The 144,179-nt window shown below is 35.9% G+C and overlaps 8 protein-coding genes, 2 long non-coding RNA genes and 2 other non-coding genes across 15 annotated transcripts; 7 read left to right on the top strand and 5 right to left on the bottom strand.

Moving 5' to 3' along the window:
• Positions 1-9,286: 9,286 nt before the first annotated feature.
• LOC110635610 (uncharacterized) lies at positions 9,287-14,511 on the bottom strand. Its single transcript, XR_009144082.1, has 6 exons — positions 14,363-14,511; positions 14,144-14,251; positions 13,956-14,026; positions 12,497-13,141; positions 11,479-11,587; positions 9,287-9,755 (listed from the first exon to the last, which is right to left on the bottom strand). It is a non-coding gene; the product is annotated as an uncharacterized LOC110635610 (transcript).
• A 25,985-nt stretch (positions 14,512-40,496) lies between these two features.
• On the top strand, positions 40,497-46,796 carry LOC110641014 (hydroxyproline O-galactosyltransferase GALT2). Its single transcript, XM_021792603.2, has 7 exons — positions 40,497-42,038; positions 42,809-43,041; positions 43,521-43,811; positions 44,548-44,676; positions 44,796-44,969; positions 45,985-46,092; positions 46,243-46,796. The coding sequence occupies exons 1-7, from the start codon at positions 41,132-41,134 to the stop codon at positions 46,447-46,449; spliced, it is 2,049 nt and encodes a 682-aa protein (XP_021648295.2). The 5' UTR covers positions 40,497-41,131; the 3' UTR covers positions 46,450-46,796.
• Positions 46,797-47,094: 298 nt separating this feature from the next.
• On the top strand, positions 47,095-47,866 carry LOC110640987 (uncharacterized). The gene is made up of 2 exons (XR_002492205.2): positions 47,095-47,623; positions 47,737-47,866. It is a non-coding gene; the product is annotated as an uncharacterized LOC110640987 (long non-coding RNA).
• Positions 47,867-52,894: 5,028 nt separating this feature from the next.
• On the top strand, positions 52,895-55,013 carry LOC110641015 (tyrosine decarboxylase-like). Its single transcript, XM_021792605.2, has one exon. It carries the CDS (start codon positions 53,072-53,074, stop codon positions 54,632-54,634), a length of 1,563 nt encoding a protein of 520 aa, XP_021648297.2. The 5' UTR covers positions 52,895-53,071; the 3' UTR covers positions 54,635-55,013.
• An 8,054-nt stretch (positions 55,014-63,067) lies between these two features.
• On the top strand, positions 63,068-124,365 carry LOC131173756 (uncharacterized). Its single transcript, XM_058135889.1, has 4 exons — positions 63,068-63,595; positions 67,903-68,059; positions 123,586-123,644; positions 124,220-124,365. The coding sequence occupies exons 1-2, from the start codon at positions 63,073-63,075 to the stop codon at positions 67,932-67,934; spliced, it is 555 nt and encodes a 184-aa protein (XP_057991872.1). The 5' UTR covers positions 63,068-63,072; the 3' UTR covers positions 67,935-68,059; positions 123,586-123,644; positions 124,220-124,365.
• On the bottom strand, positions 74,623-75,458 carry LOC131173757 (uncharacterized). The gene is made up of 2 exons (XR_009144064.1): positions 75,401-75,458; positions 74,623-74,871 (listed from the first exon to the last, which is right to left on the bottom strand). It is a non-coding gene; the product is annotated as an uncharacterized LOC131173757 (long non-coding RNA).
• On the bottom strand, positions 92,360-100,125 carry LOC110641008 (probable mediator of RNA polymerase II transcription subunit 19b). 3 transcript variants are annotated; one of them, XM_058135891.1, is made up of 6 exons: positions 99,946-100,125; positions 98,695-98,763; positions 96,368-96,657; positions 95,051-95,248; positions 92,759-92,817; positions 92,360-92,622 (listed from the first exon to the last, which is right to left on the bottom strand). In XM_058135891.1, the coding sequence occupies exons 2-5, from the start codon at positions 98,723-98,725 to the stop codon at positions 92,794-92,796; spliced, it is 543 nt and encodes a 180-aa protein (XP_057991874.1). In that variant the 5' UTR covers positions 98,726-98,763; positions 99,946-100,125; the 3' UTR covers positions 92,360-92,622; positions 92,759-92,793. The 3 variants fall into 3 exon arrangements, with proteins under 3 accessions (XP_057991874.1, XP_057991873.1, XP_021648289.2); XM_058135890.1 differs by having other exon boundaries at positions 92,360-92,607; XM_021792597.2 differs by having other exon boundaries at positions 92,360-92,817.
• Positions 104,863-108,547, top strand: LOC110640993 (BAG family molecular chaperone regulator 3). Its single transcript, XM_021792575.2, has 4 exons — positions 104,863-105,246; positions 105,354-105,610; positions 107,839-107,985; positions 108,194-108,547. Exons 1-4 carry the CDS (start codon positions 105,006-105,008, stop codon positions 108,332-108,334), a joined length of 786 nt encoding a protein of 261 aa, XP_021648267.2. The 5' UTR covers positions 104,863-105,005; the 3' UTR covers positions 108,335-108,547.
• On the top strand, positions 109,611-111,942 carry LOC110641018 (pentatricopeptide repeat-containing protein At4g21065). The gene has a single exon (XM_021792607.2). The coding sequence runs from the start codon at positions 109,717-109,719 to the stop codon at positions 111,574-111,576; it is 1,860 nt and encodes a 619-aa protein (XP_021648299.2). The 5' UTR covers positions 109,611-109,716; the 3' UTR covers positions 111,577-111,942.
• Positions 114,535-115,417, top strand: LOC131174078 (K(+) efflux antiporter 5-like). The gene is made up of 2 exons (XM_058137126.1): positions 114,535-114,601; positions 114,777-115,417. The coding sequence occupies exons 1-2, from the start codon at positions 114,535-114,537 to the stop codon at positions 115,415-115,417; spliced, it is 708 nt and encodes a 235-aa protein (XP_057993109.1).
• Positions 115,544-121,515, bottom strand: LOC110641000 (uncharacterized). 2 transcript variants are annotated; one of them, XM_058135888.1, is made up of 5 exons: positions 120,945-121,515; positions 120,145-120,201; positions 119,525-119,572; positions 116,823-116,929; positions 115,544-116,647 (listed from the first exon to the last, which is right to left on the bottom strand). In XM_058135888.1, exons 4-5 carry the CDS (start codon positions 116,917-116,919, stop codon positions 115,794-115,796), a joined length of 951 nt encoding a protein of 316 aa, XP_057991871.1. In that variant the 5' UTR covers positions 116,920-116,929; positions 119,525-119,572; positions 120,145-120,201; positions 120,945-121,515; the 3' UTR covers positions 115,544-115,793. The 2 variants fall into 2 exon arrangements, with proteins under 2 accessions (XP_057991871.1, XP_021648281.1); XM_021792589.2 differs by lacking the exons at positions 119,525-119,572; positions 120,145-120,201; positions 120,945-121,515 and having other exon boundaries at positions 116,823-117,312.
• A 6,783-nt stretch (positions 124,366-131,148) lies between the features above and the next one.
• Positions 131,149-131,255, bottom strand: LOC131174271 (small nucleolar RNA R71). Its single transcript, XR_009144519.1, has one exon. It is a non-coding gene; the product is annotated as a small nucleolar RNA R71 (small nucleolar RNA).
• Positions 131,256-144,179: the final 12,924 nt, after the last annotated feature.

Below are 144,179 nucleotides of genomic sequence, written 5' to 3'. Positions count from 1 at the left end.
AGTCTATGGGTGCTGAGGAAGAAATTATTCAGTGATATAGGAGACTTAGGAGACTTGGACATCCTTCATTTACTATTTTAGAGAAACTTTATCCTCTTTTGTTTAAGCAATACAAAACTAAATTGTTAGTATGTGATGCTTGTGAGTTTGCCAAACATACTAGACAATCTTATCCTGCAATAAATAATAAGGCTTCAGTTCCTTTAATAACTATCCATTTTGATGTGTGGGGGCCTATTCAAACTGTGTCTTTATCAGGTTATAGATAGTTTGTTACCTTTATTGATTGTTGCAGTAGGTTAACTTGGGTATATCTGATGAAAGGAAAAGATGAAGTATTTTCATGTTTTCAGTAGTTTCACAAAATAATTAGCACCCAGTTTGATGTTTATGTTAAAATACTGAGAACTGATAATGACACATAGTATATGAATAGAGTTTTTCAGGAATATTTGAAGTCACACAAAATTTTGCATCAGACTAGTTATGTTAACACTAGTGCTCAAAATGGAGTGTCTGAGAGAAAAAATAGACATTTACTTGAGGTTGCTAGGTCTCTTATGTTTACAATGAATATTCCCAAACCTTACTGGGGGGATACAATTCTTTCTGCTGCATATCTTATTAACAGGATGTTACTCAGGACTTTGGAGTTTAAGAGTCCTTTAGAGGTTTTGCAAGGCAAAAATTCATATATTAATCCTCCAAAGGTCTTTGGTTGTGTTTGCTTTATTCATCAGCCTAATAGGGGGAAGTTAGAAACTCGAGCCTCAAGTGTATCTTTGTTGGTTATTCCAGTACTCAGAAGGGGTATAGGTGTTACCACCTTCTTGCACAGAAATATTTTGTGAGCATGGATGTTACCTTTAAGGAATCTAAATCTTACTTCCATCCACCTCTTCAGGGGGAGCATAGGAAGGAAGAAGATGTGTTTTTCCCTTCTTCTTTGTGCTCTCCCAACTTTCAAATTCAAAGGGAAAATCTGGGTCTAAAGCCTATACCTAATAATGATACTCAGGGAGAGTCAATTAAATCTTGAGGGAGACTGAATGGACCAGATTTGAGAATATATACTTGACGCAACAAGACAGATATAGCCATCGAGCAGGAGACTGTTGATCAACCGGAATCTCTGGATTCAATTTCTGAACATCCTGAGCTATGTGATGAGTCTCCTTTGATTCCTGAAGAGTCTAATTTTAATTCTCAGTCTACTCTTCCTTCTTCTAATAATGATCTTGATATTCCTATTGCTCTCAGAAAAGGTGTTAGAACCTGTACTAAACATCCCATCTCTAACTTTATTTTCTATGATTCTTTGTCTCCATCCTATAAAGCATTTCTATTGTTTGTTTCCTCTGTTTCTATCCCACAGGATTGGAAGAAAGCATGTCTTGATTCAAAATGGAAGGCAGCCATGGTAGAGGAGATGAAAGCTTTGGCAAAGAATGAGACATGGAAACTTGTTACTCTTCCAATGGGGAAAAAACCAGTTGAATGCAAGTGGGTGTTCACTGTGAAACATATAGCAAATTGTTCAATTGAAAGGTATAATGCTAGGCTGGTAGCAAAAGGCTTCACACAGACGTATCGGGTAGATTACCAGGAAACGTTTGCTCCTATTGCTAAAATGAATACCATCAGAATTTTACTATCATGTGCAATAAATCTTGAGTGGGATTTGCAGCAGTTTGATGTAAAAAATGACTTTCTACATGGTGATTTGGAAGAAGAAGTATATATGAAAATCCCTCCAAGGTTTGAGAATGGGAAGACCAAAGGAAAAGTTTGCAGATTGAAAAAAGCACTATATGGCTTAAAACAATCACCTAGGGCATGGTTTGACAGGTTTAATAAGGCTATGGTTTCTTTTGGATACTGCCAAAGCAATGCTGATAACACATTGTTTGTAAAACACTATAGGGGTAAGATCACTCTGCTTATTGTCTATGTGGATGATATTGTGGTAACTGGTGATGATAGGGAAGAAATGATTCATCTAAAGGAACAACGAGCACAGGAGTTTGAAATCAAAGATTTGGGAAGGCTAAAGTACTTTCTTGGAATAGAGGTTGCCAGATCAGATAAAAGAATCTTTATTTCTCAAAAGAAGTACATACTAGATCTATTGGAGAAAACAAGAATGCTAGGTTATAAACCAGCAGAGTCTCCCATTAAAGCAAATAACAAATTGCAAGCTGGAGTTGGAGAATCCGTGGATATTGGGAGATATCAGAGGTTGGTTGACAAACTGATTTACCTTTCGCATACCAGACCAGATATAGCATATGCAGTGGGTCTAGTGAGTCAGTATATGAATGATCCTCGTGAACCTCATTTGGAGGCTATTTTCCTTATCTTGCGATACTTAAAATCTGCATCTGGGAAATGACTTCTTTTCTCAAAGTATAGCCATCTTCAGATTAAGGCCTTTACAGATACAGATTGGGGTGAATCTCTTAATGATAGGAGATCGACATCTGATTACTATACTTTTATTGGTGGTAATCTAGTCACTTGGAGAAGTAAGAAGCAAAATGTGACAGCTATATCCAGTGCAGAGCCTGAGTTTAGAGCAATGGCTCAAGGTATTTGTGAACTATTGTGGTTACGAAAGTTGATGGAGGAATTAAAATTGCTGGAAACTAGTGGTTTGTCTCTGTTCTGTGATAACAAAGCTGTCATCAGTATAGTTCACAATCCAGTTCAGCATGATCAGACCAAGCATATAGAGATTGACAGACACTTCATAAAAGAAAAAGTTATCAATGGTTCCTTAAGTATCTCTTACGTAGGGTTGAAAGACCAGTTGGCTGATGTGTTCACTAAGAGATTAAGTTGTAAGGGGTTTCATACCCTAGTTTGCAAGTTGGGCATGTGCAACATACATGAACCAACTTGAGGGAGAGTGTTAGAATCCCTCAATTAGTGTAAATCCCTTAATCAGTGTAAATCCCTTAATCAGTGTAAATTAGCTGTAAATTAGAATATAATTAGGAATCATTATATTTATTGGCTATTATTAGTTTTCTAGTTAGTCCTAATCTTTGTACATAAATTAGAATGCTTGTAAATCATTTTAGTATGAAGAAATATAAAAGAAAATTTTCAAATTCTCTGTTTTCTACAGTATGCATATGGAGTGAAAGGCTATAGGTTGTGGTGATTGAGATCCAAAGTCTCCAGAATTGATTATCAACAAGGATGTAACATTTAATGAGTCTGCGTCATTGGATAGTTAGAAGGAGAAGTCTTTAGCAGAATCAGATCACGGTGTCAAAAAACAGGTGGAGCTTGACATTGATACTTCAACAGTTTAGTCTAGTGATTCAGAGGATGAGGTGCAAGATCCTGATCAATAAGAAGATGCACCGGAGTAATAGCAACAGCATAGTTATTAAAGGCGCGCTTCAGGCTCAAGGCTCACCAGGCTCGAACCTTAGCGACTTATGCACCTAGATGTGGGCCTTTGTTCTAGGCACAAGATTCTAAAAAAGCATACCTTATTTATTTTCATCTTTAATGAGTACTTTTATTGGCAAAAAGGACTATCATTTAAACTCAAACCAGCAAACCCAATTCAAGATATATGCCAAAGAAAAAAAAGAAAAGTATCACATTTATTTGATTTTTATGAATTTTTTAAATCTTTTACTTTGCGCCTCAACTCGCTCAGGCGCGCGCCTACACTTTGTGCCTTGCGCCTAGGCTCCAGGACTCCTCGGCGCCTTAGTGCGCCTTGAGCCTTTAATAACTATGAGCAATAGGAGCCATATAGCATTGTAACTAGTAGAGAGAAGATAGATTATACCCTTGCAGAGATATGCATATGCAGATCTAGTTGCGTTTGTCTTGTCGGTTGCTGAGATGGTTGATGTGCATGAACTCAGCAATTATAGAAAAGTTATTTCTTGTTCAGATGCAGATCAATGGGTCGGTGCTATGAGTGAAGAAATTGAATCTCTTCACGAGAATCAGACTTGGAAACTTGTAACATTGCCTAAGGGACAGAAAGTGATAGGTTGCAAATGGGCGTTCAAGAAAAAGGAAGGCACTCTAGGGGTTGAAGCACCTTGATATAAGGCACGGTTGGTAGCAAAAAGCTTTATTCAGAGGGAAGAGATTGACTTTAATGAAGTGTTTTCTCTAATTATAAAGCACAGTTCTATCAAAGTCTTACTTGCTATGGTTGCTCTTCATGATCTAGAGCTTGAGCAACTAGATGTGAAGATAGCATTTTTGCATAGTGAGTTAGAGGAGCAAATTTATATGAGTCGACCTGAGGGATTTGTCATTTTAGGTATGAAAAACCATGTTTGCTTGCTTAAAAAATCTTTATATGGTCTGAAACAGTCCCCTAGGCAGTGATACAAAAGATTTGATACATTCATGGTTCGTAATGGCTTTATTCGTAGTTCATACGACAGTTGTGTGCATCATAAGAAGCTTTCAGATGATTTCTTTGTTTATTTGCTATTGCATGTTGATGACATGCTTATTGCTGCTAAAAGCATGTCACATATTAACATTCTGAAAAAAGCAGTTGAGTGATGAGTTTGAGATGAAGGATTTGGGTGCTAAAAAGAAAATATTAGGAATGGAAATTACTCAACTCAACTCAACTCAACTAAGCCTTTATCCCAAAAATTTGGGGTCGGCTATATGGATTCACTTTCTCCACTCTAAACGATTTTTAGTTAAATTCTCAGAAATGTGTAATGCTTCTAGGTCATGTTGTACTGCTCTCCTCCAAGTCAATTTAGGTCTACCCCTTTTTTTTCTTTCTATCCTCTAACTTAATGTGCTCTACTTGTCTTACTGGAGTCTCCATATGTCTACGCTTTACATGACCAAACCACCTCAATCTCCATTCTCTCAACTTATCCTCAATTGGCACCACTCCTACGTTTTCTTTAATACTCTCATTACGGACTTTATCTAGTCTAGTATGACCAATCATCCACCTTAACATTCTCATCTCTACAACTCTTATCTTAGACGCATACGACTCCTTCAATGCCCAACACTCACTACCATATAACATAGCCGGCCGTATGGCAGTACGGTAAAATTTTCCTTTTAACTTATTGGGAATCTTGCGATTACATAAAACTCTCGTGGCACGTCTCCACTTCAACCATCCGGCTTTAATCCTATGACTAACATCCTCCTCACATCCCTCATCTACTTGAAGGACTGAGCCGAGATATTTAAAGTGATTACTTTGGGACAATACCACTCCATCCAAACTAACTCCTTCCCTATCACCAGTTTGGCCTTCACTGAACTTGCAATGCATGTATTCTGTCTTCGTTCTACTTAACTTAAAGCCCTTTGACTGAGTACTTCTCCAAAGCTCTAGCTTTCTATTGACTCCTTCTCGCCTCTCATCTATTAGAATAATATCATCCACAAACATCATGCACCAAGGAATACTCTCTTACATATATTTCGTCAATTCATTTAAAACTAATGTAAAAAGGTAAGGGCTTATAGTTGATCCTTGGTGTAATCCAATTGAGATCGGAAAATCTCGTGTCCCCTCCCACTGTGCGCACAATAGTAGTTGCTCCTTCATACATATCTTTCAACACTTGTATGTACCTAATAGATACCCTCCTTTGTTCTAACACACTCTATAAGAGATCTCTTGAAACACTATTATAAGCCTTCTCCAAATCAATAAAAACCATGTGTAGATCTTTCTTCACATCTCTATATTTCTCCATCAAGCTTCTAATGAGAAAGATCGCTTCCATAGTTGAACGACCGAGCATAAAGCCAAATTGATTGAGAGAGATAGAAGTATCATGACGTAGTCGATGCTCCACAACTCTCTCCCACAACTTCATAGTATGGCTCATGAGTTTAATTCCCCTATAGTTTGAGTAACTCTGTATGTCTCCCTTATTTTTAGAAATAGGTACTAAAATACTCCTCTATTCATCAAGCATTTTCTTTGAGTTTAGAATCTTATTAAATAATTTAGTTAACCATGCCACTCCCATATCTCCCAAACACTTTCATACTTCAATTGGTATTCCATCGAGTCCATAGGCTTTACCCACTTTCCTTCTCTTAAGTGCTTCTTTTACTTCTAAGGATCTAATCCTTCTAGTATAATTCACATTCTTTTCTATTGTTCTATAGTCTATATTCACGCTATTACCATTTTGACTATTATTAAAGAGATCATTAAAATAATTTCTCCATCTTTCTTTAATGTCCTCATCTTTCACCAACACTTTTCCTTTTTTGTTCTTGATGCACCTAACTTGATTGAGATCTTGACATTTCCTTTCTCTCCTCCTTGCTAATCTATAAATATCTTTCTCCTCTTCTTTAGTTCCAAGTTTCTCATATAACTTTTTAAAGGCCTGTGCTCTTGCTTGACTAACTGCTTTTTTTGCCTCTTTCTTTGCTATCTTGTACTGTTCATATACCTCATTATTATCACATTTAGGTAATTTCTTATGCCATTTCCTTTTTCTCTTCACTGCCTTTTGTACTTCCTCATTCCATCACCATCTCTCTTTTGAGGGTGGTCCATGTCCTTTAGACTCTCCAAGTACTTTTCTAGCTACTTCTCTAATCTTTGATACCATCTGTATCCACATATCATTGGCCTCCATATCTAACTTCCATGCTTCAGACTCGAGAAGCTTATCTTTGAACTTCACTTAGTTTACTCCTTTGAACTCCCACCACTTTGTTCGAGCTACACTCTTTCTTCTGACTTTACTTGAATTGTTCCTAAACTTGACATCCAAGACCACTAACCGATGTTGACTTGTTAAAGCCTCTTCTGGAATGACATTGCAATCCTTGCATAGAACTCTATTTGTCTTCCTGGTTAAGAGGAGGTCGATTTGGCTTATATGTTGCCCACTTTTGAAAGTCACTAAATGTGACTCTCTTTTTATAAAGTAGCTATTTGCTAGTATTAGGTCGTATACCATAGCAAAATTCAGGATGCTTTTTCCCTCCTCATTTCGACTGTCAAAACCAAAACCTCCATGAACATTCTCATAACCTTGCCTATCACTTCCTACATGTCCATTCAAATCTCCACTAATAAAAACATTCTCTTCATTCGGTATACTTTGCATTAAATCATCCATATTTTTCCAAAATCTTTGTTTACTCTCACTATCTAGTCCTATTTGTAGGGCATAAGCACTAACTACATTTATTGTTTCTCCTTCTAGTATTAGCTTTACTAGTATAATTCTATCTCCTACTCTTTTCACAGCTATTATAGCGTCTTTCAATGTCCTGTCTATAATTATGCCCACTCCGTTCTTGTTTCTCTCCTTTCCGGTAAACCACAGTTTGTACCCTGAATTACCCACTTCCTTGCTTTTCTCTCCTACCAATTTAGTCTCCTAAATGTAAGCAATATTCACCCTTCTCCTTTCCAAGGTATTCACAAGCTCCATTAATTTTCCTGTAAGTGATCCAACATTCCAAGTACTAACCCTGATCCTCCTCCTATCCTGTTCCTTCCTAATTGGTCTCCTTCTATGATATCTTCTATTGTTTTCTATGTCTTGTCACTAAAAACAGAAGAGGAGATGGAGCATATGTCCAATGTTTCTTATTTGAGAGCTGTTGGTAGCATCGTATATGCTATGGTTTGCACCCGACCTGACATTTCACATGTAGTAAGTGTTGTGAGTAGATACATGGCGTACCTTGGGAAAGAGCATTGGGAGGCAGTGAAATGGATTCTAAGGTATTTGAAGGGTACTACAGATGTTGGTCTGATATTTGACAGGGCCAAGATAAGTGATTCACTTGCTGGCTATGTGGATTCAGATTTTGCAGGGGACTTAGACAAGAGAAGATCTTTGATAGGCTATTTGTTTACTCTCTCTGGAAGTGCTATCAGTTGGAAGGCAACATTGTAAGTTATAGTTGCTTTGTCTACCACAGAGGCTGAATATATGGTTTTAGCATAGGCAGTAAAGGAAGCTTTATGGTTACAGGGTTTGGTGGGTGATCTTGGGTTGATACAGAATAAGTCAACAGTGTTTTGTGATAGCTAGAATGCAATACAAAGAATCAGATGTACCATGAGTGAACTAAGCACATTGATGTCCAATATCACTTCATTCGGGACATTGTATCTCAGGGGACTGTAGTTGTGCAGAAAGTCTCTACACATGATAATCCAATAGATATGATGACCAAGGGAATTTCAGTCTGCAAGTTTAGGCATTTTTCTAGACTAGGTGTTTGTAATGCTCAGTAGTGCCCTTGTGAGGGCATATAGCAAGACAGAATGCTTCTAGTTATTTTGTTGATGATGGAGGGAAGGGAAAGAATTCTTATTTTTTTGCTTGAATTTTGGATATATTTTTATAGACCCGAATTGTGATCCGACCCAAAAGTTTTCGCGCTGTAACCCGATTAGGATAAAAAGTGAGATCAGTAGTGGGCAACACCCCCATGGTATGTACCAGTATAAATATTATAATATTCTACCCTTTGCAGTAGAGTTATGAGATATTCGAGAAACACACTGGGGTTAGTATTTGAAAATTCTGAGTGATTGTATCTTGCTCTTTCCGTCATAGTGGAGCTTTTTTCTCGTCTTGCTCGTGGACGTAGACCTTACGGTTGAACCACGTTAAATCCTGTGTTATTCTTCTTCTCTTTTCTATACTGTGTGATTGTGCGATTTGTGCGTGTGCCTTAAATTTGTGTGCCTGTCATAACAACCCTTTTAAGAAATACATGTGTAGAATTATAAAATCAGATGAGAAGAACTACTAGTTTGGACACATAGATTGCCGACAAGTTAGTTTCATCAGCATTCTGCTGAGGTCAACAATTGGAGATCATCTAACAAATGCTCCAGGCTAGAGATTTGTACCACGATCGCTCAGAAATTGATGAACTTCAATTTATCAACCAAATTTTAGTTTCATAACAAGAAAACCATTAATAATCTATGAAAAACTAATTGACTATAAACCTCAATTTAAAAAAGGAGAAAAAGAGGATTTGAAACGGATTATGAGCCTCTTTCAGGAAAGCCAGCATATTGGGTGTCGGTTCATGAAAATCAGAACCCCTATAATCAATTATTTCATTTGGATCTTGGATGTAATTGATAGTTGGTTAAACTGGATCTCCACCCCAAATTGCAAAGATCAACTAAATTGTCAACATCAAGAATAGAATGGAGCAAGAATCATTTTGTAAATAAAACTAGCAAGAATCATTTTGTAACTAAAACTACTTAAATTAATAATATCATCTCATGGTTTAGGCAGGAAAATAATTAAAACAACGCCATGTTTCTTATTGAGATCATTAGAATATAGACATGTAATTACAAAAGGTTTAAGAAAGGAGGGAGGTTAGAAACAATCAGCAACGTTGTTATAATATATAATATTCCAGTCAAGATTGAGATGATAATTCAAATAAATCACATATAAAAAACACAGAAAAAATGCACAAAGAAATCAGGTTTGAATAAGATACTTTGCTTTATTAGATCCTCCCGCATTCGCATTGCTAAAGGATCCCTATGAATATGAATATCTGTCCCCATCATTATGCGGTATTCTCAATCTGTTTGATGGCAGAACATTTCAATTTGTTGGGTGTTCTTGTCTTCTCTAGTCTCTTCAAAATGCTTCTGAATAGCTTCACATAAGTTGTCTCCTTTCTTTGCTTTTACCTATTCTGAGTAATATGCCATATGACCTATTCTTTCCAGTCTCTCTTGTTCAACTCGAAGCCTACACAAGGTAGTAATGACATAAATCCATGTATTTTCAGAACAAAAAAACTATAGATGCTATGGACAAGTTTTTCTACTGAACCATCGGATTGAAAAGAAATCACTAGCAGTAATTGCAAGGAATGTCAAGAGAAAACAAAACAGGGAAATAGAGATGTACATGATGGATATTACTATACGAAAAAACCAAGGACCTGGAGTTCATACAATGATACATATACATAGAGCAACGCAGCCAATATCAGGAATCAATTTTCGTTGCAACTAAGCGGACTTACCAAAATTTTCAGTTTTCTAGATGTTACTGATGGAGGTTCCACAAGATATTGACATGGGAACAGTTTATTAGTAATTCTAGAATAACTGGAATTTTTTACTCTCTCTAGTCCAGCAGTTCTCCGTAACATAGCGTCTTAGACATGTTACATGGTACGAAAATTAGCAACTAAAAAGTTTTTATTGTCTTCTAATCTTGTAATGCCTATATATAGGTTTCCAGTGGCAGGTGATGAATGAGACAACCCCTTCTGTTTTTTCCATCCACCCCTACTTTATTTTTTCTCCTTTCCTCCATCTCTATCTTCTCATATTCATGAGATCCCGGAGGTTGCTTTTGTCCCTTGCTCTCCCATTCTCCCTGTCTTCCTCTTTTAGACTTTCTTGCAGCTAAAAGGACCTAGCAGCTGTATCTCTTCCTTGTCTCCTATTTTTCACACTTATTTCTCTTTCTCATTGTTTTTAAGAATAGAAAGCCCTAAGATTGTACACTACACATGTTTGATAATATACAAGAGTCTCCAAAGCACTGAATGCGTCAAATCCCCTTTCTATCATGCTGTGAAGTGTTCATTATTTTTACATGTACTGGGTCTAAATTTGAATTTGAGAAATAATTCCAGTCATTTAATGAAAAGGGTGGAGGGGGAGAGAAGAGGTAATGGGAGAGAATATGATCAAACAAAAATGCTTCCACTAATGCACAATAAATATTTAAAATAGATAAAACAAAATAATTTGAAAATACTTTATCATAGGTGGTGATAGTAATAACAGAACTGTAAGTTTACCATCTAAAACAATTTGCAAGCTTAAAGACAAATGTTTCACAAAGTGCAATGCCTTTATTGAGCTTATGACAATTAATGCAATTTGAGCACAAGCAAGCAAAAAATGCCCTCTATCGTTTTAGTTTATAACCAATTCAAATTTTTTGCTGGAAGACATTTAGTCTTTAATAATAGAAAGGACCAATATATGAATTATGTGATGGAAGCTTTTAAAGCTTCATTGTTCCATCTTCCTCAAAAGCATCTTCTTTATGGTTGTTTCTTTCCCATGTTTTAAGGTATATATTGATACTCCAAAGAAGCTAAATCTATTAATCTACACTTTGGATTGGTTCATTTACTGATTCTCAACAAGCATAGGAGAAAAAACAACTTAATTTATTCTTCTTCCCTGCTCAATCAAAGCTATCTCTATTTTCTCAAGAAATAATCACCATTACAACATTTGATCATTAATTGTCTAATGATGTACATCATAAACTGTAGGTGATGTTATTGCAGGTATTTTAACTATTTCAAAATTTTAGCTACTGTAGGACTATTAGTCTATTATAAGTTTATAACTCAGAGAGAAAGAAAGACCTTGTACAAATGCCAACAAATTATTGCAGCATGGAATTAAAAAAAAAAAAATCAATTAAAGATCAATATTACCTTCTTTAAAAAGATGTTTTCTAGCTCTGTAAAGAGCAGTCTCTGTCAATGTTGGAGTCTCACCATAAAGCTTCACTTGCCCAGTTCCAGTCATTGCTTTGAGAAAAACCTTCATAATTTTAAATAATCACATTATAATGATTCAGTAAGAAGCAGGCTTATATATATAATATTTTAATATTTATTTTCAAAGCACATTGTAGTCTTGGTCCTCGGGTTATCAACCTCAAAAAATTCAAGATGTTCACTACTGAAACAACACAGATACATGTCTATCCAAGGCAGAGAAAAGATGTTTACTACTGAAAAGAGATGTTAAGACAATAAAGGATTTATTTCTAAAGCCTACATCATGTTTACATTCTAAAATGAATAGAACACATGGTCAAATAAATGTTTAGGGTTTAACAGATACATGGTTGTCCCAGCATAATGCCAATACTGCTGATTCAGGGGTGTACATTACTCGGTTATAACCGAACTAAACCAATTAAATTCGGTTATTTTGGTAGGAGTACGTTCAGTTCGGTTTAGTTATCAGTTAGTAATTCCTAAAATTTTTAGTTTTTTGTTCGATTACCTTTGATTTAATAGTCGAACTAAACGAAATAACCGAATTCTGATTAAATAATATAGTGATTATAATCTTATTAATTATATATTATTTATAATTATTATTTTTACAATTTTAATTTATAATTATTCTTTCATTAAAAATAAATCATATTTATTATTTTTAAAAATAAAAAATGGTTATAAATATATTTTTATTAATAATTAATTAATTAATATTATAAAAAAATTATAATTTTTTCCCAATTAGTTTGATTTTAACAATAACCAACCGAATATTTTGGGTTTCAGTTAGGTTCCGTTTTCTCTTAACTTTGGTTTAGTTCAGTTAGTATTTTAATGTCAGTCAGTCAACATTTCGATTCGGTTAACTAAATGCAAAACCTTAGCCGAACAAAGCATTAGCAAAAGTTAATCATGTTTCTTCAAATAAAGCTATACTAACTGTTTCCACATAAGGTTTCCTCCTTTGCCATCTGGACCATTGCTCCTTCTCTGGCTTTCTCCAGTTCCACCATGACTCTTCACTTGTAAGTGTCCCCTCTATTGGCTTCTTCACTTTTGGATCAATAAAGGAATGAGGGCGTCCCAGTTTGCTGTCTAAATCATAACCAGTTTCTTGTTCATCCTCAGGTTCTGTCTGATAAACCACATAATCTGATGAGACATCTTTAGGTTCTTCCATTGTCTCGTCGAGAGTTTAAGGAGCCTCTGGAGCTTCTATAGTCACTTCAGAATATTCAGGAGCAGTGGCTGATGTTCTACACTTTTTCCTCCTACTTCCAGGCCTTTCACCTTAAGATGGAGATCCTGTTGATGTGCCCGTTGGTTCAGGAGCCTGGCAGCCCTAACTTGATCGGCGGTGCCTTCTGGCCAGTACCCCTGTCCTGGAATACTAGCACAAGCACTAAATGCTAGTTCAAGTTGCCCAGATGTAACCATGGTAAGGAGGATGTTCAACAGATACATGTTCGAAGTATTCATCCTTCTTCTCACACTTTATGCAAGGAAGTAATGGAGCCTTCAGAAGTGCTTTAAAGCCAAATTGAACTTGCAATATTCCAGCTGGAAATGAACCTACAAATAATGCCTGCATCTTGCACAGAAAATTATACATGTAACTAGCAGTGTGTACTAAATGAGAGGGGAACGAAGAATCTTTGACACATGAAGGGAAAATGTGGAAAATTTCCACCCCCTTAATTATTCAATAAATTCTAGGCAATCGTCCAATAAAAAAGTAACATTATTTGCATCACAATTGGTCTATCATTCTAGTGCACTTTCAACATGGATGATGATAGAACTTGTTCAGGAGGAGAATTTCATCAATCCAACTCTGTGGTATTAAAGTCATCCGAATTTGAAAGGGGACTATGTAGGAAAATCTATTCCCAAAATAAATTGAACAAAATGAAGATTGAACTTAAGCAAAAGTTGGCTGTAAAATTCGTAACAGAATTACAAGCAGAGAGGTAGTAGCCAATTAAGTGGATCTCTATGATACATACAAACTTAAAAATGCACATAAAATGTCTGTATGCCTTTGCAAGAAGAATTTGCTGTCTTCGGTTGTCTTTACTTTGATGATGATGATCATATGAAGATGATCAACAAACTATACAAGACTTATGATGATGATCAATTGATAAGCTTGGCTTCATTTCCCATCTGGAAAATTGATAAACTTGAGAGATAGGGCCACTCGTGCAATATTATATCTTCTAAGACGTCCCATACAGCAAAGAAGTAGTAAGTAGTTTTAATAAATACCACATTCTCCGCTAGTTAGTAATTATTAATAATTTAATATTTGGGAGCAACACAATAATCCCCCACCTCAGAAAACAAAAACAAGGAAGGGAAAAAAAAGAAAAAGAAAAGGAAAGAAAAAGAAGTTAAACCTGCAGATTACTGCAACTTGGCTTCCCATTAACGAAGCTATCTGCATAAACTGTACCCCTCAGTCCTCCATCTGCCATAGCCCATCCCACCAAAAAAATAAAAAAGGAAGAAAGTTAATTCTAACCGTTGACAGAAAATCCCATTTTAGTAGAAGAGAAATCATTCAAAGAAAATGAAACAGAAAAACCTTGGTAAAGCCAAGTTGCTGAAAGAGATGCTATTTCTTATTCGACTAGCTACCCAGCTCATAAAATCTGCAGAAAAGACCAAATCATTTGGTGGGTATTATGTTATTCTGCGGAAATTCAACCCATTAGTATAGAATCCAACAGACAAGAACAACATCAAGCGCAAGCAAGACAAAAATTTGATGAAAAGATCGCAACACTAGAGATAAGAAACGAACCGTTCTAGAGTCAAGTACAGAGGGTAAACCAAGAACAACCATGGAGTTTAAAACTTCAGATTTTGAGGTTTAAGCAAGGGGACTGGGAGGTTGAGTGAGAAGAGCTTTGAAAATGGATATGGGGTTTGGACACTGTAACAACAATTTTAAAATATATTTCATTTTCACCTCTTAGTTTTAATTTATTTCAATAAAACCGCTAAATTTTAATATTTCAAAAAACCCCTCGACTAGCAGTCATAAAAAGAAATTATCATTTTGCTCCATTCTCTCCTTTTATCTTTTTCCCTCTCTTGCATTTTTTTTCTTTACAATCCTATCTCACCCATTGGATCCCTCTATGCATCTTTAACAATCAAATAAGATTATTTATTAATAAATTTATTTTAATAATTTTTATTAAATTGATTAGTAAAATTATTTATTAATTTATATTTTTATTAATTTTTTTAATTAATATTAAAATATAAAATTCTTTATTTACGTCAAGTCAATTGTGCAATGAAATAATAGCTTAAAAAACTAGCATTATCTACAAAATTTAATTATTAGCATTCATAATTTTCATTAATTTTGTTTTTATGAACATCCAATCATTTATTTTAAAAAAAATAATTAAAATTTAATCTCATAATTTAGTAATTTTAAAAACGAATATTGTGGACCTAACTATCTTTCATATATCAACAATCTAATTTAAAAAAATATATATATCTAAAAGGTGTGTTAATTGATATATGTTAAACGTTAATTTTTTTAATTTTTTGCCCTTAATTTTATTAAATATAAATTTTCAATCCTTTATTTTGTAGAATTATAAATAATTTTTTAATAAATTCAAGCTTGAGTCTTATCTTAAAAAAAAAAATCCAAATTCGAGTCCAAATTATCAAATCCAAGCCCAAAGGTATGATCTAATTTGATTTGTAGCAACTTATCCCAAGCTTTTTCAAAAGAAGGGCCATTTTAATGATGAGCAACCTTATGTGACAGCCGATTCCTTGCCTGTTATAAAAGAAATATAAATTAATAAATAATTTTATTAATAAGTTTAATAAACACTTTATTAAAATAAATAATTTTATTAATAAATAATATTAATTAATTTGACCATTAAATTGTAAGAAAAAACAAGAAATTGAAGACAGAAAGAGAAATGATAAAGGTGATTAGTAACTTGAAAACTTGTTATAAAAGGTTAGAGACATTTTTTAACATGATTTTATAGAAATAAATTGAAGTTAATAAATGAAAAAAAAAAACTTAAAAATTAAGGGATAGTTAAAATCATCGCAATTTATGATTATGGGAGAAATAAATTTAGTGAGTTCTGTTTTGTCTAATTTATGATTTTCGTGTATTATTATTATTATTATTATTATTATTATTATTATTATTATTATTATTATTATTATTACAGTTTATTTTTCTATTTGAAAAATTGAATAAGAAAATAAAATAGATTAATCTTCAAATCCAAACAATGACACTTAAATGTAGACGTAGAACCAACATTTTTCATAATATATGTTTTTAGCTTTAATATAAAAATCAAATTGATTACAAATTTTTAGTTTTAAAAAATAATACACAATCTATAATCTTAATGGCTAAACACATATTTTCTATTAAATTAAAAAAAAAAACTTAATAACACTTTAATTTTTTTTATTACATTAATATTTTTTTATTGTAATAACACTTTAATCTATATTATGTATAAATGTGGAAAGGGAAGGGAAACATTAGCTTTGCCAAAAATGTCATTTATTCTTTAAATTAATTGTAATTATATTTTTATTATTTAAATTAATTTTAATCTTTTAATAAATTTAAAATTCTTAATTTTAAAATTCATATAAATTTAAAATTTTTAATCCTACTTATATTTTAACTTCAATTAAATATAAAATTTTATAAAAAAATAATTAACTAAAATAAAAAATTAATAAGTGAAAAATAAAAAATACAAATTGTAGAAGGGATTTAATATGAGGGGATTAGAAAACAACAAAAATAAAGCAAAATATTAGATTTCTAATGGATTGAATAATATATGTAGAGAGAGAGGGAGAGGGAGAGAGAGAGAGTAGAAATGTAATAACTTGAAAATTTAAAATATAGATTTTATATTTTTTATATAGTATTTAAATATTATTATGTGATTTTAATATATTTTATAATATTATTATAAAGTTTTAAATATATATATATATATATATATATATATATATATATATATATATATATATATATATATATAGTGAATAAAATGAAAAGTTGATGGAAGCGACATTGCTGCTGCTTGGGCAGCATGAAATGCAAGAATTAAAAAAAAAAAAAAAAAGAGAGAGAGAATTTTGAAACAGACCCATGCAACCCCTCTCCCCACGTAACTCTCTCTTTAACCCACTCCTTCTCTCCCTTTCTTCGCTAATGTAACACCCCGAAATTTTAATTTTTATGAGCATTTTGGTATTTTAATTTTATTTAAATTTTAGGAATTTTTTTGAGATTTTTCGGATTTTAAAAATCGGGTTCGATTTTCCGAAAATATAAACTTTGATGATTTTTAAAAATTTATTTAAAGACCACGTGGCAAAACTAAAAATATATTTGGAGTCTACGTATTTTTCTGAGTTTTCTGGAATTTTTTCGAAATTTTCGGACCTCGTTTTCGGTCCCGAGGCAGAGTAAAAAATTCAAAATTTTGTATTTCGAATCGAACCGGCCGAATCGAACCGGACCGGATCGGACCGGTCGAATCGGACCGGCCCTTTTCCTTCTTCCTTTTTCTTTCCCCGCGCGCGCGTCCCTCTCCCCTTCTCTCTCTCTTTTCTCTCTCCTCCCCTCCCCTACTGGCCACCGGCGCCTCCTGTGTCCTCCTCGCCGGCCCGCCTCCCGGTAGTCGGCCCGGTGAGCAGCCCAGCGGAAAGCGCGCGATCTCCCCCTGCGGCGCCCGGCTCAACTTCCTCGGCCAATCCGGCCGATCCGCCTGGTGGACCGGGTCTTGTGTCCAAAATCATCTACTCGGCGAGAGCTTTCCATAGACACCAAGAACGCCGAAATCCATCGAGCGGATTGTCCGATTTTTGCTCGGGAAGATTTTAGCCCATTTCGACTTTTGGGCTAGATTTCTCGAAAACCGTGAATCCCACGAGAAAACCGAGGCCACCAGCACGCTCCATTCGTCGAGAGCTTCGCAACGACATAAATTTCGAATTTTTCCGACACCGTTTTTCGGTGGGTCCCACGGGACTTCGCAGTGTATTTTCGAGCATTAAATGAGCTTAGAAAATTCTGAAAAATTTATGTACTAACCCCCGTGTTATGGGCTTCGTGTAGGTATCCTCGATTCGCGGAAATTCGGCGATTGGCCAAGATGCGCAAATTTGGAGACGCATGGACCGTTCTGGAAAAGTCTCGAATTGGACCGAGGTTTTGGCTAGCCCCACATTGTCAGACGTACCAATCTCTTTCCCGAAGTCGGAATTGGAAAAGGTAAACCAGAACATTGTTTTTACGTAATTTTCTATTTCTTAAATAGGATTAAAAATCCATAAACTATTCGTGGTAGCTTAGAAAATTACGATTCTTTTGCAATAGCTTAGTAATATTGCTAAGGACATGAGGCAAAGTTTTATAATTTTTAGAGCTTGTTTGGGCAGTTTTGCAAAAATGATCAATAATAAGGACTAAATTGAAATTTTGCGTATTGTGATGGATGATGATTTGATGGGCGGGAGGGCTGTGTGATATGATTGAGCTGATATATGGATTGTGAGTATAGAAGTGTGTTTTGAACCCTTTTGCGGGTTGGGTAGGTCCTAGGTATAGGGAGACTCTGCGGATTTTCGGCATGACTTAGGGCGTAATTGGTCTTTTTCTTTGTTTGTATTGAGTCGATTGTATTAAATAAATGTAATATGATTGTCGGTGAGCCGGGATGACCTTCTTCCTCCGCCCGGCCCGCCACGGTAATTTGTCATCAAGTGCGTGTGTAAAATATTAATTTTAATTGTAATGTCGATATTATTATATGTTCAGTATGCCCATGCATCACTTATATGCATATATTTATTTAGTTAAACTCTAGGCACGATTTATGTTGCATTCATAATCATTAATATGCCATGGATGTTGTTGTGGTAATTTGGAGCGGTGTGCGTGCGTTGGCGTGCGTGTGATGTGGTGTGGACTATGGATAGGGCGGGGTAGTCACGGCTTGAGTAATTGGGACCCGTTCCTTGAGGGTAGTCACGGCTTGAGTAATTCGCTGGGACCCTCGATTTGGTTATTAAGTGGAAGTCCGAGCTTGAGTAATTCGCTGGCACCAGGTTGGATTTAAGAGAGCTGTATAGGGGATCAGCTCCCATATGTTATGATTGATACTACAGGGTGTGTGAGTGCTCCAAATTACCTTTTTGATGTTATGATGTGAAAATGTTGTTGATGTTGCATTTCACTCTACAGGGTGCATTAGTTCTAGATAGTTATAGAGATTATGGTTAAAATTGATATTTTACTCTCTGAGTCGAACGCTCACTCCTGTTCAAAAATTTTTACAGGCCACAGGAGGATATTTATTCTGGGTTAACCTGCTTTTATACTTCGCAGGTTGTTTATTGATATTTGTGTAATTTTATTTATTCCTAGAATTTCCGCATGTGTTAGCAGTAATTATTTGAATTTGGTCTGTAATATTATATTCATGTTGGACCTGTAAACTTAATATTTTAAGTCTGTTTGATGGATTGGATGAGGGAGCTGAGCTCCCATTTATTATTATGTTGATGAGTATGTGGAGGGTGAGCTGAGCTCCCCAATGGATGGTTTATTGTGTTTACAGGTCGGGTGAGTCGAAAACTCCCCGTTGGAAAGTCCATTTTATGGCCGGACTCTGTCCGTTTATTTTCTTGAATTTGGGCCCAATGGGCCTTAGAGTTGGGTTAATGAACAGATAGGCTTACTACGGGCCTCGGAGGCTTTAGGCTGGCCCAGGTCCTAGTGCCGGTCCGGCCCATGGGTTGGGTCGTGACATTTCCAGCCTGCAAAGGACATCACTGCCGATGATGAAGACCAGTGAGTCTCCAGCACACTCTGGTGAGCCTCAACAGCAGCAGGCAAAGCGACAATGGAGGCTGGTTTCAAAGAAAGAGGGAGGTGGACGCATGAGCGAGGCTACCACTTTCAAGCTTCGTTCTGACATCATCCAGTGGTTGTTTCCGACGAGACTAGGCTCGTTCAATTCCTAGCACAACAAGCTTTAGAACTTGACCAGCCTCGCCTCCAACGGTGTCCAGAAGGAGAAGATTCGGCGAGGGAAAGTTTGAAGAAAAACATATGGGTTTTGAGCTTTTCGGCCATTTTTTAGGCGATCCGACTGTCAGATCGGAAATCCAAGGCCACCGATGAACTCAAGGCGATGAAGCCTTTGAGATGAGATCGGCCCGCTCCGATCGGACACCATTTAAAAAAGACGATCATCAGATGATCTAGATCACTTGATGAGAATTTTGAGCTTTTTCGATTCTCAAAAATTAAAAATAATTTCATAATAATTATTAACAATTTTTTAGCATAATTTAGGTCAGACCAGGCCAGGACAGCATTTTCGGTCAGACCCGACTGTACGGCGGCCTGTCTTGGAACGTGGTTGATGTTATAGTCAATCCTAGTGTTTTTAGACATTCTGGACATGTTCCAGATGTCAGATTTAGCATTGGTAAACCCGAACTCTAAATTGCTCAATTTTTGCCTCATACTAGATTTAGAATAAAATTCATAAAATATTCGTGGATGATCAGAAAATTTTTGATTCCTTTTGCAATAGTCTTATAATATTATTAAGGACTGCGAGACAAGTTTATAAAATTTTTAAAGTTAGTTTGGATAGTTCTTGAAAAATATTAGTTTTAAGCCTTATAATTAAATTGTCTGATGTTATGATTATTGTTTGGTTTGGAAGGCCTAGGAAGGGCCATATGATATTGATGAGATATAAGTTGAGTTTAGAAGTATTATTTAAACAATTTTGCAGGTTGGATAGGTTCTAAGTATAGGGAAAACTCTGTTGGATTTTCGGCATGAATTAGGCTGTCTGTTGTCTTTTTAGAGTCTTATTTTGAATTATTACTAATAAATTTATAATATAATTAATTAAGTGATCGAGGTCAGCTATTTTTTCTCCATCCAGCAGCCATAATAGTCCCTAGTGTATAGTGAGTAGATATTAATTTTATTTATAATTTCAATATTATTATTATATTCAAGGCATACTCATACATCACTTATACATATATGTACGTAGTTAAATATTAAGCACCCCTTATATTGCATTTGTGCTTAATAAAATTATTGTGATTATTGTTTTATGGTGATTTGGAGCTGTGTGTGTGAGATAGTGTGTATGTGGCTCATATATGGATATGGGTAGACGGGCAAATTGGCTTGAGCTAGTCTCGTTTAAGCCCAGTCCTTTTTGAGGAAGTCGAGGTGAATACGGTTTTGAGTTGATCTCGCTGACCCCCGCATATAGATCACTAAGCGAAAGTCTGGCTCGAGTTGATCTCGCTGGCAGGCCTTGGATTAAGAGAGCTGGGTAGGGAGATCAGCTCCCCATATATGTATGTGAGTATGGATGTGACACACATGTGTGTGAGTGCTCTAGATTGCCTTTGGTATGATTATGACTGGACTTGTTTGAATTGTTTGAGGTTGTTGCATTTTTTTCATTCTTAAGGATTGCACTAGAGTTAGATAGTTATAAAAATTATATTTAAAATTAATATCTTACTCTATGAGTCCAACGCTCACTCCTATTCACCCTATTTTTCAGACTACAGGAGGAGTCCTTTTTCAGAGTAACCTATTTTCTTTCTTGCAGGTTTAACAACAGTTATTATTTGTTTTATTATTTTCCAAATTTGACTTATAGAATTCCGCATGTATTAGCAGTATTAGGGATCTTATTAGAGATGATATTAAATTGAATTATTGGTTTTTACTGAACGAAAATTTTTATGATATATATAAATAATTTGTAAATTGTGGTAATATGGTTGAGCTGGGCTCCCCTCGCTTTAGTAGTTAATAATCATCGGGTTGGGTTGATCTGAATTAAAATAAAATATTTTATTTTTATTTTATTTATATGTTGGGCCTAAGTTTTTAGGCCTTAATTATGGATTTGGAAGCTATAAGGCATACTACGGGCCTCGGGGGCTTTATGCCGGCCCAGATCCTAGTGCTGGTCCGACCCATGGGATCGGGTTGTGACAATTATGGTATCAAAGCTTAGGCTCCAGATTCATGGGAAATAGTATATTTGAGGGTGTAAAAGGAGTCTTATTAGGATTTTACATGCGGAGTATAGGATCCTATTTCGTCTTTTTCTGTAATTCCTTGCTTTTAGATTCTGCGTTATTCCTTGGGTGGTTTAAAGTGGTTCAATTTACAATCTCGGTTTTGTGAAGTACATGGTGACATGAAATAGATTTAGCAGACGTGTTGAGGCCTGCCATGAAAATGCGTGCTCCAAGAAATGCTATATTTCTGTTAGTATGAGTCTAAGTGGTGTGCCTATCTAGAGCTAGGCACGAGTACATAAAGGTGAGTTTTGATATTACAGTTGCCCTAGATAAGGGTGAGGACACCACCGCTGGCAGTCGTCAGTGGATGACCCAATCAGAGTAAGTTTAAGATATCAGTAAATTCAAGAGAGATAAGAAATTGGGAGACCTAGTTTATCGGGATGTATCGCAGTAACTATACAATATTCTCAATGTCCGCTCTGTAAGCTATAGATTACAGTACTGACATGGGATTATTGTGTAGAGCTACATCCTTTCTCATGGTGCTCCATGATGAGGATGTTTGCAGATGGCCTCTGTTTGGTACAATTATGCTAGATTAGAGTTTTATATCTGCAGAAGAGTTGGAAACTTCTAGTTAGGGGTCTAGAGTCAGAATATCAAAAGGTTATAGTTGGGTGGTAACTAGAGTCAGTGACTCAGTTACCCTAGCATGAGCTAGGGTTACATCAGGAGTTGCCATCAGACCAGTGGTGTCAGATTAGTTGCAAAGTAAAGGTGACACCTATAGATTGAGACCATCTGGTCTTCAGTGTGGGATTGTGGACAGTTTTTCCAGTACGATAGATATTTTTACCTATAGTGTAGTGAGAATAATATCTCCCTTGTATGACAACAAGGTGCAGAGTACGACTTTGCTCCTAAAAGGAAACAAGATGCTATGAATGATGTTTATAACCTGTGAAGTAACATTTTAAGAAGTTTACAGTATAACAAGAGAGCAGATAGCTTTATATAGTTGTGGAAATGCGATAGATGTATTATCTCTCTTATAGTCAGTTATGCTGCAATAATGGTAATGTCTTCCTAGGAGAGACAAAAGAGTACCACTAAAATAATGATTTGTGGAATAATGTCCTAAATGGGGCTGTAGTGTGATAGAGAATAGTTGGCTCAAGTACCCCCCTTAGGGAGAGTACGATTTTCGTTATAAGGATAATAAGGGATCAGATCATGATAGATGCAGAGCTTTTGAATAGCAAAGAAAAAAAGAATCCCTGTAGATTTCCTCCTTGAAGTAGTAGAGGGTAGTTGTAGTTAAGCAGTAGAAAGGACAATGACTGCAAGTTAGCAAAAATAAGTCATAGAATATCAGTAGATGAAAGGAAATATAGGAATGAAAATTTGGATGGATGGTTTCAGATGTAACAGGAAAGAAATTCGAATGGCAGTGGGAGTGCTAATCAGAGTGGTTGAAAGACTAATTCTGAGTAGTACAAGGTAAAGATGACTTAGCAAAGACACTGAAAAGCAATATTTGGAAGCCTAGAATGAGATTACATGAGTGAGGATAGTTGTTAAGATATAGAATCTAGAAGTGTAGGATGTAGAGTAGGACATAGTTTGAGCAGTGTTAGGAGCCAAGACGTGGAGTTTAGAGTTGCAGGATATGGATCAAACTCTGTCCATTCCTATTCCCAAGATAAAGTAGGCAGTAATGGAATAAGGTCCATTTCAACTTCTAACAGTATGAGGAAAGTTAGTTGAGGAATACAACTAGAACACGCAAAAGTTAATAGGATGTGCAATGGTGTCTTGAACTATCTTATCAGGCAAAGTAGTGAATTAATAAGTAGTAAGTTAAATTAAAGTAAACCTAATGGTTCAAATAAGCATGCTGAGGAAAAGGGATGGTGGAAAAATGGCACATAGGCTTAATTCATGAGTAGAGATGGTGAGATAGCAGTTATGGGGTCTACGATCAAGGGATAGGTAAGTATTTTCAGTATGACCAGTAGGGTCACTTTATAAGGAAACATGAATAACAATAAGCGATAAAACGATAGTAGGAGATCAAGCAAGAAGAGATATGTATGGGTGGTAGTCACAAGTCATCGAGAAGTATGAGGATAGGAGTTATGGCAGTAAGCATGATTGGGATCAACTCGGGGAGAATCTGTTAGAGAGAGGTATCTTCTAGAATCTAGTGAGATATAGGGATGTAATGGAGCAAGGGTAGGCATAAAAAGGCAGAAATTGAGTATAAGTGGAGATAGAGAATCTTAAGATGATGTGTCAAGCAAATAGGTGGTACAACTGAAGGATTATTGCAGTTGATATCTTATACAGAGAGATGATAAAATTTCGAAAAAGAAGACTAAGGGACATGGGTTAAACATTATTCTATAGACAACGGTGTGCTGATGACTATAGGAGGAGATTTCTCTTTCTCTCTTCAAGTTTAGCTTGTACTTTTGGCTCTAGAAGACTATATAAGCACGGGAGATTGTGTTGAGGCTGTAACACTCCTTACCCGATCTACAGTGTAGCCGAACAAGGCATGCCACATTCTATGCTGGAGCACCTTCTCTTATCTTGCTTTATTCATTATTAGTTTCAAACCCATTATTAATTAAATCATAATATTTAAATAGAGAAACTGTCAGAGTTTCCCCTGTTTTATTGTCATTTGATCTGTTAAACAATTACCTGTTTAAATAAAATCTCATCATTATGTTCAAAAATTTCAAATCAAAATCTCATCTTCATCCATATGCATTTCCATTACAAATTCAACTCATTTCTTCATATTGATCCATATCAAATTGCATACTCATTTCATACATAGAATTTATAAAATTTATTAATCTATATAATGTACAAAATTATTATATAAATTCTGAATTCAAATTACAAACTTAATATGTGGTTATAATGTACAATGACAAAATATAGTAGCTCGGTGAACCCTACCTGTCACACCTTACCCCTCTGTAAGATATGACATGATCCCGTAGTATACCTAATAAATTACTGATCTTCTCCTACTGATAACCTATTAAATATACTACAAGAAATTTTGACAAAATAAATACATTTTCAAATTTAGCGTGATGTTATAAACTTTATCTGAAATTAATTTAACTTTTAAAAATTTTACAAAAATTTTGACAAAGTGCCAACTAAAAATTTAAAAAATAGTTCTTCAAAATCTGTAGAAAAACACTTACAATATGTAGTAAATCCACAATTCTAATTTTTCTCAACACCATTTGATCTCAATCAACTCAATGTCAAGCCAACTCAATATTTATAGAATTCTAAATGAAATTTAACTACTGTATTTATATGAAAAAATTATATTAAAAAAATTATATTACAAAAATTTACATTTAACCAAAATGACAGTATCAACTTTTATACAACTGCTCAACATTCTTACGTACAAATAGTTACATAATTACATCAAAATCTAATGTCTAGAAGTATACGTACAATATACTCAAAATTTATCCCAACCTGTCTTCAAGTCACAGCTTCAAGTGATCTCACTCAGCTGCTTTGTCCTTCCTTTCACCTGCGATAGCATACAAAGCTATCGCTGAGCGGTGAATTCAGTGGTGCATGACTATAATTTAAAATGTAATACTCTATACATTGACAAAATCATAGCAAAGAATTTAGAAATATTTAATCTCATCATAATTCATAAAATCAAAATCAATGCTTCCAATAATGTAAATCATTTGTTTAAATGATATTGATCAATAATTATAAATTACCAAATCATAAATGGACATTTGAAATATTCCTATCAATTTATGGAAATAAATATTAAATTTCACTAAATAGGGAAAAACACAACAAAATAGAAACCAACTAAATAAATAATCTCTTTTAAATCATTTATGCATAAGATATCACTTGGAAAACACGATTGCTCACTTTCAAATCCATTCTTATTTTCACTAACTTAATGCAAAACTAATCCGTAAGGGCCATCTTCGAAGTGATTCTCACTCCTTAAGGTAGGGAAAATCAAATCGTGCACATTCCATCCATTACACCATGATAAATAAATTTCCAAAGGAGCCATCTCCAACATAGATCTAACCTCTTATATGAGAAAGATCATATCATCAATGTGCACGTACCATGGTAGTCAAAACAAAGCTAACTCCAGTGTCTCCTCAACAAATGAGGGACAGGTAATAACCATGTCGAGCATTAGTAGCGATATATAAAATAACATCAGAAAATTTCATTGCCCTTTTTGTGAGAGTATAATCACAATACAAAATCATTTCAAGCCAATCTCAGTAATCAATATTTTTCATACAAACCATAATTCAAATTATAACTTCTACTTTCCATGCAAACACATTTCAAATCACAATTGTCAAAATCAAATTCATTCACACCACAACAATATTCAATAATTGTTGAAATAAAAGACATACTTGATAACCATAAAACATGAAGAAAATAAAACCACTTAATCAATTAAAATATGTAAAATACTTATTAATTGAAGACTAGTTGTGCACAAACCTCTTTTACTTGCCTTTATTCAATCTCCTCTACTTCCTTCCTTGGAAGGCTCTTTTTTCACTGAAACACAAAATTAAAGTGTTTAAATACCTATCCAAATCACTCCTAAAAATAATTCCAACAATTGAATTCTTCATCTTAAATTTACTTATAAGGTCTCCTAAGTTGAGTTCTTGTATTTATGGTTATGGGATAACTATTCATTTGACTAGTTATATAAAATGTTGACTTTTTCATACTTAAGGGGTATACTAGTTCCAATTGCACCAATATACCATATTTTGGATCTTACATTTGTTAGCATTGATTGCCAATTGAAATTCAAAGTTCCCTAAATGTATTTCCAAAAATTTAGTTTTGGTTATCCAAGTTTACTGTTCCATTGGACCTTTCTACAGTAAAAATTTGGCTAAACTTCCTTCATCAAAGTTATTTCTTAATGTCTTAGCTTTAATTATCTTTTTGAATCACTCCATTTGGAGTTTTTTTAGCTCAAATTATGCCATTTTTACTAAAGCTCGTCGGATTGGTTATTTTTCAGAATTCTGGGCAATTTTAGGGTTCTGGCAGTTTTAGTGATCCAAATTTGATTGGCAATTTGACTTGATTATGATCTGAATTTGGATTTGTATTATTCATGAAAGTTGTTATGCTATGTCTAAGCTTTCCATTGATATAAAAATCAGGTCATTTGGATCTCTCTACATAAAGTTATGACCATTTGAACATGTACTGTTCATTTGGTCAATTCTGCCCAAAAACAGGGCACCAATACCGAATTCAACCTAATTTTAGACCAACTTGTGGTCACTTTTTGATCAAGGTTCCTCCATAAAAAATGTAGCATTATGACTCTAATTTCATTTCCAATTGGCCTCACACCAATTGAAGCAACACACTTCAACTTATAACCTCCTAAGTGGACAGGGATAAGGCTGTCCAGAATTCAGCAATTCCACATCCTCAACTCAACTCAATTCCAATCATTAATTCACAATTCAAAATACTCTAAATGACCAAAATTGAGCATCAAAACATCAATTGGTTACTAATTCTCAAAATCCCCAATTTCCAACTAAAACTCTAATTCTTGTTTCCCAATTTCATACACCTATATAATTTATATGCCATTTATCACCTATTTCATGTTCATAGTCTCATTTAAGCTAAATTACATGTTCAATTTCATCAAATCACCTCAAATCATACTTCTCCCATGGCTGGCCAAAATTTCAACTTCAATATTCATGCACAATTCTTCAATTTCCTAAGTTATTTTCTCATATCTAAATACAATTTCATGCATACATATTTATTTAGGTTAGGGAGATAACATACCTTAATTTGTGAATTTCCCTCATCAAATCTCCTTTATTTCTTCTTCTTTTTATTCTCAATCACTCTACCAATGTCTAGGGATAAACTTTTATATTGGGACTTAGGGAATTTATGAAGAAAATTTAGGGTTTTATAAGCTTCAAAGGTTCATCAATGGAGGTTTTGAGAGAATTGGTGAGAGAGAGAATGAGAGAGGGACAACAATGAATGTGGAGGAAGACCACTTTTGCTTTTTTTAATTTTTTTGTCTTATTTTTATAATGTTTATCCCTTAATTTACATAAATTAAAAATATAAATATTTAATTAAGTCATGTTTGCATCATCATGGTGATGTCATAATCCCTTTAAATTTAATTTTCTTTTCTTTTCCTTACATTTGCCTCTTATTTTTCAATCTATTTTTCATAATTTTAATTTTCTACATTTTAATAGACATTTAGGCCAAGAGTCACCTCTAAGGGTGAATTGACCAAATTACCCCTTACTGGTCTGATCCGTTTTTCCAGTAACATTTAATTGCTTCTGGAACTCTGGTTCAATTTTTCAAACTGGTTCTCTATTCTTTTCTATGGTTTTCACATTACCATTAGCTTCGCAATAATTCTTAGGCTTGGGGTGCTATAAGGTCTCATTCGAAAATAGGACAGCGACTGACCTCGCAGTTACTTCCCAGTTTGGTCACCCATCGCTGTGATCTCGGCTCATTTAACTGATTATGCTTTGTTTTTCTTATTTCCATTTTACCTTCATATAATTGCTATTAATTTTCATTTATGACTCTTCTAGATGGCTTAAATATGGTTCTAAACATCCTGATTGTCTGAACAGACACTAGTCACCGGAACAGTAGAATGTATGAAACTGTCCAATGTGAGGGTGTTATACTACCAAAATACTCTACTGAGGTGACACTGACTCTAGTGCAGATCTGTAGTCTGAATCCCAGTCCAATGTCTACTAGACTTTATCTCCAGTACCTTCACGAGGAAAATCCATCGCATTAAGCATATTGCTTAGTAGTGCAGTAATAAAATGAAAATAAACTGAATAAATAAAAGTAAATGTTTCATGTGTGTAGTGTCATAAAAGAAATGCATTTTCATTAATTATGAGTTATTGCACATTTTTGTTGATCTTTTCCATTCATTTGTTTATCATCCAATCTTCTTAATTCTTTCCAATGCCCAAGTAACCTATAACAGACTGTTAAGACTGGATACACGGGAGTATACTAGTTAGACACTCTATGTGCCTATCAGGTATACATCTATCAGGCATAAAGCCAGCGGGCAGGCATAAAACCCAGTAAAACTGTCAGGCATAGTTGCTAGCATGTCAGGCATAAAGCTAAAAGAATAATCATAGCAGACATACATTGTCTATCAATGATCATTTATGAAGTAGGCTCGAAAGCCATGGGTAGTACTGCATTTGTGGTCCCTAATTGGCATACCAATCGATCCAACCCATACACTGATGTCTAGGCATACATGGGCAATTTAGTATCATTATGTATTCATAAATCTCATTATTTCAACATATGTGTTATTCATGCTTCATAGCATTCTCATTCCATTCATAATGGGAACATAAGTCCCAATTACATATTCATATGATATATGTATTCATCAAACTATTTATGTTAAGTACATATAACATTTCAAGTCATTTTGTGAAGGTTTAATGAATTTCAGAATTGAAGCTTTAACTTTCCCTAGCAATTTGGCCAAGATGTAGAATCAGTTTGGCCTCACTTTCTTCATGAAAGTTGTTTCCCTATGTTTAAACTTTAATTCCCTTTTTGAATCATTCAATTTGAAATTTTGGAGCTCTAGTTATAGTCAAATTACTAAGTACTGTTCCAGGATACTAAACCCTGTACTTTCCTGTTTTCCAGAATTTCACCAAATTTTGCAACTAATATCTGAGCACCTTAAGCTTAGAATTGGCTTTAGGTCCCTTAAACAAAGTTTTAGACCTTTATCTTAAGTTTCCAAATCTTTTTGAATCACTTCAATTGGAGTTTTGTAGAGGAAGTTATGACCTAATAACTAGTCGGAGGTTATAAGGCAAAATGCTTTAGGTGCAGGAATTCCAGATTTGGCATTCCTGACTTATCCTAATAATTCTCCTACTTTGCTCTAAGAACTGGGTTCTGGTCCAAAGAGAAAAGTTTTAGTTCTATGTCTTATGAGCATTTTGGCTTTGAAATTACTACATTTGCAGTTTTGTAGCTTGGGTTATGATATTTTTGCCAAAACTGGTTGAATGACCAATTATTCACATTTTCCAATTCAGTCCAGAATTCAGGGCAGGTTTCTGGACTAATTTTGTCTAGTAATTTCGTTGAATTAGGTTCATAATTTGGCTTCACGGTCTTCAGGTGAAATGTTCTCCTATGTCTCAGAATTCCATAGGTTTAAGAATCAAGCAAATTGGAGTTTCTTAGAGTGAGTTATGCTTGATTTCCTAAGTACTGTTCATTTGGTCATTTTCTTCAGGTCCAGAATTTCAATTTCGGATTCAAGCCTTAATTAGGGTAACTTATGGTCATTTTCTAGGCAGGCTCTCTTCATGAAATTTTTAGCATTATGTTTTAGGTTTCATTTTCAATTATTTTTACCCCAATTGGAGCTATGTAGCTCAACTTATGAAAATTTAAACCTAGAGGACTAATGCTGTCCAGATTCACAATTCACAACTCATGATTATTCACATTAATGCTTTCACCAAACTCACATCATTTCTCATTCAATACTCATCAATTGGTCATTATATGACCTTATATACATTAATTACATTTCATAGCACAAAAGCCCTAATTCCTCCAAAACCTTAATTTCACATCTTACAATTCCATACATATTCACTTACATAATTCATGCACACACCTTAGGCAACTTTAGAATTCATACATAGTTGAATCAAACCACTAAAAGCACTCCCTTCCCAACTTGGCCGAAATCTATACCCTTCCATTTATGCATCAATTTCATCATTTCCCATGCAATTCCCTCATAATCAAACTTAAATTCAAGGATTGTACAAGAATTTAAGCAAGGAGTGCACATACCTCACTTGACCCATTTTCAATATTGCCAAAACTTCAATTTCCTTCAATTCCCTTACTACCAATCTTCCAACCAAGGTCAGATTACAAGTTTTTATGTTTGTGACTATGGGAAATATGGAAGGAAACTAAGAATTTTGGAGCTTGGATGGCTTAACAATGGAGGAAGGAGTTGAAAAGGATGGTTCGGCCAAGAGCATTAAGAAAAAGATGATGGCATTAGGTGATAAGAGTGAATTAATTAACTTTTTCTTATATATGTTTGTCTTATTTTAATTAACTTTTAATTTAATTATAATTAATATAATTATAACAATTCACTTAATTCCTTTCATGTCCCATGTAAATTTTCCTACACATCTTCATGTTTTTAATTCTTTTCCAATGTTTTGCTCCCACTAATTTTAATGGGCATTTATGTCAAAAGTCAGCTCTTGAGGTAAATTGACCAAAATGCCCTTCATCGGGTTATAATCAATCTTTTTCGATTTTACCGATTAAGTCCATAACCTGATGATTACTTTGATTTTTATTCTGCTTATTTCAATTTATTTTCATTTCATTTTTAGTCCTCAAACTAGCTTTGAATAGTACTATTCACTAACTGAAAATAGCATTATTCAGAGCTCAGAAGTTCAGGACGTTAAAGAGGCGATCCAATATTTAAGAATTTGGTAGGCACCAGTCCGCACACATCCTCCTTAAAAGGAAATGATGGTAAGTGAGTACCTGATGTTGTTATGTATTAAAGGACAATCAAAGTAGTGACAGGAGTTTAAACAAGTCAGTTACCAAGGCTTGCAACCCTTCTGAACTATAAGCTGGAGGAAGTGCTAGTTGTGCATAAGTTTTAGTGGATTAAATTGTTGCTGATAGGTAAATTTAAGGCTAAAGTTTGGAAAGCTATGGGCAGTATATGTGGTTATATTAAGGATAATGAACATGTGAAGTATCTTGTCTTGAATTAAGGCATAGCACACATTTCTCACAGCCATGTTAGTCAAATGGAACTTATAATTTCTGGGGCTCCTATCTAATTAGAATGAGCAATTTCCTACTAAGGGTAGTAAGGAATGGTAATGTTCAAATGGTCAAATTGGGAAGATATTAACAATAGTAAAAAACAGAAAAAAGAAGTGGATAAGATCTAAAGGACAAGAGAAGAGCTCAATAGATTTGGTTACAATGATCAGAATAAGAAGGAATAAGTCTGCTAGTGTCACACTAAGGGATATTTAAAACAAGTTATGGTGAGATGGTAGATTAAAAGAATAGTGGAGCCTCGATTTAAGTATCAATGTGTTAGGAAGCATGTCAGATAGTAAGAAGTTTCAAGCAGAAATCAAGGGACTTTCTTTTCAGAAAAGGAGCAGGATATGATAAGTTGTATTGACTGGGTGGCGTAGGAATACATAAAATTTTGACAGGTCAGAGAAGAGACCCATTCCACTTTCTAGTTTGATAGATAGAATATGGATGTTCAACACTGCGATAGAGCTCTACATAACTAGTAACATAAGATGGACAGAAGTTAATCTGAGGACCTTAGTAATGACACAAGTAAATTGCAAATTCAAGGTATCATGGGAGTGAAAAGATGCATAGGCGTTGACCATTGAGGCCATAGGACAAGTAAAGAATTAGAACAAGATGCCTATGATAAGTTCTACAGGAAAGCATCTCATAGGATACCATGGAACAAGGAACATAAGTCATGTTCTTGGGGAGCAGAGATTTTTAAAAATAGAGGAATGGGAACTGAAGTCACTAAGAGACACTCCAGGGGGCAATGGAAGAAAGGTAAGCACCAAGGTTGATTGAAGTTATACGATATCAAGTCAAGCACAATAGAGGCATAGTGACTACTTGAAATGTAAAAAAAAATGGTCAATGCATGGTTAAGAGGTAAGAGTTTCTCTAAGAAAGAATGATGATAGTTAGGACACTACAGCAGAGTCAGAGAGTAGTAGAAGGTGATTTATAGCACATGAAAGAGTTTGAAGAATAAAGTATTTTAACCATTTCTGCATAGCTGGAGGAGCAATACTCATACCTGTTCCAATAACTTTTTTTTTTCTTCTTTATCCCTTGTTTATTTGAAAATTTTGGGATGAATTTTTCTTAAGGAGGGAAGATTGTAATAACCTGAAAATTTAAAATATAGATTTTATATTTTTTATATAGCATTTAAATTTTATTTTAATATTATTCTGTGATTTTAATATATTTTATAAGATTATTATAAAGTTTTAAATTTAATCTTTTGGATTATATTATAATTATATATATATATATATATATATATATATATATATATATATATATATATATATATATATATATATATATATATATATATATATAATGAATAAAATGAAAAGTTGATGGAAGTGACATTGCTACTGCTTGGGCAGCGTGAAATGCAAGAATTAAAAAAAAAAAAAAAGAGAGAATTTTGAAACAGACCCATGCAACCCCTCCCCCCACGCAACTCTCTCTTTCACCCACTCCTTCTCTCCCTTTCTTCACTTTTCCAGCCGGCAAAGGACATCACTGCCGACAATGAAGACTGGTGGGTCTCCAGCACATTCCGGTGAGCCTCAACGGCAGCAGGCAAGGCAGCAAAGGAGGCTGGTTTCAAAGAGAGAGGGAGGTGGACACATGTGCAAGGCTGCCACTTTTAAGCTTCATTCCAATATCATCTGGTGTTTATTTCTAACGAGGCTGGGCCCATTCAACTCTTGGCACAGCAAGCTTGAAGACCTGACCAGTCTCACCTCCAACGGTGGTCGGAGGGAGAAGATCCGGTGAGGGAAAGGTGGAAAAAAAAACATATGGGTTTCGAGCTTTTCGGCCATTTTTTGGGCAGTCTGACCTTCGGATCGGAAATTCGAGGCCACCGATGAACTCAAGGCAACGAAGCCTTCAAGATGAGACTGGCCCTGCTGCAATCGGACACCGTTTAAAAAAGGCGATCATCAGACGGTCCAGATCGCTTGGTGAGAATTTTGAGCTTTTCTAATTTCCAAAAATTAAAAATAATTTCATGATAATTATTAATAATTTTTTGGCATAATTTAGGTGCGAACGGATCGAAAATAGCTCACCGGCGCCGAGATCGCTTTTTCGGCTAGACCCGACTGTCCAGCGGCCTGTCTCGGAATATGGTTGATATTATAGTCAATCCTAGCATTTTCAGACGTTTTGGACGCATTTCAACTTTTAGATTTGACATAAGTAAATCTGAACTCTAAATTGCTCAATTTTTGCCTCATACTGGGTTTAGAATAAAATTCATAAAATATTCGTGGATGATCAGAAAATTTTGATTCCTTTTGCAATAGCCTTATAATAGTATTAATGACTGCGAGGCAAGTTTATAAAATTTTTAAAATTAGTTTGGATAGTTCTTAAAAAATATTAGTTTTAAGCCATATAATTGAATTGTCTGATATTGTGATTATTGTCTAGTTTGGAGAGCCCAGGAAGGGCCATATGATATTGATGAGATATGAGTTAAGCTTAGAAGTGTTATTTGAACCATTTTATAGGTTGGATAGGTCCTAGGTATAAGGAAAACTCTGTCGGATTTCCGACATGAATTAGGCTGTCTTTTATCTCTTTAAAGTCTTATTTTGAATTAGTACTAATAAATTTATAATATAATTAATTAGGTGGTCGATGTCAGCTATTTTTCCTCCACCCAACAGCCACAATAATTTCCGGTATACAATGAGTAGATATTAATTTTATTTATAATTTTAATGTTATTATTATGTTCAATACATGCTCATGCATTATTTATATATACATGTACGTAGTTAAATATTAGGCACGCCTTATATTGCATTTGTGCTTGATGAAATTGTTGTGATTATTGTTTGATGAAATTGTTGTGATTATTGTTTTATGGCGATCTGAAGCTGTGTATGTGTCACATATATGAATATAGGTAGGACGGGCAAATCGGTTTGAGCTAGCTTCGCTTGGGACCCGGTCCTTTTTGAGGAAGTCGGGGTGAGTACAGTTTTGAGTTGATCTCGCTGACCCCTGCATATGGATCATTAAGAGAAAGTTCGGCTCGAGTTAATCTCACTAGCAGGCTTTGGATTAAGAGAGCTGGGTAGGGGGATTAACTCCCCATATATGTATGTGTGAGTATAGATGTGATACACGGGTGTGTGAGTGCTCTAGATTGCCTTTGGTACAGTTATGACTTGACTTGTTTGAATTGTTTGAGGTAGTTGCATTGTTTTCATTCTTAAAGATTGCATTAGACTTAGAGAGTTATAGAAATTATATTTAAAATTAATATCTTACTCTATGAGTTGAACGCTTACACTTGTTCACCTTATTTTTCAGGCTATAGGAGGAGTCCTTTTTCAGAGTAACTTGCTTTCTTTCTCGCAGGTTTAACAACAGTTATTTATTTGTTTTATTATTTTCCAAATTTGACTTATAGAACTCTCATGTGTTAGCAATATTAGGGATCTTGTTAGAGACAGTGTTAAATTGAGTTATTGATTTTTACTGAATGAAAATTTTTATAATATATATAAATAATTTGTAAATAGTGGTAATATGGTTAAGCTGGGCACCCCTCGTTTTAGTAGTTGATAATCATCGAGTTGGGTTGATCTGAATTAAAATGAAATATTTTATTTTCATTTTATTTATATGTTGGGCCTTGGTTATCGATTTGAGAATAGTAAGACTTACTACGAGTCTCGGGGGCTTTATGCCAGCCCATGTTCTAGTGTCGATCCGGCCCATGGAATCAGGTCGTGACAAGAAATCAATATTTTCTAATATTATGAATAATGCAATAGTTAATTGAGGTTAATTATTTAAATAATGTGTTTTTTAAATTTTTTTATCAAAATAATGTGAATCATATACTATTTGTAAATGTAGTATCTGCTTGTAAAAATGCCAATTGAAAAAACAATTTCAATAGTTAACTAATAACTACAAAATCGTCAATTCAAGAAACAATTTTACTAACAAAGTCAGTAAATTTAATAGGAAAAGTCAGTAAAGTCAGTGTGTTAATGTTAGTGTCAGGGAGTTAGGGTGTTAGTGTGTCAACGTCAAGTATATAAAAAATTGCTAGTCAAACTAGCATTTTTAGAGTGTGTTAGATTACTTATGAAAATGCTATTTCAACTGGCATTTTTTTAAGCATGCATTAAAATTTATCAGAACTTTAGAATGCATGAAATGCATAAAATTTATTATCCCAATGACACACTAAACCTTCAATGCAAATTTAAATTTAATAAACATAACACATAAATTCTAATTAAATTGTGTATTTATAATTTTTATATCCCAATAATTAAAATGAAATATTAAATTTATTAAATTAAATTCTATATATTTTTTTAAAAAATTTATTAAGCTTTACATGCATAATACTAAAATTTTCAATTCTTTATTTTAATAAAATTATATATATTTTTTTAAAAATTTATGAAAACTTTACATGCGCAATATATATTGATAAAAATATCAATTTTGTATCTTCCTAATTTTTATTTTATAAAATTTTTTAAAAATTAACATTTTTATCACTAAAATTACAAAAAAGTTAGCATATATATCATAAAAATTTATACACGACATCAACATATTAGCAAAAGCATGTTTATTTTTTTTCCAATTATTACAAACTTAATAGCATAAAGAGTAAAATCACAATATTTCATATCATATAAACGTACTAATTTAAACTTTAACTAATTACAATAGTTTAAATATATAACACTAAATTTATTACAAAATTTGACATGCATATTAACAAAATTATCATAAATACAATATTAAATAAATATATCATAACAACTATCACAATAACATTTTATATTAAAATTAAAAATGTACCTTAATTGCAATATTTTCACTTGTTAATGTGAAAATCCAAGCAGAAATACAACTTGAAAAAATATATATATATATATATAATTATGTTGGATACAAAGAAAAAAAATTACTAGATACAAATAGAAAAAAAAAAGAAAAAAAAATAAAGAAAATGAGGGAAGAATAGCACACGTAATGCTTAAGGAATGAAAAGTTTTCAGTTTTGAAGACTTATTTATGACTTTTAAAGCTAGCAACAACTCACGGGCAATAAAAACTCACGCATGAGTAGAAGAAATAAATTTTCTACATCCTTGCAATATTTCTTTTCCAATGCACTGCTATAGGGTTGCAATTTGCTCTTGAAACCGCCGAAAGAAATGACAGTTTTAGTGTAAAAAATTGACATAATTAGTTGATATGACAATACGTGCAGGTGATGGAATGACACATAAAACTGTCAATTTGATTGGCTATTTTGAGAGCAATTTTGCTCTGCCTGTACTAACAAAAACGATGAAAACTTTAAACACGAAAACTTGTTCAAATGAATATACATGAAATTGTTTCTTCAATTAGCGATTTTTATGATATTATATTATTTTAGTAAATAATTTAAATTTTCACATTATTTTGATAAAATATTTTTAAATTCATATTATTTTCCGAGGATTTAACTCAAAATTATTTAGAATGGAGAAAGAAAATTCATATAGTCGATCCTAAATTCTTGGGATAAAGACTTAGTTGAGTTGAGTTGAGTTGAGTATTATTTAAATAATTAATTCAATTAATTAAGGGTATTGAAAAAAATTCATTGCTATTTATATGGAAAAGAAAAAGTGTAATGATCGGACTCCAACCACTAGAGGAATTGTCCACTTTGGCCATAAGCTTCACGGTTTTGTCCCATAAGTGGAATGGAGAACTTCCCAGGAGGTCACCCATCCTAAGATTTCTCTCAAGCGAGTACGCTTAACCCTGAAGTTCTTCTAACTCTCCAGGCCATTCCACCAAAAGGCGCCTTTAGTGATTAGTTCCCCCATTTTATATATCATTACTTTTTGGACTCAAGACCATTTTCGTGCTTTGTTGAAGTGGGATTTGCCTAAGGGAACTTTCTGCCCCCCTTTTGGGACTCAGCGTCCTCGTTGAGGTTTGCCCCACCATCGCCGAAGAGGACACGCGAGCGGCTCTGATACCAATTGTAACGATCGGGCTCCAACCACTAGAGGAATTGTCCGCTTTGGCCATAAGACTCACGGTTTTGTCCCATAGGTGGAATGGAGAACTTCCCAGGAGGTCACCCATCCTAGGATTTCTTTCAAGTGAGCACGCTTAACCCTGAAGTTCTTCCAACTCTCCAGGCCATTCCAATAAAAGGCGCTTTTAGTGATTAGTTTCCCTATTTTATATATCATTACTTTTTCAACCCAAGACCATCTCCGTGCTTTGTCGATGTGGGATTTGTCTAAGGGACCTTTAAATCTGTACAACTGCTCATGGCCAATTTACAAATGTACATACAGTTACATACATCAAAATAAATCTGTCCAGCACTGAGGGAAAAAAAGGTCCCTTAGGCAAATCCCACATCGACAAGGCACGGAGATGGTCTTGGGTTTAAAAAGTAATGATATATAAAATGGGGGAACTAATCACTAGAGACGCCTTTTGGTGGAATGGCTTGGAGAATTGAAAGAACTCCAGGGTTAAGCATGCTCGCTTGAGAGAAATCATAGGATGGGTGACCTCCTGGGAAGTTCTCCATTCCACCTATGGGACAAAACCGTGAGGCTTATGGCCAAAGCAGACAATTCCTCTAGTGGTTGGAGCCCGATCATTACAATTGGTATCAAAGCTGCTCGCGTGTCCTCTTGGGCGATGGTGGGGCAAACCTCAGCGAGAACGCTGACTTCCGAAAGGGGGGGGGGGGAGAAAGGTCCCTTAGTCAAATCTCACATCGACAAAGCACGGAGATGGTCTTGAGTTCAAAAAGTAATGATATGTAAAATGGAGGAACTAGTCACTAGAGATGCCTTTTGGTAGAATGGCCTAGAGAGTTGGAAGAACTCCAGGGTTAAGCGTGCTCGCTTGAGAGAAATCCTAGGATGGGTGACCTCTTGGGAAGTTCTCCATTCCACCTATGGGACAAAACCATGAGGCTTATGGCTAAAGCAATCAATTCCTCTAGTGGTTGGAGCCCGATCGTTACAAAACATGTACGTATACAAATTCTTCTCATGTGGAAACTCTTCAAGAATATTTGTTGGATTATGATTATAACTTATAGTGTTGTATATTATTACAACTAAAACATCAAGGAACAGTTCATGTCGTGTGACAATTCATTTGAGTGTTTAAGCTGAGGGTTAAGACTTTTGACACTTTTGAAGGTTTGAATTTATTGGTATGAATAGAACTAATTGGCTTTCATACATTCTATGCAGATGCAAAGAACAAGAATGTAGAGCATGGTTAAGATTTAATTACAATGGATTGTTAAATTAATGATGTTTAATTTCTTAAAATATGACTTGTTGTGCTTATCAATTTCTATTGCAATTATAGAAGAATATTGATTCATGTGTACCCATGAATGAATAATAGTCTAATGTACTTACTTTTTTGAGAAAAGTAGTCTAATTTATTTTTATGTCAACCATTTTATGAATTTTGAAATTCATCCCAAATGATTTGTTTTGTAGCCATACATTAATTCTCACCCAGTTTGCTCATTCTTCTTAGCATTATATCATATTTTCTCCACTTAATATTTGAAGTTAGCAAAAATTTTTGTTGTGTAGCAAGTTTTTTTTAAAAAAAAGAAAAAAAGAAAATAGACATTAAATCAAATAAGGTACATTAAGATCAATCAGAGAGGTAATAAATATAGAAGCCTCTTCAATCAAAATTTGATACCACTATTCTGTGTAGCAAATTAATGCCATGATTCTGTGTTATCTAGGCAAGATACCTTACAATTTCCTTACATTGCATCGGGTGTTTATGTATTTAGAATTGAGATCCTACTAAAACTTCTTAGATGGAGTTATCTGTCATGCAATAACTTTGATTCTGAAATTATTCCATCTACTATGGACCATAATATTTAGGTGAGATTGAGATTGCTTTTTTTAACATTGAAACACTACTCTTCTAAATGATCTTATTTTACTTCTAATCTTTCTTGTCTTGTATATATCGTGTGAATTTAGTTTAATCTCATAATTGAAATGTTGTATTTTTATTACTAGGCATATTCATTCAATGGTTATTAGGAAGACATTAGGACCAAAAAGTCATCTTTTGATGCTAATTTGACTCTCATAGAAAATATTATTTTATAATTATTTAAAATATTTATAGATACAAAGCTACACTAAAAATAAAAATTATATATAAAATAATTATTACAAATTAAATATATTTATAAATTACAAAATTATTTTTTATTATAATTATATAAAATTGTACCGCATGAGCATGCACAATATGCATAGACAACATGCAAAACATGTTAAATAATTCTAGTACTATTGAACAGATATTTGAGAGAAATTTATAATGTGAGTACACGTGTATTTATATATTGCAAAGATGATAGTTGTGTTGGCAATTAATTAAATATAAATATATTTTTATAATAATATTTCTAAATTATATATATATATTTTTAAATAATTAGAAAATTTGAATTATAAATTTAAATTATATAAAATTAAATAAAATTGAGTATTATTTTAAATAATCGAGCACAAATTAAATGAATTTTAATTAAAATTAAAATAAATTTTAATATTAAAATTTTAATAAAGTTCGAATTTAGGTCTACACGTTCTCAACCGAGTGTCTCCAATTAAAAACAACTAATTCTAAAATAAAATTTTAAAAATTTGATTTTACACAAACCATTTTACAAATCCAGTCCTTCAATTTCCTGTTATTTCCGTTGTAATGATCCTGCAACCTACCCAGTACCCACATCCACATACACATCTACACGTTGTAGATTATGTACTGTATTTTCTGTTTTTTTTTTTCCCTCGCAGCTTCTCTAGTTTTCCCATTTTCTTTCCTAAAAAGAAAAAAAATTTATTCTTGCCTTTGAAATCAAGACCATATTTTTTTTCTGGGTCTTTGCTGCTCTGATCGATCAGTTTGCTCATCATCGAGGAAATGTTGGTTAATATGGACAAATTTGGGATTTTAGGTCCCAAAATTTGATGGTTTTTGCACATTGTCCTGTTCATTTGTGATATTTGGTTCATCGTCAACTCGATCTCTTTGGACCAATCAAGGTTTGAGTTCTTTTTCCGTAATTTGATCTACATTGGTGCCTTTCTGAAGATTTTTGCACATTTGTCTTTGCATGCTCTGTTGGATTTTGAGCTTGTTTTATGTCCTTTGAGATCACTTAAAGCTCTGATGGATTCCTACGAGGAATTATAGAATTTTGTGAAGTTCACATTGATACGTCAAAAGGGTTTTGTTTTGAAGATTTGGACACTGTTAGTTTTGCTCGGTTAACTGGCTTTTCAGATAAGTTATGAGGTGTTTTTGATAAGTTATGAGAGATTGTTGGGTTTTGTAGGATATTTGATTTTCTTCGGTGTTTGCTGGGGCTTTTAAAATGAAGAGGTTAAAAAGTGAACCTCCTAGTGGTAGGAGGTGCAAATTGTCACATTTCTTACTGGGTATTGGAGCATTATACTTGGTGTTTTTAGCATTAAAATTTCCGCACTTTTTAGAGATTGCAGCAATGTTGAGTGGAGATGATAGTTATGTTGGACTAGATGCGGCTGCAGCAGAAGATATGGAAGATTCGGATTTAAGCAAGCCAATTTTCAGCTCTGTTTATAAGGATACATTCCACCGGAAATTGGAAGATAACCTAAACCAAAATGCACCAAGGATGCCTAGTAAGGAACCTTTGCAAGAAGTAAAAGAAGTGTCTAAGCCTATAAAGCCACTTCAGCACCGATATGGACGAATAACAGGAGAGATTATGAGACGAAGGAATAGAACTAGTGATTTGTCAGTGCTTGAGAAACTAGCAGAAGAGGCTTGGATTTTGGGATTGAAGGCATGGGGAGAAGTGGAGAAGTATGATGAAAAGGAGATTGCACAAAATTCCGTATATGAGGGGAAGCCTGAGTCATGCCCCTCATGGTTATCAATAAGTGGGGAGGAGTTGGTTGGGGGGGAAAAGATGATGTTCCTTCCATGTGGTTTAGCTGCAGGGTCTTCCATAACAGTGGTGGGAACACCTCATTATGCACATGAGGAGTATGTACCTCAGCTGGCAAGATTGAGAGCTGGTTATGGCTTTGTTAAGGTTTCACAGTTTATGATTGAGTTGCAAGGGCTAAAGGCAGTTGATGGGGAGGATCCACCAAAAATTTTACACTTGAATCCACGGTTAAGAGGAGACTGGAGTAAGCAACCAGTTATTGAGCATAACACCTGCTATAGGATGCAATGGGGTGGAGCTCAGAGGTGCGATGGTTTGCCATCCAAGAAAGATGAAGACATGCTGGGTAAAAGCTTTTAGGGTTTAAATATCTTCATCATTTTTTGATTTCCCCTATTTGCAAATTATGCCAAATACATTAGGGTTCATGGCATAGATGAAATAAATACATCGATTAGATGAAAATAAATGTGACAATAATAACTAAGTGTAGTTTTGTATCAAAGGGAGAAAATTATTGATCTTTTGTTTATATCCCCTAGATAATATTCTAAGATGGGGGCAGGGTGGATTTATTTATGCTTTTTTTTTTTGTTAAATTTGGATTTTATCTCTATTGATCAATTGGAGGCATGAAAATTTTATATACACAATAGGAAGCCCTTTGAGGTTTTGAACAAAACCACATATCCATGAGATTGAGTCCCCAAGAGTTCTTACTGTGAAGTTTTAGACGTCTTATGGACTCTCATCAAGATAGTTATGTGTGAGATACTGCTTGTAATGTCTTATCAAGTTTTATATTCTCTACTGTTTAGGCCTTATTTGTTTTTGCAGTTAACACAAATTATCATTTTAAATGTCTCAGTTGAGTTGCAAGATCTATTCAGGTCAAACTTATATTGCTTTATCTTTCCCTGCTAGGCACCATGACATATGACATATTGTTTTGATATGTTAGGTCATATGATATTGTTTTGTTCATGCACTTTCTGAGAGTTGCACACACTCACATGCACATGTGCTGAAGTCCTTGGTGAACTTTAGTCCTGTCAACTCCATGTCACACCACTGAGCTGTAACATATTTCTAAATTCTAATACATATATTTGGCAGTGGATGGATTTATGAGATGTGAGAAATGGATGCGAAATGACATTGTAGATTCTAAAGAGTCCAAGACAACATCATGGTTCAAGAGATTCATAGGGCGTAAACAAAAGCCAGAAGTGACCTGGCCATTTCCTTTTGTGGAGGGACGATTGTTTATCCTGACATTGCGTGCTGGTGTTGATGGCTACCATATTAATGTCGGGGGTCGACATGTGACCTCATTTCCATATCGTCCGGTATGTTGTTAAAGATGAGGAAAAAGTGATGTTTACCTCTCATGACTGCTCTTATGTATCTGTCCTAGTCATATGACAAAAGTTGACTCTGTAGATCTATACAACATGGTTGCACATCTGATTTCGTGTTTTATTCTATATTCTAATAGTTTGAACTATTGCAGAGAAATGGTCGTTTTGAATTGTCTGCCTTTTTACATTATTTTCTTTGAAGGTTTCCTTCATTCATTGTTCACTTTCCATGTTCTAAGCTTGTTGCTCTTCCTTTTAAGGTTTTTGATTATTCTTTTTCTTTCCCCTTGTCCATGTACTGGCTTGGTTTAATTGTAGGTTTCTGTATAAATGTTCTTACTACCTTTAATTGTTACTACCTTTAATTGTTATAAATCATAAAAAATACATCTTTTTGTTCAACTGTTCGGTACCTTGACTTCATTAAGCTTGAAAATGATGTCTTATGAAATTTTGTGTACCTTCAGGGATTTACCCTCGAAGATGCAACAGGATTAGCTATCAAAGGAGATTTAGATGTCCATTCAGTTTATGCCACCTCTCTTCCTAGCTCTCATCCAAGTTTCTCTCCTCAAAGGGTGTTGGAAATGTCAAAGAAGTGGAAAGCTCTTCCTTTACCGAAGAGTCCTGTTCAACTTTTTGTTGGGATCCTTTCTGCTACGAATCACTTTGCAGAACGTATGGCAGTGAGAAAAACTTGGATGCAATCATCACCAATCAAGTCTTCAAATGTAGTAGTTCGTTTCTTTGTTGCGTTGGTAAGATCATTTAATATAGTTATGAAGTCAAAAAGTAGTTAGATTATGGGATCAACTTGATCTCCAATGCCACCCTTTGACCTGTGAGTACTGAACACATAACAAATGAATGGCGTCATTGCTGATTTAAGTGACACTGAGAATTAGAAATGTTCTAGGTCTTTAATATTCTCAGTAGAGGGAGGATACCATATAAGGGTCGACGTTCATGTGGGTTCCAGAAACACAGATATTAAAAGGGTCAGTTCACCTGCAATGGTTGTTTGAAGACTCTGATTTGAATTATTAGTGTTCTAATCATGGCTTATTAGCAGAACTATAGATGTGAACAATTATTGATTCTAGGATTAATTAATTTGGTGGATCATTTCAGACTAATTTAGTTCTTTGAGGATAAATCTGTGAACATTAACAGTTGACTTTAAATTCCCTTGACAAAAACCTAGTTGTTGTATGGAACTATGGATTAAAGTTTAGTTTATCCATTCCTATCTAGTGTATGAGTTGTTTTATGCTGGTCTTGTGGTTCTAAACTTTCATATATATAGGTTTTTCATGGATATATGAACTTGAGGTGACAAAATTGTCTATCAAGTATTGTACAATAATGGACACTGTGTCATATGTTATATGGATAAATTTGTATTTGTTAAATTCTCATTTTTGTTTCTGCCATTTTATTGCCACCGTTTTAATTATATTTATATGCACAACTGGAATGCACTTATGATTGCAGAGCCCCAGGAAGGAAGTGAATGCAGTGTTGAAGAAAGAGGCTTCTTATTTTGGTGATATTGTGATATTGCCATTTATGGATCGCTATGAACTTGTGGTTCTTAAAACTGTTGCTATTTGTGAGTTCGGGGTAAGTCCACTTTATCCATTGTTGTCTTTCATTGAATATCTTCAATAGGATTTTTTGAGTCTATTTACTTTTTTTGAGTGTTCAGTTTTCTGAATTAACCACATATATCTTCTTTACAGGTTCAGAATGTTTCTGCTGCATATGTCATGAAATGTGATGATGACACATTTGTTAGGGTGGACACTGTCCTGAAGGAAATTAATGGTATATCTCCCAAAAAGTCTCTTTATATGGGCAATCTCAACCTCTTACATCGACCGCTGAGAACTGGAAAATGGGCAGTCACTTTTGAGGTTTTCTTTCTACTTCTTTCCATTTTCTTCTAGTGATAAATTTGATCTAGGGAAGGGAGAGGGGTGAATGGGGAAAATTTGTTAGAAACTATCAATAAAACATAAATCCAGTGATATTATTTAGTATCTCAGTTAACATAACATTATGCAAACATAACATTATGCATTAGTGAGAAGCGGTGAAAGAAGTTCTAATTTCTTATCTCTGTGCAAAATCCCTTGCTGTACAAAAAACAATTTTGGTATCAGCAGTTACAACTTTGGCATTACTTGGATCGGTTGTCGCCATCATTTGCAACCTTCATATTAGAAGGGGGATTCTTGGCTGCATTTCTAACATTGTTTGAAGAGTTGCCTTGGTATTTATTTCCTACAATTGTAACTCTAAATCAAATTTGGCAATACATAAAATGAAACAGGTATGGGTCCAGAAACTTCTGTGAGGTAGAAGTGACATAGGACAGATTTGAATGTGCTTTTTATAGGCTGGGAAAATTGTGGTCAAGGGTTTGGAATTGAAAGATAAATTGGTTGCTTCTCATATCAAAATGCAACCAATAGGTAGGAGCCTGCATACACAACAAAAACAAGAACAAGTAGGCAAGACAAGACAAGAGAGAGAACTCATTTTGCATGCATGCCTTCAACTGCAAATTAAAAGACTTACATTTCATTTAATAAAAATTCTTGCAAATTAAGGAGTTTGTTAATGTCTATAGATTTTCACACTTTTTCTAAGTACGTAAAAGCTTACTTTGAACTCAAGGAAACAATTCTAAAATTCCTAGAAATCACTAGTATAGTCTTTGTTTAAAAAATTGTACAAACTAAAAACATAACGGAATTCCTGAAATTACAGATTTGTGCCTGCTTACAAAGTTACATATCACTAAAACTAATAATATGGTACTCAACTCAACTAGGCCTTAGTCTCAAAATCTAATCTAAAAGTATAAACATTCTTTATCCCTACGTTATTTCTTAAATTTGATTGGATTTTTACCTGATGTGACAGGAGTGGCCAGAAGCGGTATATCCTCCTTATGCCAATGGGCCTGGATATGTAATTTCCAGTGACATTGCTAAATTTGTCATTTCGCAACATGACAATCAAAGCCTGAGGGTTAGTGATACTTTAATTTTATCTGATATCATCGTCAGGACTCAGGAGTGGAATAGCCTCTTTCTATCTCTACTTCTTCCTTGTTAATCATTACCCCTTGTTCAGTTTGCTTGGTTCCTAAAAGTGTATATTGTTACATTCTGGTTGCAGCTTTTCAAAATGGAAGACGTCAGTATGGGAATGTGGGTTGAACAATTTAACAGTTCCAAGCCCGTGCAGTATTCCCACAATTGGAAATTTTGTCAGTACGGATGCATGGAGAACTATTACACTGCACATTATCAATCCCCAAGACAGATGATCTGTCTGTGGGACAAGCTGGCGAGAGGTAGAGCTCATTGTTGCAACTTTAGATGATGACTGCCTTACCACAAGTCCTCCAGAAGATAACAGCAGGCCACACTGCATTAGCTGATCAGAACTCATCTTCTTGTTCCTGTCTCCCCACATGTTGCTGATTCTTGTGCATTTAACTGGGTTGCAGAGATGGCAGTGTATTGAGTTACAGCTATTATTTTGGAAGAACGTGGACTGTTTCATGTTGTAATTGAGAATGATTCATACTTAGGTCAACGCATTTTGGCTTGAACTAAAAGCAGAGAAAATTTGTAGAAGTATATTTGTATATCTTGTATGACATACGCTCAAATTTGGTTGGCAAGTGGCAGCAAGAAGCCTTAAAATCAATCCAACTTTGACTTAACCGTATTTTCCTTTCTTTCAGATGATCTCCCACTTTTTTTATGAACATTGTTCACCATTTGCTTGCAAGCTTTGTTAATTATTGTTTAAAATTTCTCTATTTTAATCAAACTGAATTGCTGATTTTAATCTGATATGATTTAATGTTCAATGAGAGAACAATCAAACCGAATTGAAAAAATAAAATTTTCAAAATAAAAACTGAACTGAAATAAGAAAAAAAAATTGATTATATCAGTTTTTTCAATTTTAGTCAAATAGAATTTCTGTACTTGAAATGATCAAAACCTAGGACTAGGATAACCCATAAGAGTACAGTTGTTTAGATGCTGATACTGTAACTATTAACTAACAATTATAATAGGTAAAGCGACACGATGTTCATCCACCAAATCTTCAGGAACTACCACTTGTCTTAAAGCCTTTTCCCTCTCTCTTACAATCTAAAATCAGTTTCGTCTGGGGAGAGGTCTGGCTTCTAGGCCGTCAACCCTCTCCCCCATCTATTATTATTATTATTATTATTGTTTTAGTGAGAGCATGACTCTCTCTGGTGGGGAAGATTTTCTTTCCTCTTTTGTATCTGTGATTAGTTTTGTTTGTGTTTGTTAGTTGTTGGTCTGCAAGTGCTCTGCTTCAGTGTGAGGTTTTGGTGCAGATCGGAGCATGTGGTTTGGTTCTGACATTAGGGAGCTCTCCCCAGTTACGGCAATGTTTATGGTTTAGATTGGCCATCATATGTCGGGGCTATAGGAGAATGAGACGCCGTTGCTTCTGCCTTGCAATTCCCAGTTCTTCTGACAATGGTCCTAACCCTTTGGTGCATCTGGTGTTTGCTTCTTAACTCCCTATTCTGTTTCCATTTTGTGTGGAGATTGATGCATATGGGTAAGGAGTAGGACTCCCAGTTTCGATTTTGCAATTTCCTTCTGACTGATTCAGGCTCCTTCGGCTGGTTCTGCTAGTAGAAGACGTCGCCCCTGAAGGCTTCCGAGAGGTGTTTCGAGTCAATCCGGTTGTCTTTGGGTCCTTTGTTGTCTGGGCTTGAGGGACTTTTGTAGTTTTTTTGGGTTTTTGGGCTTTGTAATCCTTATCACCGTGTAATGCAAATATCGTTTCTAACAATAAAAAAAAAAGTGACATGGAAAATTTCCTTACATTTTGATTTTGATTTTATATATGGTATCAAATCAACAATGTCTAGAGCTTATAATAAAATTTATAATGGAAAGTCTAGACATATTAGCTTAAGACATGAGTATGTAAGATAATTAATCTCTGATGGAATTATTACTATTACTTATGTCAAGTCTTGTAATAATCTGACAGGTCCGTTTACAAAAGGGCTCTCGAGAGATATGATAAAAAATACATGTGCTGGATTAGGATTAAAAATTTTCCATTAAATTTACTAATGATGGGAACCCTACTTTATAGCATTATTACTAAATAAAGTTTAAAGGGTAACAACAAGTCATTAGTAAATGTTGTAATTAAATACTTAGTGTATTAAGTTAATGGAATGAGAATGAATATTTATACTCTTAATGAAGTTTAAAATTATTACAAAGGAAACTTCACCTATATGAACATAGGAAAACAAAAGTGTAGAATAACTTTTCTAACATGAAAATAGGAGGTAGCACAAGGCCATATTCGTGCTAAAATTTTGGTGAATTTTTTAAGTCGAACTAATTGATTCGTGTGTGTAGTATTTCTGGTTCTATTTAATAGGAATCTAGGTTTAAGCTAAGACCGTTATGATTTCTTTAGAACTTTGAAATACTTACACTAAGGAAAAGTTTAAATCGAAAGATACTTTTCATTATGCATGAAACAATGGGATCTAACAATACAAGCTAAGTGGGGGATTGTTATAAATAGCTTGTATGTTAGACAGTATAGAGAGAAAGAATTTCTATATTGTTAAAATATAAGGGAATGACAATAGTGAAATATGTATAGAATTATATATATATAATTCAATATATATTATTCTATTATGGCACTTGGTACGTATATGTGTGAAATAAAATAATTATCATATTGTAATTTTCGTAAATAAATTACGAACATATGTGTTTATTAACAAGTAGATGTGTCTGTTAATAGACAGACATGTCAATTCTATACAAACAGTCACAATTGTTTGTATAGGTGTCTGTTAATAAACAGACATATCTATTCTATACAAAAGTCATAACTATTTGTATAGGTGTCTGTTAATAAACAGATATATCTATACAAATAGTTACAATTATTTGTATAGGTAACTTTTAATAAACAGACATGTCTATTACACAAATAGTTGTATCTATTGGAGATAGACATATGTGTCTATCTAGTAAAGGTGCTATGACTTTTTATTCTTTATAAATATGGATGAGTTTTTTCAATCCAGATATACTATTTCTGCTTCTTCTTCTTTTCTTCTAATCTCTCTAAATTCAGTTCATATAAAGAGTTCTTAAGGGAAATCTTCAGGAGTTGCTGTCTGCAGATTTCAGGCTTTATTGTATCCTGGAGGTATATTACCATAACTTTGCAGCAATCTAGTGGGGGCAATTAATACCTTAAAGAGAGTGATTTATCACGCCTCAAAGTCTATTCTACACCTACTACCTCAACAGTAGCTAGTTCAAGGGAACTTCAAAGCGATCAACACCGATGATAGTTGGCGAGCAAGGTTGTGAGCTCTATCAAACCAAAAGAAATGCAAAGTCGTGGAGGTGCAAGGAAGGCCAACTAGAAAGGGGGCGACGTAGAGCTCTTTGGTTCCCTTCCAACCTTTATGAGTCAGCCACTGGATGGTGGGATAAACTCTAAAGATTACATTATCCAAAGACAAGGAAAGCCTCCCAAACCCCAATACCAAGGAACCACAAACAACAAAGAGGCACCTAGCTTCAGCAACCATAACCCAAAGCAGTAGGGGTGCCATAGCTGGACAACAAGCCGATTTGTCAGATTCTTTCACATTTGAACCTCCCAGCCTACATGCAACGCCCCACACAAAGCAAGAAAAACACCGACGGTGGATCTAACCAACCCTTCACCAATTTGCCCCAAATCCACTAAACGAAATACATACCTTATTTATGCACACAACCTCATCTAGAAGTAAGGAGGGCAAATCCACTTTAGTGACAGAGGAGGGAGGTCTCTAAGGCAGGGAAACGGTTGAACAACAGTTAAGAAGGCCGAGTGCCTCAGGAAGAATGAACTGCATGAGATCTATACAAGATAGAGAGAGAAGTTGACAAGTCCTCTAGATCAAGTTGATTCAGGCAACAACTATGTCTTGAAAGTCTTAAGCATTTATAGCTTTTGTTTTAGTTTGTTAATTGAATTATTTTTATAGAAATGGTTGAGAAATCAACTTAATCCACAATGAACGTGTGGATCGATGTGGGTAGTAAGGCCTCTTAGATTATTAAGCCACTTTATTAGAATGCCTCTTAGATTATTTTCATAAGAGAATATGAAAGTTTGAAATTTAAATTTTAAGTTGTTTCTGCTGCATTTATTATAATCACAAATTTTAATATAAATAATAAGTCTCAATACAAATATGTCACAAGTTCCGATATATATCCAACTATTTCTCATGCATCTAAATAAACATATTTCTCTCTACTCTCATAAAAAGATGATTTAATCATGCAAATTAAATATATTCATGTAAATTAAATTAAAAAAAATCATTTAAATTAAAAATTATTTTAAAATAAAAATAAATAATATATTTTCATTTAAATGTGTTAATTAATATTAAAAAAAAACAACACAACATATATTATTTTATTATATTTTAACAAATGATCAATTTGAATTTAAATTAATTAAATTGACTCACATAAAAAAAATGATTTCATGTCATATAAATAAAAAATATATTTTTACTCTATTTTCTCAATTAAAGGTTTAATTGCTTAAAACATATATATGCTCAATATAATATTGCAGATTCACTCAATTAAATGCTTAGTTGATTAAAAAATGATGCATGCTCAAATTGATTTAATTGACTTAAATATATATTCAATTAAATCAATTAAATGATAATTATTACAATTAACTCAAATATATATTATCAATGTGATATTACACATAATCAATTGATTAAATTGACTAAATTAAATATTTAATCGATTAAAATATATAATCAATGTGACATGTCATATACTCAAATTGATTCAATTGACTCAAATTTACATTCAGTTGAATCAATTAAATGATAAGTGTCACAATTGACTCTAATATATATGATTAATATGACATTGCAAATAATCAATTGATTAAATTGACTCAATTAACTTTATATACTCTCTCTGTCTCTCTATAAATTGTATAATTTTAACCACCCTTTGTCCTATAAGTTTATAATTAGTCGCGACTTCCTGTAACCTTATGTGGAGAGTTTTTTATACCCTTTATATCAAATGTATATGTTATTAAAATTTAAATATAATTTAAGACAATTATAATTGTATGCTTTACAAAATTACTTTATCTTTAAAGTAAGACTCTAATGTGCTAGAAGACATATAACTCTCTATATATACTTAATTTTTATACGTATGTAATTGTTCCTTTTTTAACACATAATGCACTGTTTGATTCGTAAAGATGGAGTTTCTTCCGAGTGTATGGAGAAGAATATAATTTATTTTTTATCTTAAAAATGAAAACATATTTATTACTATTTTCTTTAAAAAAAAAAAAGAATCAATGAATATAGTTACAGAAAAATTGTGGGAATAAAAGGTGAAAAAGGAAAAAGAAACTTTACCTTGAAAAATATAGAGAATAAATAAGACATTTCATAACTATCGTCCACATTAAACTATATCAATTTCATCCCTCAATCACCGTCCTTACTTCTATTGTTGTTTTTGGCCCATAATTGCTTGCCGTTTACCTAGGGAATTTAGTGCTGTTAAGAACCTGTGAGGCTTTGTTTTATTAAGTTGTAAATCAGGTTGTTTGTAGCTACGTAGTGTATTAAAATATACTATCTTGTTATTGTCAAGTAGTCTTTTCATAGCCAAATGATAGATACTTTCTTCATCTTCTCATCTCACCTACACGAGTTAAATAAATAGCATATAAATTTATTTTCAATTTCATTTTAAGTTGCTTCATTGATGCTTATATATTTATTTTTTAATATATCTTCTAAAATATATATTTTTTTCTACAGATTTATAAAGGAATACTACCAGTCTCTTCATAATTATGGACTTCAGTTAGTAGATATTCAAGTCTAATTTTATAAATTTAATTATGAATATACAATCAAAGATATTAAATAATTGATTTCTCGGCTTATACTATGATAATTGAACTACTACTCTGCTGGAACCACTTGGCAAGGTACATGACCGTAAGTTGGGCAATGGTAAGTTACCATAACCTAATTTGTTATTTAATGACAGATAAAAATTGTCATTTTATTGAAAAAGAAAATTGACTTAAATACTTATATAGATGTGAAAACTAATTTTTATATTTATAGAAGAATTATATATATATATATGTTAATTATTTTTTCAAATACATCTATCGAATAATCTCAATCATCATGTGAACACACCATTAAACGGTACAATGCACTTAATTCTGCATTAGTAAGGAAGCTGACACCTCCCCAATCTGTTAATGTCAAATTAATTTAGTTAGATAAACTCCGTTTATTGTCATAAATAATTTGGCTATTCTAATATATTAAGGGTATATAAGTGTAAAATTTTCACACTAAAAAAAGATGTGGTGAGTGAAAGACATATAAATAAAAAGTATCTATCACTTTGAGGTTTTAAATTAAATATGATGTCAAATCCATGAATTAAGATATGTGTTGAAAACTTACATTATTATCCACATTAACTTAGAGTAAAAATTTTACATTAGTTGTAAGATTTAAGTAAATTTTTTTCCTTTAAGTAATTCTTTAAAGTGAAATTAAATTTAATCTATATTTTTTGTGTTATTAAAATCTAACCGCTTCACTGTTTAAACTCAACAATCTAAAAGTAAAAAAATTTATACTTTAATTAAAGTGTTGAAGTGCACATTGGAGGCTTTTGGTAGAGGCAATGCATGTGCAGCACTTGTGTCCATCTAGCCACCAATAAATGAAATGACAAATACTCTACGCTTTAATATCGATTTAACATTTTCTCACATACTTGGAAATATAAATGGACAATTGAACACCAGAAGTAACCACCTTTAACCATTTCCACTAATTTCTCTTATTGTTTCCCTTTCCAAAATGAGCAGCCGTGAGTTCAACCAAGAATTTGAACAAGAATCTTCCTTCAACAATCAAGCTATGAACCCTTTATGCCATGAGGAATTCAGAAGGAAAGCTCACATGATCGTAGACTTCATCGCCGATTATTATATGAACATCGAGAAATACCCAGTTCTAAGCCAAGTTGAGCCGGGTTATCTTCGAAAACGTTTGCCTGAATCTGCGCCTTATAATCCTGAACCGATAGAAACAATCCTTAAAGATGTGCAAAAACATATAATTCCTGGCATTACACACTGGCAGAGTCCTAACTACTTTGCATACTTCCCATCAAGTGGCAGCACTGCAGGTTTTCTCGGTGAAATGCTTAGCAGTGGCTTTAATGTTGTGGGTTTCAACTGGGCGTCATCACCAGCTGCAACTGAGCTAGAAAGCATTGTGATGGACTGGCTTGGAGAAATGCTTGAGCTTCCAAGATCTTTCCTCTTCTCTGGAAATGGTGGGGGTGTTATCCAAGGCACTACCTGCGAAGCCATTTTGTGCACCCTCATTGCTGCCAGAGATCAAATGATAAGCCGGGTTGGAAAGGAGAAAATCGGGAAGCTAGTTGTTTATGGTTCAGATCAAACACATTTCGCATTCCTAAAGGCAGCTCAAATTGCTGGAATCCATCCTGAGAATATTCGAGCCATTAAGACCACTAAAGCAACATTGTTTGCGCTGTCCTCTGATTCATTCAGCTTGTCTGTTCGATCAGATTTAGAAGCCGGCCTGATCCCTTTGTTTCTCTGCGCCACTGTGGGTACAACTGCAACCACTACTGTTGATCCACTGAGACCATTATGCGAAGTGGCAAACCAACACAGCGTATGGGTTCATGTAGATGCTGCTTACGCTGGGAACGCGTGTATATGCCCAGAGTTTAATCATTTTCTTGACGGGGTAGAGGGTGCAAACTCGTTTAGTCTCAATGCTCATAAATGGTTCTTTACCACTTTGGATTGCTGCTGCCTCTGGGTGAAGGATCCATGTGCTCTTGTAAGGTCGCTCTCAACAAATCATGAGCTCCTAAGGAATAAAGCTTCTGATTCAGCACAGGTAGTGGACTACAAAGACTGGCAAATAGCCCTAAGCCGGAAGTTTCGATCCATGAAACTCTGGCTTGTGTTGAGAAGTTACGGTGTGACCAACCTCAGAAACTTCCTCAGACGCCATGTCGAAATGGCCAAGCTTTTTGAAGGATATGTAGCGGAGGACAACAGATTTGAGATAGTGGTGCCCAGAAATTTTGCAACGGTTTGCTTCAGGATTCAGCCGGGGGCAATTGCAGTGGCAAATGGGAAGCTCCATGATCAAGATATACTTGCGAATGAGCTGAATAGAAAATTACTGGAGTCCGTTAACGCTTCAGGCTGCATTTACCTGACTCATGCTATTGTTGGGGAAGTTTATATCTTACGGTTTGCTGTTGGTGCTACTCTTACAGAAGATCGGCATGTGATTATGGCCTGGAAGGTAGTGCAAGATCATGCAGATTATGCAATCCGTCAGTTTCAGTTTAAACTGAATCAAGTTGATTAAATCGAACTCCTCGTTATTTAAAACTGATAATTATATTCGTTCAGAAATAGATGAAAAATAAAACTGTATTCTACTATATTATAGTTTATGGGTCAACGTAATATGCGTATCCAGTTCTGACAATACATAACATTGTCCTTAGCTTTTCAAGAAACAGAGAACAGTAGCAGATCGGAGAAGCTTGGCGCAATAGCTTCTCACTTTTAATTCACACAAACCAGCGCTCTTATAGGCTCGTGTTCTCTGCATTTGGTTCTTTGCTTCACTCCATATTTTAAATTTTGGATTGACCGGAGTCAGGAGGGGGAGATGCAGTTTCATCCAGTTGGATTTTGAGTTGGTGGGTGGCTTATCTCGGAGAGAGCAGAGAGAGAATAGAAAGAGAGGAGAGAGAAAAAAATATATTTTTATTTATAAACGAAATAAAATATTAATTTTTATTAATTAAGTAAAATTATGATAAAATAATTTAATTTGAACAATTGAAATCTTGTGCAAATATTTTTTTTATAACTTAGTCCTTATTAATAATCAGTAAATAATTTTAATATTTAAAATTTAAGAGATATTTTTATTTAAAGTAGTGCTAAATAGCTCAAATTGACTCAATTCAAATATATTAATTATACCATGAATTAATGAGAGTAATAAAAAGAAATATTTTTATAACTAATATATCCTTATAGAAAGGCTTAATGGCTTGAAGGTAGTTTTTTAGTACCGTACATCATGCATGCATTGATTACAATATAACCTTGTAGATTATTATTGTGAAAATTGAATTAATCTGATTGGTTAGGCTGATTTAATTAGAAATTAGATCAGTAATTAATTTAATTTAAGTGTTAAATTTAAATTTCATAAAATCAAAGTAAATTAGTGTAAACCACTCAAGTAATCAATGGATAAGAAATCTTGAAATCACTTTAACAAAAAAAAAATGTCAAAGTAATCAATGAATCAAGAATCTTGAAATCACTTTAACACAAAAAAAATGTCAAGCGAAGGCACTAGGGTTAGATCCTAGCACCTCTAAAGATACTTTGTAAACAATGACCATACCATCAAATGCGACACCTTACAGGTTCAATACAATAAATATATATACTATAGTAGTTACTTATTATTAGTTACTTATTATGTAAATTATCTCTTTTATTAAATTATATTATATTAATATGCAATCATTAATAATTATTATCCTTAAAAAAATTAGCTTCACTCACTTATAATTTAAATATTTAGTAAAATCAACAATTTATTTTACTAATACGTTAAATTTAATTATTAAATTATCGTTCTATTTTATCATTTTTTAAATAGTAAAAAGTATATAAAATTTTTCCAATTATTGTGTTTTATAATTTTAATATATTAAAATTTATATTTCATTAATATGAATAAATTTATTATTATAAAATTTTTTACAAATATAATATTATTTTAAATTTATTTATTTTCTAAAAAATATTTAAATATTTAAAACTTAACTAAATTTATTTTAATAATTATTTGTAAAATGTATAAAATTATTAATTGTAATATAAACATTATTATTAATCATATAATATTTATTTATTAATACATCGATTAAACCTTGGTTGAATTTTAAACTCTTAACTCTTTATCTTTACTAGTTCAATAACTGGACCGATTTTTAAACCTTATCCAATATATGCTATAAATTGGTTTATGGGCCATATCACCTTTACAATATATACTATTTAAATATATATAATACATAAGGGTATAATAATATTTATTATTTAATTATAATTTTAATATTAAATTTTAAAATTGTAAATCATATACACAAACACAATTAGATTATGCTTAAAGCCACCATATGCAATTGTTTTGGTATTGCTTCTAATCCATTTCTTCAATTATAATTCTTATACATATATATATATATCAACTAAGGTATCCTATCTCTCTCCTCTTGGACTTTATGGTATAGACATTAAAATTAAATTTTATTTATTTAAAATATAATATATAAATTTTAAAAATATTATTATAAAAATTATATTTTATATTTAATTAATTATTTATATAAACTAGTTTGAATAATGGATATTTAATTAATTATTTATATAAACTGATTTGAATAGTGAATATCTAACATATAAAACTCAAACTCGACTTGAACATTCAGTATGTTTGATGTTATTGATGAAGGAAGAGGAAAAGAAATAGGGTTCTATAAATAAGGAAATGAATATTGTGGTCGAATGAGTTCAATATGAGTTAATATTAAAGTTCTTCAAACCCGATTCAGTCATTGAATTAGTAAAAAAGAGAGTTAAGGGTTTAAGATTCAAGATCGGTTAAATCGATATTTAATCAATGTAAATATTAATATATAAATTAATAATATTTTAAAAACAATAATAATATATTATTATAATTAATAGGTTGATATAATTTACAAATAATTATTATCTTATAATAAAAGAAATATTTATAGTAAAAATTAAAATAATCATTTTAATACCAATAAAGATAAATTTTAATATATTGTAATTTTATACATTAAATAATTGAATAAGAAACTAATTAAATAATTTAAATTAGTATTAAAATAATTATCTATACCTTAAATGTCAAAAGGCACATATTGATTAGGTGAAAATGTTCTTTTATTTTCCCCTCACAAGTCGAGAGTTCGAAACCTGCTCACTTTTTTTTTTTTCCAAATGAAAAAGACTTGTAATGTCACGACCCAACCAATGGGCCGGCATAAAGCCCCCAAGGCCCGTAGTAAGCCTTACTGTTCTCAAATCCATAACCAAGGCCCAACATGTAAATAAAATAAAATAAAATAAAATATTTTTATTCGGGTCAACCCAACCCGATAGCCATCAAAAACTGAAATAAGGGGAGCCTCGCTCAACACTGTTACCTCATTTACAAACTGTTTAAATACCATACAAATATTCATTTATTAGTCTCAAAATTTTAAATTAACACAATTTCTAACAAGGTCCACACTATTACTAACACATGCGGAGTTCTACATTTTTTTTTTGAAAAGATAGTAAAACAATTAAATAATCGACGTTAAACCTGCGAGGAAGAAAACAGGTTGCTCTGTAAAATAACTCCTCCTGTGGCCTGGAAAAATATTGAACAGGAGTGAGCGTTCGACTCAGAGAGTAAAATATTAATTTTAACCATAATTTCTATAACTATCTAAAACTAATGCACCCTGTAGAGTGAAATGCAATATCAGCAATAATTTCACATCATAACATCAAAAAGGTAATTTGGAGCACTCACACACCCAATAATAGCAATCATAATATATGGGAGCTGATCCCCTATATAGCTCTCTTAAATCCAACCTGTGCCAGCGAAGAACTCAGCTCGGACTTCTACTTAATAACCAAATCGGGGTCCCAGCGAAGAACTCAAGCCGTGTCTACCCCAAAGGACCGGGTCCCAGCGAAGATCTCAAGCCGTGTCTACCCGTCTTATCCATAGTCCACACCACATCACACGCACGCCAACACACGCACACTGCTCCAAATTATCACAATAACATACATGGCACTTTAACAGTTGTGAATGTAACATAAAACGTGCCTAGGGTTTAACTACATATATACATACATATAAGTGATGCATGGGCATGCTTGAACATATAATAATATCGAAATTACAATTAAAATTAATATTTTACTCACAGTACACCGATGACTATTGTGGCTGCTGGATGCAGGAAAATAGCTAGCATCGATCACCTAATAATTAGATTATAAATTTATTAGTACTAAATCAAAATAAAACTCTAAAGAGGCAACAGACAGCCTAATTTATGCCGAAAATTCGACAAAGTTTTCCCTATACCTGGGACCTACCCAACCTGCAAGAAGGCTCAAATAACACTTCTAAATTCAACTCATATCTCATCATCATTATATGGCCCCTCCTGGGCCCTCCAAACCAAGCAATACTCAAAACTTTAAAAATTACGTTTTAGTCCCTATAATTAACATTTTATAAAAATCCACTCAAACATGTTCTAAAAATTCTAAATTTTTGTTCCGTGGTACTTAATAATATTATAAGGCTATTGCAAAATGAATTGTAATTTTCTAATCACCCATGAATATTTTATTCAAGAATTTTACTCGATTCCATAAGTTTCCAACAGCTAACATATTCTTAATTCAACCTAATTCAACATTCACATATTTAAACCTCCATCCTCAAGCTTCAACCAATTATATAAAATTTAAATATCTTAATTTCAAATAATCTTATATGCCCATATGTTAAAAATCTAACTAAAATCCATCTATATTTTTCAAAAATATTCTACAATCACTCAAAAATTCAACAATCACCATAGAATATCTCCAAATAATTTTATTTTCATCATATATTTTTCTTAGAATTTTTCTCCAATTTTTCCTGTTTAAGAAACACTATATTTATGCTCCACAGACAGAGAAATAATAAAATTTGTTTTACCCGAAGTTTATCTGTGTCTCAAAAATTTTAAAAATTTATGAAGAAGCCTCTGGAAGTTGAATCATCTCCATAGCCCACCGGAGCCACCGCCAGAACCACCGCGCGCGGTCGCCAGCGACATTTGCCGGATCCGATCATACCATCACGTTCCTCTCCTCTTCCTCAGTCCATAGATGGTCTCGGATCGTCGATCCAACGGTCGGATCGTCCTAGATCTGACGAAAAAGCTTGAAAAACCTGAAACTTCTGTCCTCCATATCTCACTCATCCGACCTCCATTTGCTGCAAAATTGGTATCAAAAGAAAGCTCTCGGAACAAGCTTTCCAACGCCACCTGAATCACCTCTGTAACACCCCAAAATTTTTAATTTTATGAGCATTTTTAGTATTTTAATTTTATTAAATTTTTGGAATTTTTTTTGAGATTTTTCGGATTTTAAAAATCGGGTTCGATTTTCCGAAAATATAAACTTTGATGATTTTTAAAAATTAATTTAAAGACCACGTGGCAAAACTAAAAATATATTCGGAGTCTACGTATTTTTCTGAGTTTTCTGAAATTTTTTCGAAATTTTTGGACCTCGTTTTGTATTCTGAATCGAACCGGCCGAATCGAACCAGGCCAGGTGGGCGAATCGGACCTTCTTCCCTTTTTCTTCCCCGCGCGCGTCGGCCCTCTCCCTTTTCTATCTCATTTCTCTCTCCTCCCCACCCCGGCCACGGCCGACCACCTTGACCCCGGTAGGCCGGCCGCCTTGACCCTCCCGGTACCGTGCCGCTAAACAATGGAAACGCGAAACGCCCCCCTGCGCGCGCGCGTCGATTCAGCTTCCCCGGCCAAATCCGGCCGATCCGGCCACCAATTGGACCGGGTCTTGTGTCTAAAATCATCTACTCGGCGAGAGCTTTCCATAGACACCAAGAACGCCGAAATCCATCGAGCGGTTTGTCCGATTTTTGCTCGGGAAGATTTTAGCCCATTTCGACTTTTGGGCTAGATTTCTCGAAAACCGTGAATCCCACGAGAAAACCGAGGCCACCAGCACGCTCCATTCGTCGAGAGCTTCGCAACGACATAAATTTCGAATTTTTCCGACACCGTTTTTCGGTGGGTCCCACGGAACTTCGCAGTGTTTTTCCGAGCATTTAATGAGCTTAGAAAATTCTGAAAAATTTATGTACTAACCCCCGTGTTATGGGCTTCGTGTAGGTATCCTCGATTCGCGGAAATTCGACAGTTGACCGGGTCTGCAAATTTCGCCGCACGGACTGATTCTGGAAAAGTCTCCGTGGGACCGAGGTTTTGGCTAGCCCCATTGTCGACGTCCCGAGCGTTCGAGTCGGAATCGGCAAAGGTAAACCCGAACCTTGCTTTTTCGTAATTTTCTAGTGCTTAAATAGGATTAAAAATCCATAAAATATTCGTGGTAGCTTAGAAAATTACGATTCTTTTTGCAATAGCTTAGTAATATTGCTAAGGACCGCGGGGCAAAGTTTTATAATTTTTAGAGCTTGTTGGGCAGTTTTTGCAAAAATGATAAATAATAAGGACTAAATTGAAATTTTGCGTATTGTGATGGATAACTGATTTGATGGGCCCAGGAGGGGCTGTGTGATATGATTGAACTGTGGATATATGGATTGTGAGTATAGAAGTGTGTTTTGAACCCTTTTGCAGGTTGGGTAGGTCCTAGGTATAGGGGAGACTCTGCCGGATTTTCGGCACGACTTAGGACGTAATTGGTCTTTTTCTTTGTTTGTATTGAGTCAGATTGTATTAAATAATTGTAATATAATTGTCGTGTGAGCCGATGACCTTCTTCCTCCGCCCAGCCGCCTCAGTGACCATCGTCAAGTCTGTGAGTAAAATATTAATTTTAATTGTAATTTCGGTATTATTATATGTTCAGCATGCCCATGCATCACTTATATGCATATATTTATGTAGTTAAACTCTAGGCACGATTTATGTTGCATTGATAACTGTTAAAGTGCCATGAGTGTTGTTGTGGTAATTTGGAGCAGTGTGCGTGCGTTGGCGTGCGTGTGATGTGGTGTGGACTATGGATAGGACGTAATCACGCTTGAGTTCTTCGCTAGGACCCGATCCTTCTGGGGTAGTCACGGCTTGAGTTCTTCAGGGACCCCGATTTGGTTATTAAGTGGAAGTCCGAAATGAGTTCTTCACGGCACCAGTTGGATTTAAGAGAGTCGATAGGATCAGCTCCCATATATTATGATTGATGTTACAGGGTGCGTGAGTGCTCCAAATTACCTTTTTGATGTTATGATGTGAAAATGTTGTTGATGTTGCATTTCACTCTACAGGGTGCATTAGTTCTAGATAGTTATAGAGATTTATGGTTAAAATTGATATTTTACTCTCTGAGTCGAACGCTCACTTCTGGTCACTATTTTTCAGGATACAGGAGGATTTTATTTTGGTTAACCAGCTTTTCTCCCACGCAGGTCAATTATTACTGTTTGTATAAACTTGTTAAATCTTAGAATTTCCGCATGTGTTAGAAATGTTTATTTGATTTGGGTCTGTAAACTAAATTATTATTTTGGGACTTGTAAACTTAATATGCTATGCATGTTTGATGGATTGGATGAGGGAGCTGAGCTCCCATTTATTATTATGTTGATGAGTATGTGGAGGGTGAGCTGAGCTCCCCAATTGACTATATATTGTCTTTACAGGTCTGGTGAGTCGAAAACAACCCGTTGGTAAGTCCATTTTATGGCGGACTCTGTCCGCTTGTTTTCTTGAAATTGAGCCCAAATGGGCCTTAGAATTGGGTAAATGAACAGTTAAGGCTTACTACGGCCTCGGGGCTTTAGGTCGCCTGTGTCCTAGTGCCGGGTCCGCCCATAGGTTGGGTCGTGACAAATGTGGTATCAGAGCTTAGGCTCCAGATTCTTAGGGAATGTTTGTCTAAAGTGTTGGGAAGAGTCTACTAGGAGTCACATGCGGAAAAATAGGGTCCACATTCGTCTTGCATTGTCGTCTTTGCTTCTAGTTTCTGCTTCATATATTGTGTGTAAATATGAGTCTATAGAGCTGTGTAATGTGCAGTTTTGAATTTTGTGGGCTAATGCTGCTGAATTTCAGGAAAATGCGTAGAAGCAGGAGAGCTGCCATCGCACTGTAACTGGATGTGCTCGACGAGGTGTCGGACAGATGAGGCCCCGCCCGAGGAGGCGGTGGTAGGAGGCCTAGAGTCGCTCAAGTAGAAGAGCACCGCCACGACAGATCGATCTTTTATGGCACAGGGTCCCATGGACCCAATGGCAGCTACTCTAGCTGGGTTACAGAGAACCATCGACATGATGGCGCAGTACATGGTCCACCCTCCACAGCAGCAGCAGTCCACCGCACCAAGAGGGGAACCTTATAAACAGATAATTAATTTCAAGAAGTTGGTGCCTGGAACTTATGATGTGTCAGACGATGCATATCGGTTTTTAGATTCCTGCAGACAGGCAGGAACAGAATTACAGTTGACTGATAGAAGACTGATAGAGTGTATGCAGCATGTCATGGGGCCTATGCCTAGACAATGGATGAATGACTACGTGTTACCCCGGATGGAGGGTTTGACATGGGCTCAGTTTGTGGAACTTTTCATCAATCGGTTTGTGCCAGAAAGCTTCAGAGATCAGAAACAGTGGGCCTTTGAGGCCTTAAGACAGAATGGCAGGTCTGTAGATGAATATGCTATAGAATTTCTGGAATTGAGCAGATATGCCCCTACAGCAGTATCTACAGAGACTATGAAGGTGAAAAGATTCCTAAAGGGGCTTGACAGGAGGTATGCGAACCTGGCCATGATGTCTGATCAGTCTTTTGATGTGGTGGTTGATCGAGCCAGACAGATTGAGATTAGCTATGCTGTGGATGACAGCGGTAGAGCAAAAAAAAAAACAGACGGGATGGTTATTAACGTGTTCCCCACATGGGTACTACGGATAGTGGTGGCCAAACTACTTACAGAGGAAGAAGCAGGAATAAGAGGAGTGGTTTTAGACACAAATCCCGAGGGTTCAGACCAGGGTACGGATCCAGCAGTGGTAACAGTTCAGGGTACGGCAGTTCTGGCTCTGGTTCAGGATCCTCTTTGGCACCTTGTGCACAGTGTGGAAGAGGACATTCAGGACCTTGTTTGATGGGTTCAGGAGTATGCTTCAGGTGTGGCCAACCAGGTCACTTTGCTAGGGAATGCCCCGTGTTCAGCGAGCCACAGATGGGGTCACAGGGTTCTGTTGCAAATGTTCCTCGCCAGTTGTATCCGGGTACTTCCAACATGGCAGGCAGTCAGTTCAGTGGCCAACAGGGCCGAGGACAAGGGGGACGTGGATTTGGAGGCAGATCAGGAGGTAGAAGTCAGTATCAGGGTTCTGCCACTCAGGGTAGGGGTCAAGCTCGAGTTTTCACCCTGACCCACCAGGATGCTCAAGCTTCAAATGCAGTTGTGGCAGGTATTCTTCTGGTCTGTTCTTATGAGGCTCGTGTTTTGATAGATCCGGGTGCTACGCACTCATTTGTCTCCCCTGTGTTTGCCATGAGGTTGGGTAGAAACCCTACAACCTTAGAATGCCCTTTGTCGGTAGCTACCCCACTTAGTGACAACATAGATGTAGATATGGTTTTTCCGGGTAGCCCAAAGAGTAGTGGATGGAAAGATCCTCCCAACAGACTTGGTTCCTCTACCAGTAATGGACTTTGATGTAATTTTGGGGATGGATTGGTTGGCAACTCACTATGCCACTTTAGACTGCAGGAACAAAAAGGTGTATTTCCACATACCTGGTGTGGAAGAGTTTAGCTTTGATGGTGACAGGAGCGTAGCTCCATATAACTTGGTGTCAGCAATTAGTGCTAGAAAAATGTTGAGGCGTGGATGCCAAGGGTATTTGGCATTGGTGAGAGATACATCTGTAGAAGGTGTCAGCATGGGAAATGTTCCTGTTGTCAGAGAATTTATGGATGTCTTCTCAGAGGAGCTTCCAGGGTTGCCACCAGAAAGAGGAATAGAGTTCTGCATTGATGTTGTTCTGGGTACAAATCCCATATCCATGCCACTTTACAGGATGGCACCAGCAGAATTGAAAGAGCTGAAGGAGCAACTACAGGAGCTTTTGGACAAGGGTTTTATACGTCTGAGCACTTCACCTTGGGGCGCTCCTATTCTATTTGTGAGAAAGAAGGATGGGTCATTGAGGTTATGTATCGACTACAGACAGCTGAACAAGGTGACTGTGAAGAATAAGTATCCACTTCCTCGGATCGATGATTTGTTTGATCAGCTCCAAGGAGCTAGATTCTTTTCCAAGATAGACCTGCGATCAGGCTACCATCAGTTGAGAATCAGGAATGAGGATGTGTCCAAAACGGCGTTCAGGACAAGATATGGTTATTATGAGTTCTTGGTGATGTCTTTTGGACTCACTAACGCACCAGCAGCCTTCATGGACTTGATGAACAAGGTGTTCAAGTCATTTTTGGACCGTTTTGTCATCGTATTCATAGATGACATTCTGGTATACTCTCGGACCGAGGAAGAACACGTGTGGCACTTGAGAATGGTGTTGCAGACTTTGAGGGAGCACCAGCTATATGCCAAATTTTCAAAATGTGAATTTTGGCTAGAAAGCATCTCATTCTTGGGACACGTGGTTTCTAGTGACGGCATTCAAGTGGATCCCAAGAAAATTGAAGTCAGAATCGATTGGCTTAGGCCTACAATCCACCGAGGTGCGAAGTTTTCTGGGTTTAGCTGGCTACTATAGGCGTTTTGTACAAGATTTCTCCAGGATAGCGGCTCCCCTAACTAAGTTGACCAGGAAGAATGTTCCATTTATTTGGATAGATGACTGTGAGGTGAGTTTCCAGAAGCTTAAGGAGTGTCTAACCACTGCCCCTATGTTGACACTACCTGTGAGTGGTGAAGGATACACCGTGTATTGTGACGCCTCCAGAGTTGGCCTAGGGTGTGTCTTGATGCAGAATGGAAAGGTAGTGGCTTATGCTTCAAGGCAGCTGAAGAGGCATGAGCAGAACTACCCCACCCATGATTTGGAAATGGCGGCTGTAATCTTTGCACTAAAGATCTGGAGACACTATCTGTATGGTGAAGTGTGCGAGATATACACCGACCACAAGAGCTTGAAGTACATCTTCCAACAGAGGGATTTAAACTTGAGACAGAGGAGATGGATGGAGCTTCTGAAAGACTATGATTGCACCATCCAGTACCACCCTGGAAAAGCCAATGTTGTGGCAGATGCCTTGAGCAGAAAATCTTCTGGCAGTTTGGCGCACATTTCAGTAGAGAAGAGACCATTGATTCAGGAGGTACATGAGTTGATGGATCAAGGTTTAATCCTAGATCTGTCAGGAGAGGGGGTATTGTTGGCTCATTTTTCAATGAGGCCAGACTTGAGGGACAGAGTTAGAGTTTCCCAGCACAGAGACCAACAATTGATGAAGATCATAGAAAGAGTACAGCAAGGTGAAGGTGGTGAGTTTGGATTTGCCAATGATGGCGCCCTAGTGCAAGGTTCTAGGATATGTGTGCCCGATGTGGACAACCTCAGGAATGAAATCATGCGAGAGGCACACTACACATCGCATGATGTCCACCTGTGTTCCACCAAGATGTACCATGATGTGAAAGATAGCTACTGGTGGAATGGTATGAAGAGAGACATAGCAGACTTTGTGTCCAAGTGCTTGACTTGTCAGAAGGTGAAGTTTGAACACCAGAGACCGTCAGGGAAGCTGCAAGAGCTCCCTATCCCAGAATGGAAGTGGGAAATGATCACTATGGATTTTGTGGATCAAGGTTGCCTCGTACTACGCGAGGATATGATTCGATATGGGTAATTGTAGACCGCTTGACCAAATCAGCTCACTTCTTGCTCAGAAGACTACATACTGTGGGCACAAGATGCCCGCTCTACATTCGAGAAATAGTCGATTGCATGGAGTTCCGGCTTCCATAATATCTGACAGAGGGCCCCAGATCACTTATAGGTTTTGGAGAAAGTTGCAGGAGGCACTTGGCACCTGATTGAACTTCAAGACGGCTTTCCACCTCGCATGCACGGACAATTGAAAGGACAATCCAAACATCGGAAGACATGCTTTGCATGAGTGTCTTGGATTTTGGAGGTCAATGGGATGAGACAAATAGCTTTGGTGGAGTTTGCCTACAACAACAAGCATTACTCCAAAGATAGGGATGGCACCCTATGAGGCATTATATGGAAGAAAGTGTAGGTCTCTCCGTGTTGGACAGAAATGGGGAAGCGAAGGTGCATGATGTAGACCTAGTGCAAGACACTTCAGGTAGTTCCTTTAATCGTGGAACGATCAAAACTTTTTCGAGGCAGAAGAGTTATGCAGACCCTAGAAGGAGGGATGTGGAGTTTGCAGTGGGCGACTATGTATTCCTGAAGGTTTCTCCAATGAAGGGAGTCATGAGATTTGGAAAGAAGGGCAAGTTGGCACCTCGGTATATCGGACCTTTTGAGGTTACTGATAGAGTTGGAGCAGTTGCCTACCGGTTGGAGCTACCACCCAACCTTTCTCACGTTCATCCCGTGTTTCACATCTCCATGCTCAGGAAATACATTCCAGATCCTTCTCATGTACTACAGCCGGATGTGATAGAGCTAAAAGAGAACTTGACATTTGAGGAGCAGCCTGTAGCCATAGTGGACTACCAAGTGAGACAGCTGAGATCCAAACAGATCCCTATGGTTAAGGTTTTGTGGAGGAGTCAGTCAGTGGAAGAGTGCACCTGGGAGTCAGAACGGGACATGCGTAGCAAGTACCCTTATCTGTTCAATGTGTAATCCTGTACTTTATTCTGCCTTGTGTAAAATTCGAGGACGAATTTTCTGTAAGGGGGGAAGAATGTAACACCCCAAAATTTTTAATTTTATGAGCATTTTTAGTATTTTAATTTTATTAAATTTTTGGAATTTTTTTTGAGATTTTTCGGATTTTAAAAATCGGGTTCGATTTTTCGAAAATATAAACTTTAATGATTTTTAAAAATTAATTTAAAGACCACGTGGCAAAACTAAAAATATATTTGGAGTCTACGTATTTTTCTGAGTTTTCTGGAATTTTTTCGAAAAATTCAAAATTTTATATTCTGAATCGAACCGGCCGAATCGAACCGGACCGGATCGGACCGGTAGAATCGGACTGGCCTTTTCCTTCTTCCCTTTTTCTTCACCGCGCGCGTCGTCCCTCTCCCTTTTCTCTCTCTTTTCTCTCTCCCACTCCCACGCCACCACCGCCAGCCTCAGCCGCGCCGCCAAATTGACACCCACCCTACGCCACCCAAACGGCCAAAAACGAGCGCGAACGCCCCCTGCTGCGTCGATTCAGCTTCCCCGGCCAAATCCGGCCTATCCGGCCACCAATTGGACCGGGTCTTGTGTCTAAAATCATCTACTCGGCGAGAGCTTTCCATAGACACCAAGAACGCCAAAATCCATCGAGCGGTTTGTCCGATTTTTGCTCGGGAAGATTTTAGCCCATTTTGATTTTTGGGCTAGATTTCTCGAAAACCGTGAATCCCACGAGAAAACCGAGGCCACCAGCACGCTCCATTCGTCGAGAGCTTCGCAACGACATAAATTTCGAATTTTTTCGACACTGTTTTTCGGTGGGTCCCACGGAACTTCGCAGTGTTTTTCCGAGCATTTAATGAGCTTAGAAAATTCTGAAAAATTTATGTACTAACCCCCGTGTTATGGGCTTCGTGTAGGTATCCTCGATTCGCGGAAATTCGACAGTTGACCGGGTCTGCAAATTTCGGGCCAGACAGACCCGTTACCGGAAAAGTCTCCGAATTGGACCGAGGTTTTGGCTAGCCACCATTGTCAGACGTCCCGAGCGCGTTCCAGAAGTCGGAATCGGCAAAGGTAAACCCGAACCTTGCTTTTTCGTAATTTTCTAGTGCTTAAATAGGATTAAAAATCCATAAAATATTCGTGGTAGCTTAGAAAATTACGATTCTTTTTGCAATAGCTTAGTAATATTGCTAAGGACCGCGGGGCAAAGTTTTATAATTTTTAGAGCTTGTTGGACAGTTTTTTTGCAAAAATAATAAATAATAAGGACTAAATTGAAATTTTGCGTATTGTGATGGATAACTGATTTGATGGGCCCAGGAGGGGCTGTGTGATATGATTGAACTATGGATATATGGATTGTGAGTATAGAAGTGTGTTTTGAACCCTTTTGCAGTTGGGTAGGTCCTAGGTATAGGGAGACTCACGGATTTTCTACACGACTTAGGACGTAATTGGTCTTTTTCTTTGTTTGTATTGAGTCGATTGTATTAAATAATTGTAATATAATTGTCGTGAGCCGATGCCTTTTCCTCCGCCCACCTCAGTGACCATCGTCAAGTCTGTGAGTAAAATATTAATTTTAATTGTAATTTCGGTATTATTATATGTTCAGCATGCCCATGCATCACTTATATGCATATATTTATGTAGTTAAACTCTAGGCACGATTTATGTTGCATTGATAACTGTTAAAGTGCCATGAGTGTTGTTGTGGTAATTTGGAGCAGTGTGCGTGCGTTGGCGTGCGTGTGATGTGGTGTGGACTATGGATAGGACGGGTAGTCACGGCTTGAGTTCTTCATTGGGACCCGATCCTTCTGGGGTAGTCACGCTTGAGTTCTTCTTGGGACCCCGATTTGGTTATTAAGTGGAAGTCCGAGCTGAGTTCTTCGCTGGCACCAGGTTGGATTTAAGAGAGCTGTATAGGGGATCAGCTCCCATATATTATGATTGATGTTACAGGGTGCGTGAGTGCTCCAAATTACCTTTTTGATGTTATGATGTGAAAATATTGTTGATGTTGCATTTCACTCTACAGGGTGCATTAGTTCTAGATAGTTATAGAGATTATGGTTAAAATTGATATTTTACTCTCTGAGTCGAACGCTCACTCCTGTTCAATATTTTTTCAGGCTACAGGAGGATTTTATTTTGGTTAACCTGCTTTTCTCCCTCGCAGGTCAATTATTACTGTTTGTATAAACTTGTTAAATCTTAGAATTTCCGCATGTGTTAGAAATGTTTATTTGATTTGGGTCTGTAAACTAAATTATTATTTTGGGACCTGTAAACTTAATATGCTATGCATGTTTGATGGATTGGATGAGGGAGCTGAGCTCCCATTTATTATTATGTTGATGAGTATGTGGAGGGTGAGCTGAGCTCCCCAAATGACTATATATTGTGTTTACAGGTCGGGTGAGTCAAAAACTCCCCGTTGGAAAGTCCATTTTTATGGCCGGACTCTGTCCATTTGTTTTTTTGAAATTGGGCCCAAATGGGCCTTAGAATTGGGTAAATGAACAGTTAAGGCTTACTACGGGCCTCAGGGGCTTTAGGCTGGCCCAGGTCCTAGTGCCGGTCCGGCCCATAGGTTGGGTCGTGACAACCTCGATCGGACGTCGGATGAAGCCAGAATCGCGCCAGAAAGCCGCTGCCCACTGTGCGCTCGTTTTCTCTCTCTTCTCCCTCTCTTGCAGCCATTTCTGGTGGCTCTTGCCGTCGCCGAAGGGTCGCCGGCCAGGTGGGGAGCCGCTTGGGAGGTCGCCGGCCGGTCACCGGAGAAAGAAAGAAGAAGAAGAGAGGGGAGGAGAGAAAAATGGGGGGGGGGGGGGGTCCTCCAGTTTTTTTTTAAACCTTTTTTTTTTTTAATGTTGGCAGTGACAGTGGAAATCCACTGTCACACGCCAAACTCAAATCAAATTTTTTTTTTTTTCTGGGTTGTTACATTCTTCCCCCCTTAAGAAAAATTCATCCTCGAATTTTCGAAGAAACATGAGATATGGAAAAGAAGATTATCGGAACAAGTGCAATCATTACTCCTCCAGCTATGCAGATATTGGTAAAATATTTATTTTTCAAACTCTTCGTATATTATATATGACATTCTACCCCTCTCTTATTCTACTATAGTGTCCTGTTTGTCATCATCTCTTTCTAGAGGGCTTTTATCTTGTAACTATTCATTGACCTTTTTTTTTTTTTGACATTTCAAGTATTCGCTACACTTCACTGTTTTTGACTTGATATGTCATAACTTCAATCAACTTTGGTGCTTACCTCACTTTTATTACGCCCCAACATGTCTCTTGGTGACTTCAGTCATCATTCCTTTGTTTTAATAATTTCTGTTTTCCCCAATGACATAACTTATGTTCCTTATTCTATGGTATCCTATGAGTAGCTTTCCTGTAGCACCTAATTTAGGCATCTTGTTCGAGATCTTCACTCTTCTTATGACCTCGGTGGTCAATACCTATAAATCTTCTCACTTCCATGATACTTCAAATTTTTTAATCTCTTTTGTGTCATTATTAAGGTACTTAGACCAACCTCTATCCATCTTATATGACTGGTCAGGTAGAGTCTCCTCCAAGGGCCAAGTGTATCATTTATCATCATTGGAAAGTAAACTGGGTCTCTCCTTCTAGGTAACAAAAGTGTTTATATTCCCTGACAACTCAATACAATGCAACTTTATCAATTCTCACTCCTTCTCTTGGAATGGAAATATCTAGACTTCTTCCTATAGCTTCTTAATATGTGGCCTACTTCTGACATATTGGCACTCAGATCGAGGCTCTACTACTCCTTTAATCTATCATCTCATAATAACTTGTTTTAAACATCTTTTAATGTGTTCCTAGCATACCTATTCCTCCTTATCCTCATCATTATAACTAGCTCTATCGAGCTTTCTTCCTGTCCTTTGCATCTTATCCACTTCCCTTTTCCTATTTCTGGTATTGTTGATATCTTTTCAACCTGCTGCACTTATTCCTAAATCTTAATCCTATTTCACCCTTACACCTTTTCCTTCAAGAATGTCCATCCCATCATTAACTTTAACTTTCATTTTAATTCTTAGTCTTATTTTGATTACTAGTTCTATTACTTCGGGAATTCTAACCTTACGATTTACTCCTACTAGCACATTCTTCACCTTTTGTAACACTTATAATTAACCATAGAAAATTTTTCTTGTATCCCCTTTTTCCAACTTAACTATCAGAACATTATCATTCCCTACCAGCCTTAGTAGGAAATTGCTCATCCTGGATGGATAGGAGCCCCATTAACTATAAGTTCTATCTGAACTAACACGGCTGTGGGAAATATGTGTCATGCCTTAATTCCAAACAAGATACTTCACGTGTTCATTCTCCTTAATATAATCACATATACTTCCTATAGCTTTCCAAACTCTAGCCTCAACTTTTCCCATTAGTAACAATTTCATTTATTAAAACTCGTTCATAAATAGTACTTCCTCTAACTCATAGTTTAAAATAGTTGCAAGCCTTGGTAGCTAACTCCATTTGACTCCTGTCACTACTCTGATCGTCCTTTCATACTTAACACTAGGTATGTACTTACTGTCATTCTCATATCAAGAAATTGTGTATGAATTGGTGCCTACCAAAGTCTCAAATAACTCGGTCTCCTTGACTCAGTCTCTGTTCCTTATATAACCTTCAAGAACCAAAAGCACAAGCTAAACTTGAAAAGAAAGAAAAATACTCTTATATTCAACTACGCTCGATTGTACATATAATAATGTGTAACCTATGTTTCTTGGTTTTTCTCTCTAAATTTCATTATCTTCTGGCATAATTGTGCTCTACTTATAAGGTATCATCTACATGAACCCTTACCGTACCATTGTCCTTCCTGACATAATATTTTATAATTTATTAACTTTACTTATACTCGACCTATGATTCATATCTATTATCGTTTATATTGTGCCCTTAACTTTGGTTGATTCCTGAAAGATTTCTCTCGCTAATAGATTCTTCCAACGCTAATTCCACCCTTATCTATGGTCATTAATTTGATGCTTGAACTTTCTAGTGATTTATAACCACCCAGACTTGTCACTTCTCGTTCTACCACTACTGTTGTTCTGTCGTTATTGCTTCACTGCAAAGTGATTCTGTTTGTCACACTAAAAATATTTGCTTGACATTTATAATGAACCTTAACTACCTTTTTACTATCTCAAAAGTCTAACCTAAAGCCTATGTGTCATTATCTATAATTCTTTCCACTCATCATACCTATTCGATCCCTTAGATTAACTTTTATTCAACTTACTACTTACTAACTTCTTTTTCTCTGCCTAATTAGATAGTCCGCAATATCATCGCACACCTTCTACTTTTTGCTCATTATTATTGTATTCCTCACCTAATCTTCTTGATACTGTTAACAAGTTAAAAGAATCTTGCCCCATTACTATCCACTTCACTTTAGAAATAGGGAATAAATAAAGTATGATCCAATCATGTAACTCCAAGCTCTATATTTTAGCCCCTGTCACAATCTCAACTACATCATGCTATGAGTATCAAATTCCTAGATTCCACAACTCCATCACTATTCTCACTAATATGGTCCCATGTTGGGTTCTCCATCCTTGTCATTCACCTTGCCAATAATAACACTTAGCCTACCCTATATCTTAACTTTGTTCCTTTTATTATGCACTCTTTAGGTTGTCCTTTCATTTATTTCCTTTGTCTTACCCAAAATAGAACCTGACTATTCTATCCCTAGTTCCATTCTTCTTCCTAACATGACAGCTGTACTTGCTAACTATATCTTTCAGAGTCTCTATCGCGTTATATGTATGTGCTACTCAGATTTGGTCCTTTGACCACTGTAGCTAGTAATTCCATTGGCATTTAGATTATATTGCATCTGCAATCAATTGTCCAAACCTTCATTCTGCACTTTCTTTATCCATTGGCCTTCTATAATTTATCTTTGCTAATTTATTACTCTTAACACTATTATAATTAGATTATACTATTGTTTTGAACAATATGAAGTTAGAAAGTAACTCAGGAAATTGCAGTCATACCTTTATCGTATGATTTCCATTCTTATCTTTTAGCTTACATAATACCCTTACTCCCTCGAGAACTGATTCTGCAGTAATTTTTATTTATTTGTTATTATTATTATTTTCCATGTTTACTCAATTAGCCAAAACTTAAGATTCCGGGCACCCAAACCGGTCATCCAATTCAAAGGATTTACATCTATTGTGATCTGATTATATAGGATTCCTATAATAGAACTTGTATCCTCTGCAGGATACCCGAACCAACTACTCTCTACCACACTCTATAGTGCCATCTGGGACACTATTCCATAAGTCATCATTATTAGCAATAACCTTCAATCCCTTCTAAAAAGATAGGACTATACCCTCACTTGCTGCAACAAAGGTACTACATTTACCACCTTGCCAAAACCATGTCAAGTTAATGACTCTTTTATCATATCATAGCTCTATAAACCATCAATTCATAATTTCAACATTCTCTAGGTAGTAGGGTTGTACTTTACACCTTACTGATACACACAAGGTATACTATTCTCACTCTATAAGTGTCACCTTTACTTTGCAACTAATCCGAAACCTCTGGTCTGATGGCAACTCTTAATGTAACTCTAGCTCATGCTAGGGTAACTGAGTCACTGACTCTAGTTATCACCCAACTGTGACCTTTCAATATTCTAACTCTAGACCTCTAACCAGGAGTTTCCAACTCCTCTACAGATATAGAACTCTGTTCTGGCATAACTGTACCAAAACAGAAGCCATCTTAAACACCCTCATTATGGAGCACCACGGGGATGCACGCAGCTCTACACAATAATCTCATGTCGGTACTGTAATCTGCAGCTTACAGAGCAGACATCAAGAACATTGTATAGTTACTACGATACGTCCTGACAGACTAAGTCTCCTAATTTCTTATCTCTCCTGAATCTTCTATTATCACAAACTTATTCTGACTGGGCCATCTACCGATGACTGCCAGCAGTGGTATCCTCATCCTTATCTAGGGCAACTGTACTTTTAAGACTCATTTTTATGTACTCGTGCCTTGCACGAAATGGGCACACCATTTAAACCCATACTGACAAAAATATAGCATTTATTGGAGTACGTGTTTCCATGGTAGACCTCAATAATTTTGCTAAATTTTATTTCACGTTTCTATGTACTCCACGAAAATCAAGACACTAAGTGAGGTACTCTTATATTTCCCGAGGTATAACGCAGAATCTAGAAATAAAGAATTACAGAAAAAGACGAAACAGAATCCTATACTCCGCATGTAACATCCTAACAAGACTCCTTTTTACACTCTCTATTATATTATTTCCCATGAATCTAGAGCCTAAGCTCTGATACCAACTTTGTCACGACCCAACCTATGGGTCGGACCGGCACTAGGACCTGGGCTGGCATAAAGCCCCCGAGGCCCGTAGTAAGCCTTACTGTTCTCAAATCCATAACCAAGGCCCAAAAACTTAGGCCCAACATGTAAATAAAATTAAATAAAATAAAATATTTTTATTCGGGTCAACCCAACCCGATAGCCATCAAAAACTGAAATAAGGGGAGCCTCGCTCAACCCTGTTACCTCATTTACAAACTGTTTAAATACCATACAAATCTTCATTTATTAGTCTCAAAATTTTAAATTAACACAATTTCTAACAAGGTCCACACTATTACTAACACATGCGGAGTTCTAGATTTTTTTTTTTTTTGAAAAGATAGTAAAACAATTAAATAATCGACGTTAAACCTGCGAGGAAGAAAACATGTTGCTCTGTAAAATAACTCCTCTTGTGGCCTGGAAAAATATTGAACAGGAGTAAGCGTTCGACTCAGAGAGTAAAATATTAATTTTAACCATAATTTCTATAACTATCTAAAACTAATGCACCCTGTAGAGTGAAATGCAACACCAGCAATAATTTCACATCATAACATCAAAAAGGTAATTTGGAGCACTCACACACCCAATAATAGCAATCATAATATATGGGAGCTGATCCCCTATACAGCTCTCTTAAATCCGACCTGTGCCAGGGAAGAACTCAGCTCGGACTTCCACTTAATAACCAAATCGGGGTCCCAGCGAAGAACTCAAGCCGTGTCTACCCGTCCTATCCATAGTCCACACCACATCACATGCACGCCAACGCACGCACACTGCTCCAAATTACCACAACAACATACATGGCACTTTAACAGTTGTGAATGCAACATAAAACGTGCCTAGGGTTTAACTACTTATATACATACATATAAGTGATGCATGGGCATGCTTGAACATATAATAATATCGAAATTACAATTAAAATTAATATTTTACTCACAGTACACCGATGACTATTGTGGCTGCTGGATGCAGGAAAATAGCTAACATCGATCACCTAATAATTATATTATAAATTTATTAGTACTAAATCAAAATAAAACTCTAAAGAGGCAACAGACAGCCTAATTTATGCCGGAAATTCGGTAAAGTTTCCCCTATACCTGAGACCTACCCAACCTGCAAGAAGGTTCAAATAACACTTCTAAATTCAACTCATATCTCATCATCATTATATGGCCCCTCCTGGGCCCTCCAAACCAAGCAATACTCAAAACTTTAAAAATTACGTTTTAGTCCCTATAATTAACATTTTGTAAAAATCCACTCAAACATGTTCTAAAAATTCTAAATTTTGTTTCGTGGTACTTAATAATATTATAAGGCTATTGCAAAATGAATTGTAATTTTCTAATCACCTATGAATATTTTATTCAAGAATTTTACTCGATTCCATAAGTTTCCAACAGCTAACATATTCTTAATTCAACCCATTTCAACATTCACATATTTAAACCTCCATCCTCAAGCTTCAACCAATTATATAAAATTTAAATATCTTAATTTCAAATAATCTTATATGCCCATATGTTAAAAATCTAACTAAAATCCATCTATATTTTTCAAAAATATTCTACAATCACTCAAAAATTCAACAACCACCATAGAATATCTCCAAATAATTTTATTTTCATCATATATTTTTCTTAGAATTTTTCTCCAATTTTTCCTATTTAAGAAACACTGTATTTATGCTCCACAAACAGAGAAATAATAAAAATTGTCTTACCCGAAATTTATCTGTGTCTCAAAAATTTTAAAAATTTATGAGGAAACCTCTGGAAGTTGAATCATCTCCATAGCCCACCGGAGCCACCGCCAGAACCACCGCGAACGGTGGCCGGCCGCCGGTCGCCGGCGACATTTGCCGGATCCGATCATACCATCACGTTCCTCTCCTCTTCCTCAGTCCATAGATGGTTGATCCAACGGTAGGATCGTCTATCCAACGGTCGGATCGTCCTAGATCTGACGAAAAAGCTTGAAAAACCCGAAACTTCTGTCCTCCATATCTCACTCATCCGACCTCCATTTGCTGCAAAATTGGTATCAAAAGAAAGGTCTCGGAACAAGCTTTCCAACGCCACCTGAATCACCTCGATCGGACGTCGGATGAAGCCGGAATCACACCGAAAAGTCGCTGCCCACTGTGCGCGCGTTTTCTCTCTCTTCTCCCTCTCTTGCAGCCGTTTCTGGTGGCTCTTGCCGTCGCCGGAGGGTCGCCGGCCGGGTGGGGAGCCTCTTGGGAGGTCGCCGGCCGGTCACCGAAGAAAGAAAGAAGAAGAAGAGAGGGGAGGAGAGGAGAGAAGAGAAAAATGGGGGGGGGGGGGTCCTCCCGTTTTTTTTTTTTGAACCTTTTTTTTTTTTTTAATGTTGGCAGTGACAGTGGAAATCAAAGTTTTCAAATCTTACCTGGTCATTGAATCGATGAAGATAGAAGACTAAGGATTTAAGTATAATCGGAGTTGAATAAGAATTTAATCGATATATTATTAAATAAATGTTATAAAATTAATAATAATATAAAAAAATTAATAATTTGAGTTAGTATATTAATATATCATATTATTGACATCATTAATTATTTAAATTATAAATGGATAAAATTAAGAATTCTCAAATTTCTTTGTAATTGTAATAGGTTAATAATTTTTAATTATTTTAAATTAATATAAATAATAGAAAAAGTTTTTATTTTATAAATAAACTGAAAGTAAAATATTAAAAATAAACATAAAATGCATTCATTATATATTAGTAATCGGTCGGCAATGCAAACATTATTATAGAACAACATTAATATTAATATTAGAGAAGAAATAAAAAAAGATAAAGAAAAAGTGAAAAGTCTAAATCATAAAAAATTAAAAACAATTAAAAATTAATTTCTTAATTTTCAAAGTCAGCATGACCTATGTATATATGTATATGTAAAAGATGATTGCCTTGTTTTAGATGGTTCCCTGTCCATAGAAGAGGCCTTGAGGTTGTGGGATCTAACCCACTAAATACCTCTCATTTCGCAAATATTTTTCATTGACTAGGTTTTTAGTTATCAATTAAATCGAATCAGATTAAATTTTAATTTTTTATTAAATCAATTTAATTAATTGAATTAATTCAATTTTAAAAAAATAAAATTAACTGTTTATTAAATTTAAATGAAAAAAATTGATAAAATTTAAATTTTAAAAAGTAAATAGTTAAATGGTTTATAAGGTTCAAAAGATTACTTAAATAGCTCACAAGTCATTTAAACGACTAATAAGATTAAAAGTATAAATAAATTTAAAATATTTAATATATTTTTAATTAAAATTATTTTTTTAATTCATTTGAGTTAGTTCTATTTGAGTTAAATATTATTATTGTTTTATTTAAGAGAGATTTTTATTGTTTATGTACCTAATCTTTCTGTTTATTTGTAGAATGCTGATGTGGTCTCTTACGGCATTTGGTTGAGTCTCATGATTCCTTTTCGAGGTAGTTTAGGTTGTTGGGTGTCTATTTGGTGAGAGATTGAGTTCTGTGGGATGCATAGTATTTGGTTGAATTTCATTTTCCAAAATTTTATAGAATTTAATTTAATTATAATTAAAACTCATTTAAAATGAATTTTATTATTTAGCATAATTTACTTAAATTTTAAATAATTCATATTTACTATAATTTTATAATTAAATTATAAATTTATAATAATTAATAATATATTAATAAATATGAAATAAATTAACATATCTCATAACATAGGAGATAGTAGATTTATTGTGAAAGACTTTTCACATTATATAAATAAATGAGCAATTATTATTTATTTGTTTATTTTTACAAAATAGAAAGTGAGGAAATATCTCTCTTCTAAATTTTTTAATTAATTAATGGTAATAGTAATTGGTAAGTTTTCAATTATTTAGATTTTGGTTTCCTGCTGTGCTGTAGACATGACATCTTTAGGTTTTGGTTGTTACTGTGAAGCAATGAAGGACTTGTCTCTTTCCATATCGATACTATTAGATCGATTCCATTATAAGAAGTTCTTTCAAGGTGGCTGCTCTATAATGAGCCGTAACTTCTGCCCAACATGCCAATAGCCAGATCTTGTCCTTGGCACGGGACCCCACTGTGACCCAACATCTCTAACCATAAACTTCACCAACATCTCTAACCGTACTTCACCAAGATCATGTTGGAGGGCTTTAAGTTTTTGCAATCACGTGGCAGACTTGCATTGAAGACATGCCCAATTTTGCCTGCTTGTGTTGGTGTTTCTTGCAGCTCAGATTTCTTTGTGTTTGTTTTACTTGATCAGCTTCTTGTTATGGTTTTCTTGTAATGGTTTTTGCAGATCTGTAGGTATCTGATTTTTTGGTTTTATGTTTTTCTTACGTTTGTCTTGGTTGAAGTGTATGTTTTGCATTATGAGATTGTAGACAGAATTAGAAGTTAATCTTTGGGGCGAAAAATAAATATTAAAAAGAAATTAAATAAAGTTTTGATATATAATATTAATGTCACGACCCAACCTATGGGCCGGACCGGCACTAGGACCTGGGCCAGCCTAAAGCCCCCGAGGCCCGTAGTAAGCCTAACTGTTCATTTACCCAATGCTGAGGCCCATTTGGGCCCAATTTCAAGAAAACAAACGGACAGAGTCCGGCCATAAAATGGACTTACCAACGGAGAGTTTTTGACTCACCCGACCTGTAAACACAATAAACAATCCATTGGGGAGCTCAGCTCCCTCATCCAATCCATCAAAACAGACTTAAAATATTAAGTTTACAGGTCCAACATGATAATAATATTACAGACCAAATTCAAATAATTACTGCTAACACATGCGGAAATTCTAGGAGTAAATAAAATTACACAAATATCGATAAACAACCTGCGAAGTATAAAAGCGAGTTAACCTGAAATAAAATATCCTCCTGCGGCTGTAAAAATTTTTGAACAGAGTGAGCGTTCGACTCAGAGTAAAATATCAATTTTAACCATAATCTCTATAACTATCTCAGAACTAATGCACTGTAGAGTGAAATGCAACATCAACATCATATTCACATCATAGCATCAAAAGGTAATTTGGAGCACTCACACACCTGTAGCATCAATCATAATATATTGGGAGCCGATCCTATACGCCTCTCTCTTAAATCCAACACAGTGCGTGAAGAACTCAAGCGGGACTTTCGCAATAAACCAAATCGAGGGTCCCAAATGAAGAACTCAAGCCGTGACTACCCCTCAAGGAACGGGTCCCAAAGAAAGAACTCAAGCCGTGACTACCCCGGCCCTATCCATAGTCCACACCACATCACACGCACGCCAACGCACGCACACCGCTGCTCCAAATTACCACAACAACACTCATGGCACATTAATAGCTATGAATGCAACATAATTCGTGCCTAGAGTTTAACTACATAAATATATGCATATAAGTGATGCATGGGCATCTTGAACATATAATAATATCGAAATTACAATTAAAATTAATATTTTACTCACAAACTTGACGACAAATTACCGTGGCGGGCGGAGGAAGAAGGTCATCCAGCTCACCGACAATTACATTACATCTATTTAATAAATTTGACTCAATACAAACAAAGAAAAAGATCAAGACGCCCTAATTCGTGCAGAAAATCAGTGAGTCTCCCTTATACCTAGGACCTACCCAACCTGCAAAAGGGCAAAAAAAAACGCACTTCTATATTCACAATCCATATATCAACAGTTCAATCATATCACACAGCCCCTCCTAGGCCCATCAAATCAATCATCCATCACAATACGCAAAATTTCAATTTAGTCCTTATTATTGATCATTTTTGCAAAAACTGCCCAAACAAGCTCTAAAAATTATAAAACTTTGCCCCGCGGTCCTTAGCAATATTACTAAGCTATTGCAAAAAGAATCGTAATTTTCTAAGCTACCAAGAATATTTTATGGATTTTTAATCCTATTTAAGCACTAGAAAATTACGAAAAAGCAAGGTTCGGGTTTACCTTTGCCGATTCCGACTTCGGGAACGCGCTCGGGACGTCTTTGCCCCGCGGTCCTTAGCAATATTACTAAGCTATTGCAAAAAGAATCGTAATTTTCTAAGCTACCACGAATATTTTATGGATTTTTAATCCTATTTAAGCACTAGAAAATTACGAAAAAGCAAGGTTCGGGTTTACCTTTGCCGATTTCGACTTCGGGAACGCGCTCGGGACGTCTGACAATGGGGGGCTAGCCAAAGCCTCGGTCCACCCGAGACTTTTCCAGAACGGTCCATTCGCCGAAATTTGCGATCTTGGCCAATCGCCGAATTTCCGCGAATCGAGGATACCTACACAAAGCCCATAACACGGGGGTTAGTACATAAATTTTTTCAGAATTTTCTAAGCTCATTTAATGGTCGAAAATACACTGCGAAGTTCCGTGGGACCCACCGAAAAACGGTGTCGGAAAAATTCGAAATTTTTGTCGTTGCGAAGCTCTCGACGAATGGAGCGTGCTGGTGGCCTCGTTTTCCTTGTGGGATTCACGGTTTTCGAGAAATCTAGCCCAAAAGTCGAAATGGGCTAAAATCTTCCCGAGCAAAAATCGGACAATCCGCTCGATGGATTTCGGCGTTCTTGGTGTCTATGGAAAGCTCTCACGAGTAGATGATTTTGGACACAAGACCGGTCTAATCGGTGGCCGGACGGCCGAGAAGTCGGCGGCGCTGCAGGGGAGTTTTCACGCGCTTTTTCCCGCTGCCGGGCGGCGCCACCGGTTGGCTGGCCACGCTACCGGCTGGTCTGGGAGGCGGTCAGCGAGAGGAGAGAGAAACGAGAGAGAAAAGGGAGAGAGCCATCTCGTGCGGGAGAAGAAAAAGGAAGAAGGACAAGGACCGGTCCGATTCGACGGCCCGATCCGTCCCGGCTCGATTCGGCTTGCTCGATTCGAATACAAAATTTTGAATTTTTATCGCCTCGGGACCAAAACGAGGTCCAAAAATTCCGAAAAAATTCCATAAAACTCAGAAAAATACGTAGACTCCAAATATATTTTTAGTTTTGCCACGTGGTCTTTAAATTAATTTTTAAAAATCATCAAAGTTTATATTTTCGAAAAATCGAACCCGATTTTTTTAAAATCCGAAAAATCTCAAAAAAATTCCTAAAATTCAAATAAAATTAAAATACCAAAAATACTCATAAATAATAAAATTTTGGGGTGTTACATTCTTCCCTTACGTAAAAATTCGTCCTCGAATTTTTACACAAGGAGAATAAAGCACATGATTATACATTGAACAAATAAGGGTACTTGCTACGCATGTCCCGCTCGACTCAGTGCACTCTTCCACCGATCGACTCTCCACAAAACCTTAACCATAGGGATCTGTTTTGATCTCACTGTCTCACTTGGTAGTCCACTATGGCTACAGTGCTCCTCAAATGTCAAATTTTCTTTTAGCTCTATCACATCCTATTGCGATACATGAGAAGGATCGGGAATGTATTTCTGAGCATGGAGATGTGAAACACGGATGAACATGAGAGAGGTTGGGTGGTAGCTCCAACCTGAGGCAATCGCTCCAACTCTATCCGTAACCTCAAAAGGTCCGATATACCGAGGTGCCAACTTGCCCTTCTTTCCAATCTCATGACTCCTTCATTGGAGATACCTTCAGAATACATAGTCGCCCACCGCAAACTCCACATCCTCCGTCTGGGTCCGTGCATAACTCTTACGCCTCTTGAAAATTGTTACTGCTCGATTAAGGGAACCATCTCTCAAGTGTCTTGCACTGTGTCTACATCATGCACCTTCGCTTCCCCCATTTCTGTCCAACACAGAGGAGACCTACACTTTCTTCCATATAGTGCCTCATAGGGTGCCAACCCTATGCTGGAGTGATAACTGTTGTTGTAGGCAAACTCCACCAAAGCTAGCTGCTCATCCCATTGACCTCCAAAATCCAAAACACTCATGCGAAGCATGTCTTCTAGTGTTTGGATTGTCCTTTCGGACTGTCTGTCTGTCTGAGGGTGGAAGGTCAGATTGAAGTTCAATCAGGTGCCAAGTGCCTCCTGCAACTTTCTCCAAAACCGAGAAGTGAACTGGGGCCCTCTGTCAGATATTATGGAAGCCGGAACTCCATGCAATCTGACTATTTCTCGAATGTAGAGCCGGGCATACTGTGCCACAGAATATATAGTCTTCACAGGTAAGAAGTGAGCTGATTTGGTCAAGCGGTCTACAATTACCCATATCGAATCATATCCTCGCGTGGTACGAGGCAACCCAGTCACAAAATCCATAGTGATCATTTCCCACTTCCATTCTGGGATAGGGAGCTCTTGTTGCTTCCCCGACGGTCTCTCTCGTGTTCAAACTTCACCTTCCGACAAGTCAAGCACTTGGACACAAAGTCGCAATGTCTCTCTTCATGCCATTCCACCAATAGCTATCTTTCACATCATGGTACATCTTGGTGGAACACAGGTGGACATCTGCATGCTGTATAGTGTGCCTCTCGCATGATTTCATTCCCGAGGTTGTCCATATCGGGCACACATATCCTAGAACCTTGCACTAGGGCGCCATCATTGGCAAACCCAAACTCACCACCTTCACCTTCTTGTACTCTTTCTATGATCTTCATCAATTGTTGGTCTCTCGTGGCCGGGAAACTCTAACTCTGTCCTCAAGTCCGCCTCACCAAAAGTGAGCCAACAATACCCTCATCTGAAAGATCTAGGATTAAACCTTGATCCATCAACTCATGTACCTCTGAATCAATGGTCTCTTCTCCATCAAATGTGCGCCAAATCGCTGTAAGATTTTCTCGCTCAAGGCATCTGCTACAACATTGGCCTTCCTGTGGTGGTACCGATGGTGCAATCATAGTCTTCGTAAGCTCCATCCATCTCCTCTGTCTCAAGTTTAAGTCCTCTGTTGGAAGATGTACTTTAAACTCTTGTGGTCGGTGTATATCTCGCACACTTCGCCATACGTAGTGTCTCCGGATTTTCAAGCAAAGATTACACCGCCATTTCCAAATCATGGGTGGGGTAGTTCTGCTCATGCCTCTTGATTGCCTTGAAGCATAAGCCACTACCTTTCCATTCTGCATCAAAACACACCCTAGGCCAACTCGAGGCGTCACAATACACAGTATATCCTTCACCACTCACGTGTAGTGTCAACACAGGGGCGTGGTTAGACACTCCTTAAGCTTCGAAACTCACCTCACAATCATCTGTCCAAATGAATGGAACATTCTTCTGGTCAACTTAGTTAAGGGAGCCGCTATCCGGAGAAATCTTGTACAAAACGCCTATAGTAGCGGCTAAACCCAAAAACTTCGCACCTCGGTGATCGTTGTAGGCCTAAGCCAATCGATTCTGACTTCAATTTTCTTGGGATCCACTTGAATACCGTCTCTAGAAACCACGTGTCCCAAGAATGAGATGCTTTCTAGCCAAAATTCACATTTGAAAATTTGGCGATACCGTGCTCCTCAAAGTCCGCAACACCATCCTCAAGTGCCACACGTGTTCTTCCTCGGTCCGAGAGTATACGAATGTCATCTATGAATACGATGACAAAGCGGTCCAAAAATGGCTTGAACACCTGCTCATCAAGTCCATGAAGGTCTTTGGTGCATTAGTGAGTCCAAAAGACATCACCAGGACTCATAATGACCATATCTTGTCCTCGAAGCCGTTTTGGACACGTCCTCATTCCCGATTCTCAATTGATGGTAGCTCGACCGCAGTCTATCTTGAAAAGAATCTAGCTCCTTGAGCTGATCAAACAAATCATCAATCCGAGGAAGTGGATACTTGTTCTTCACAGTCACCTTGTTCAAATTGCTCGTAGTCGATACACAACCTCAATGACCCATCCTTCTTTCTCACAAATAGAACAGAGCACCCTGGGTGAAGTGCTCTGACGTATGAAACCCTTGTCCAAAAGCTCCTGTAGTTGCTCCTTCACTCTTTCAATTCACTGGTGCCATCCTGTAAGGTGGCATGGATATGGGGTTTGTACCGGAATAACATCAATGCGTAACTCTATTCCCTTCTCGTGGCAACCCCGAAGCTCTTCAGGGAAGACATCCATGAATTCTCCGACAACAGAACATTTTCTATGCCGACATCTTCTACGATGTATCTCTCACCAATGCCAAATACCCTTGGCATCCACGCCAACATTTTTCTCGCACTAATCACGACACCAAATTATATGGAGCCACGCTCTGTCACCATCAAAGCTAAACTCTTCCACACCGTATGTGGAAGTATACCTTTGTTCCTGCAGTCTAAGGTGGCATAATGAGTTGCCAACCACCCATCCCCGTGATTACATCGAAATCCACATCGGTAGAGGAACCAAGTCTGCTGCGAGGATCTTTCCATCCACTACCACTGGGCTACCCGAAAATACCATGTCTACATCTATGTTGTCACTAAGTGGGGTAGCTACTGACAAAGGGCACTCTAAAGTTGTAGGGTTTCTACCCAACCTCATGGCAAACACAGGGGAGACAAATGAGTGCGTAGCACCCGGATCTCTCAAAACACGAGCCTCATAAGAATGGACTGTAAGAATACCGCCACAACGTGCATTTGAAGCTTGAGCATCCCGGTGGGTCGTGGTGAAAACCCGAGCTTGACCCCTACCCGAGTGGCGTAACTCGACATCGACTTCTACCTCCGACCGCCTCCAAATCCACGCCCCTTGTCCTCGCCTCATGGCCATCGAATCGATCGCCGCCATGTTGGAAGCGCCGATACAATCGAGGAACATTCGCAATGAACCCTGTGACCCCATCTGTGGCTCGCTGAACATGGGGCATTCTCTAGCAAAGTGACCCGGTTGGCCACACCAAGCATACTCTGATCCCATCAAACAAGGTCCGAATGTCCTCTTCCACACTGTGCACAAGGTGCCAAGGAGGATCTGAGCTGCACTGGAACCGCTGCATTTCGAATCGTGACCACCGCTGATCCGCACTGGTTCGAATCCTCGTGGTTTGTATCTAAAACCACTTTTCTTGTTCCTACTCTTTCCTCTGTAATTACTCGCCACCACTATCCGGAGTACCCATGGAAGGGACACTGAGGAACCCTTCGCCTGCTTTTTCTTTGCTCTTCCATTGTCATCTACAAAGATAATCGATCTCAATCTGTCTAGCTCGGTCAACCACCACATCAAAAGATCGGACGACATCATGGCTGTGTTTGCATATCTCTGTCAAGCCCCTTTAGGAATCTTTTCACCTTCATAGTCTCTGAGATACTGCAGAGGGGCATATCTGCTCAATTCCGTAAATTCAGTAGCATATTCAGCTACAGACCTGCCATTCTGTCTTAAGGCCTCAAAGGCCCACTGCTTCTGATCTCTGAAACTTTCTGGCCCAAACCGGTTGATAAAAAGTTCCACAAACTGAGCCCATGTCAAACCCTCCATCCGGGGTAACACGTAGTCATTCATCCATTGCCTAGGCATGGGCCCCATGACGTGCTGCATACACTCTATCAATCTTCTATCACCAATCGTAATTCTGCTCGCCGTCAGAATCTAAAACCGATATGCATCGTCGACACATCATAGGTACTGTGCACCAACTTCTTGAAGTTTATGATCTGTTTGTAAGATTCCTCTCTTGGTGCGGTGGACTGCTGCTGCTGTGGAGGGTGGACCATATACTGCGCCATCATGTCGATGGTTCTCTGCAGACCAACTAGAGTAGCTGCCATGGGGTCCATAGGACCACGTGCCATGAAAGATCGTTTCGAATCAGGGTAGCCGCTTCTACTTGAGCGCTCTAGGCCTCCTACCCCGCCTCCTGGCAGCGCCTCATCTGGCCGACACCTCGTCAGCACATCCGCTCGTGCGATGGCGCCTCTCCGCTTCTACGCATTTTCTGAAATTCAGCAAGATTAGTTCACAAAATTCAAAATCGCACATTACAGCATTTCTATAGACTCATATTTATACATAACATATGGAGCGTAAACTAGAAGCAAATATGACAATGCAAGACGAATTTGGACCCTATATTTCCGCATGTGACTCCTAGTAGACTCTTCACAACACTTTAGACAAAATTCCCTAATAATATTGAGCCTAAGCTCTGATACCACATTTGTAACGACCCAACCTATGGGCCTGACCAAGACTAGGACACAGGCCACCTAAAGCCCCGAGGCCCGTAGTAAGCCTAACTGCTCATTTACCCAATGCCGAGGCCCATTTGGGCCCAATTTCATGAAAACAAACTGACAGAGTCCGGCCATAAAATGGACTTAACAACTGTGAGTTTTTGACTCAACCGACATTTAAACAAAATAAACAATCCATTGGGGAGCTAAACTCACCATCCACATAATCATCAACATAATAATAAATGTGAGCTCAGCTCACTCATCCAATCCATCAAAACAGACTTAAAATATTAAGTTTACAGTCCAACATGATAATAATATTACGGACCAAATTCAAATAATTATCGCTAACACATGCGGAAATTCTAGGAGTAAATAAAATTACACAAATATCGATAAACAACTGCGAAGTATAAAAGCAGTTAACCTGAATAAAATATCCTCTCGCGGCTGTAAAAATTTTTGAACAGGAGTGAGCGTTCGACTCAGAGAGTAAAATATCAATCTTAACTATAATCTCTATAACTATCTGAACTAATGCACCCTGTAGAGTGAAATGCAACATCCACATCATTTTCACATCATAACATCAAAAAGGTAATTTGGAGCACTCACACACCTGTAGCATCAATCATAATATATTGGGAGCCGATCCCTATACGACTCTCTTAAATCCAACTCGGTGCCAAGAACTCAAGCCTGACTTTCGCTTAATAAACCAAATCGAGGGTCCCAGCGAAGAACTCAAGCCGTGACTACCCCTCGAAGGAACGGGTCCCAGCGAAGAACTCAAGCCGTGACTACCCCGTCCTATCCATAGTCCACTCACACGCACGCCAACGCACGCACACTGCTCCAAATTACCACAACAACACTCATGGCACATTAACAGTTATGAATGCAACATAATTCGTGCCTAGAGTTTAACTACATAATATATGCATATAAGTGATGCATGGGCATGCTGAACATATAATAATATCGAAATTACAATTAAAATTAATATTTTACTCACAAACTTGACGACAAATTACTGTGGCGGCTGGGCAGAGGAAGAAGGTCATTCCTCCACTTGACAATTACATTACATCTATTTAATAAATTTGACTCAATACAAACAAAGAAAAAGATCAAGTACGTCCTAATTCGTGCCGAAAATCCGGCAGAGTCTCCCCTATACCTAGGACCTACCCAACCTGCAAAAGGGCAAAAAAACGCACTTCTATATTCACAATCCATATATCAACAGTTCAATCATATCACACAGCCCCTCCTGGGCCCATCAAATCAATCATCCATCACAATACGCAAAATTTCAATTTAGTCTTTATTATTGATCATTTTTGCAAAAACTGCCCAAACAAGCTCTAAAAATTATAAAACTTTGCCCCGATTTACTTAGCAATATTACTAAGCTATTGCAAAAAGAATCGTAATTTTCTAATCTACCACGAATATTTTATGGATTTTTAATCCTATTTAAGCACTAGAAAATTACGAAAAAGCAAGGTTCGGGTTTACCTTTGCCGATTCCAACTTCGGGAATGCGCTCGGGACGTCTGACAATGGGGGGCTAGCCAAAACCTCGGTCCAATTCGGAGACTTTTCCGGTAACGGGTCTGTCTAGCCGAAATTTCGCAAACCCAGTCGACTGTCGAATTTCCGCGAATTGAGGATACCTACACGAAGCCCATAATACGGGGGTTAGTACATAAATTTTTCAGAATTTTCTAAGCTCATTAAATGCTCGGAAAAACACTGTGAAGTTCCGTGGGACCCACCGAAAAACGGTGTCGAAAAAATTTGAAATTTATGTCGCCGTGAAGCTCTCGATGAGTGGAGCGTGCTGGTACCCTCGGTTTTCTCTTGGGATTCACGGTTTTCGAGAAATCTAGCCCAAAAGTCGAAATGGGCTAAAATCTTCCCGAGCAAAAATCGGACAAACCGCTTGATGGATTTCGGCGTTCTTGGTGTCTATGGAAAGCTATCGCCGAGTAGATGATTTTAGACACAAGAACCGGTCCAATTGGTGGCCGGATCGGCCGGATTTTGGCCGGAGAAGCCGAAACGACGCGCGCGCGAGGGAGGGAGATCTCGCGCGTTTTCCCGCTGCTCGCGCGCACGGGCGCTAGGGAGGTCGGGTGGCGCCACGGCCTACCGGGGTGGTGGGGAGGTGGTCGCGGCAGGGGGAGGGAGGAGAGAGAAAAGAGAGAGAAAAGGGAGAGAGAACGTCGCGCGCGGGGAAGAAAAAGGGAAGAAGACCGGTCCGATTCGACCGGTCCGATCCGGTCTGATTCGATTCGGCCGATTCGATTCAGAATACAAAATTTTGAATTTTTTATTCTGCCTCGGGACCGAAAACGAGGTCCAAAAATTCCGAAAAAATTCCAAAAAACTCAGAAAAATACGTAGACTCCAAATATGTTTTTAGTTTTGCCACGTGGTCTTTAAATTAATTTTTAAAAATCATCAAAGTTTATATTTTCGGAAAATCGAACCCGATTTTTAAAATCCGAAAAATCTCAAAAAAATTCCTAAAATTTAAATAAAATTAAAATACCAAAAATGCTCATAAATTTAAAATTTTGGGGTGTTACACTAAACATAGGGTACGCGGGGAGTAGACTTAATCGGTATATTAATTCAGTATGCAATACGTGAATTATATCAATTCAATTCATGATACATAAATTATAATTAATTAGTATAATCTCTATTCTAAAAACAATCAATAAAATAAATTTTTTTCATAATTTTTTAATTTTTTATGATGTATATATTTTATAATATTAATATTAGTTAAAAAATTTTCAAAAATATAATTTTTTTATAATATACTATTAATTTTTTTATCAATTATATTTTAACAAATAATAGTATTTTAAATAGAATGAGCTTTTAATTGGCATTTAATAGGTTTTATAGTTTAGGGTTTAATGATATATATATAACACATTATAATTACTTAATGGGCTTTATTAGACTTAATAGCATATGAAATCAGTAGCCCATATTCACTATCACCTAAAGCCAATGAATATCAAAATAGTAATGCGAGAGAGAATGAAAGATATGAGGCTTTTTCTAGAAAATTTCTCCTTCTTCCTCTTCTTAAGTTTTTGTGGCTATTATTACTTTTTTTTTTTTGTTCTTATTTCTTCTCTTCTTCTTTTTTTCTTCTTTGTATACTAACATCCGAGGTACTCTTATTTTTATTAAAAAGAAAGAGAAAAAAAATAAGAAAAAATAAATAGAATTTTCTTCTTCCTCACTTTAATTTTGTGTTGAGCTCAGTGAAATGGGATCGCTTGATTTAGAGAACCAAAACGCGTCTTGGGACGCAAATGTCTACTGTTTCAAAATGCGAGATCTAGGTTGCAGAACCCAAGGGATTAAGAGAATCTGGCAACTATGAGTTAGACATCATAAACCCAATAACTCTTGCAATCCAACAAAACCTAGTTCTTGAATAGCCAAATAAAATCCAATGAAGTAACCCACCTCTGCCCAAAAGTAATGGCCAATGAGGCTTTGGTGGAGATAATAGAAGATCTTAATCCGTTGATGGAGGAGTAAAGGAGATGGGTAGTTGGAGACAAACCAACTATGGAAACATCAAATCTGCCCAAAAGCATCAAATATGTGGATGTGTTGAATCTCGAACTGAAAGATGTGAAATGGAAGACACAGATAGAGATGTGTTTGAGGATGGAGGCTGAAGATGTGAGAGACTTGCAGAGCAGAGGGAATCGCTTTCAATGACTTAAGGAGAGAAAATAAGCAATTTAAAGATAGAAGCCATTTGAAAAGAGAAGTAGAGGAAGAAAGAGATAGGCTTGAGTATATTTGATAATTGAGCAGGCAGGTGCGGTAAGTAAGGTTATTGAAGAAAAGATAATTGAGAATGAAAAGGTAAAAGAGTAATTTTATTATTTTTTTATCTGTAAACTTGCTATTGCAGGTTATTAGGACTTTTAAGAAAATAAATTGAAATTAGTAGATTTTATTGTAATAAATTGAAGTTTAAGGACGGAAATGAAATAACCCTCTAAGTTCAGGGACCGTTGGTGCAATTTAACAGAAATTTAACATATGTAACTATTTTCTTGTGCTATTTTGTAAACTCAACATTGGGATTACTTTTTTTTTTTCCTTTAAAATAAACAAATTCTAAAGTTAATCCATTTTAATAATTAATATAGTATTTTATTTCTTTTCTAAATGGATACCAAGAAAGTTTATATGTATTGAAGTATGAAAATTTTTATTACTATATACTAAAAAAATGTAAATAACGTTTTTTAAGTGAAATTAATAATCAAACATGTTATTATCACTTTAGGGAAAAAAATCGCTATTATAAGAAAATTCTTACCTTGGAAATTAAGAAATAAACCAATTACACCAAAACTTGCAATGAAATTTTGTAATTGAATAATTAAAAAAAAAATTAAAAGCTAAAAGAGAGAATTGGGAGTCAAAACGCATAGACAAGACAGAAGTATTGGTATTTTAGGGTGAGATAATAAATTGTTACGATCCCATAGTATTAAGGAATAATTTTAGTGAAATGTCAATATGTCTCCGAATACCCCTCTCTTATAACTTAATTTTTAGGAGTGAATTATACTTATTTGGCCCCTCTCTTATAACTTAATTTTTAAGAGTGAATTATACTTATGTAGCCTATCTTTACGTAGTATAACCTTAAGGACCTGTAAAACTCAATAGTTTATATCAATTTGTACCAGAACTAACCCATTGACCAACATAGACATTGATTCTCCAAATGAACTACATTGCTAAGGAACAACCTCAGTGAAAGATTAATAAGTTTTTACACACTATCCCCTTATAAGTCAATTCTTAAGAGTGATATCTGTACAACTCATAGCACTTAGCAGTTCATATCGAAAATTCACTAGAGATTCCCTTGTCATCAAATCATTTCCCTTTCTCTACTTTTTTTTCAAACAATAATCACTAATTAAATAATTTTTATTTATAAAATAATTAACATATCATTAACTTGAAAACCTTTAATTTTCTTGATTTTTATAAAATCAAATTCAAATTCAGTAAACTTTACAAAATCAGTAAATTTTACAAAAGAAATTAAGATTTAATAACTTTTATAAAAATACATAGTTTTTATGAAAATACTTATAAAAAAATATTTACAAAGTACTGCACAAAAAAATTACCCCACCATTCATGATCACATAGTAACTTCTTTATGTTTGTGAAGGTACGTTTCAGATTTAACTAATTAAGCAAGTTTTGCTTTGGATTTCACATTGGTCAAAGTCCATGCTCTGACAAAGACCCTAGAATTATTTGAGCATAACTGAGATATAAAAATAAGGCATTCTTTTTAATTATGAGGGAAAAATAATGAAAACCATGAAACTAATTTTAGTCCATTGTTTTGCTCAAGCAAGTTTGAATTTTGACCGGCTGCAGTTGAAACAACTAGTAGATAAAGTCAAGGTTGCACTTGAAGAAATCTTTAACTAATCAAGGACATTACCAGTGAAGTTGAAGTTAAATTGCTGATAAAACATCAAAGCATGATCGATCTCAAAGCCATGCATCCATAATCTTAGGGAAACACAGAGGATTACAGGACACAAGCAAAGGCAGGGAAAAGAATTAAGAGAATTCTTTGGCTAGAGACCATCAATGCCCATCCTATTGAGATTAGTACATAATCAATTTATGAAACAAAAAAGAAGCCAAGTTCCCAATCAAAATATAGTTTTTTTTTTTTAATTTTTTATTTCATGGTTTTCCATTTTACAATTGCCGATCTAGGCAATAGCCATCATCATAAAAGACCTTGAACCCGCCCACATCTCCAGTTATACTATCTACAGGATTACACTCAATAAACCATGAAAAATGCACATCTAATGGAGAGCACAAAATGAACATTCTAACCCAGATGTTTTCAGCCCGTTGCTTGCCAAACTTCAATATTCTTGATTTCTGAAGTTGGCACAACTTGGAAGAAAAAGCAATCAGCCAAATGAAAAACTAAAGATAAGCGTGATGAGCTTGCCAAATAATTGACATGAATTTATGTGATTCAAAACATTTAGTAATTATGGTTATGCTTTAGAGTCCAACCATGGCTTACCAGGTTTTCTCATGTTGAGGTTGTAGGAAAGACATTTACAATCCATTGCATCGTCTCCTCTAAATGGATAAATGGAAAAAGACAACATAAATATTTAGACCAATGAGAGTAATTTCAACAAAATAAATAAATAAAGTTTCTCAAAGTTCAATTCATGTAAAAAAGGAAAAAAGGCAACTCCCATGGTTAAACTAATTTGAAAGGGGTCAGAAGTCAGAACCATAATACCAATTCAACTCATATGAGGTCCAACGCTTTGAGGACGAGGTTAGAGTTGGAATCACCTTACAGAAACATTCATGGTTGTACAAATTCATACATCTTTAAGAGACTAATTACGCTAGGAATTACTCCAGAAAAACACTATATGTTATGATAAGAAAAACAAGGCTCCATAATTTATGCATCTCTAGAGGGGAAAAAAAAAGCTTTTACAAACTTAGTAGAGTTTGCTGCTTGTGTGTTTCTCTTAGAATAATGGAAGTGATGTAGAACCACAAAGAAGACACTAAAGGGAAAAAGAAATGAACTCTCAAAATTATATTAATTTTCAATTGCCAATATCATTAATATTAAACTTTCCACAAAAATACCTAAATTACATTGGCATTTATAGATCAGGAATCTCAAAATAAGAAAATAGTAAACCAATCTAACTAGGAACACTAACTAGGAAATTCTAAACAGTAGAATTTTTAAATAATTAAATGAGATTTTCTAAGTAAATTCCCTAAATACGCTAGGAATTACTCCAGAAAAACACTATATGTTATGATAAGAAAAACAAGGCTCCATAATTTATGCATCTCTAGAGGGGAAAAAAAAAGCTTTTACAAACTTAGTAGAGTTTGCTGCTTGTGTGTTTCTCTTAGAATAATGGAAGTGATGTAGAACCACAAAGAAGACACTAAAGGGAAAAAGAAATGAACTCTCAAAATTATATTAATTTTCAATTGCCAATATCATTAATATTAAACTTTCCACAAAAATACCTAAATTACATTGGCATTTATAGATCAGGAATCTCAAAATAAGAAAATAGTAAACCAATCTAACTAGGAACACTAACTAGGAAATTCTAAACAGTAGAATTTTTAAATAATTAAATGAGATTTTCTAAGTAAATTCCCTAAATAATTGAAACCCATACTTCCTAATTGTACTAGAAATTTGAATTAAATATCTTAATTTTACAATGAAAAATTAAATCAAAATAATTCCTAAATTTAGTTTTCCTTGATTGCATTATTCTCCCTTAGTTGAAGAAAACATGGCTGAGCTTTGAAGTGGCGAAGAATCAAAAATTGAATTTGGAGAACAAACTCTAATCTTTTTGGATGGTAGCAATTCGATTGAAACGATAAACTTCATTCATTCCTTCATATCCCCAAAAATATCAGAACATATAAAATCAGTTACAACTACAGTTGAAAGTAGTGTTGTCAGGTGCAAGTAGTGTTGTTAGGCGCAAGACGAAGTGCAAGCCTCAGGGTCTCAAGAAGTAAAAGGCAAGAGACATTAGCAAGGCAGGTGAGCGCACGTTGCACCAAGCACCAAGCACCGAGCATGGCTCTGGCACATTTTATTTATCCTCAATTCTTTTTTAATTTTAACCTAGTACCTAGTGCCAAGTACCAACTACATCCAATCATACCGCACAAAAGAAGAAGAAGAAGAAGAAGAAGAAGAAGCTCTCTAGAAAAATATCTAAATTACATAGGTATTTAAAGACTAATAACTAATCTTACTGCTATTAGTATTATGAATCCCAAAATAAGAAAATAGCAAACCAATCTAAATAGGAATATCAAACAAACACTAAATAGGAAATTCTAAACAATAGAATTCCTAAATAATTAAAATATTGCTTCCTAATTACATTTCCTAAATAATAGAAACCTATATTTTCTAATTGTACTAGAAATTTGAATTAAAGATCTTAATTTTACAATTTAATTCCTAAATTTAATATGCCTTGACTGCATTAGGAAGGAACTTGGAACATAAAAATAAAGTGACACTAGAACACAAGACCAACTCTAACAGTGCCAATGAATAGACACCACATTTTTTATTGTGTAGCAGATTAATTTAAAGATGGTAAAATAGCAATTGCCAGCTAGTGTCATCCAGGAACACATATGAATAAATGAAATATCAAGGAATAAGAAATAAATGGTCAATGGAAAACATGCAAAGAGAAGGCAAGTGATTTTAACAAAAATGGGTACGTAGTCAATGACTCAATGATGCAATTCTCAAGGCAATATGAAAGAGAATTCATGTAAAAACCTTGTCACGTTGTTTCTTCAAGTTCTCAAGACCAGGTACTGTTCCACTTCTTTTTCTATCCTTATTATTACTTCCATCCTCTTTGCAATGTTTATGCTTATTCTGATCCTTGTCCTTGTGCTTTTTGTGCGTCATTTCCTTGTCTTTTGTGAATTTGCTCCTTGACTTCATTATTGCAGTAGGGATCCCTCTCTCAGCCTGTTAAGACGAGCAAAAGACCAACCACAATTGTCCATTTTCAACAACGAAAATCTTATTGCTGTAACCCTCCCAATCACATTTTTATAAATCAATACTAAACCATGAAGCATAGTATGCATCACCCTTATTTAAGCCAACGAAAACATCTACAAAATTTAAGCACTAAGGATTATCATTACATATGCTGCCTGTGGGAAATATATTCCCACTGCTCTAGCTAAAATACACACCAGTTGGTCCGGTAACCATGCTTAAAAAATGCATACAAGTTTTTAATTTCAACAGAAGAAAAAAATCAGAAACCTAGTAACAGCAACCATCATAGTTTTCAGTCCACCATCTTGTTTATCTTCCTTTTCAGGCCAAATTCAAATATGCAAAAAGAGTGCAAGTGCAAAATTTTATTTAGATGGATATTCTAGGCTCATGTTTTATCCTAAACTTTTATTGCACAAATACAAACTCCTTATTTGAAATGATATCCTACTCGCATAGAGCATATAAAATTTGAATTCCATCAAAAGCAAAAAAATAAAAAATAAATAAAAGGAGCCTTTGTTTCATGTAAAGACGCTATCAACTTAGGTTATACAGTGCATTTAACTTGGAAAAAAAAAACAAATATAAAAATGTAATGAAAAGAGGTGGCCACTGAAACATCTTGTGATCTCAAAGAGGGAATCAAGCTAGTGACAGTTTTTCATTGTCAAGCAAGCAATGTTCTCGAAAGTGTTGATTGTGATCGAAGAAACAGTTGGGAAGGATGTGGCAACATCAGCAAATGGGTTCCTCTTTTACTGTCACACACAGGCAAGAGGCAATACCGTTGAAGTTGGCAATTGCTATCAGAGAATTTATTGAAGGAGCTGGGTTATTTTATATGGGGGAGTGAAAAAGTACTGTCTTCATGTTAAATTAATCTAGTTTAGAAAGACACAGTGAAATTACAGATATTAATAATGGTGTCCTTATTATGTTAAATACATGCCTTTAAAACTTGAAAGCAGACTGTTTTCAAGGAAAGCCTTCTTCAGAACTTTCCCACAAACAAATATAAAATAGTGCTATAGTAATTAGTAATTAGAGAGATAAAAATATCAATAGCAAATTTCTTACAGAAGGCAGGTCAACAGGAGTAGTTTTTCTCATATGAAAGGCTTCCGCAAGCACACCTAAATCAAAAGGATGTATGCAAGCATTTCTCTCCCTCAAATAGGAGGCATTATGAAAGAGCTGATCCAATTCCATCCCTTCTCCTTTCCTGATTTGTGTGTCACCCACCACATTCTGGAGATAGTGAGTCTCAGATATTGACAAAGGTAGTGACCTCTTGCAGAATAATTCATGGTGAGGCCAAAGCTTATACTGATTTATGAGATCAACAGCACCACCAAGCTCCCTTGGCCCTAATTGTTCCAGAAAGAACCTTGTAAAAAAAATGAACAGAAACATTTTTTTTTTTGGTAAATGGAAAGATAAATAATTTAAAAAAGGAAAAAAATGATAGCAAATTATGCAAGAGGCAAGAGCAAGGGCCATATCAAATATATCAGGGCACAATGAGTGCCTAAGTGTCGGGCAAAAGCATGCTTCTTGGATTTAAATTGTTTGAGTTATTGCCTTCTTAATGCTCTTCCAAGCGACCATCTCAAGATCGAAGGTTCAATGAAGCTCTAATTACTATATCACTGTGTTTAAACCACACGAAACACTTCCAACGTGAGGCTCCAATAGGCAGTGAATCAAAAAACAAGATTAAAAACTAAAGAAAACCGCGCAATTAAGAGATCATTATTAAAACCCCCCAGTAAACACTAAGCAAACCAAATATAGGATTGGACTGAAACCAGCCAGTAATATTGTAAAAAAAAAAACTCAAATTTTACGGCCTTGAATACAGCTAGGTACATAGTTATTAAAAGGCGCACCTGAGGCTCCAGGCTCACCAGGCTCGAGTCCTAGCACCTCTACAGGAGAAAGGCGGGCAACATTCACCAGGCCCTCGCCCTATGCGCCTAGACATGCGTCTTGTTCCAGGCGCAAGGCTATAAAGACACGCCTTTTTTGTTTCTACATTCGGCGAGTACTTTCATTGACAAAAAGCACTATCACTCAACTCAAAATTTGTTGATCTAAAAGTTTTCAAAATTATTATCGTTGGTGATAACTAGTCACCAAAATCTCATCAAACTAACGTACTCAGGATTACAAACCTCTCATATTTTCATTTTCAACACTACCACTCATTATCTTTTTCAAAAAAAAAAAAGTTAATACTCATTTAGCTCTTAAAGGTGAGGGAAATGATGAAGATATTGATTTTAAAGATGAATATTAAGAGAATGAAGGTTTAGAAAAAGATGAAGAAGATATATTTACTTTATAATTTCTTAAATTTAGTTACGAAAGATTAAAAGACTGTTAAAGTTTTAATAATTTAGTACTTGAATGTTTATTTGTTATTATTATTTTTAGTTTTATGTTATTTGAAGTTTAATGGAATATTCATTTTTTTTTTTTTTTTTGCGCCTCATCTCGCTCAGGCGTGCGCCTTCGCCTTGCGCCTAGGCTCCAGCACCCCTTGGCGCCTTAGTACGCCTTGAGCCTTTAATAACTATGGCTAGGTAATAAGCAAAAAAGGTGGGAATAGCAGCTTCCCAAAAAATAGAGAAGTTACAAAGATATAAGTTGTAAACTCAAAGTTTCATTTAAATCCTGATTCCTATATGTTAAAACAAAAAAGAGAATTGAAGTTTTAGAACGAGAATATGAAAATATCCAAAAAAGAACCCCCATTCACTATTCAGCCCCTCACCAATCTAAGTATCTAATATCAAAGTTTAGCAACCAAATAACTAACTATTTTGTTACAGCACTCTTTCAAGAGTTGAGAAAAGAATGGGCATAATTCAAGAGACTAAGACATAGATAATGGAGAAAAAAGGATTCATAAATTGTTTAAACTTCCAATAAACTTACAAAAGAACATATAAATTGCATTTGCTGATGTGGAATAGAAGAAAGCCTTTGTTTCCCATTTTTCCGAGGCAAGTATAGGACAAAATCAGAGACTCAATACTCGTTACAAAATCACAAAATCTCTCATAAAGGGCTAGACTACATCATGTCAAGCAAGATATCTCTACAATTCATAATTTTTATGTAAAAACCGAAGAAAGGCATTCCATAACCTCTCTTTAAATAGGGAAAAAAAAATAATATAAAACAACAACTAAGCCTAAATCCCAAACTAGCCGGTTATATGAATCCTTTTTTACCATTTAGCTCTATTGGACATCAAGTCCGCATCAATATCCAAGCAAAAAATAACATAAAAAATAAAAAATTAAATTACACTCTCCATTATATTAATAGTGAAAAGAATTCAACTACACAAATGGGGCAAACAATAAACAAAATGCTTAATAACTAAAGCATCTTACCCCCACCAAACTTCTTTCCTTCAACGTCCATCAATTTAACAAGGAAACAAAGGGAAGGCTCTTCGTCATCTACCATTAAGACAGAAACAACATAAAAGGTATATTATTTAGCAGCTACCATTGTGTGCCAGTTTAGACATACCCTCCTATACATACAGATTAACTCAAATATCAAGGACCAGACACTCATCATATGAGATAAATATGCATAATATTTTGTCATTCTACAACAACACTTGTGTGTCAGTTTAGACATACCCTCCTATAAATGCAGATTAACTCAAATATCAAGAACCAGACACTCATCATATGAGATAAATATGCATAATATTTTGTCATTCTACAACAACACCACACCACCCCCCCCCCCTCCCCCCCCCCACAAAACACACACAAAAAAAAAAAAAAAAAAAAAAAAAGAGAGAGAGAAAAGTACTGCCAGTTAGATGAATACCAGCTGAAGTGTGTATATGCGCACACACACGCACACATGTAAATATCAATACATAGACAAAATATTCGGTTTTCACTACTATCCTGATATACAGATGATACAAGAATTATATAGTTGGAAGGTCCTATCCAGTTGACCTAGATGATTAGTCATAAACTTTATCCTAATCATCGTCATAAAGTTGTAGACCACCACATTTCATAAACAAGCTAATGTAAAGGCTACTCTCCAATTATTTCCTCAATACTGAATCATTGTCATTTTGAAATTACAGACATTGACCACACCCCAAGCCAAACCCAGCTGAACATTCAATCCAAAGCTATCCAAATGCAATAATATGAATATTTTTCCTTCAGTAAATATTCTCCATCAGGAAATTGAAAACCGCAAGCTGCTGCTGCAGCTGCTCCTAAAACACACAAAACCCCTCCAATTAAAAGCCGGTGTCCCACCTTTCAACAACTCTCTAATCACATGAAAACACATCAACCCATGAACTAAAACACAGGCTGCAAGATCAAGCATGTATCCTATTGTGGAGTATTTACAGAAAACAAACGAAGTACCAAGCTAGTAAAAACTGCATCTGGCCTTAAATTCACGCAAAACAATAAAAGAAATCATATATCCCAAATACGAATGGCAAGAACAACACCAAATTATAGAAATTTTATTTTGAAGCGTTTAGCTAGAGATGAAAAAATTGAAAAAAGGATCATCAACAATAAGAGCCCTTGTCCTGAGTTCTTATATAAATAAATCCGATCAAACAATATAAGGAGAGAGAGAGGTACCTGGAAAGGAAAGGGAAGATTGTGATTGTTGGCAGGAGAGTTGAGCGATGTTGCGTTTATATTGTTCCGGTTGTTTTGAGTTCCCAAAGTTTGAGAAAAGTGGGAATCTAATCTATGGGCGGTCTTTGCGTTTTCGGGACTGCGAAAGCCAAATGAATTAGGGACATCGATAGGTGTACGACGAGCAGGCCTCATCCGAGGCAAACGACAGGTTGCTTAATGGGTTTAATTTAAACGACAGGTCGTTCTTTTTACAACCCTTCTGAGTTTCAGTCTCAATATGCTAGAAAAACGACAGCTTTGTGAAAAAGCAAGTTGGATGTCGCAATCACTTACCATCATAACTGGAATTTTGTTCTGGGCAAATTATTATATATTCCTAATGTATGCACGCACTCATTTATAAAATTATAAACTCTATACTTCTAAATTTAAGAATAACTGTTTTTTTTAATGATAGATATACTAACATTTTTTTATTAAATTTACATAAAATATTTTTATTTTTCAGTTCTAACAAATTTGTCATTAAAATATATTTTAGCTCTCTGATATTAGAGTAAATTTTAGAATTATGAGATTTTAAATTTAAATTTGAATCGAAATTAATTATTAAAAAAATATGATCTTAAAATGATTGTCTTATACACGCAAGTTTTCGTTCAAACTATAAATGGAAACAGGATAGCACCATTTTGTGAATAAAATGTTTCAATTCTTTCCATCCTGAAAGTAGAGAGAAAACTGTTTGGGGCAATTAACCCAAAAATTGAACTTGATTAAAAAAATAGGAGCAAGTTGGGGCTGCTTTTGTGACTCTGCCTGTCATCTCCACAAAATTTGTGAGCTATTCTGCATAATAATAATAATAATAATTATTATTATTATTATTAGTATATAAAACAGGGATGTGACATTATTAGTGGTAAGATTAAATTCTTTTAAGAGCTTATCATGTTGCATTTTAAGAAGAAATATTGCTATGTGACATTACAAGTGACTATATATATATAATAGACTAAACTCTTTCAAGATATTACCGCATGACTCTTAAATCTTTTTTTTTAATTTATTCTATTTTTCTGTTATTTTTTCCAAAAATTATTTATTTTTATTTTCAAATTTTATTTATAATTCTAATTATTCTTAATTTTTATGTAGTTTTATTTTTCAAACAAATTCCTATTCAATTAATTAATAAAAGAAAATAAAATTTTTTGTCATAATATTGATTGTCATTCAATTATTATAATTGTTATTATTATTATTTAAAACAAAAACATAATTTAGTTTAATATATACTATAATTATAGTTAAAATTTAAAAAATATGTAACTTTATTTATTTAATTAAATTTGAATATTACAAGTTTCATGATTAATTAACTATCATTATATGAAACTTTTGTGAGTGATAATATATTTTAATTATATATATTAAATAATTTTTTTTATAAAAAATAGGATTACATAAAGTGATAAGAAATGCAATTTTATTGAAATTCTAAATTGAATAAGTAAATATTAAAAGAAAAATAATAATAATTTATTCATAAAAATTAAGGTAATAATAATAATAATAATAACAATAATAATAATAATAATAATAATAATAATAATCAAATAATTAGCATAGAAGAGAGTTATACCCTCATTTTGACATGTAATAAATAATGTTTTTGTATTAATAAATTAATAAAAAAATGATAAAAAATTAAATAATGTATTTAATTATAAAAGCTTTAATTTTTTAAAATTAAATTTAAAAAAATAATAATTTAAATCATAAACATTAAGATAGTATAGTAAATAATAATAATAATAATAATAAAAAGTGTTAATAAAAAATAAAATTTATAAACGAAAGTATGAATAATAATAAAAAAATAAAGTGATGAAAAATGCATGATAAAATTAAAAGTTATGAATGTTTTAATTTATTTTTTAAAATATAAAAATTTAAATATTATAAATTAATTTACTATTTTTTATTGAAAATTGTATCGATGAAATTTAAGGTGATGAATAGTAAATCAATTGATGAGTTTTAAAATGATAAAAATTACTAGATATTGTTATAATAAAAAATCTAATGAATCAATCTAGCTCAAGATTTTTACTTTTATTAAACTTCAATTCAAAGTCAGTTTTTAAGCATCAACATTAAGGAGAAAATCTTTATATAAAAATATTATTTTGAAATATATAATAAATATCTATAAAATGTAACTTAAAAGGCAAAATTCTAAATAGATCAAAAAAAGTAATAGAGTTTCAAGCTTTGATTTATGGTCTGATATTAGCCTGGAACTTGCATTTTAGGCAAGTGGTGGTGAAAGTGGACTTTAAGGCTGATTTAAATGGCCTACTTCTCAAGAAGTAATTTAATTAGATTGGATTATGTCAGTTTCTCTCTAGGAGGTGAATAAATTAAATGCCTTAACTTCTAATAACCAACTAAATAATATAAATATAAATTTTCTGTCAGAAAAAAAAAAAAAACTAAATAATATAAATTATAGCACTTTTAGGAAATTTTAAGTTCTTGAACCAAGTTATCGATAATCAAACAAGGCTCAAGATGGTGCTGAATTTGATTGATGGTGAGTATGAGTACAATTTGAGGTTTGTGAATCTCTTGAACCAGTGTCGATGAATCCATTGACTGTGGCCGCTGCAGATACATCACTGCTATACAAAATCTAATAAAGTTGCTGACTAACTAGCAAATTTAGTGGTTGATGCGGATTTAGGATTCCCTTTGCTTCGTTTTTCTCTTCTTGAGGCTATGGATCTTTTTCTACGGCACCTTTAAGGTGTTTTTTAGCCTAGAGTTGTGGGAACTAGTCGTGAGCTTATTCATTTTGAAATTTTCTATCCTTTGATCCTCTCTCTCTATATATATATATACACTTTAGTACCATGTAGTTTGTATATTTTATAAATAGAGATTGAGTTTTTTTTTTTTTTTTTTCATTTAAAGGCATATATTATTATATTACTAATATTTAAAGATAAAATTACTAAACAGTATCGATATATACTGAAGTTACTTTTAAGCTGGTATGATAAATAGATTTTATCTATTTGATTGTATAATCATGTCATCAGTCTAGTACTAAATCAGGAAAAATGAGAAAAAAATGAAAATGTTAACAGTTATCCCTTATTGTGAGGAAATCAATAAGCAAATTGATGTGTACAGCTAAATAGGCGAGATTCATTTATTATGCTAATTTAAGAATACAAGGCAATTTGCGTACATTCACACTGTTTAATAATTTTATTTTTAAATACTAACAGAGTAATAATACTAATACCTACATGAAAAGAAAAAAATTCTCAAACATCTATTAATAAATCACGTAAACTATAAGGTACTAATGTAAACTCATACAATAAATAAATAAATAAATAAATATATATATATATATATATATATATATATAATTTTATTATTTTGAAGGTAGAAAATATAATAAAATTTTCTAACAAATTTATTTTATTTAGTTTACTTTTAAATTCTTATTTTTATTACATATGCACATTATTGTAATAATTTAATGTATTTTTACTCTTAAACAAGTAACCAACTCATATCACTCATTCTAACAATATATATATATATATATTAAAAGGAAAAACCTCACATCACTTTAATTTTATTATTTTTTTATAAAAAATAATATTATTGTTTTAATGAATTTATATGTGCATACGTATTTTATTTCAATCGGCACATATTTATAAATTCACCACTGTATCTTATATTTAAAAAAAGCTAACAATAATATTCAATAAGCTCTCATCTCTTTAAGAAATAAGAGTAGCATTCATTTAATTTCATTATTTAGTTTAAAATTTTAAAAAAATTAAATAAACCAAGATATTTTAAATGGGGAATTGAATCGAACATGTTATAAAACAAACCCAAATGAATATGAAATAATTTGATATAGTTCATCATTTTAATATCCAGTTATATTTCATATAGTACTTGTAAAAAAATTAAAATGAAATATAGAATAATTAAATTAAAATAGTCAAATAATACTCACTGTAATATATTAGATTATAATTTATTAACTATACAATTGATCAGAGCCTTTAATCTAATTAAATTTTTCTTATTCAAACTCAATTCATTAATTTAAAATATAAAATATATAATAAAATTTATTTATTAAATACATAAATTCTCCATATTTACATCTTAATTATAAGAAATCAAATTTAAACAAAAATTTTTCTAATTTAATCAATAATCACTATTGATTTTCCCACATTAACAGCTGAGTTGGGTAAGACTATCATTTTTTAAGCAAGTTGTTGTTACTAATCTATCCCATTAAAAACACTGCAGTTAACAAACTTAAGCAACATAACGCGCGTTACCAATCTTTAATCTTCAATGCTTACCACACATTCGATCGTAACGGTGGAAGGAGATTGTTGATCAGCGCCTCACGTTGCTTTCTGCGTCCCATTTGCCTTCTTTTGGTATGTAACTTTCGGTTTCTCAGCAACGAAAGCGACGAGCAACCCTGTAACTAATTAGCCTTAGCCCAAACGATCAAACCAACTACATAAAACGACGTTTGTGAAAATGATAACATACAGTTTATACCAGAACTCGCAGTGTTAAAGCCAGTAGAAGAACTCCACGTGTACATTTAGGACAAGTGAAAAGGGCAAACCCTGATTTGCTACGCTTCTCCTGGTCTTGGATCAGTTGGATGCCTTGCTTACTTAAAACTGTCGGCAACTCTCTGCTTAGCTGTTACTACAAACTAGACCTCCGAACACGTGGCATCACTTCAATTGGTCCAATCACTGTCCAGTCATTTTTCTCCGGTGTTTAAGCGAAGAACCCTCAAAATATAAAAAATAAATTAGAAAAAACGTATTTAAAACCCCACCTCACTGCCAACCCAGCATTACACCCTGTATGCTCTTGCTTATGTCGGCGAGTCAGAACCCAGAGCACGCTCATTTGGCCATTTCGTGTTCTCAGATAGTTTCTCTCATTTTCCGGGAAAATTTAGACGCTTTACTCGAAAAATGATGAAGAAAGGGTCGAATATGTATGGTAGAATGAGTAGTAGCTCGGCATCGACGACGACAACTTCGTCGTCGTCTTTTACGTTAAGAGACAAAGACTTCGAGTGGGAGATGAGACCAGGAGGCATGCTTGTACAGAAAAGAAACGAAAAGATCGATATTCCGCCAGCTATTTTACGCCTCCGAATAGCTTACGGTGCTCTCCGATACGAGATCTTGGTGGATGCTCAAGCAACTTTTGGTAGGATATGTGTGTGTGTGTGTGTGTGTGTGTACATTTATGATTGCCTTGCAGTTCTAGTTAAGCATGGGCTACAGTGGAGATTCTAACGTGGGGTTGAGTTGTAGGGGAGTTGAAGAAGCTTCTAATGGCGGAAACAGGGTTACAGCCTCGTGATCAGAGGCTAATGTATAGGGGAAAAGAGCGCGAAAATGGACAGTATCTGGACATGTGCGGAGTCAAAGATCGATCAAAACTCACACTAATCGAGGACCCAGCCAGCATAGAGAGGAGATATATCGAGACGCGTAAAAACGCCAGGATTCAAAGTGCTCATCGTGCCATCTCTGCTGTATCCATGGAGGTCGATAAGCTTGTAGAACAGGTGATCATCACCCATTTTAATTTTCTTTAGTCATGAAATGAAATTTCTTTTCATCATCTTTCTTTAAAAATTATTATTATTATTATTATTATTATTGGGTCAAAATAGGGAGTGGGCGACTGTCATGATCAAAAAGGGTTTTATGCCACAGTAATTATTTCTACACACTTGACTGGGGTGAGTATTTTGTATAAATTAAATCGAATTGAATTAAATCGAATCGAATTAAATCATAAAAATTAAATTATACATTGTAAAAATGAAATCGAATTGATAAAAAAATAAATGGAATTGAACCTTTTTATTTTGATTTGATTTGATTCAAATTGATTAATTTTATTTTTATTTTGGTTTAGTTTAGTTTAGTTTGATTTGATTCAAATTGATTGATTTTATTTTTAATTAATTTTTTAATTTAGACTGGATTTTTAAATTATTTGATCTGATTTTGATATTGGTTTGAATTTAATAATTATTAATCAATAGAATTAAACAATTTATATATATAAAATTACATATAATTCATAAATTCTTTATAAAAATAAATTAATTTAAAAATCAATAAACCTATTTAGTTTAGTTTGATTTAACTATTTTTTCTCTTCAAAATCAAATCGAATCAAAATAACTGAAATTTTTATAATATAAAATTAAATCAAATTAAATTATATTAAAAATCGAATGATTCGATTTAAATCGAATAATACTCATCCTTAATCATCGATAATCATTTTGGTTAAAACCATTATAATCATGTATACATTTTTTTATTTGGTGTTTATGTTGATAAGAAATTTCCTTCATGTCATTATCAAGTGTAGAATATTGACAAATTGTGTAATTTGGGCCATGGCCCTTGAGCCAGGAGGCTCTCTCCACTCATTTGTAAATTTTTGGACATTGTCATAATTTTATTAATTCATTCTTAAATTTTAGTAATTACATTGAAAAAAATTTTAAGTCATTACTCCATTCATTTTCTACATAAAAAAATTAAAATCCTATTTGTTTCAAAATTATAGTAAAATTTATTTTATTTATAAATAAATTTTATAGTAGAGTTTATTTATAAATAAATTTTTTATTTGGTATATTTTATATTAAATATAAAATTTATTTTAAATAAAATAAAATTTGTTTGAAATAAATAAAATAAAATGATGTATAATAAGAAAATAATTTTAAGTTTGAAATTCATTTGTAAATTTTATTAATTTTGATGAAATTTGATTTAGTTATAATAAATTTTATGGAATTGATCATTAAGAATTCTAAATGAATTTTTATTTAAATCAAACACTACAATTTTATATTTATAAATGAATTTTATAAAATTTTGTGGAATTCATTTATATCAAATACTATCTAAATTAATTGATGCTGTTTGTGAATTTTTTCTTTGAATACCGATTAGATTAGCTTTAATGTTTAAGCAGGAGATTTGAGCTATTTATATAAGCATCAAATAAATTTAGATTTGTTAAGATTATGATTATATGAGATTTTTTATCTTAAAAGAAGTCTAATTAAAGTGTAATTCGAAATCAAACTAAATATGAATACTTATAAAAATAATTATACTAATGGATGATGCTTATATTTGATTAAGATTATCATTCAATTAGGTAATATCATGATGTTTGAATCATATGATGCGATGGACAGATTATTCTTGTGTTCGAACTATACTATAATTCGAGATATTGACTATTCATACGTTTTGGTTGACTGAATCGAACATTTGAGTATTTTTAGAGTGCGCTGCATTCCTACCCCATATTTTTGAGGAGAGGGAGACTTTGCCATGGCCATTACTGATTGGTGAGGTGAAGATGGATGGAGCAGGAGTTTGGTGAGGGTATGAGATGTTTGGAGCTTGTAAGAGTCATGGATGGAGCAGCAGTTTGGTGGGTTGAGATTGAAAATGGGAGTGGTGCATGGTAACAGGGGAAAGAGAGAGAGATAGAAGGGGGAGGAAGGGATGGGTAATATACGAATAAAAATCTCTCTCATTAAACTAGTTTTTACATTATTGATTAGCGGCATTAGCTTACAGTTCTTTATGGGCCAATAAAGTCTGGCAATTCTTGGATAGCATCCTTGTCAACAGTTACATATCATAGATATGTTGCCACTTGCCAGGCAAAAATTACCCTGTTCAACTTTAGTTTTTTTTTTTTTCCCCATTAAGATTAGTTAAATTGGAACTTAATTTTCTTCTTGTGTAGGTTTCTGCAATTGAAAAATCCATCTCAAATGGAATTAAGGTGCCAGAAGTTCAAATCACAACATTAATTGAGATGCTCATGAGACAAGCAATTAAGTTAGATAGCATTTCTGCAGAAGGAGATGCTGCTTCTCTCAAAATTTTGCAGGTATATTTGCAATGCCTTTCCCTCTTTAATGTTTGTTTAACCCATATTACTATGGCATAAATGCCACTATTTGCCTTAGGCATTGCAGAAGCATAGAAGAAAACTAATTCATGATACCATTACCTGCCAAAATAATAATAATAATGCTAGCGTTGGTAAAAGAGTCTTTTAAGAAGTGCAAAAATGACATTGGCATTGATTTATGCAGAGTAAGAGAGTGCAGAAGTGTGTGGAAACTCTTGATGTGCTAAAGATATCCAATGCAAAAGTGAAGCCTGTTATTGCCACAACTAAATGGGAGACCTTTGATCCTCCTTCGGCCTTGGCTCAGTGGGAAATTTTTGATTGATTTTCCCCACACTTTTCATTTTCTTTTTTTCATTCATCTCTAGCTCTAGCTCCAGAGAAACATTAGCAAACTACTCCACTTGTACCTGAAAGTTCTTCAGTTCCTCAAGAACTTCGTCAATAAGCGTTGGTGATTATAATTTCATATGATTGGAGTTTTATGGAAACACAATATTATGATAACTCTATCGGAAAATTACTCGACGATTATTTTTTTTGATGCATATGCTAAGGGAGAAATTCAACAATGAAAGCTCTTCTTGTAATTTTTACTAAATTAGCTATTGGGTTAAAACAAATGAAAAAGAAATAGAGTTGTTTGATTTAGTTATCAAGAATAATAGAGTAAAATAGAATGAATATTCAATTTCATTTCTAACTTTTGTTATTTGATTTAACATGAAAGATTAAAATAATTTTTGTTTTTATCATTCCAATAGGTGCAAAATCCTAATTAAATAATTTGTAAGAGAAGCTTTATTATTTGGAGGGTATTTGATTTGATTTATAAGTCAAGTTAAATCTATTTATAAGTAGATTATCGGTTGTTTTAGCTTATAAATTAAAAAAATTACTTAAAATAAATCATAACTAATAATATATTTATTTTAAAACTACTTTATAACTAATTAAAAGGCTATATTATCTTAAAAATTTTTAAAAATATTTAACGTTATCCTCATTTTAACAACTACAACATGTAATTATATTTTTTTTAGTAATTTCAATAAATTAAATTACTTTTAAACAACTTTCAATCAAATATTTAAATTATTTAAAAATTATTTTTAAGTAATTTTATTAAATAATTAATTACTCATTTTTAATTTAACTTATAAATTGAAGAATATATTTTAAATCAAAAATTAAAAATAAATAATCAAATTAAACACTCTTTTAATCTCTTATTTTTATCATTAATAACACTTAATTTTTTTTATTCTGAAAAATAAATTATTTAATTTATCTTCATGTTTATTTTCAGTTTATTTGAATTTATTTGTCTCACTCTCTCTTTCTCTCTCATTTAAGTCTTTTTTTCATTTTTTTTATTTTTTTATTTTTTTTCCTTTCCTCGTAGAAAGACAAAGATTGAAAATGAAAAAGGAGGAAAAAAAAAGAAATATGGAAAATAGAGAATGAAACAATGAGAGATGGAAGGAAATTATAAATGATTATAATATTTAAGAAATAAATAATAATTTATCTTAAATATTAATAACTAAAATGGAAGGATGATTCTGAAGGTAAATTTGAAGAATAAAATAACCTCTATATATATATATATAGCCGTTTCTTGCCATATATCTTGTGCGAGGCTTCGTAGCTTGGATACTTTCAAGCCATATTAAGTTATTAAACTTTGGCTAGTCAGATGTTCTCATGCTCTCAAATACCCGGAGTAGCCAACCATTGGTTCTCCACTCTCATTGTCTCGCACCATCCTCATCTCAAATTCCGACAATTGATCTAATCCCAAGATCAGCCTGTCCAGAAAACCCAATACCTTACATTGTCAAAAAATGCATTGCCCTTTTGCAAATTTGTGCCTCTTCCAAATTCAAACTGAAACAAATTCATGCCTTCTCCGTCAGGCATGGTGTTCCACCCACCAACCCAGACATGGGCAAGCACCTTATATACTCTATTGTGTCCCTCTCTGCCCCCATGACCTATGCTCATAGTATCTTTAACCAAATCCAAAGCCCAAATGTTTTCACCTGGAATACTATGATTAGAGGCTATGCTGAGAGTGAAAATCCAGGACCAGCCATTGATTTGTATCACCATATGCATGTGAACTCCACTGAACCGGATACGCACACATACCCGTTCCTTTTAAAGGCTGTGTCTAAGATGGTGAACGTTAGAGTAGGTGAAAATACACATTCAATTGTTATAAGAAATGGATTTGAGTCATCGGTGTTTGTTCAAAACAGTTTGGTTCATATGTATGCTGCCTGTGGTCATTACGAGAATGCATACAAGCTGTTTGAATTAATGCCTGAAAGAGATCTTGTCGCATGGAATACTGTGATTAATGGATTTGCTCTAAATGGAAAACCCAATGAGGCTTTAACACTTTATAAAGAAATGGGTTTGGAGGGTGTTGAACCAGATGGATTCACTATAGTTAGCTTGCTGTCTGCTTGTGCTGAGCTTGGCGCTTTGGCCTTGGGTAGGAGGGTTCATGCGTATATGGTCAAAGTTGGGTTGAATGAGAATATGCATGCTAATAATGCCCTTTTGGACCTTTATGCAAAGTGTGGAAACATCATAGAGGCACAAAAAGTTTTTGGTGAGATGGAGGAGAGGAATGTGGTTTCTTGGACTTCTTTGATTGTTGGATTGGCTGTTAATGGTTTTGGTATGGAAGCACTTGAGCATTTCAGGGAGATGGAGAAACAACAATTTGTGCCCGGTGAGATCACTTATGTTGGAGTCTTATATGCTTGCAGTCATTGTGGCATGGTGAATGAGGGGTTCAATCACTTCAAAAGGATGAAAGTGAAATATGGCATTGTGCCTAGAATGGAACACTATGGATGTATGGTTGATTTGTTAGGTAGAGCAGGCTTGGTGAATGAAGCACATGAATATATTCAGAATATGCCACTGCAGCCTAATGCTGTTGTCTGGAGGACCTTGCTCGGTGCATGCACAATTCATGGGCATTTGGCTTTGGGAGAGTTTGCAAGAGCCCAGCTCTTACAGTTAGAGCCTAAACATTGCGGAGATTATGTGCTAATCTCTAATCTTTATGCATCTGGGCAACGCTGGTCGGATGTTCATAATGTAAGAAGGATAATGCTTAGTGAAGGAGTAAGAAAAACTCCAGGGCATAGCCTTGTAGAGCTGGGAAATCGTGTACATGAATTTGTTATGGGTGATAGAACTCATCCTCAAAGTGAGGCAATATATGCAATGTTGGTAGAGATCTCAAAGAAGCTGAAATTGGAAGGTTATGTGCCTCACACGGCAAATGTGCTTGCAGATGTAGAGGAGGAAGAAAAGGAAAATGCTTTATTTTATCATAGTGAGAAGATTGCAATTGCTTTTATGCTCATTAATACCCCTTCAGGAACCCCAATCAGGGTTGTCAAGAATTTGAGAGTATGTGCTGATTGTCATTTGGCAATCAAACTCATATCAAAGGTCTTCAACAGAGAAATTGTTGTGAGGGATCGTAGTCGATTTCACCATTTTAGAGATGGTTCTTGTTCTTGTAAGGACTATTGGTAAATCCTGATCTTTCTTTTTTGGACTGCTGCATAAATTTAAGAACAATGGAAGAAAGGATGAGCATTTATTTTGAAGACTGAATCCAAATGCAAAATTCATGCACTTATTGCCTATCTGACAGCATTCTTGGTGGCCTTGCATTCTATTGCACTCTGCGGGATAATTGTAGTGTTCATGCAGTGATGTAGTAATGGCTGTCATTGGTTTACACTTTACGCTGATACTGAATTCTCAATGCATTATGCATTGAGAAGTCGAGCTTATATGAGCTCGAGCGTTTGGCAGCTCAACCCTTGTTTTTATGCCATTTAAGCAGATGTAATTCTTTTCTTTTCTTTTTTTTTTTAATGAATAAATTTTACTGCATTCTTTACGCTTGTTTTTATGCTTGGCATGATGCTTCTTCGAAGAGGATGAATAATTTTCTTTAAAACAAGGTGTAAAGAAGAGTTATGAAATTTTTGGATCTTCTAAATGTCATTTTAGATAAAATGAGATTTTTGTTTTGAACAACTAAGATATTTAACTAAGACATTTAATATAAATAATTATTTTGATTTACTTTTTATTTGGGAGCGTGAGATAAGGTTTCTTAAACCAATGAAAGATAAGATAAAATATTTACTTTCATATGTATTGTAAATGATAGTTAAATTTGTATTTTTGGAATTAGTTATGTTACACTCGATCCGGGCATTGACTCGGGAAAAGAACTTGGTAGACAAGTCATCGGTACTAGAGTTATCGGTTTAATTGGTAGGCCAATGGTTAAACTAGTGGGTTATAAAAATATTAATTAAATATATAGTAATTAAATATATAATATTTCAAATTTGTATATACAGGGCACTTATTGTGTATTTTGAGGATGATACTGCAATTAATCTTGAGGCTGAATTAACTAGAAGTGGGAGGATAAGATGCTGCAGCTGTGGACTTAAAGGTGCTGCTCTTGGATGTTATGAGAAGAGTTGTCGCAAAAGTTTCCATGTCACATTGCAAAGATGATCCCTTAATGTCGATGGGATACTGTAAAGTGTCATAAGTTGAACTTCTTTTACTCATTCAAATTCTGGTACCATGCTTATTCCAATTATTTATCTTGAATGTTTTGTAGCAGAAACAACTTCGTCATGCTATGCCCTCTTCATGCTTCTTCTAAATTGCCTAATGAAGACTCAGGATCCGAAGAGAGAATAAGAAAGAAATGCATTTCAAAAAGGTATCTTCAGTTGAATTTGTTTGAGTATACATGATGATTTGACTGTAGAGCGTACCTATAACTTGGAAATCTCTCTTTCCTCTTCCAGAAAAAGGCCCAATCAGAGCAATCAAGTTGTTTTAAACGTGAAGTCAGTTCATTTCCAAGTTGGAAAACAAGTGTAACACCGTTGGGATTTGAGCATCACCCATGTCATTGCATCAACAGATGGAAATGGAGCTTGCAGAAGAGCCCTTAAGATCTTGATTGGCATCTTAGATGGGAAATGGATACTGAACATTGAGTGTTAGCATCAGTTTCTCTGGAATGATTTTATATGCTCAAATTTTGGAAGTTACAAGCACCTCTACATGTTGAAGATTAGCATACGTATATGCTATATATAATGTAATAATACTTCTTGTAAACTTTTGCTTTCTGCAGGGGTTAAGGCTTGGACGAAGGCAATGAAACTTGTTCAAGAAGGCCAATATGAAATTGTAGTGGATGTTCATGGAATCAGGGATGCCCCGCGACTTGGAAGACTAAGAATCCTAAACAAGGTATGCTTGCAAGTGTCATTTGCACTCTAGGGATTTGTCCTCTCATTTGTGAGCCTCACGCTTGCACGTGTCTAATCTTTATGGGCATTGATTGTCTTGTTCTCTTTCCTTTTTTCAATCCAATCTTATTCTCTCTGTGACAAAATCGCTCATTAGAAATAATTCTGTGGTTTTGAAAATTTGCTTCTGTTGGATTGTAACATAATGCCAGCTTTCATCAGAACTAGAATATTGCTCTGCCGTCTTAGACATCATACTTCCATCGCTACGAGACTTCTGTGAATGCGGTATCTTAATTTTAATTCCAGCTTATGGAGATAATTCTGCTACAGGTTTTTTTCATCGCTTATTAAGCATAGTCCTAACAGCATTGTTCTTGCATGTGTTCACTGAGACATGCTCGTTTGTGTACACAGTTTATTAAGAAATTTTATTTTGCAACAACTAAAATTTTTGAGGGGTTTAACTTCTATTTGATGGAAAATACTGTAGCTTGTTATAAGGGTTATATTCAAGATCTTCTAGTTGCTGGTAGAGTAACTGTTCCACATAGAAAACCCATTTCTAGAGCCCGGGGGGCCTTGCCATTGGGTTCATCTGCATCTTGTTCTATGTGAAATATGAAGGGAATCGAATCACTAATTCAATGATTACTAATCGTCTTCAAGCTGAGTGTTAGAAGAAAGAATACAAGTAATGAAGGAAATGATTGTGTATTTGTCTGTGTATTTGTCTGTGTATTTGTCTGTTTCATTTACAGAGATATTACATCTATTTATACATGAGAATATGAGCTAATTTAAAAATATGAGCTAATTTAGACAAGAATAATAATTACTATAATTATGCTATAAATTTCCTATAATCATATTAATTACTGTAATTATGCTAATTGCTATAATTATACTAATTGCTATAATTATGCTAACACCCCCCCTCAAACTCAAGGTGATAGCGCATGTGCCAACTTGAGTTTGCTTAAGAGATCCTGAAAGCGAGTGGGATGATGCGGTTTGGCTGAATATATCAGCGGTTTGGCTGATAGAGGAGACAGGAATCAAACTGAACGGGTAGAACGACGAAGAGTAGTGCTAGGAGGCGGATGCGGCGCAGTGCTTGGATCAACAAGCGGTGCAGATTCAGAGAGGAGGTAAACTGGACGGGTAGAACTACGAAGAGTAGTGCTAGGAGCAGATGCAGCTAGGAGCAGATGCAGGCGCAGGTACTGGATCAACAACTGGTGCAGATTCAACAGAGACAGGTAAACTGGACGGGTAGAACTACGAAGAGTAGTGCTAGGAGCAGATGCAGGCGCAGGTACTGGATCAACAACTGGTGCAGATTCAACAGAGGCAGTTAAACTGGACGGGTAGAACTACGAAGAGTAGTGCTAGGAGCAGATGCAGGCGCAGGTACTGGATCAACAACTGGTGCAGATTCAACAGAGGCAGTTAAACTGGACAAGGAGATTAGGGAGCGGTTTTACGGGAATTTGTTGAATTCCTCTGCGCCTGAAAATGGAGAAGGCAGTATAGCCAAAATGTTTGATCGAGTTCTGGAGAAAGAGTTCTCCGAAAATGATCAGCCTGAAGGTTCTGATGGAAGCAGCTTCAACAGCAGTGTAGCTGATCAACAGGCTGTATTGGAGACTGTAGCTAAAATCACTCATGAGAAGGCCAAGAAAAATGATACACAAGTGGCTAATGGAACAAAATCATTCCAGTTTCCAAATGTATTTTCACTTGAAAATGAAGATTCTGAGGACATGACAACTCTTATTGACAAAAAGGACAATGTATTTGTGATGTCAAACAAGAAATCCAAGTACCCAATACTTCAAGTAGATTTGAGATTAATTTCAGATCTGGTTGTTGTCATAGTTTCTGCTGCCATTGGTGGAATTGTTTTTTCTTGTTTGGGACAGCCGGTCATTGTGGGCTATCTTCTTGCTGGTTCGATTATTGGACCAGGGGGTCTGAAATTCATTAGTGAGATGGTACAGGTTGAAACTGTGGCGCAGTTTGGTGTTGTGTTCCTTCTTTTTGCTTTAGGGCTGGAGTTTTCTTTGACAAACTAATTAATTACTGTAATTATGCTAATTGCTATAATTATACTAATTGCTATAATTATGCTAACACTGAGAATGGTCAGAAACTTGATACTTTATACCAAGAGCTTAATAGAGCAACATGTTACCAAGAAAGAAAAGATAAAAAAATTTTGGAATTAATGCAAACTATTTGGAGACAATACACTGTAACTCAACTAGTCAATTGAACTGAAATTCACAATGCGCGCGTGACTAATAACTTCTACTTTGGCGCATTACAACTGCTTGCCTCTTAACAATCAATACGTATGATCTTCGATCTGAATTATACAAAATATAAAAACAAAAAGCAGCAGAAAAATTCCAGAGTAGACAGCTTATTATTTCAGTCATCCTTTCCTTCTCATGCGAGAACAGGGGGCTTGGTGGCACTGATCTCAGCTTTTGGTTTAGCACATTCGATATTCTTCTCTTCATGCTTAGAGATTTTCATGTTAAATCGCTCGAACATTTGCTCTAACGCTGAAATCTCCTCTTCTATATCTGCTTGTTGATCTTTGGTTGAGGCCATTCTTTGCCTGAAGCTACGGATCTGTTCAAGACCTGCACTTACTTCAACCCTGATTTCTTCCATTGTCTTCCTAATTTCTGAGTTCTTCTCTTTTGCATCCTTGTATTTCCTCTTTAAAGATCGATAACTATCAAGGGACTTGAGGAGTTGCTCCGAAAGTGCCTTGTTACGATCCTGAAGAGCTGCATTCCCTTGAGCATCCCCTGCACTGCTTTTCTTCTCCTTATGCTCCGCGGCATGAGATTGTAGTTTTGTTAACAATGTAGCGTTTTGTGCCTTGAGGTCACTGACAAGTTCCTCCATTTCATTCAACTCATAAACCTTTCTGGCAAGCTCACAGGCCATTATTTCCTTTTCCTTTCCCAAGCTTGAACACATAATTTCCAGGCTCTTTCTTGAAGCCAAGCTTGCATTGAGCTGTTTTCTCAACCTCTCATTATCATCGGTCGTCACCGGGTCTTGAGGCTTCTTGTCTCTAGGAGATCGACTAGGCCTAAGTTCTGTGTTGCACCTCCTGAGCTCAGCTAATCTTTTCCTAGCAGATTGAGACTTTTCGATTCGCGATTTAACATCATCTAGGATGGTGATCATTCCAGCAATCCTTTGCATTTTCCGGTCATCGTTAGTGCTCGCTCCATTATGCTCTTGAATTAGTTTTAGCAGCAGCTTCACATTTGTTGCAATGCCTGCACAAGCCAAGAAAAGAAAAGAAATGCATGAAACCAGGAAAGATCTATATTAGCTTCATGTTTCTACATATATATCATTATTTACCTGCAAAGAACATAATTTTACTTTTGCTAGTTCAAGAATGAGACCAAATCAAAGAGGATAAAAAAAAAAAAAAAAAACAATAATTACCTTCTAAACTATAATCTTCTGGGCGTACAGCTTTCGTTGGAGAAGGAGGTGCCAATTCCGGAGATGAGAATGCTCGAACTCGGGCTATTCCTTCCATGAGGGAAAATCTTGAAGAAAAAAATGGTGTTGGTCTAAGTTATGGCTTGGCATCAACCAAGAAATGTAATAAGAAGATGGTGAATTTATTAATAATTAATAATTATTACATGGTTAGAAAGATAATAAAAGATTGTATAGTGCGTGGGGTGCCTTGAGAGAAGAAAAAAGAGAGGGCCTTCGCACTCTCCCTCCTTTTATCTCTCTTGGTGTTCTTTATTTGTTTTGGATTAGGTTTGCTTCTCTTTGTAATACAGTCTGGTTTGATGGTGTTGAAGTCATTTTGAGAAAAATGGTTGGTTCTTGGCTTCTTACTTCAAAACCAGGCGTAATTATTGCTCATGGTTTGACTTTTTCATTGGCCGTTTGTTGCTTTGACTTTCACTAAAATGGGCATAACATCTACCTAATTATTGGATTGCTGTAATAATTCTATGTTTTGTCCTAAAATTTATATCCTCATCTTCCAAAATGGAAAACAGACAAGTTATTACGCTATGCACTAATTCATAAAAAAATTTATGAAATTTTTTATATAGCAAACTTTTACATTCATAAAATATTAATATTTTCAAGATTTATGACTGTTTCTCTCTCAAATAATACGAAGTAAAATCGAAGTGTGTATCATCAAATGAATGATTTGGCACATGAGCGTATAAATCAGGCGCTATAAACGGCCTTGAAGAGGGGACACTACATGTGTTGGTTTGAGCATGAAGAGATTTTCTCATTTCTAGCATTTGTTCTACCATACCTACTTCATTTTTTAAGATTTTTTTTCCTTTCATTTTGTCAATTTTTGACTAAAAACGTCCTGCACTTATTTTTTAACCTAATCAATCTAACTGACCATTTTTTTTATTTTATTAATTATTGTTAATTATTCAAAAAAAAATATTGTTAACATCACCTTCTAGAAGGACATTTAATTCAATGTTTTAGCTTGATTTGAGTTCACTTACATAGACCTAGCATCTTCCATTCTCCATTTTTTTTCCCTTTTCTTATTATTATTATCTTTGCTGTAATATTTTATAGAATATCAATAGATTATTTAAACATTTTTAAAATAATTTAATCATCCATAATATTTTTTATAGATTTTATTTATATTGATTTTTATTATTTTTGGTCTTTTAGTTGATTTTTATTAGTGTTTATTAAGAGTACTTAGCTTAAATTTTATTTTCTTTTATTTGATTAGTTTTTATTTTTTATTTTTTGTGCAGTGAATGATTAAAAAAGCTTTTTGGTGATAAAGAATTTGAGAAAAATAGAAGTTGAAAGTTAAATGAAGTTTTCAGGCAGTAAATACTACAATCGAGCTGTGGAAATGAAAGATATATCACACCCAAGCTATGGGAAGAAAAAGGAGATGAAATGAAAGACGTAGTGAATCCTACAACCTGCCTGCAAGATGGAGTTAAAAGCACACCCTGCCTGTTGAATTAAAAAATGCACACAACCTGCTTGTGAAAAGGTGCACAGGCAAGGTGGGGAGATGCAATTTTTTAACTTTTCTTCACCAATCAGCTTTTGACAACACATCAAGAGGAGAAAGTAGGCCAAAAAAGAATTAGTTTTTTTTTTTCTCTTTTCCAACAGAGATAATGTCTCTTGATCTTCAATATATTCTAGAAAACTCCATTAAAGATTTTTAAAGAAGATTGGAGTTAGGAGCATTTTTTCTACATTAACTTAGAGTTTTTCTTCTTTTCATGTCTTTTCTTTATCTATTTTTAATCAAATACTCATTTGTTATTGTGATGTTTGGATGCAATTTTATTGATTTTTTGTTGGTAATTGATAGATATTATGAGTGGCTAATTTTTTTAGCTAGAGATTTTGGTTTAGTTTGACCTAAAGAATTTTATCAATTTTGATTTATTTTCTCTATTTTAGTAATTAATGATTATTTTTTATTTTAATGTTTTTAGGTGTTTGAAAGAATGCTTGAATGACCTTTGATTCGTAATTTAACTTTGAAGTGGGTTGCGAATCTTGTTTGAACCATTAAAATATAGTTTTAACTAAGAGTGGAAACTAAAACTAAATACCATAGTATATTTTTAATAATTTTGGTTTTTAATGCTTTGATTAACCAAACAACTCTTATCGGAAAATTTGGATTATTTTTGTTAATTAAACGGTTTAATAATGTTTGGAAATGATTATTATATATATTTATGTTATTGTCTTTGCTAATTGTCACGACCCAACCTATGGGCTAGACCGGCACTAGGACATCGGCCAGCTTAAAGCCCCCAAGGCCCGTAGTAAGCCTAACTATTCCTCAAATCCATAACCAGGCCCACAATTTAGACTCAATATGCATATAAAATAATTTAAATTAAACTGTTATAATTTCATTTTGGGCCAACTTAGCCCAGAACTTTTCAGAAAACTAAAATCAGGGGAGTCCAGCTCAACCTTGTTACCTCATTTATAAACTGTTTAAATACCATATAAATCTTCATTTATAAATCTCAAAAATTTAAATTAACACAATTTCTAACAAGGTCCACACTATTACTAACACATGCGGAGTTCTAGATTTTAAATTTAAAAAAGATAGTAAAACAATTAAATAATCGAAGTTAAACCTGCGAGAAAGAAAACAGGTTGCTCTGTAAAATAACTTCTCCTGTGGCCTGGAAAAATATTGAACAGGAGTGAGCGTTCGACTCAGAGAGTAAAATATCAATTTTAACCATAATCTCTATAACTATCTGAAACTAATGCACTCTGTAGAGTGAAATGCAACATCAGCAATAAATTCACATCATAACAGCAAAAAGGTAATTTGGAGCACTCACACACCCAGTAATATCAATCATAATATATGGGAGCTGATCCCCTATACAGCTCTCTTAAATCCAACCTGGTGCCAGCGAAGAACTCAGCTCGGACTTCCACTTAATAACCAAATCGAGGTCCCAGCGAAAAACTCAAGCCGTGTCTACCCCGAAAGACCGGGTCCCAGCGAAAATCTCAAGCCGTGTCTACCCGTCCTATCCATAGTCCACACCACATCACACGCACGCCAACGCACGCACACTGCTCCAAATTACCACAACAACATTCATGGCACTTAACAGTTATGAATGCAACATAAAACGTGTCTAGAGTTTAACTACATAGATATTTACATATAAGTGATGCATGAGCATGCTTGAACATATAATAATATCGAAATTACAATTAAAATTAATATTTTACTCACAGTACACCGATGACTATTGTGGCTGTTGGATGCAGAAAAATAGCTGACCTCGATCACCTAATAATTAAATTATAAATTTATTAGTACTAAGTTAAGATAAAACTCTAAATAGGCAATAGACAGCCTAATTTATGCCTGAAATCCGGCAGAGTTTTCCCTATCCCTGGAACCTACCCAACCTGCAAAAAGGCTCAAATAACACTTCTAAATTCTCAATTTCCACAATCACATCTCATCAATATCACATGGCCCCTCCTGGGCCCTCCAATTAAGATAATACTCAAAATCTTAGAAATTATGTTTTAGTCCCTATAATTGACATTTTTCAAAAATCCACTCAAACAAGCTTTAAAAATTCTAAAATTTTGCCCCGCAGTCCTTAATAATATTATAAGGCTATTGCAAAATGAATTATAATTTTCTAATCACCTATGAATATTTTATTCAAGAATTTTACTCGATTCCATAAGTTTTCAACATCTAAAATATTCTTAATTGAACCTAATTAAATATTCACATATTTAAACCTTCATCCTCAAGCTTCAACCAATTATATAAAATTCAATTATCTTAATTTCAAATAATCTTATATGCCCATATGCTAAAAATCTAACTAAATTTCATCTATATTTTTCAAAAATATTCTATAATCACTCAAAAATTCAACAAACACCATAGAATATCTCCAAATAATTTTACTTTCATCATATATTTTTCTTAGAATTTTTCTTCAATTTTTTCTGTTTAAGAAACACTGTATTTATGCTCCACAGACAGAGAAATAATAAAAATTGTCTTACCTGAAGTTTATCTGTGTTTCAAAAATTCTAAAAATTTATGAGGAAGCCTCTGGAAGTTGAATTATCTCCATAGCCCACTGGAGCCACCGCCGGAACCACCGCGCACGGTGGCCGGCCGCCGGCGACATTTGCCGGATCTGATCATACCACCATGTTCCTCTCCTCTTCCTCAGTCCATAGGTGGTCTCGGATCGTCGATCCAACGGTCGGATCGTCGTAGATCTGACGAAAAAGCTTGAAAAATCCGAAACTTCTCTCCTCCATATCTCACTCATCCGACCTCCATTTGCTGCAAAATTGGTATCAAAAGAAAGTTCTCGGAACAAACTTTCCAACACCACCTGAATCGCTTCGATCGGACGTCGGATGAAGCCGGAATCGCCCTGGAAAGCCGCTGCCCACTGTGCGCGCGTTTTCACTCTCCTCTCCCTCTCTTGCCGCCGTTTCTGGTGTCTATACATCGCCGGAGGTTCGCCGGCCGGGTGGGGAGCTGCTCGGGAGGTCGCTGGCTGGTCACCGACAAAAGAAAGAAAAAGAAGAGAGGGAAGGAGAGGAGAGAGAAGAGAAAATGGGGGGGGGTTCCTACTCCCATTTTTTATTTTGATTTTTTTTAATAAATTGGGTGGCTGTGACAGTGGAAACCCACTGCCACACGCCAAAAATCCCATCATCTTTTTTTTTTTTTTTTTTTTTTTTTCTTTTCTGGATGTTACACTAATATAGTTAAATTGATTATATGATAAAATTGAATAAAATTATATAATGAGTTAAGGGAAATCAAAATCTATTTTCATTGGTTTTAATTTTCATTTTTATTGTTTTGCTACCTAATTCTCAATTACAATTAATTTTAGTTAATCTTAATTTGAGTCGGTTCTAATTTCCTTTCTTCAAGTTAAATTGATAGTCTAGATATTAATAAAATTAACATAAATTTTAGTAATTAAAGATAACTCTAGTGAAGCAATATTTAACTCATTATTATATTATTTATATGAATCCGTATACTTATGGATACAAATTATTTAACCATATTATGGGTGATAATTTAAAATTATATATTTTTTTACAAATAATTATAATATTATTAAATCAAAATTTATTTTTCATGCAAATAAATAGATGAAAAAAATTCTTCCTGTTTAATTTCATAATTTTTTAATAATAATGTAACACCCCAAATTTTATTATTTATGAGTATTTTTGGTATTTTAATTTTATTTGAATTTTAGGAAATTTTTTGAGATTTTTCGGATTTTAAAAATCGGGTTCGATTTTCCGAAAATATAAACTTTGATGATTTTTAAAAATTAATTTAAAGACCACGTGGCAAAACTAAAAATATATTTGGAGTCTACGTATTTTTCTGAGTTTTAGGAATTTTTGAATTTTGGACCTCGTTTTCGGTCCCGAGCGCAGTAAAAATTCAAAATTTTGTATTCGAATCGAACCGCCGAATCGAACCGGACGGATCGGACCGGTCGAATCGGACCGGTCTCTTTCTTTTCTTCCTCTTCCTCCGCGCGACGCTCTCCCCTTCTCTCTCTCTTTCTCTCTCCTCCCCTCCCACGGCCACTGCCTCCCTGCATCCTCCCTCGCCGCGCTCCAGCCCGGCCTGCGCCGACGGCCGGAAAGCGCGCGATTCCCCACGCGCGGCGCGCCGACTTCCACGGCCGCCCGATCCGGCCACCACTAGCACCGGGTCTTGTGTCCAAAATCATCGACTCGGCGAGAGCTTTCCATAGACACCAAGAACGCCGAAATCCATCGAGCGGATTGTCCGATTTTAGCTCGGGAAGATTTTAGCCCATTTCGACTTTCGGGCTAGATTTCTCGAAAACCGTGAATCCCACGAGAAAACCGAGGCCACCAGCACGCTCCATTCGTCGAGAGCTTCGCAACGACATAAATTTCGAATTTTTCCGACACCGTTTTTCGGTGGGTCCCACGGAACTTCGCAGTGTATTTTCGAGCATTAAATGAGCTTAGAAAATTCTGAAAAATTTATGTACTAACCCCCGTGTTATGGGCTTCGTGTAGGTATTCTCGATTCGCGGAAATTCGGCGATTGATCGGTGCGCAAATTTGGGCGAATGGACCGTTCTGGAAAAGTCTCCGAATTGGGCCGAGGTTTTGGCTAGCCCCCCATTGTCAGACGTCCCGAGCGTGTTCCCGAAGTCGGAATCGGCAAAGGTAAACCCGAACCTTGTTTTTTCGTAATTTTCTAGTGCTTAAATAGGATTAAAAATCCATAAAATATTCGTGGTAGCTTAGAAAATTACGATTCTTTTTGCAATAGCTTAGTAATATTGCTAAGGACCGCGGGGCAAAGTTTTATAATTTTTAGAGCTTGTTTGAGCAATTTTTGCAAAAATGATCTATAATAAGGACAAAATTGAAATTTTGCGTATTGTGATGAATGACTGATTTGATGGGCCCAGGAGGGGCTGTGTGATATGATTGAACTGTTGATATATGGATTGTGAGTATAGAAGTGCGTTTTTAGCCCTTTTGCAGGTTGGGTAGGTCCTAGGTATAGGGGAGACTCTGCCGGATTTTCGGCACGACTTAGGACGTAATTGGTCTTTTCTTTGTTTGTATTGAGTCAGATTGTATTAAATAATTGTAATATGATTGTCAGGTGAGCCGGGACAGCCTTCTTCCTCCGCCCAGCCGCCACAGTAATTTGTCGTCAAGTTTGTGAGTAAAATATTAATTTTAATTGTAATTTCGATATTATTATATATTCAGCATGCCCATGCATCACTTATATGCATATATTTATGTAGTTAAACTCTAGGCACGATTTATGTTGCATTCATAACTATTAATGTGCCATGAGTGTTGTTGTGGTAATTTGGAGCAGTGTGCGTGCGTTGGCGTGCGTGTGATGTGGTGTGGACTATGGATAGGACGGGGTAGTCACGGCTTGAGTTCTTCGCTGGGACCCGTTCCTTCGAGGGGTAGTCACGGCTTGAGTTCTTCATTTGGGACCCTCGATTTGGTTTATTAAGCGAAAGTCCGGCTTGAGTTCTTGGCACGGGTTGGATTTAAGAGAGCTGTACAGGGGATCAGCTCCCAATATATTATGATTGATGCTACAGGGTGCGTGAGTGCTCCAAATTACCTTTTTGATGCTATGATGTGAATTTATTGCTGATGTTGCATTTCATTCTACAGGTTGCATGAGTTTTAGATAGTTATAGAGATTATGGTTAAAATTGATATTTTACTCTCTGAGTCGAACGCTCACTCCTGTTCAAAAATTTTTACAGGCCACAGGAGGATATTTTATTATGGGTTAACCTGCTTTTCTACCTCGCAGGTTGTTTATCAATATTGTGTAATTTTAATTACTCCTAGAATTTCCGCATGTGTTAGCAGTAATTATTTGAATTTGGTCTGTAATATTATTATCATGTTGGACCTGTAAACTAAATATGCTATGCATGTTTGATTGATTGGATGAGGGAGCTGAGCTCCCATTTATTTTATGTTGATGAGTATGTGGAGGGTGAGCTGAGCTCCCCAAATGACTATATATTGTGTTTATAGGTCGGGTGAGTCGAAAACTCCCCGTTGGTAAGCCCATTTTATGGCCGGACTCTGTCCGTTTGTTTTCTTGAAATTGGGCCCAAATGGGCCTCAGCATTGGGTAAATGAACAGTTAGGCTTACTACGGGCCTTGGGGGCTTTAGGCTGGCCCAGGTCCTAGTGCCGGTCCGGCCCATAGGTTGGGTTGTGACAAATGTGGTATCAGAGCTTAGGCTTCAGATTCTTAGGGAATGTTGTCTAAAATGTTGAGAAGAGTCTACTAGGAGTCACATGCGGAAATATAGGGTCCACATTCGTCTTGCATTGTCATCTTTGCTTCTAGTTTCTGCTCCATATGTTATGTATAAATATGAGTCTATAGAGCTGTGTAATGAGCAGTTTTGAATTTTGTGGGCTAATCTCTTGAATTTCGGAAAATGCGTAGAAGCGAGAGGCGCCATTGCACGAGCGGATGTGCTGACGAGGTGTCGACAGATGAGGCGCTGCCCAGGAGGCGGGGTAGGAGGCCTAGAGGCTGCTCAAGTAGAAGAGCGACTACCTGATTCGAGCAGTCTTTCATGGCACGAGTCCTATGGACCCCATGGCGACTACTCTAGGCGGTGCAGAGAACCATCGACATGATGGCACGATACATGGTCCACCCTCCACGGCGGCGATCCACCGCACCAAGAGAGGAATCTTACAAACAAATCCTAAATTTCCAGAAGTGGGAGCCTGGTACCTAAGATGTGTCAGACGATGCAGATCGGTTTTTGGATTCCTGACGAGAGCAGAATCTGATTGGTGATAGAAGATTGATAGAGTGTATGCAGCACGTCATGGGGCCCATGCCTATACAATGGATGAATGACTACGTGTTACCGGATGGAGGGTTTGACATGGGCTCGGTTGTGGAACTTTTATCAATCGGTTTGTGCGAAAGCTTGAGAGATCGAAGCGGTGGGCCTTTGAGGCCTTAAGACAGAATGGCAGTGCAGTAGATGAATATGCTCTGCAATTTACGGAATTGAGCAGATATGCCCCTACAGCAGTATCTCTGAGAGACTATGAAGGTGAAAAGATTCCTAAAGGGGCTTGACAGAGATATGCAAACCGGCCATGATGTACGTCGATCTTTTGATGTGGTGGTTGATCGAGCAGACATGATTGAGATCGATTATCTTTGTGGATGACAATGGAAGAGCAAAGAAAAGCGAGCGAGAGGTTCCTCGGTATTCCTTCCATGGGTACTCCGGATAGTGGTGGCGGAGTAATTACAGAGGAAAGAGTAGGAACAAGAAAAGTGGTTTTAGACACAAACCACGAGGATTCGAACCAGTGCGGATCCAGCGGTGGTCACGATTCGAGTGCAGTAGTTCTGGTGCGGCTCAGATCCTCCTTGGCACCTTGTGCCTGGTGTGGAAGAGGACATTCAGGACCTTGTTTGATGGGATCGAGTATGCTTGGTGTGGCCAACGGTCACTTTGCTAGAGAATGCCCGTGTTGGCCGAGCCACGGATGGGGTCACAAGGTTACATTGCGAATGTTCCTCGGCAGTTGTATCCAGTGCTTCCAACATGGCGGCGATCGATTCGGTGGCCAGGGCGAGGACAAGGGGCGTGGATTTGGAGGCGGTCGGAGGTAGAAGTCGATGTCGAGTTACGCCACTCGGGGTAGAAGTCAAGCTCGGGTTTTCACCACGACCCACCGGGATGCTCAAGCTTCAATTGCGGTTGTGGCGGTATTCTTACAGTGCATTCTTATGAGGCTCGTGTTTTGATAGATCCGTGCTACGCACTCGTTTGTCTCCCTGTGTTTGCCATGAGGTTGGGTAGAAACCCTACAACTTTAGAGTGCCCTTTGTCGTTAGCTACCCCACTTAGTGACAACATAGAAGTAGACATGGAATTTCTGGGTAGCACAGTGGTAGTGGAATGAAAGATCCTCCCTGCAGACTGGGTTCCTCGACAAGTAATGGATTTCGATGTAATCCTGGGGATGGACTGGTTGGCAACTCAGAATGCCACCTTAGACTGCAGGAACAAAGGTATACTTCCACATACGGTGTGGAAGAGTTTAGCTTTGATGGTGACGAGCGTGGCTCCATATAATTTGGTGTCGACAATTAGTGCTAGAAAAATGTTGAGGCGTGGATGCCAAGGGTATTTGGCATTGGTGAGAGATACATCTGTAGAAGGTGTCGGCATGGAAAATGTTCTGTTGTCGGAGAATTCATGGATGTCTTCCTGAAGAGCTTCGGGGTTGCCACGAGAAGGGAATAGAGTTACTGCATTGATGTTGTTAGGGTACAAACCCCATATCGATGCCACCTTACAGGATGGCACCAGTGAGTGAAAGAGTGAAGGAGCAACTACAGGAGCTTTTGGACAAGGGTTTCATACGTCCGAGCACGTCACCATGGGGTGCTCCTGTTCTATTTGTGAGAAAGAAGGATGGGTCATTGAGGTTGTGCATTGACTACGAGGTGAACAAGGTCACCGTGAAGAACAAGTATCCACTTCCTCGGATCGATGATTTGTTTGATCGGCTCAAGGAGCTAGATTCTTTTCAAGATAGACTGCGATCGAGGCTACCATCGATTGAGAATCGGGAATGAGGACGTGTCCAAAGCGGCTTCAGGACAAGATATGGTCATTATGAGTTCTTGGTGATGTCTTTTGGACTCACTAATGCACCAAAGACCTTTATGGACTTGATGAGCAGGGTGTTCAAGCCATTTTTATACCGTTTTGTCATCGTATTCATAGATGACATTACAGTATACTCTCGGACCGAGGAAGAACACGTGTGGCACTTGAGGATGGTGTTGCGGACTTTGAGGAGCACCGGCTATACGCCAAATTTTGAAATGTGAATTTTGACTAGAAAGCATCTCATTCTTGGGACACGTGGTTTTTAGAGACGGCATTAAAGTGGATCCCAAGAAAATTGAAGTCATGAATCGATTGGCTTAGGCCTACAACGATCCCGAGGTGCGAAGTTTTCGGGTTTAGTGGCTACTATAGGCGTTTTGTACAAGATTTCTCGGGATAGCGGCTCCCTTAACTAAGTTGACCGGGAAGAATGTTCCATTCATTTGGACAGATATTTGTGAGGTGAGTTTCGAGCTCAAGGAGTGTCTAACCACTGCCCCTGTGTTGACACTACCTGTGAGTGGTGAAGGATACACCGTGTATTGTGACGCCTCCAGAGTTGGCCTAGGGTGTGTTTTGATGCAGAATGGAAAGGTAGTGGCTTATGCTTCAAGGCAGCTGAAGAGGCATGAGCAGAACTACCCCACCCATGATTTGGAAATGGCGGCTGTAGTCTTTGCACTAAAAATCTGGAGACACTACCTGTATGGTGAAGTGTGCGAGATATACACCGACCACAAGAGTTTAAAGTACATCTTCCAACAGAGGGACTTGAACTTGAGACAGAGAAGATGGATGGAGCTTCTGAAAGACTATGATTGCACCATCCAGTACCACCCTGGAAAGGCCAATGTTGTGGCAGATGCCTTGAGCAGAAAATCTTCTGGCAGTTTGGCGCACATTTCAGTAGAGAAGAGACCATTGATTCGGGAGGTACATTAGTTGATGGATCAAGGTTTAATCCTAGATCTGTCAGATGAGGGGGTATTGTTGGCTCACTTTTCAGTGAGGCCAGACTTGAGGGACAGAGTTAGAGTTTCCCAGCACAGAGACCAACAATTGATGAAGATCATAGAAAGAGTACAGCAAGGTGAAGGTGGTGAGTTTGGGTTTGCCAATGATGGCGCCCTAGTGCAAGGTTCTAGGATATGTGTGCCCGATGTGGACAACCTCAGGAACGAAATCATGCGAGAGGCACACTATACAGCATGCGATATCCACCTGTGTTCCACCAAGATGTACCATGATGTGAAAGATAGTTACTGGTGGAATGGCATGAAGAGAGACATAGCAGACTTTGTGTCCAAGTGCTTGACTTGTCAGAAGGTGAAGTTTGAACACCAGAGACCGTCAGGGAAGCTGCAAGAGCTCCCTATCCCAGAATGGAAGTGGGAAATGATCACTATGGATTTTGTGACTGGGTTGCCTCGTACCACGCGAGGATATGACTCGATATGGGTAATTGTAGACCGTCTGACCAAATCAGCTCACTTCTTACCTGTAAAGACTACATACTCTGTGGCACAGTATGCCCGGCTCTACATTCGAGAAATAGTCAGATTGCATGGAGTTCCGGCTTCCATAATATCTGACAGAGGGCCCCAGTTCACTTCTCGGTTTTGGAGAAAGTTGCAGGAGGCACTTGGCACACAGTTGAACTTCAGTACAGCCTTCCACCCTGATGCACATATTTTGCATAGTCATTTAGGTCTAATTTCACAATCATTTTATTTGGTTATTAGTCATTTTTAGCTAATTTCATTAGTTATTTAGTTAGTTTTCCATAATTGTCAACTTTGGATTAATTTGTAATTTTTGCTTTGTATTGTAGGAAAAAATGGTGTTTTTGAAGGACTAAAGAGAATTTTGCCATTGAGGAGTGTCTTCTACAGCAAAAAGATGCCAAAAACAAGTTTTCAAGCTGAAATATGCATTGACGAAACTGTGCATAACTTGCCGCATAAGCTATGCGATTCGCATAAGGAGGAAGAACACTGTTCGAACCGGTAGAAATGTGCATAAGGAGATCGCACGACTTATGCACATTCTCACCTCCCTTATGCAGATTCACGAAATTGTGCATAACCTATGCACCAAGTCATGCGACTTCGCATAAGTAACCCGAATCGTAGAAATGTGCATAAGGGATTTGCATAACTTATGCGATCCACTTATGCGATCCCAAAAGAGCTCATTAATGAGTGTGAAGATTCCCTTAATGTATTCCTCCTAGAACATACTATTTTAGGGCTCCATGTCAGAAAAATGATATAAATAGTCCCATTTTCTCATTTTAGAGGAGGAGGCAAGGAGCAAAGGAAGAAAGGAGGAGGCTAAGCAGAATTTGAGGAGTCATTTCACCTTCCACACCATTTTCAACTAAGATTTGCAGATTTCTTTCTTTCTTTACACTTTTCTACACTTCTAGTGTTTAATTACTTACTTCTTAGCCTAGATTAAAGCTTTATTTCCATTTAAACTCATCATATCTTGTAAGCATTATGGATAGTGAGTAGTTTACTTTTGATTCTGGAGTAAGGGTTGTAATATTTGGGATATTTTGTGGATTTTGATTGGGTAATCTATATTTTGTGGTCTTAATGAGTTTTATTCATTTCTTGTATGCTTAATGACATGCTTAATGTAGGATCCCATTGAGTAATGTTCTTAATCCATGGTTGAAGCACCGAAAGGAGAAGGCCTTGTGATAGATAATCGGAAATTGGACTTAATTAACTTAGACCTAGAAATAGGCTAAGGATTAAGAGGATTCATAGATTAATTAAAGAACTTAATGGGTCTTAATTAATTCTAACTCCACGAAAGTAGGATTAGTTTGATTAAGGCACTCTTTGTCTCACTCGAAAGGGAATTCAAAGGATTTAAGAATTAATCTCCTTAAAACCCATTAGTTTCACAAGATTGGATAACCAATTTAAAATCCCAAAATAGCTCGAATATGAAATCCGAACTCGGAATCGCCTTTTACCATTGTTAATTTCTAATCGAATTTAATCATTCGCCAATTTAAATATTGCCATATTTGAACTTGCTTATTTCTATTTGATGCAATTTTAGTTTAATTAATACATTGTTGAATAGAATATTAATTTTGCACAATTAGATTTCACACTCCATTACCCATTAATTCATCATTTTAATCTCATAAATACTTCAATTTAGTCAACTTTTATATCGAAAATTCAATCATTAACACAACTCCTCGTGGGATCGATATTTTCTATACTACTTATGCGACCGTGCACTTGCGGTTGGGACGCATCAAGTTTTTAGCGCCCGTTCTTGGGAGTTGTTTGTTTAAGATTGAATTCTTGATTATTTTAGTTGTTTTTAGTTTTATCTTTGTTATCTTTTCATTTTGTGTTTGTTTGTTCTTTTTAAGGTACTTTAATCTTTTATGAGAAGAGCTAGAAGCTCAAGTGACACAACCTTACTTTTCAATCCTGAAATTGAGAAATTTTGCACGGCCAATAAGAAAGAAACCAGAAGAAGGAAGGAAACTTGAGAGAAACCGAAATTGAAGCAAATATGGTGATGAAAGAATTAGAATTGGTGTTGGTAATCTTTGGAAATGGTCAAAACAATGAAAATGAAGCCCAAGGAGAAGAAGTTGTTAATGCAAACGTGCCTAGGGAAGTATGATGGATCATGCTTTTCCTCGTTTTGATGACTTGATAGAGAGCCTATCAAGACCAAGTATTGATGCAAACAGCTACAAGATGGATTTTGGAGTTCTTCAAATGATCCAAAACTCTCAATTTGGAGGACATCCTTCTGAAAATCCACACACACACTTGAAGAAATTTGCTATGATTTGCGACATGCAAAAACAACCTGGAGTGTCTGATGATGCAGCAAGATTGAAGCTATTTCCATTCTCTTTGAAAGATAGAGCATTGGATTGGCTTGATTCTTTACCTCACAACTCCATTACAAATTGGGAGCAACTAACTGATGCATTTCTTGCACAATATTTTCCACCTGGAAAAACTCAAGAGCTGAGGAATCAAATGACATCTTTCAGACCAAGAGAAGATGAAACTCTCTATGAATCATGGATGAGATGGAAGGAATTGGAAAGATTGTGCCCACATCATGCCATTCCAAAATGGATGATAAATCAGAATTTCTACACAAATGTCACTCCTGCAATCAGAGGAATTATTGATGCTCAAACAGGAGGAGAATTTATTATAAAGCATGAAGATGAAGCTTATGAGTTATTAGAGAAAATTGCAAAGAATACTCATCTTTGGAGTAGTCCAAGAGGACCAGCCCAACTCGAAAAGGCAAGTCTTTGGGATGTATGATCTTGATCCATTCAACATGATTAATGCAAAGTTTGATGCACTTACAAATGTCCTTGCTAAGAAGATGGAAGATTTGAGTATGTTGGTTAGTTCAACATCATCAGCTGGAAGTTCACAACAAGTGGCTTATGCAGAGGAAACTACCGGTGTGGAGTAGATTATGGAGAACAAGCGGCATATGTTGGTAATTATGGAAACAAGCAAATGGGAATCCTTATTCTCAAACTTACAATCCAAATTGGAGGAATCATCCCAACTTTTCATGGGGCAATCAGCAAAATCAAGTTCAAAATCGAATTTTCAACCACAACAAAGAAAGTCAAGTTCCATATCGACAAAATAGGCAACCACTGCCTAATTTTCAACAGAAAAATATGAACCCTCCACCAAAACAGCAAGAACGAAATTCCACCACTGAAGCTTTATTGCAACAGATACTTGCCAACCAAAATAAGCATGATGAGGAGATGAGAGAGGTGAAAGCAAGGTTGGAACAAATGCAAACACACAGAATCTTTGGAAAACCAGATTGCACAACAAGCATCTTCCTCAAGTGCCAAATCTTTTGGAAAGCTTCCAAGTCAACCAGAAAATCCAAGAGAGCATTGTCAAGCTATTACTTTCTGAAGTGGTAAAGTTCTAAATGATGAGAAGAGTGAAAACAGTGAGAAGAGAGAAAATGAGAAAGGAAGCGTGAGAGTGGAAAACAAGAGAGTGCAGAAAAATGTAAGGAGAAATTTGAAGAAAAAGAAGAGAAGTATATACCTCCTGAGCCCTACAAGCCACAACTTCCCTTTCCTCAAAGATTTCACAAAGCCAAGCTTGATAGGCAATTTGGGAAGTTCTTAGAGGTTTTGAAGAAACTTTACATAAATGTGCCTTTTGTTGATGCTCTTTCCCAAATGCCTTCTTATGCTAAGTTTTTGAAAGAAATTCTCTCAAACAAAAGAAGACTTGAAGATTATGAGACTGTAGCCTTAACTGAGGAATGCAGTGCTATCCTCCAAAGGAAACTTCCTCCAAAGCTCAAGGATCCAGGGAGTTTTTCAATTCCATGCCATATTGGGGAATCATGTTCTATAAAAGCTTTATGTGATTTAGGGGCTAGTGTAAGCCTTATGCCCCTCTCCATCTATGAGAAGCTTAACATGGGAGATCTTAAGCCAACCCACATTTCTCTTCAGTTGGCAGACAGATCAATTAAATATCCAGAAGGGATCTTGGAAAATATACCACTGAAGGTTGGAAAATTTTACATCCCAGTTGACTTTGTCATTTTGGACATGGAAGAGGATTCTCATATGCCAATCATTTTGGGGAGGCCTTTCCTGGCTACAGCTGGTGCTTTGATTGACGTGAAAGGTGAAAAGCTTACTCTTAGAATCGGAGAGGATCAGTTAGTCTTCAATATTGGCAATGATAAGAAGAAGCAACATGAAGATGTAGACTCTTGTTTGAGAATTGATATAGTTGATGAGTTAGTAAAAGAGCACTTTAGAAAGAGCTATCCGAAGGCTTCTCTTGAAAGTTGTCTTATCCATGAAGGGAGTATCAATGATGAAAATCCAAAAGAGGCTGCATTTGCACAAGATTTGAATAGTAATCCACCTTGTCCTATGGCACCAATCTTTCAAGTTGAGGAAGTGGAGAAAAGTGAAGTAAAGCAACCATCTCTCAAAGAAAAAGATGCACCAAAGGTTGTCAAGAAAGAAATGGTCGGATTTTTAGACAAAGCAACAAGGATCTTCTCATGTGATGGAAAGAAAATGAAGTATAGATTCATTGAAGCACCTATTGGAAACAGAGGCAACAAATTCCAATTTCAGCCACCATGAAACATGAAAAGAGTCTAGCTAAGGACTATAAATTAGCGCTCTTGGGAGGCATCCCAAGTCCTTTTATTTTGCTTTTGTTGATTTACTTTCATTTTCATTAATTTTGTTTTTTATCTTAAATCTCCCCAAATTCAATTTTTGACATTGTTAAATTTTGTCTCTTGTAGATGTAATTCAATGAAGAAGGGCTGGTGAACTATTGGGGAAGTAATTCTTAACTTGACAAATTTAGTCCTTCAAAAGAACTGATAAGCTTTTGCTGCATAATCTGTGCAGGAGCTGCAATCTAGTTCATGCAGAGGAAAAATAAAATCTGCAGCAAAAAGGGGTGTCTGCAGCCAATGACTTGTATTTTTGATGAGGTTGGATGTATATCAATGGAGAAAGGTTGGTGAACTGCTGAAATTGCTATCTGGTTTATGCAGAGCAGAACAATAAAATCTGCAGCAGATTACATGTGTTTTTGGTGAGGTTGGGTGGGTAATTTTCTAATATTTGTGCTTATAATGATATTATGGTGGTAAGTGAGTCATTTTTGCAGTTTTGAGCTTCTTTGGGTTGTAGGATTCAAAGTAGAAATGTTGAATTTTCTTGGCAAATCTTGGAGATTTCATTTCTCATTTGTGGTTTGATGCAACTTTATACAGATTTTTATGGAGTTTTATGTGCTAAATGTTGATTTGCAGAATTTGAGTCAAAATGGCATAGCTCTCAAAGGTCTTTTATGTAGGATCCATTTTTACATGCTTATGTGATGCACTTTTGATGAATTTTGAATATATTGATGTGTTTTTGGTGAAAATTTCTCATGGTTTGTGCTTCATAGAATTATATTTCATCATTCCAGGGTATCTTTCACACTTGCAATCCATGTTCTATTGCATTCTTGATCTTGTTAAACTTGTGCATAAGCAACTGCATAGCTTATGCAATCCTGCATGACCAAAATTCTTGCCATTTTCACCTTTATTGCAAGTGCATAAGGAGAGTGCATAGCTTATGCAACCCTGCATAACCTCATTTTGTCAAAATTCATATCTGTCAAAACTTGCATAAGGTGAGTGCATGACCTATGCACAATTGCATAACTTCAAATCCTTCATTTTCTCTCTGTAGAAGTTTGCATAAGGAAGGTGCATAAGCTATGCATACGCATAACCAAAATCCACGGCTCAATTCAGTAGAAGGTTGCATAAGCGAGTGCATAACCTATGCATACGCATGACCAAAAACCAGAAAAATCATCCTTGCCGAGGGTGCATAAGGAAGGTGCATAGCCTATGCACCTCTGCATAACCAAGATCTTCAAAAAATCAATTCACGAAGAGTGCATAAGCGAGTGCATAGCCTATGCACTCTGCATAACCAGCAGAAAATCCCAAAAGTTGCGAGACTGCATAAGGAATGTGCATAGCCTATGCATACGCATAACCAAAATTCTGAATCCCAAAAATTGCCGCGAGTGCATAAGCGAGTGCATAGCTTATGCACATCTGCATGACCCAAGTTTCGAAAAACAATTATTGCCGAGAGATGCATAAGGAGTGCATAACTTATGCACTCCGCATGACTTCGCTCCTCACCATTTCAGGTCACAGAAACATGCATAAGGGCGGCATAACCTATCCAATTGAGCATAAGAACTTTTCTGAAATATAAATCCTTTTTGAAACACGCACAAGTTATGCATAAATCATTTTCTCCTTATGCAATCTCCTACAACCCGATTCAAATTCATTTTCAGCAAAAGCCATTCCCACCACCTCCACTTCCCGACTCTTGAACCCCACGACCGCCCTTCATCCTCCATTTCTTTCCGGCATTCTCGCCGTCTCTCTCCCATCTTCTCCCGCGCTCTAATCACAAAAACCCTAAATCCCCCTACATTTCCATCTCTTCTCCAATCGACCATGGATTCCCTCCCCATTCCCGCCTCTCCTCTTGAAGTCACTCCATTGTCTTGATACATCCCCCTTCCAATCCTCCACCACAAACGACACCACCACCACCTCCATCAACCACATACAAACGCAAAATTAGGTCCAAATCCGTGCGACCCATGCCCTCTGCTCCTCCTCTGTCCAAACGCAAAGACCCACCCACCCCATTTTCGGAACCACCTCCTAAAAAACCAAAGGCTCCAGCCTCTACACCTTCTTCAAAGAGAAGGACGGTTCAAGAACCCCATTTGTATCCAAAGCGCCTTGGCCTCTCCCTGATACAATTCAAAAAGCCGCTTTCAAAAGACTCAAGGATAGGAAAGTACAACCTACTAGGTATATATCTGCTGATGCTCTACAATCTCTGGGTTTATTTGATAATGTAGTTGCATTTCTTGACGGTATGGGTTGGACAGAATTTGTGCATAAGCAAGAGGTAGTTTATCCAATTCTAGTTTTGGAGTTTATTTCTTCATTCTCTGCTACCCTCAACTTGCATGATGTAGACCATAAGCCAATTATGACATTTAGATGCTTGGGGCAACATAGAGAGCTGTCATTGGATCAATTTCATAGCATTTTTGGTTTTGCAATTGATGGGTTCTTTAGAGTACCACATACTGGAGTAGAGGTAGCCAATAAAGGCATCTGGAATCCTGCCCAATTTTGGAGAATCATAACAAATCAACCCCAAACCTTCTCTGCTGGTAGGTCCAAAACATCCCAAATCCTTGACCCTGCACTTAGGTTTATTCATAGGTTGATGGCTAGCACCATATTGGGCAGAGGGACTAGTTCAGTCTTTGTGGGCAAATCTGAACTTTTTATGTTATGGTGTGCATTTCACAAAGTTAAGGTGTCTCCAGGTTACTTCTTTTGCGAACATGTGCTGCATATTGCCACCAAATCCATTGGTGATATTGTTTTGGGTGGACTCATCAACATCATAGCCAAACATTTTGGCTTTAATCTGCAGAGCACTCAATCCCAAAGACTTGAGGACACTTCCTATTTTGATATCGCACACTTAACCAAAACAGGTTCCATTTATCATATTTTGATGACACTGCCACCTGCGGCCAGCCGAGCCTATTGCACAACCGAACCCAACCTTTCACACCCCACGGCACCCTACTACCCCTCCCCCACCCCCTCAGCCTACTCAGGACACTCCAGCTACCTCTGCTCAGCCCATTCCTCCTACAGCTGAACCTACCTCATCCACAGCACCTCCTCCATTCAACACTAAAGCCTTATTCACCTACCTCGACAGGCTTAGTGATGATATCTACTTTGTGGATAGGAAGCTTGACAGTGGTCTTGATACACTAAAGGATCGTCATGAGCAACTGTTTGACCTTGTCATGGAAACCAGGACAAGCAGAAAGAATCGAAGGAAATGGTGAAGCAACTCATGATTTTCTGGGCATGCCACCCCACCTCCATCACCTCCTCCTGCACCATCATTTCGATTGTAGCGACCACCATTATAGCAACATCCTTGGACAAAGGAAAAACAATAGACATAGATTAGTGTTTAGTTTACTTTTGTTCAATCTTGTAGGACCTTTTCTTTGTAAATATGTTCAAACATTTATACTTTGTTTTGGATTTTGTTGATTTGCTCTGAATTAGTTTCTTTTAAATTCTGTTTCCTTTGAAGTTTTATTGAATAGCTATTACATTCGTCTTCTTTGATTTTTATTGCACTTATTGCCTTTTTGTACATATTTGCCCATACTCTGTCTATATTCCCATACTTTTACTGCTGGTTGTACATTTCCCCTTGCCAATTCCCATGCAGCAGTTTTTGTATACCCTGCACAGCTATGAATTTCCTCATGCATAACCTTTGCATAGCCTGTGCAACCCTTTCTGCTACTTCTGCAGAACTGCACAGGTTGTATTTCCCTTATGCAACTGTCCTGCATAGCCTATGCCACATCTATTGCCTCTTATGCAGCACTGCATGGCTTATGCACCTTACCTATGCACATGTTCTGGACAGCACTTAACTCCGCATAACCTGTGCAGCTTCTTATGCATCCCTTTACCTTGAATGCTCTATACCAGGTAACTCTTTCCTTTTGCTCTTAAATTTCACAATTCCTGGTAATTTCTCTTTACTTTGAATTTTGATAATGCACTACTTGAGACATTGAGGACAATGTCCAATTTTGAGTTTGGGGGTGCACATTCATTTTGATTTTTGCTTCATTTTTTTACATTTTGAGTATAGGAACATCTCATCCCATTTCATTTACATATATTGTAAATATTTTACATATACATCCATACATATATATACATAACACATCTACACACACATTATACATCACTTAGAAATTATACAAATTGCATACAAATAGACTTCCTCCATTTAGTTCATGCATTACTCATTTTAGGAATCATGCATCATGCATTAAAATCTTTTGCCAAATCCCTTGAGTATTGAAAAGTTGCCTATGAGAGTGATTTGACTTACCTTTAGTTGGGTTTGTGGATTGAAAGTTTCCTAAGAGGTGCAAAGTTTTGAAGTGTCTATCTCTTGCCTATATCTTCTTAGCCAAAAAGCCACCCAATTAGTCATTTGGAGATGGAAGTGTTTAGAGGAATTATTGGATAAAAAGTATTCAAATGATGTCTCACCAAACCAAGAAAAAATATTCTAAACCTTACAAGGCGAAATAACAGCTTGTACTTGAAAAGAGAGATGATTAGGCATTCATTGATTTAAACCTTCTCATTTTAAACCTTTGGCCCTTTTCCTAATTAAAATTGACCCTTGCAAACCCCTTTGAACCTTTTTACCTCTAATTTTTCTTGAAATCCTTATTGTTACCTAGCCAATGAACCAAACACTCCAACCCTTTTCATGAGAATAATTATTTACAATATTAGGTACATAAAAAAAAAAAAAAAAAAAAAAAAAAAAAAAAAGGGGGAAAAGAAAAAAATAAATACAATAAAAGGAGAAGAAATACTTGTCACCTTGTAAAAGTGCTAGTATATGTGCTTTTCACTATTGCCATTCAAAATGAAAGAAATCCACCCAAAGTATCAAAAGAAATGAGTTTGGGGGTGGCAATTTTAGGGACAATCATCAAAAGAAAATACAAAATACAAGTTAAAGTATCAAAATGTCCCTCCATTTTATGTGTTTTGTAAACTATGCTAGCACTTGACAGTCCTCATTGTGTATTCTTCTCTCCCATATAAAAAATATATATATATAATAAAGTGTACCTTATGTTTCAAAATTGAAAATATTCTCATGCTTTGAATCCTTTTTACCTATCTTTCTTCTTAGTCTCATTTTGAACCCCATGGCCCCACTACATCCCTAAAAAGACCTTTGATCTCTTGATAGTACTTGCTACATTAGTGGAGATAGGAGTAGGGAATTTGCCTATGGGATTGGAAAACTATTCATCTATTCATTCAATTCTATCATTCCATGTTGAGATACTTTGGTTATCAATTGTCCTAGAATTCCTTTTGAGCATGACTCTCTCTTTTGACTAGTTGGTTTGGGGATTTGAATGATAATTGACTTGATGGCTAAGCGGTGAAAGCTTGGATAAGCATTAAATTCTTTGCATTTTGAAGGATGGGTATATGGATTGTTGGTATGGCTAAAGGTGTGTTAAGTTACCTTAATGAGTGATTTTCATAACTCTTTGGATAAGGCACCCCTAAAAACTTTGCATCACATTTTAAAGTTTGCTTGAGGACAAGCAAAAGCTTGAGTTTGGGGGTATTTGATGCACATATTTTGCATAGTCATTTAGGTCTAATTTCACAATCATTTTATTTGGTTATTAGTCATTTTTAGCTAATTTCATTAGTTATTTAGTTAGTTTTCCATAATTGTCAACTTTGGATTAATTTGTAATTTTTGCTTTGTATTGTAGGAAAAAATGGTGTTTTTGAAGGACTAAAGAGAATTTTGCCATTGAGGAGTGTCTTCTACAGCAAAAAGATGCCAAAAACAAGTTTTCAAGCTGAAATATGCATTGTGGCTGTGCATAACTTGCGCATAAGCTATGCGATTACGCATAAGGAGGAAGAACAACATTCGAGAACCAGTGAAATGTGCATAAGGAGGCGCACGGCTTATGCACATTCTCACCTCCCTTATGCGATTCACGAAATTGTGCATAACCTATGCACCAAGTCATGCGACCGCGCATAAGTAACCCAGAATCAGCGAAATGTGCATAAGGATTTGCATAACTTATGCGATCCACTTATCTGATCCCAAAAAGAGCTCATTAATGAGCTGGCAGAAGATTCCCTTAATGTATTCCTCCTAGAACATACTATTTTAGGGCTCCATGTCAGAAAAATGATATAAATAGTCCCATTTTCTCATTTTAGAAGGAGGAGGCAAGGAGCAAAGGAAGAAAGGAGGAGGCTAAGCAGAATTTGAGGAGTCATTTCACCTTCCACACCATTTTCAACTAAGATTTGCAGATTTCTTTCTTTCTTTACACTTTTCTACACTTCTAGTGTTTAATTACTTACTTCTTAGCCTAGATTAAAGCTTTATTTCCATTTAAACTCATCATATCTTGTAAGCATTATGGATAGTGAGTAGTTTACTTTTGATTCTGGAGTAAGGGTTGTAATATTTGGGATATTTTGTGGATTTTGATTGGGTAATCTATATTTTGTGGTCTTAATGAGTTTTATTCATTTCTTGTATGCTTAATGACATGCTTAATGTAGGATCCCATTGAGTAATGTTCTTAATCCATGGTTGAAGCACCGAAAGGAGAAGGCCTTGTGATAGATAATCAGGAAATTGGACTTAATTAACTTAGACCTAGAAATAGGCTAAGGATTAAGAGGATTCATAGATTAATTAAAGAACTTAATGGGTCTTAATTAATTCTAACTCCACGAAAGTAGGATTAGTTTGATTAAGGCACTCTTTGTCTCACTCGAAAGGGAATTCAAAGGATTTAAGAATTAATCTCCTTAAAACCCATTAGTTTCACAAGATTGGATAACCAATTTAAAATCCCAAAATAGCTCGAATATGAAATCCCGAACTCCGGAATCGCCTTTTTACCATTGTTAATTTCTAATCGAATTTAATCATTCGCCAATTTAAATATTGCCATATTTGAACTTGCTTATTTCTATTTGATGCAATTTTAGTTTAATTAATACATTGTTGAATAGAATATTAATTTTGCACAATTAGATTTCACACTCCATTACCCATTAATTCATCATTTTAATCTCATAAATACTTCAATTTAGTCAACTTTTATATCGAAAATTCAATCATTAACACAACTCCTCGTGGGATCGATATTTTTCTATACTACTTGTACGACCCGTGCACTTGCGGTTGGGACGCATCACACCCTCAGACAGACGGACAGTCCGAAAGGACAATCCAAACACTGGAAGACATGCTTCGCATGAGTGTCTTAGATTTTGGAGGTCAATGGGATGAGCAGCTAGCTTTGGTGGAGTTTGCCTACAACAACAGTTATCATTCCAGCATAGGGATGGCACCCTATGAGGCACTATATGGAAGAAAGTGTAGGTCTCCTCTGTGTTGGACAGAAATGGGGGAAGCGAAGGTGCATGATGTAGACCTAGTGCAGTACACTTCAGAGGTAGTTCCTTTAATCAGGGAACGACTGAGGACAGCTTTCAGTAGACAGAAAAGTTATGCAGACCCCAGACGGAGAGATGTGGAGTTTGCAGTGGGCGACTATGTATTTCTGAAGGTTTCTCCAATGAAGGGAGTCATGAGATTCGGAAAGAAGGGCAAGTTGGCACCTCGGTATATCGGACCTTTTGAGGTTACTGATAGAGTTGGAGCCGTTGCCTACCGGTTGGAGCTACCACCCAACCTTTCTCACGTTCATCCTGTGTTTCACATCTCCATGCTCAGGAAATACATTCCCGATCCTTCTCATGTACTGCAGCCGGATGTGATAGAGCTAAAGGAGAATTTGACATTTGAGGAGCAACCTGTAGCCATAGTGGACTACCAAGTAAGACAGCTAAGATCCAAACAGATCCCTATGGTTAAGGTTTTGTGGAGAAGTCGATCGGTGGAAGAGTGCACTGGAGTCGAGGCGGGACATGCGTAGCAAGTACCCTTACTTGTTCAATGTATAATCATGTAATTTATTACGCCTTGTGTAAAAATTCGAGGACGAATTTTTACGTAAGAGGAAGAATGTAACACCCCAAATTTTATTATTTATGAGTATTTTTGGTATTTTAATTTTATTTGAATTTGAGGAAATTTTTGAGATTTTTGGATTTTAAAAATCGGGTTCGATTTTAGAAAATATAAACTTTGATGATTTTAAAAATTAATTTAAAGACCACGTGGCAAAACTAAAAATATATTTGGAGTCTACGTATTTTTACGAGTTTTGGAAATTTTTTCGAATTTTGGACCTCGTTTTGGTCCGAGGCGAGTAAAAATTCAAAATTTTGTATTCGAATCAAGCCGGCCGAATCGGCCGGACCGGATCGGGCCGTCGAATCGGACCGGTCTCTTCTCTTTTCTTCCTCTTCCTCCGCGACGCTCTCCCCTTCTCTCTCTCTTTTCTCTCTCCTCCCCTCCTGCGCCCGACCGCCTCCCTGCATCCTCCTCGCCGTGCGCTCCCGGTAGTCCCGGCCGGTGCGGCCGCTTAAACGGCCGAAAAGCGCGCGATTCCCCACTGCCGCGCTCAGCCCGACTTCCACGGCCAAATCCGGCCGATCCGGCCACCAATTGGACCGGGTCTTGTGTCCAAAATCATCTACTCGGCGAGAGCTTTCCATAGACACCAAGAACGCCGAAATCCATCGAGCGGATTGTCCGATTTTAGCTCGGAAGATTTTAGCCCATTTTGACTTTCGGGCTAGATTTCTCGGCAGTGAATCACGAGAAAGCGAGGCCACCGGCCGCGCTCCATTCGTCGAGAGCTTAGCGACATAAATTTAATTTTTCCGCACCGTTTTTGATGGGTCCCACGGAACTTCGCAGTGTATTTTCGAGCATTAAATGAGCTTAGAAAATTCTGAAAAATTTATGTACTAACCCCCGTGTTATGGGCTTCGTGTAGGTATTCTCGATTCGCGGAAATTCGTGATTGATCAGTGCAAATTTGGGCGAACGGACGTTCTGGAAAAGTCTCGAATTGGGCGAGGTTTTGGCTAGCCCCATTGTCGAGCGTCGAGCGTGTTCCCGAAGTCGGAATCGGCAAAGGTAAACCGAACCTTGTTTTTCGTAATTTTCTAGTGCTTAATTAGGATTAAAATTCCATAAAATATTCGTGGTAGCTTAGAAAATTACGATTCTTTTGCAATAGCTTAGTAATATTGCTAAGGACCATGGGCAAAGTTTTATAATTTTTAGAGCTTGTTTGAGCAATTTTTGCAAAAATGATCTATAATAAGGACAAAATTGAAATTTTGCGTATTGTGATGAATAGTGATTTGATGGGCGGGAGGGTTTGTGTGATATGATTGAGCTGTTGATATATGGATTGTGAGTATAGAAGTGCGTTTTTAGCCCTTTTGCGGGTTGGGTAGGTCCTAGGTATAGGGAGACTCTGGGATTTTGGCACGACTTAGGGCGTAATTGGTCTTTTCTTTGTTTGTATTGAGTCGATTGTATTAAATAATTGTAATATGATTGTCGGTGAGCAGGACAGACCTTCTTCCTCCGCCGCCACACAGTAATTTGTCGTCAAGTTTGTGAGTAAAATATTAATTTTAATTGTAATTTCGATATTATTATATATTCAGCATGCCCATGCATCACTTATATGCATATATTTATGTAGTTAAACTCTAGGCACGATTTATGTTGCATTCATAACTATTAATGTGACATTAGTGTAGTTGTGGTAATTTGGAGGAGTGTGCGTGCGTTGGCGTGCGTGTGATGTGGTGTGGACTATGGATAGGGCGGGGTAGTCACGGCTTGAGTTCTTGTTGGGACCAATTCCTTGAGGGTAGTCACGGCAGAGTTCTTATTTGGGACCCTCGATTTGGTTTATTAAGCGAAAGTCAGCTTGAGTTCTTGGCACTAGGTTGGATTTAAGAGAGGCATGCAGGATCTGCTCCCAATAGATTATGTTTGATGCTACTGGGTGAGTGAGTGCTCCTAATTATCTTTTTGATGCTAGGATGTGAATTTATTGCTGATGTTGCTTTTCATTCTACCGGGTGCATGAGTTTTAGATAGTTATAGAGATTATGGTTAAAATTGATATTTTACTCTCTGAGTCGAACGCTCACTCCTGTTCAAAAATTTTTACAGGCCACAGGAGGATATTTTATTCTGGGTTAACCTGCTTTTCTACCTCGCAGGTTGTTTATCAATATTGTGTAATTTTAATTACTCCTAGAATTTCCGCATGTGTTAGCAGTAATTATTTGAATTTGGTCTGTAATATTATTATCATGTTGGACCTGTAAACTAAATATGCTATGCATGTTTGATTGATTGGATGAGGGAGCTGAGCTCCCATTTATTTTATGTTGATGAGTATGTGGAGGGTGAGCTGAGCTCCCCAAATGACTATATATTGTGTTTATAGGTCGGGTGAGTCGAAAACTCCCCGTTGGTAAGCCCATTTTATGGCCGGACTCTGTCCGTTTGTTTTCTTGAAATTGGGCCCAAATGGGCCTCAGCATTGGGTAAATGAACAGTTAGGCTTACTACGGGCCTTGGGGGCTTTAGGCTGGCCCAGGTCCTAGTCTTGGTCCGCCCATAGGTTGGGTTGTGACAAATGTGGTATCGAGCTTAGGCTCCAGTTCTTAGGTAATTTTTTCTAAAATGTTGAGAAGAGTCTACTAGGAGTCACATGCGGAAATATAGGGTCCACATTCGTCTTGCATTGTCATCTTTGCTTCTAGTTTCTGCTCCATATGTTATGTATAAATATGAGTCTATAGAGCTGTGTAATGA

Source organism: Hevea brasiliensis, chromosome 15, assembly GCF_030052815.1.
Source record: "Hevea brasiliensis isolate MT/VB/25A 57/8 chromosome 15, ASM3005281v1, whole genome shotgun sequence".
In the NCBI taxonomy this organism is placed as follows: domain Eukaryota; kingdom Viridiplantae; phylum Streptophyta; class Magnoliopsida; order Malpighiales; family Euphorbiaceae; genus Hevea; species Hevea brasiliensis.
Note: the sequence above shows the minus strand (reverse complement) of the source record. Positions and strands in the feature narration are given on the sequence as shown.

Bases quoted from the DNA above. Each gene is read 5' to 3' on its own strand.
- LOC110641015 (XM_021792605.2), top strand. From the start codon at position 53,072: ATGAGCAGCCGTGAGTTCAACCAAGAATTTGAACAAGAATCTTCCTTC.
- LOC131173756 (XM_058135889.1), top strand. From the start codon at position 63,073: ATGGGTACTACGGATAGTGGTGGCCAAACTACTTACAGAGGAAGAAGC. The intron at 63,596-67,902 runs GTATTCTTCTGG...GGCTTCGTGTAG, and splicing joins TTCAAATGCAGTTGTGGCAG to GTATCCTCGATTCGCGGAAA.
- LOC110640993 (XM_021792575.2), top strand. From the start codon at position 105,006: ATGATGAAGAAAGGGTCGAATATGTATGGTAGAATGAGTAGTAGCTCG. The intron at 105,611-107,838 runs GTGATCATCACC...CTTCTTGTGTAG, and splicing joins TCGATAAGCTTGTAGAACAG to GTTTCTGCAATTGAAAAATC. The intron at 107,986-108,193 runs GTATATTTGCAA...TGATTTATGCAG, and splicing joins CTTCTCTCAAAATTTTGCAG to AGTAAGAGAGTGCAGAAGTG.
- LOC110641008 (XM_021792597.2), bottom strand. From the start codon at position 98,725: ATGGACGTTGAAGGAAAGAAGTTTGGTGGGG. The intron at 96,658-98,694 runs GTAAGATGCTTT...TGGAACAATTAG, and splicing joins AGGAAAGAAGTTTGGTGGGG to GGCCAAGGGAGCTTGGTGGT. The intron at 95,249-96,367 runs GTAAGAAATTTG...TCGTCTTAACAG, and splicing joins CTCCTGTTGACCTGCCTTCT to GCTGAGAGAGGGATCCCTAC.
- LOC131174078 (XM_058137126.1), top strand. From the start codon at position 114,535: ATGCAGCTAGGAGCAGATGCAGGCGCAGGTACTGGATCAACAACTGGT. The intron at 114,602-114,776 runs GTAAACTGGACG...CAACTGGTGCAG, and splicing joins TGCAGATTCAACAGAGACAG to ATTCAACAGAGGCAGTTAAA.
- LOC110641014 (XM_021792603.2), top strand. From the start codon at position 41,132: ATGAAGAGGTTAAAAAGTGAACCTCCTAGTGGTAGGAGGTGCAAATTG. The intron at 43,812-44,547 runs GTAAGATCATTT...TTATGATTGCAG, and splicing joins TTCGTTTCTTTGTTGCGTTG to AGCCCCAGGAAGGAAGTGAA. The intron at 44,970-45,984 runs GTTTTCTTTCTA...CTGATGTGACAG, and splicing joins AATGGGCAGTCACTTTTGAG to GAGTGGCCAGAAGCGGTATA.
- LOC110641018 (XM_021792607.2), top strand. From the start codon at position 109,717: ATGCTCTCAAATACCCGGAGTAGCCAACCATTGGTTCTCCACTCTCAT.
- LOC110641000 (XM_058135888.1), bottom strand. From the start codon at position 116,919: ATGGAAGGAATAGCCCGAGTTCGAGCATTCTCATCTCCGGAATTGGCA. The intron at 116,648-116,822 runs GTAATTATTGTT...TGGCTTGTGCAG, and splicing joins AGAAGATTATAGTTTAGAAG to GCATTGCAACAAATGTGAAG.